The sequence below is a fragment of the Dipodomys merriami genome, unplaced genomic scaffold, assembly GCF_024711535.1.
Source record: "Dipodomys merriami isolate MVZ:Mamm:240054 unplaced genomic scaffold, mDipMer1.0.p SCAF_156, whole genome shotgun sequence".
Classification (NCBI taxonomy): domain Eukaryota; kingdom Metazoa; phylum Chordata; class Mammalia; order Rodentia; family Heteromyidae; genus Dipodomys; species Dipodomys merriami.
Genome location: NW_027202893.1, coordinates 2,313,368 through 2,452,612, shown reverse-complemented (window position 1 = coordinate 2,452,612; position 139,245 = coordinate 2,313,368). Strand labels below are relative to the sequence as shown.

Below are 139,245 nucleotides of genomic sequence, written 5' to 3'. Positions count from 1 at the left end.
TAGGAGTATAGATGTGAGCCACCAGCACCCTGCCATGATTCTCAGTCTTTATCTTGCTTTTGAGATAGGATTTTTGCTGCCTCTAGGTTATTTAGCAGGCTGGGTTTGAACTCATAGTCTTCTTGCCGCTGTTCCCCAAGTAGCTGGATCATAAGCATGCACCAACCATATCCTGCTTACCTTTTCTAACTTGTGACCAACCAACCATTAGCGTAACAAAGTTTTGCTGCCCTGTACCAGTTTATAGCTCCTAATTGTGCATCGGTCCTCCCAATCCTGTGTTCACGGTATCGTGCTATTATATTAGCTGGAAACTAGCCATGGGAGGAGTTATACCATAGAACTTAGCAAATTCTATTAAAATTCACATGTGCACAAACTTAAAACACAGTAAGAAAGAAAATAAGGCAGAAATCACGGTTCCTCTTTTTTCCCAGAAGTGCTAGCCCTTTAAAGCAGGGCGTCACAGCTGCTAAGCTCTACTGCTGACCTAAGACCTAGCCGGTTCCTTTCCTCCTCCTCCTCCTCTTCGTCCTCCTCCTCCTCCTCTTCTTCTTCTTCTTCTTCTCCTTCCTCCTCCTCCGCCTCCTCCTTCTCCTTCTTCCAGTCCTGAGGATAGAACCCAGAGTCTCAGAGTCTCACATATACCAGGCCAGCATTCTACCACTGAACTACATCCCAAGTCCTTTGTTTCTAAATGCTGTGATAATTATAGATTCACAGGCAGTTGTAAGAAATGATACAAGGTAGGCACCAGTGGCTCATGCCTATAATCCTAGTTAGCCAGATGGCTGAGATCTGAGGATCATGATTCAAACCTGGCCTGAAAGCAGGAAAGTCCATGAGACTTTCATCTACAATTAACCATCAAAAAAAAAAAAGGAGGGGGGGGACTGGGAAGGTGGCTCAGTGGTAGAGCACTTGCCTTGCATACATGAGGCCCTGGGTTCGATTCCTCAGCACCACATAAGCAAAAAGAAAAAAGCCGGAAGTGGCGCTGTGGCTCAAGTGGTAGAGCGCTAGCCTTGAGCTGAAGAGCTGAGGGACAGCGCCCAGGCCCCACAACCAGACCCCCTCCCCCAAAAAAAGCCAGAAGTGGAGCTGTGGCTGAAGTGGCACAGGGTTAGCCTTGATCAAAAGAAGCTCAGAACAGTGCCCAGCCCTGAGTTCAAGTCCCAAGACTGGCACAAAATCATGATGATGATGATGATGATGATGATGATGATGATGATGCTATAGGGAGTAGGAATGTGGCCTAGTGGTAGAATGCTTGCCTAGCATGCATGAAGCCCTGGGTTCGATTCCTCAGCACGACATAAACAGAAAAAGCTGGAAATGGCGTTGTGGCTCAAGTGATAGAGTGCTAGCTTTGAGCAAAAGAAGCTCAGGAATAGTGTGCAGGCCCTGAGTTCAAGCCTCAGGACTGAAAAATAAAATAAAATAAAATAAATATTAATATAGAAAGAGCCAACGTACACTTTACAGATTCTTCTAGTGGTAACATCTTGCAGAATTCTGGTACAATGTTACAACTGAGATTTTTGTCATCAATCTAGCCAAGAGACAAACTCTTTCTATTTCTTTCTTTCTTTCTTTCTTTCTTTCTTTCTTTCTTTTCTTTTATCTTTTTTTTTTTTTTTTGGTGGGGCCTGAACTCTGGGCCTGGGCACTGTCTCTCAGCTCTTCAGCTCAAGGCTAGTGCTCTACCACTTGAGCCACAGCACCACTTCCGGTTTTTTCTGTTTATGTGGTACTGAGGAATCGAACCCAGGGCCTCATGCATGCAGGGCAAGCGCTCTACCACTGAGCCACCTTCCCAGGCCTTTTCTTTTTTCTTATATCATTATTTTCTCCCTCCCTTTCTCCTTCTTTTCTTCTTCCCTTGTTTCCTTCCTCCCTCCCTTTTCTCTCCCTCTCTCCCTTCCTTCTTTCCTTCTTCCCTAACTTCCTTCTTTCCTTCCTTCCTTCTTTTTGACTTTAGGTAGTCCAAGCTATCCTCAAACTCTACCCTCCTACATCAGCTGCCCAAGGGCTGGAATTACAAACGCACACACTTAGCACAAGGTAGACATTTTAATCACAAGGATCTCTCATTTTGCCTTTTATGACCAGATTTGCTTCCTTCCCTCCCTTATATCCCCTTGTCAACTTCTAATCTGTTCTTAGTACTGTAATTTGGTCACTTTGAGAATCATACGACACTAGGCTTTCGTCATGCAACATGCCAATCTGGAGACTCATCTGGGTATTTGTCCTTTTCTATAGCCATGTAACAGCCATGTAGATGTATTACAGACAGTTGGTTTCCTCGATGACATGTTGAGAGGAATCGGGGTTGGTTTATGTCCAGTTTTGGCTGTTACAAATAGAACTAGCACAGGCATTTCTGTTCAGGTTTGCGCTCACGGCTCTCATTTTCACAATTGGCCGTGAGGCTGTATACAGTTGGTATTTCCTCTTTTACTTCTGATTTCCATACCTTACTAATAACTTACATTTATATAGTGTTTATTACATGCCAGACCCTGTACAAAGTGCATTAAAAGTACCACTTAATTCTCACAATTACCATTTGAGGTATGAATTATTATTGCCCTCCCCCACTTAATGAATGTGGGAACTAATGAAGAGAGAGGTACACAGCCAGCATTTATTAACCCTTAGGGTTGAGCCCAGGTAATTTGGGCTACCTCTTAAACTATGGGTTACAAGACCAGGACTTCAGGCAGCCAGGGGTCTTTCCTGTGGACTAAGCTAAGCCTTTATTCCTGTAGGAGGCTCTAAACTCTTAGATTTCTTATTTTGGCTACTTTGATCTCCTGTTAGCTTTAACTACTGGACATAGGTAGTGTCCCTGGGGATTGCCCTGGGTTATCCCCATCCAACTCCTGGACCCCGCTGTGTAACAGTGATACCACTTCTTCTAAGTCATGGAGCTGTTAGCTAATATCTCTCCCCCTCCTTTCTACCTGTTCATCCCATGCTTTGACGAGAAAAAACTAGCCAGCTACTTGTCCCTCTAATTCCAGCTCAGTGAAGCAACCTTATCCTCTCTTTGTGGAGACAAGCTACAAAGGTAGGCATTTTCTTTGTTTTTCTTGTGGAGAGGAGGGAGCTGAGGTGCAGAGAGTGGAATCATTTGCCCACATTCATCTAGCTAGTAACTGGTGGAACTGGAACTCAAACAAGAGAAGGCTGGTTAATCATGGTGCAAAGCTAATCACCAGAAAGCCAGAATAGAATGATTTTTTTTTTCCTTCTTGATCTCTTTCATGCATGACCGCTTCTCAATCTCTTTGCAGTAGATGGAGGAAGGAGAGGTTGTTGGTAAACCAAGGCAAAGTGGGGACAAGCCACCTTGCTTATGGGAAGATTGGCAGCTTCCTCCTGCCCTCAGCCTGTTCCCAGGCTCAGTCCAGTTTACCAGAAGATGACCTACTCTCGGACTGGTGCGTCCCTGGGTTTTCCAGGTGGATCAAATTATCCCTGATTTGGGAAAAGGTCTCAGTTTCACTGTCACCTGGTGCCCCATCCCATAGTCCTCTGCTTGGATTCTTTTTTTTTGGGGGGGGGGGTCCGGTTGTGGGGCCTGAACTCTGGGCCTGGGCGCTGTCCCTCAGCCCTTCAGCTCAAGGCTAGCGCTCTACCACTTGAGCCACAGCGCCACTTCTGGCTTTTTTTTTCTTTTTGACTTATGTGGTGCTGCGGAATCGAACCCAGGGCCTCAGGCATGCAAGGCAAGCGCTCTACCACTGAACCACCTTCCCAGCCCTCTGCTTAGATTCTTGTTGGAACCTAGAAGCATTCAAATGGCTAATTTATATTTTTATTTTCTCTGGGCCTTGAACTCTAGGCCTGAGCACTGTTCCTTAGCTTTTTTTTTTTTTAACATGATTTTATTGTTATTTTATAGTGTTGTACAGAAGGGGTCCACCGTTTAGTGATTCAGGTAATATGTGCATTTCTCTTTTGGACAATGTCACTCCTTCTTTTACTTTCCCTTAGCTTTTTTGCTCAAGGCTAAGTACTGTACCACTTGAGCCACAGCTCCACTTCCAGCCTTTTGATGGTTAATTTGAGATGAGTCTCATGAACTTTCCTGCCCCAGCTGGCTTTAAACTGGGATCCTCAAATCTCAGCCTCCTAAGCAGGTTGACATTAGGTATGAGCTACCAGCCTGAAGGCTGGCTACTTTTTTTTTCTTGCTATGTGGGTTAGGCTTTGATCTGCTTCACAATTCCTTGGCCACTCTCTTTCTCTGGGGCTTGCTTGCCATAGTCTCATAGATCACCTCAGTTTGCTAGGCACTATTGGATCTGGCTGAGTCATAAGACCCCAGAGGCAGATGTGGTTGGAATGCAGCTGGAAACAGCCGGAGAGTTTCTCCAGATGCAAGATCTCGCTCAGAGGACACTGTGCCCCTCACAGTCCAAGGGTGCCTCTCCCCTCCTCCAGCCCCAACTGGCAGGCTGGGCTTCTGCAACACTGCCAGGCCCCTGCCACCATCAGCCAAAGCCCGTTCCCCACCTCCCCTCCTTCTCTGGGTCAGAGTCCTCAGGGGACACAGCTGGAGATGTCCAAGGACAGTCACAGCTGGCTGTTTTCTGCAAAGACTCCAGAGAAGGGAAGTGTATTTGGCTTTTTGCCTCCCAGCAAACACTATAAAAACAATAAACAAGAACAATGAGAGAAAGAAAACATCTGGGTCAAGGGCTGTTGTGAAGATAATACAACTTATTGCAGGGGTAATAGACTCACAGTTTAAGACTGATTGCCTGAAAGCCGGGTGGCTCATGCCTGTAATCCTAGCTACTCAGGAAACTGAGATCTGAGGATCACAGTTCAAAGCCAGCCCAGGCAGAAAAGTCTGTGACACTCTTGCCTTGGATTAACCACCAGAAAACTAGATGTGGCACTGTGGTTCAAAATGGTAGAGTGCTAGCCTTGAGTGAAAAAGTTCAGGAATAGCACCTAGGCCCTGAGTTCAAGCCCCACAACTGACAAAAAAACAAAAACAAAACAGCAGCTGGGAATGTGGCTTAGTGGTAAAGTGCTTGATGTGGCTTAGTGGTAAAGTGCTTACCTATCATGCATGAAGCCCTGGTTTCGATTCCTCAGAACCACATAAACAGAAAAGCTGGAAGTAGCACTGTGGTTCAAGTGGTAGAGTGCTAGCCTTGAGCAAAAGAAGCTCAGGGACAGTGCCTAGGCTCTGAGCTCAAGCCCCAGAACTGGCAAAAAACAAAACAAAAAAACACCTGACTGCCTAGATTCAAATCCTGAACTTTGCTGTTTACCAGCTGTGTGATTTTGAGTTACTATGCAGTAACTTCCTTATTTGGAAATTGGACTTAAAGAGAGTGCTTACTTCATAGAATTGTTCAAACTCATAAAGATTAAGAGGGGCAAACATCTCTAAAGAATTTAGAGCTGTTAATACCTAAATACTTAGTACCTGAACACACTAAGTACCTACTCAGCTGTCATGAGACAGGTGTGGTTCATTTCTCTTTTTGTCCCTAAGTGCTTAGAACAGCACTAGGACATAAGCATTTAACAAGTAATAGTTGTTACTATGTTACCTATTTCTTGCCGGCTTGTGTAGGTACTTCTGTAGGATTGTATCCTAGAATTCCTAGCAAAATAGTATTCCTGGTTTAAATTTCCAAGAGAGTATTGGCAAATTGTCCTTATTAGTAGGGCATAAATTGACATCTTATCAGTCCTAAAAGTTTGTCTGTCCTTCATATTCTTACCAACACCAGGATTGTGTGTGTATGTGTGTGTGTGTACACACAGATGCACATGTGCATGTATGCTTAATAGTGGGGCTTGAACTCTGAACTCCATTTTCTTGCTTGGCTTTTTTTGCTCCTGGCTGGAGCTCTACCACTTGAGCCATTCCTCCACTTTGAGTTTTTGCTGGTTGAGATAAGAATCTCAGATTTGTCTGTCCAGGCTGGCTCTGAACTAGGCAATTCTCAGATCTCAGCCTCCTGAGTAGCTAGAATTACAGTCATGAGCCACCAGCACCTGGCCTACCACTAGATCTTAACTATTAAATTTAATAAACAACATTTTTTGTATTATTTTTTGTGTTATTTCACTATTTCAATTCTCAAATTATGCATGCATGTCAAACTTAATATAAAATTTGAGTATATAACTGGTTATGAAAATAAGAGAAATGAAAATTGCTCCTTACAATACAAATCTTCCAAAGTAATGTCTGTTAGTTACATTTGTATAAAGGAATATCTACAAATTCTTTTCCATGAACATATAAATCAATCAATCTATATATCTATATATCTATATCTATATCTATATCTATATATACTTTTGTTGTTGTTGTTGGAGCCTCCTGCTTGCTCAGCTTGGCCACACTGGGGTTCAGGCCCAGTATGTTGCATTTGCTAAGCAAATGCTTTGCCACTGAGCTACATCCTAACCCTCTCACAGACTTTTCTGCCTGGGATGACTTTGAAGCACAATTCTCATATCTCAGCCACCTGAGTAGCTAGGATCACATGTGTGACCTTTTAAACTTTGGTTTTTCACAGTAGGGACAAGAAATCTTGGGCTTCAGGATGGGAATGTGGCTTAGTGGTAGAGAATTTGCCTAGCATGCATGAAGCCCTGGGTTTGATTCCTCAGTACCACATAAACAGAAAAAAAAAAAAAAAAAAAGCTGGAAATGGCATCGTGGCTCAAGTGGTAGTGTGCTAGCCTTGAGCAAAAGAATCTCAGGGACAGTGCCCAGGCCATGAGTACAAGCCTCAGGACTGGCAAAAAAAAAAAAAAAGGAAGAAAGAAATAGAAATCTCAGGGCTCCCATGTCCCACACTATTCACCACACTATTCATTTCCCATGAGCATATTTTTTAAAGTTTTGTGAATTTTGGGGGGGGAGGGGTTGATTGTGGGGCTTGAACCCAGGGCTCTTCAGCTCAAGGAGAGCACTCTACCACTTGAGCCACAGCGCCACCTCCAGTTTTCTGGTGGTTTATTGGAGCTACGAGTCTCACAGACCTTCCTGCCCAAGCTGGCTTTGAACCGGGATCCTCAGATCTCAGCCTCCTGAGTAGCTAGGATTACAGGTGTGAGCCACCGGAGCCTGGCTTTTTTGTGAAAAATTTTTTTAATTTTTTATTGTGAAAATACCATACAGAGGAGTTACAATTACATGGGTAACTTTATTTTTTATGTTTACATGGTGCCAAGGAATCGAACCCAGGTGCATGCTAAGCAAGCACTTTATCACTAAACCACATTCCTTACCCCATTCCATGAGCATTTTTAGTATTTCTGAGTCAACAGCAATCTTGGAGAGATCTTAGTGGAAGCCAGCTACTAAAATGGCATAGTGAATGCTGAACAAATCGAGGTTGGCAATAAGATTCCCAGCAACCTCCTGATTCCATGTAGACTTGAGGACAAGTCCCCAAGGTCTCTAGAGTCCTATGTTTTCAACACACTGGAAGAAGGACCTCTACTTTCTTCACAGGTAGCATCCGGCTGCTGAGATGAGAAAGTGGTGGTCCTGGGATCCCCTTGAGAAGTAGAGGATTCGTTTCTGTCCATACTGAGCCTTCATAAGAGAAACTGTAACTCAGGAAATGACTCCAGGGACCAAAGGCCCATCCCAGCACCAGAGTGAAGAGCTCTTTTTTTTCCCTTTGGATATTTTCAGTTTTGTAACATGTTCAAAATGGAAACTTTATTAGGAGGGTTGATGGTTTAATTTGGGCCATTAACCAAGACTGATGTAATTCTTTCTTGCCAGGGCTCTTCACTGAGAGAGTGCCAGCCAAGTAGGGCTCTGCAAAGGTGCAGACTATTGCATAAAAGCCATTTTATGGCTTTTGTTCCAGTTCTTCTGGAGCCAGGCTTGGCACAGGAGGAAGGCTGGAGGGAGGATGTTGGTAATGGCAAACTTTTTACCTGTGTTTGCCCCTGTAACCAAAGTTACTGGCTACCTGTGCACTCTAACCCACTGCACCTTCTCTGCCCATCCATTGTATGTATAACAAGAGACTGGCCCTTCTTTACACAGAAAAATCAATATTTAGGGAATCCTCCCTTTCCTACCAGTACTCTAAAGATATATACAAGATTTGTCAGAAAAGATAAGAGAAAGTTATAGATCTCTTTACACTGGATTCAAATAAACAACTAAGACAAAATATTATGAGACAACAGGGGAAATTTGACCCTGACTATCTGACTATAGTAAAGACTTATTAATTAGTTTAGGTATAATCACTGTGTTTTAAAAAGAATTATCTTCTGAAGAGATAGGTACAATCGAATACTAAAATATTAACGCAGGGCTGGGAAGGTGGCTCAGTGGTAGAGCGCTTGCCTTGCATGAATGAGGCCCTGGGTTCGATTCCTCAGCACCACGTAAGCAAAAAGAAAAAAAAAAGCCGGAAGTGGCGCTGTGGCTCAAGTGGTAGAGCGCTAGCCTTGAGCTGAAGAGCTGAGGGACAGCGCCCAGGCCCAGAGTTCAGGCCCCATGACCGGACCCAAAATAAATAAATAAATAAATAAATAAATAAATAAATAAATAAAATAAAATATTAATGCAGAAAATAAGTTTTAGGACTTGTTTTGAAAAATTCAGGATGGAGGAAGTCTATGAGATCCAAATGGAACAAGATAGGTGAACTGGTTTTTGTTTTGATATTTTTTTTTTGTTGTTTTGGTGCTGGTCCTGGGGCTTGAACTCAGGGCCTGGGCATTGTCCCTAAGCAACTTTTGCTCAAGGCTAGCCATAGCACCACTTCCAGCCTTTTCTGTTTATGTGGTACTGAGAATCAAACCCAGAGCTTCATGCATGCTAGGCAAGCACTCCACCACTGAGGAATATTGTTTTGTTTTTGTTTTTTTTCTTTTTTGGTGGGGCTTAAACTCTGGACCTGAGCACTGTCCCTCAGCTCCTCAGCGCATGGCTAGCATCCTACCACTTGAGCCACAGTTCCACTTCTGGTTCTCTGGTGGTTTATTAGAGATAAGTGTTTCACAGCTTTTTCTGCCTGAGCTGGCTTTGAACCATGATCCTCAGATCTCAGCCTCCTGAGTAGCTAGGATTACAGGCGTGAACCACCAGTGCCCGGCTTTCTTTTTCCGGTTCTGGGGCTTAAACTCAGGGCCCGGGTGCTGCCCCTGAGCTTCTTTTGCTCGAGTTTAGCACTCTACCACTTGAGTGACGGCTCCACTTCTGGCTTTTTCTGTTTATGTGGAACTGAAGACTCGAACTTGGGGCCTTGTGCATGGTAGGCAAGCACACTATCAATAAGCCACATTCCCAGCCCCATGGTGATTTTTTTTATTGAAGATATGATAATGTGACAGAGAGTTCATTATATCCTTATTTGTGTGTCTGTGTCTGTGTCTGTGTCTGTGTCTGTGTCTTTGTCTGTGTCTGTGTGTGTGCCAGAAGTGGGGCTTGAACTCAGGGCCTGGGCACTGTCCCTTAGCTTTTTCTCTCAAGGCTGGTACTCTACCACTTAAGCCACAGCTCTATTTCCAGCTTTTTGGTGGTTAATTGAAGATAAGAGTCTCATGAACCTTTCTGCTCAAGCTTGCTTAGAACCTCAATCATCAGATCTCAGTCTCCTAAGTAGGTAGGATGACAAGCATAAGCCAGAGGAGGTATCTGGCATATTTATATATATATATATATATATATATATATATATATATATATATTTTTTTTTTTTTTTTTTTATTTTTTTTTACAAAAAGAGAGTTACCTCTCTTTTTCTCTATTATTTTCTTCTCTTTTTAAGAAGTAGAATCCATGAGAGTGTTGCTCAGTAGTAGAATGTGTGCCTAGCATGGGAAAGGCCCTAAGTTTGATCCACAACACTGGGGGAAAATAAAAAGGTAAAGTAGGGCTGAGAAGGTGGCTCAGTGGTTAAAGCGCTTGCTTTGCATGCATGAGGCCCTGGGTTTGATTCCTCAGCACCACATAAGCAAAAAGAAAAAAGCCGGAAGTGGCGCTGTGGCTCAAGTGGTAGAGCGCTAGCCTTGAGCTGAAGAGCTGAGGGACAGTGCCCAGGCCCAGAGTTCAGGTCCCATGACCGGACCCAAAAAAAAAAAAAAAAAAAAAAAAAAAGGTAAAGTAGTCAAGAAGAATGCAGTTGATTTTTCTCTTACTGTGATACAGGTAATTGAGCTCAGGTCTCACGCATGAAGTGCTCTACCACTGAGCTATACCACCACCACCACCACCACCACCACCACCACGTCAGCCAACAGTTAGGTTTTAAAATATCTTCCTTTATCATTAGGCCATTGGCTCATCTCAGTGCTACCCACTGGGAGGTATGCTTCTGATAAAACCAAGCCATGCTCTTAGGAATTGAAAGTCAGACTACCCCAAAGATAGTCCTGCAACCCAGAGATAAGAAGAAGCCACAAAGAAATAAACATAATGAGCCAGGTACCAGTGGTGCATACCTGCAATCCTAGCTACTCAGGAGGCTGAGATCTGAGGATTGTAGCTTGAAAACTCCATGAGACTCTTATCTCCAATAAACTACTCAGAAAAAGCTGGATATGGAGCTATGGCTCAAGTGGTAAAGCACCAGCCTTGAGCAAAAAATGCTTAGGGACAGGCCGGGAGCTGGTGGCTCACGCCTGTAATCCTAGCTACTCAGGAGGCTGAGATCTGAGGATCGCGGTTCAAAGCCAGCCCAGGCAGGAGAGACCGTGAGACTCCTATCTCCAATAAACCACCAGAAAACCGGAAGTGGCGCTGTAGCTCAAGTGGTAGAGCGCTCGCCTTGAGCTGAAGAGCTGAGGGACAGCGCCCAGGCCCAGAGTTCAAGCCCCACGACCGACATTAAAAAAAAAAAAAGCTTAGGGACAGTTCCCAGGCCCTGAGTTCAAGCTTCAGGATACACACACACACACACACACACACACACACACACACACTACATCTATCTATCTATCTATCTATCTATCTATCTATCTATCTACCTACCTACCTACCTAATGGAAAATCATCCCCTTTCTGTTACCCTCTCTTAAGGTGACTAGCACTTGGTGTGTATATCCTTTCAGCCCCTTTTCTTTTTTTTTTTTTTTGTCAGTCGTGGGGCTTGAACTCATCAGCCCCTTTTCTGTAGCCTCGGGTCTCTCCTTCCTCCCTGCCTCCTCCATGAAGATCTCACTGTTGAGTTCAGCCACAACTCCTTCATTTTCTCCCCCTCTCTGTCCTGGGACTTCCCAGAAACAAAATCCATGGCTTTTGTCATTCCTTCCAGTCCTTCCACCTCCTTTCTTTCCTTTCCCCCCAAACCAAACAAATCAAAGCAAAACCCAAAACAGCCTGCATTGCCTGCAAAACAAAACAAAACAAAACAAAACAAAACTCTGAGCTCTAGTGTCGGGGGAGAATCCAGAGCTGAGAATCCAGCTCTGCCATCTGTCAGCAGTTTGGGCCCTTCTCAGACTCAGTTTCCCCAGATTTTGAAACTGAGATTTGAGATTCCAGGCCCAAAGCTCAGGCATTCTAAGTTAGGTCCTGCCACTCATTCCCATAAAGATGCACAGTGGAAAGCAGAGAAAGGAGATTTATTACATAGCAGCAAAGGGTAGACAGCACTATAGTACATCTTCAGCCATCTTCAGGAGTATAGACACTGGCTTCTAGTTAAATAGGGAGAATTGGAGGTGCAGGGTGAGAAGAATATGCGCAGTTAGACCTGGTTGACCATTATCTCCTTGAAGGAGTTCTGGAGTAGTTAGCGTTTTATCACTGCAATGGGAACAGAAGTAAGTTGCCTGGCCTGTGGTCTCCTGACTTTTCGACTGTTTCTTTTAAGATGATAAGAAGGCATTGACAGTTTGAGGGATAAGTCTGATGCCTTTCTCTACCTGTTTCTTATTTTGTTTTTCCTTTTGTGCCATTACTGGGGCTTGAACTCAGAGCTTAGGAGCTGTTCTTTAACTTTTTTTTGCTCAGGACCAGTACTCTACCACTTGAGTCACAGCTCCATTGCCAGCTTTTGGTAGTTAATTGGAGATAAGAGTCTCAAGGTTAGCTAGGTGCCAGTGGCTCATGCCTAGAATCCTAGCTACTCAGGAGGCTAAGATCTGAGGATCGAATTTCAAAGCCAACCTGGGCAGGAAAGTCCCTGTGAGACCCTTACCTCCAATTAACCACCAGAAAACCAAGTGTGGCGCTGTGGCTCAAGTGGTAGAGTGCTTGCCTTGAACTGAAGAGCACAGGAACAGCACAGAGACCCAGAGTTCAAGCTCCAGGAATGACAAAAAAAAAGTCTTGGGGGGGGTGGGGGGGTGGGGGGGGATGGGAAGGGATGGGAAGGTGAAACAAAGGAAGAGGCAACAATGCTTGATAAGAAATGTACTCATTGGGGCTGGGAAGATGGCTCAGTGGTAGAGCGCTTGCCTTGCATGCCTGAGGCCCTGGGTTCAATTCCTCAGCACCACATAAGCAAAAAGAAAAAAGCCAGAGTGGCGCCGTGGCTCAAGTGGTAGAGCGCTAGCCTTGAGCTGAAGAGCTGAGGGACAGCGCCCAGGCCCAGAGTTCAAAAAAAAATTAAAAAAAAAAGAAATGTACTCATTATCTTGCCCATGTAATTGTAACCCCACTGTACGGTATTTTCACAATAATAATTTTTTTTTAAAAGTCTCAAAGTCTTTCCTGCCCAGGCTTGCTTGGAAATATGATCCTCTGATACTCAACCCAACTTAGTACTCAACTCAGTAGTGCTAGCCTCAACTGGTTTTTCCTTCTTTCCTTCCTTCCTTCCTTCCTTCTTTACCTCCTTCCTTCCTTCTTACCTACATTCATTCCTTCTTTCTACCTTCCTTCCTTTCTTCCTTCCTTGCTTCCTTCTTTCCTTCCTTCCTTTTTTTCCTTCTTACCTTCTTTTCTTCCTTCCTTCCTCTCACCCCTCTTCCTATTTTGTGCCAGTACTGGGGCTTCAGCTAAAGGCCTGAGCACTGTCCATTACCTTTTATGCTCAAAGCTGGCTAGGATTACTGATGTGAGCCACAAAGTATCCAGTGGAAAGTAACTTCATCATCTCCTTCCTTTCTCTTCACTGGATTTCATGTTTTTCCTCACTTTTCCACCATCTCTGTTAACAGATTTGAGATCTGTTGAAAGAAGCCCCCAAAATCTGGCTAAGGGTGAGTAAAAAGGAGAGGCACCCCCAGAAGCCTGACTTCCAATGGAGTGTTCCCTCCTCCCACCACACACACACACACACACACACACACACACCATAGTCCACATTCCACTTTCTGTTGAAGGAAAGGACAGGGCCAAAGTTCATGAGCAGCAGTTACACAATCACCAGCCTAATAACCAGCCTCCTCTAATGCTTTCTTGAGACTGAACTACAAAAATGCCCATGAGCCTCACCTAGCCCAGCCTTCTGCACACACTGCTCTGAGGGAAAGGGTGCCAGCCTGGTGGTGGCACACAAAGGTCATGGAATGTTCCCTGGCCACTGCCTCCTATTTGTGAATCCTGAGTCAGTTTGCTCCGCTTCTTCTGCTAGGGAAAGGCAAATCAGATTGGAGAGGAAGTCCTTCAACCCTGCCAAACAAACTCAGGATTTAGCAGCTGCTGCCCAACTCTGTGCGTGTGTGTGTCAGCACTTCAGCTCAAGGCTAGCACTCTAGCACTTGAGCCACACCTCTACTTCCAACTTTTTGGTAGTTAATTAGAGAGAAGAGTTGCATAGATTTTCCTGCCCGAGTTGGCTTTGAACTGTGATCTTCAGATCTCAACCTCTTTTTTTGCGGGGGAGGGGGGTCCAGTCGTGGGGCCTGAACTCTGGGCCTGGGCACTGTCCCTCAGCTCTTCAGCTCAAGGCTAGTGCTCTACCACATGAACCATAGCGCCACTTCCGGCTTTTTTTCTTTTTGCTTATGTAGTGCTGAAGAATCAAACCCAAGGAAGGCCTCATGCATACAAGACAAGCACTCTACCACTGAGCCACCTTCCCAGCCCCTAGATCTCAACCTCTTGAGTAGCTGGGATGACAGGTGTGAGGCACCAGTGCCTTGCTCAAGAACTTGTGTTAATGGGGCTGGGAAGGTGGCTCAGTGGTAGAGCGCTTGCCTTGCATGCGTGAGGCCCTGGGTTCGATTCCTCAGCACCACATAAGCAAAAAGGAAAAAAGCCGGAAGTGGCGCTGTGGCTCAAGTGGTAGAGCGCTAGCCTTGAGCTGAAGAGCTGAGGAAGGGCTGGGAAGGTGGCTCAGTGGTAGAGTGCTTGCCTTGCATGCATGAGGCCCTGGGTTCGATTCCTCAGCACCACATAAGCAAAAAGAAAAAAGCCGGAAGTGGCACTGTGGCTCAAATGGTAGAGCGCTAGCCTTGAGCTGAAGAGCTGAGGGAAAGCGCCCAGGCCCAGAGTTCAGGCCCCACGACCGGACCCCCCAAAAAAAGAACTTGTGTTAAGAGCATGGGAATGGGATTTCTTTCCCTTGCAGATCTTACATGATGAGCTACCTCAAGCCAAAAACAGGAGAGAGAAGGTAGGAGATGAAGACCTTAGGAGAGGAGGAAGGCCAGAGATTCTGGATGAGTGAAAATAGCCAGGAGACCAGAGAGATGGTATATGCGAGGAGTCATCTCCACAAGGCTTCCCCTCTAGGTCAACTGCATGTGAGAAATTGATTTCTTTTCTATTTTTTAGTACTGAAGTTTGAACTCAGAACCTTTAACTTGCTGAACAAGTATTCTACCACTTAAGACACACATCCAGGCCCCCGCTTTTTTTTCCTTTTCTTAGGCCTTTTTATTTTATTTTTCAAATAGCATCTCATATGTGTTTTGTTTTGATTTGTTTTGTTTTTGTCAGTCATGGAGCTTGAACACAGGGCCTGGGCACTGTCCCTGAACTTTTCTGCTCAAGGCTGGTGTTCTACGACTTTCAGCCACAGTGCCACTTCTGGTCTTCTGTCTCACAGACTTCTCTGCCCAGGCTGGCTTTGAACCCCAATTTTCAGATCTTAGCCCCCTGAATAGCTAGGATTATAGGCGTGAGCCACCAGCACCTGGCTCCATCCAATATTTTTAAAAAATTAGCAAATAACTTTAGTTGTATAAGTTATTCCTACTAAGATGTACTTTGGGAGCTAGGAATGTGACTTAGGGGTAGAATGCTTGCTTAGCATGCCTGAAACCCTGGGTTCGATTCCTCAGTACCACATAAACAGAAAAAGTCAGAAGTGGTACTGTGGCTCAAGTGGTAGAGTGCTAGCCTTGAGCTAAAGAAGCTTAGGGACAGTGCCCAGGCCCTGAGTTCAAGCCACAGGACTGGGGGGGGGGGGGAGGGGGGAGATGTACTTTGACTGATGGGCCCTGTGCCCCAGTGTAGCAGGTATCACAGATGTATTACCGCACCCAGCTATAAGACTGACTTTGATGGCATCATTATGACCTTGCATGGTAAAAATGATAGATAAGAAGTTGGCCCTGGTGGATCACACCTATTATTCTAGCTACTCAAGAGCCTCAAATTTAAAAAAAGAAAAAAAAGAACCTCAAATTCGAGGGTGACAGTTCAAAGCCAGCCTAGGCAGACAAATCTGAGACTCCTATCTCCAATTAACCAGAAAAAAAGCTAGAAGTGGAGGTTGGCTAGAAGTGGTAGAGCTCCAGCTGTGAGTAAAAATGCCAATCATGAGCACAAAGTCCTAGTTCAAGCCCCAATATAAGCCCGTGGGCCCCCCCCCACACACACACACACTGATGACAGAGGGCAGAACCAAGAGGAATTGAGGGACATTGGGAATAAGGGAAGCGTTCTGCTCAGGCCACCACAGTCTTCCTTTTTTTTTCCTGGGGCTTGACCTCAGGGCCTGTCCTTAAGCTTCTTTGCTCAAGGCTAGCACTCTACCACTTAAGCCACAGTGCCACTTCTGGCTTTTTCTGTTTATGTGGTACTGAGGAATCACCCAGGGTTTCAGTCATGCTAGGCAAGCACTCTACCACTAAGCCACATTTCCAGCCGCCTTGATGAGTACATGATCATATACTGAGAGGAATCAAGAAGATTGACACCAGGCACCAAGGCCTTGGTTTCTCTGTTTTGTTTTTGTGCCAGTACTAGCACTTGAACTCAGAGTTTGGGCACTATCCCTGAGCTTTTTTGCTCAAGACTAGCACTCTACCACTTAAGCCACAGCTCCACGTCTTCCTTTTTGGTGGTTAGTTGGAAATAAGAATCTCACAGACTTTCCTGCTCTGGCTGACTTCCAACTGCCATCCTCATATCTTAGCCCCTGAGTATGAGCCTCACTATAGTTTGGAAATACTATAACCCATCTTTCTTTCTTTCCTTCTCTTTCTTTCTTCCTTCCTTTTCTTTCTTTCCTTCCTTCTTTATTTTTTTTATGCCGGTCCTGAGGCTTGAACTCAAGGCCTAGATACTCAAGGCTGGTGTTCTACTACTTGAGCCACAGAACCACTTCTGGCCTTTTCTGAATAGTTTATTAGAGGTAAGAGTCTCACAGACTTTCTGCCCCAGCTGGCTTTGAACTGTGATCCTTAAATCTCAGCCTCCTGAGAGAGCTAGGATTATAGGCATGAGCCACCAGCATCTGGCTTTTTCCTTCCTTTTTGGACACAATAAATTTATATTAGTGATCCATACAGTTTGTTTTTGTTTTTGTTTTTGTTTTTTTGGTCGGTCATGGGCCCTGAACTCTGGGCCTGGGCGCTGTCCCTCAGCTCTTCAGCTCAAGGCTAGCACTCTACCACTTGAGCCACAGCGCCACTTCCGTTTTTTGTTTTTTTTTCTGCTTATGTGGTGCTGAGGAATCGAACCCAGGGCCTCATGCATGCAAGGCAAGCACTCTACCACTGGGCCACCTTCCCAGCCCCCATACAGTTTTTAGTTCAAAGAGATTCCTCACTGGGCACTGGTGGTTCATACCTGTAATCCTAGCTAGTCAGAAGGCTGAGATCTGAGTATCAAGGTTTGAAGCCAACTTAGGCAGGAAGTCTGTGAGACTTTGATCTCCAATTAACTACCAAAAATCCAGAAGTGGAGCTGTGACTCAAGTGGTAGAGTGCTAGCCTTAAGCAAAAAAGCTTAAGAACAGTGCCTAGGCCTGAGTTATCTGACAGAGAGAGAAAGAAAGACAGACAGAGACAGACAGAGAAAGGTCTAGGCTTGTTAGTGGAACTCTAACTTCTTGCACCAGAACAACAAGTGGTTCACAAAGCATTCTATAAGCTGCATTTGTCCCCTTGAAGGCCTCTCGCCCTTTCTCCTGGCAATGCTCTCAAGCCCAAACTGTACCCTTTTCCCTATCCAATAAAAGCCTCATATTAGAGCTTTCATCCAAGGAGATGAAAGCAGCTTCTGCAGACACGGCGTCAGCAGATTTCCTCCAGAGTGGGGACAGGGGTTTCCCTGGGCAAGCAGCCAGTGCTGAGGAAAGGGGCCCCTGGGTCTAAGGTGGAAACTAGTTTGGGAGGATTCTCTTGTCCTATCTCTGGTCCAAACCTTCCACCACTGGCTTCTCAGGAAGGGCAGCCTCAGAGGAAGTTAACGGGATCAGGCCTCACACCTGCCTTGTACCCAGCTGTTCTGCAAGCAGTGGTCACGGGCTGTCTCCAGGAGGGTATGCAATCTGGATAGTCACGGACTCTTCGACTCTTTGAGTCTTCTGGCTGAAGTAGCTGAACTTTTCCAAGATAGACAAAGACCCTGAGGGTTTTCTAACTGTCACAGCTTCTGGGCTAGGAACGGTGGCATGTGTTAATCTTTCCTCAGACTCTGCCCTCCAGCCCCTGGGGCCTGTTGAGGCACTGGACTGGGAGATGAGGGGGAGGCACTCCACTTTCACTTCCCGAGCTTTACGAGGGTAATCGAAGATAATAATGGCCACTGCCTCCTTTCTTGTACTTCAAAGCTCAGCTCGGGGCAAACAAACTGAATGGTTCTGGGAAAAGCAGAACCTGAATCCACCCTCAAGCCTGGCTCTGTTGGGACAGCTGGGGCAGGAAGAAAGTTGAGGAAGACAGTCCTGGCTAAGAAAGACTATGTCTTCTGGAGCATCAGTGTCTGAAATAGGACAATAAGGCAGAACAGACCCTGGCTGTGAAAGAGGGACAATTGGGCTCACAGTCCTGAATTCCCCACAGTGCCAAGAGACCCGACCAAATACGTAGATGATCATTTGGAGACACACAAACGTGTGTATATGCTTACACAAGCATTAATACCTGACAAGCATACAGTCACACACAAACAACAAATCCAGACGTAGGTATGTTCACACAGACATACAGTCACTCATAAGCACAAGTTCACATGCAAGCACAGATAGAATTCATGTAGGTATCTACACAAATGCACATGCACAGGAACACATAGGTACCTAGGAGCATGCGTGCGCCTGAGTGCGCATGTGCGCGCACGCACTCACACACACACACACACACACACACACACACACACACACACACACACACAAATGCCAAATGCAATGCCCAGGTACCCACTGAAGGCACAGACCTAGATGCATGTGCCCAGGTTCCCACACATAACGCACAAACACACACCCTTGAACTCAAACACTAGTGGCCAGGCTGCTTGAGCTCACTCTGGCCAGCTGCCCTGGGAAGTTCATCCTGGACTGCAGCCCAGTCCCTCCCCTCGCCTCACCCCACCTCCCTAACTGCTTGTATAAATTCCCTCCCTTTGCCCCTTCCACAACACAGCCCAGCTGTGACACCCGGACAGCTTGCCTCACCTCACCTGGCTTCTGCCCACTCCTGGCAAACTCATCAGGACCAAATTGGATCAGCCAGCAGCAGCATGGGTAAGACTGTGCATTGCCCACCCTGTGCCCGCCCCTAGTTTGAAGGGTCTTCCCTATGGAAATGACCCCAAACCGGGGAGGGAGCAGTTAGAGGAGAAAGAGCTGGACTTATCTTTGTACCACAGACACACACAGGTGCATCTGCATATGTATGCATGCTTACACAAAGCACAACTCATCACTCATCGAACCTAGACAGCTCACACACACCAGCTTAGCCCAAGTTCTGAAGAAGGGCAGAGGGATGGCTGGGAAGGGTGGTCCTGGGCTTCTCCTGCTCATTCAGCAGGAAGAGGGGCTTCCTAGAGCAAATGAGGGGGGGATTCATAGACAGTCCTGGTTTTAGCCTTACGCTGGCTTCTGGCTGGGAGGGTTGTAGGGAATGCCAGCCTTTGGGGTTTGGGTCTCTAGCTGCTTCATACTACCAGTCCCCACTGGGAACAAAGTGAGTCCCCCAACCTCCACCCTCGCTTGCTCCCTGGGGACCTGTTTCTTTATCCCCTTGGAGCTGGCTTTTCTCTGGGCTGGCATAGAAAACCCACTGAGCTTTCCCTGGGTTTATTGTGAAGTCAAAATACGCAAAGACCTTGCTTGAGATGCTGGGGGGGGCAGTTGTAACCCCCAGAAACTGAAGAGATGAAGATACTCCCTGCAATTGAGTAGCCTTAGGGTCTAACCTTAAGGAAGATTGAGAGGGATGAGGGACGGAGCTGCTGGGGAGATGCTGTGAAAAGAGCTTTCATGGCACCTTTACTTTTCTCTCACTCTCGTTATAGTGTTTGTTTATAAATCTCCCTCCTGTTTCCAGCAACTTCTTTCCCCTCCTCCTGGAATTACATGCCAAGCCCTGCTATAGCAACAAGCCTCCCAAATCCCTAATTCTTGGGACTGGTGTATTTGCTTGCTCTCTCCCTCCCTCCTTCCCTCCCTCTCCCCCCCTCTCTCATCCTCCCTCCCTCCTTCCCTCCCTCCCTCCCCGCTGCCCTCCCCCCAGCATGGAATATTGCCTAATACACTCTCCCTCCTCTGGCAACCTACTCATATTTTTACAATCTTTATTTCAGCCACATGAAAAACTTTTGCTTACATTGTAATTCATATTTCTACACATTTCTTTTTTGTATTTTCTTACTTAGAAAAGTGCTGTGATTATGTTTGGTAAAAATCCATCTGGATAAGTTGGTTGGTTATATTATCTTCTCCTTTGGGGAAATGAAAGAAAGTGGAACTGGAAGCCAGGCTTCTGGAATCGGATGCTGTTGCTGCCTCCTGGTCTCCGAAGTTATTTGGCTCTCAGGCACCAGTAAAGGCTCCACTCTGGCTACTCCTGGATTCTCACTTGTGGCCATGAGACCTGGCACGAGCTGGTGCCAAATCCTGTGAACTCCACTCCTGGATTTCTTTTGGCCTGCAGTAAACAGTCTCCCCAGTGTGTCCTTCAGCTCCTCCTCCTGGCAGGTCCTAAACTTCCCAGCTTAGGGTCCTGGCCACTGTCCTTCAGAGGCAACTTTGGTCCAGTGGGTCAACATGACCTTTCTTCCCAGACTCCAGGTTCTGAGTGGGCTGTTCCCCTACAGGTGGAGGGGAGGGGAGAGAAAGTGGACTGAGGACACCTAGCCTTGACCGCCCCCCACCCTGTCCCCCATCAGTTATATAATCCAGGATGTGGTCAGGAGCCTGGCTCAAGACCAGAGAGAGAGAGAGAAGCAGGAAGTATGCCAGGCCCTGCAGTGGAAGTGTATTGGTAGAGGGTGTTGAGCCCAACACCTTCCAACACCCTACCATCCTACTTTCTTTTCTTTCCTTTTTGTCTGTCATGGGGCTTGCACTGGGGGTCTGGCTGCTGTCCCTGAGCTCCCCCCCCCCGCCCCCCTGCTGTTGTGGGGCTTGAACTCAGGTCATGGGTGCTGTCCCTTGAGCCCTTTTACTCAAGCCTAGTGCTCTACCCCTTTGAGCCATACTTCTACTTCAGGTGAAGCTAGGATTACAGATGTGAGCCAGGGGTGCCCTGCCCTGCCCTGCCCTGCCCAAGCTCAACATGCTCCTTTCTCCCTAAATACTGCTCCCTAAGAACAGCTCCAAGCAGGCTGCAGGAGGCTACATACGTGACTACCCCACCTTGTCTAAAGCCTTCTAGAACTCTTTGTGGGTTTTTTGCTTTTTTTTTTTTTTTTTGGTCAGTTGTGGGGCCTGAACTCTGAACTCTGGGCCTGGGCGCTGTCCCTCAGCTCTTCAGCTCAAGGCTAGCACTCTACAACTTGAGCCACAGCACCATTTCCGGTTTTTTCTGCTTATGTGGTGCTGTGGAATCGAACCCAGAGCCCCATGCATGCAAGGCAAGCACTCTACCAATGAGCCACCTTCCCAGCCCTGTTTTGTTTTATGGTGCTAGGGATTAGTCTAGAGTCTTGCATATGGCAGATAAGTGCTCTGTCCCTAAGCTATATCTCTAATCCTTATGTTTTTGAGACTAGGTCTTGCTATGTGGCCCAGGCTAGCCTTGAATTCTCCATCCTCTTGCCTCAGCCTCCCGGGTGCTGGGTTTATTGGAGAGCACTACTACACCTAGTATATCATGTGCTAGTCTCATTATTCTCTTTCCATAGGTGAAGTGGCAATTGAGGCCAGGGATTAGGTAACTTGCCCAAGTTCCTATGGCTAGGCAGTAATAGGCTGTTAGGACATGAGTTGTGGCTGTAACTATAGCACATAATAGTAGGCATAAGCACAGCCCTACTGTGCTTGGCTGGGCTTGCCTCCTAGGCCCTACCAGAGTATTTATCCACCTTCAGGTCTGGACCTTCCAGCTCTTCTGCCACACCCTCACAGGGTAGGGAAGGGCAGGAAGGGGGGCTGGAGTGGGGACCTGGGCAGCATTGGGTCTGCCCAAGCCTGCCAGGTATGTAGGAAAGAGAGCCTTCATCCTCCTGAGCAGGCCCCCTGCCAATATGTCCCATTGTTTCCACAGCTACCAAATGTTCCAAGTGTGGCCCTGGCTACCCCACTCCTCTGGAGGCCATGAAAGGTAACTGCCCAATGTCTGAGCACCACTGACCCTCCACTGACCCCATGGTTGCTACGGTTGGAAAACCTCAGGCCTGGCTTCCCTCCCTTGACCCACACAAGACTGCCATCCTTTCCTATCCTACCATCCCTACTGGCTGCTTTCTACCCCAGGACCCCGTGAGGAGATTATCTACCTACCCTGTATTTACCGAAACACGGGCACCAAGGCTCCGGACTATCTGGCTACAGTGGATGTGGACCCCATGTCTCCCCAGTATAGCCAGGTGAGGCAGGGTGGGGATGTTGGCATCTGTGAGACTCCACCCCTAGGCCTGGTGCCAGCAGACTTCCCTCCCTTAACTAGATCCTTCTTTGTTCTCGGCATTCACTGCACAAGGTTGCCCCCACCCCACCCCACCCCTGCCATGGGACAAGGGGAGTGCTGAAATCCAGCCTGTGGGGGGGGCACCTTTTCCAAAAGAGCACCCCCTCCATGCCCCCTCCATCCTAGGTCATCCACCGGCTCCCCATGCCCCACCTGAACGACGAGCTGCATCACTCAGGATGGAACACCTGCAGCAGCTGCTTCGGGGACAGCACCAAGTCCCGCAACAAACTGGTGCTGCCCTGCCTCATCTCCTCCCGCATCTACGTGGTGGATGTGGGCTCTGAGCCCCGCGCCCCGAAGCTGCACAAGGCATGTCCTCTGCTCTTCCATCTGGGAGACCCTAACCACCCAGGGCGGGAAGTCACCCCTAACCAGGCTGCTGCTCACTCTGGCACAGGGTCTTGCTCAGCAGCAGGGAGGGGGAGGGCAGTCTGGAGAAGAGTTACCTAGGCGCATTGATCTCGCATCACCCAGTTGTTCAGCCAGAATGCCAGAAGGAAGAGGCTTCTTTTACAGAGAAAGAAGAGATCCAGTTTGTCGTCTCTCCCTGGCCCTCACCCCCCACACACCCAATTAAGAGCTCAGAGTTTCCCTGAGCTGGAGCCTTCAGACCTTCCTCTTTTTTTTCTTTTTTCTTTTTGCCCATCCTGGACCTTAAACTCATGGCCTGGGCACTGTCCTTGAGCCTCTCTGTGCTCAAGGCTAGCACTCTACCACTTGAGCCACAGCTCCACTTTCGGCTTTTTCTGTTTATGTGGTACTGAGGAATTGAACCCAGGGCTTCATGCATGCTAGGCAAGCACTCTACCACTGAGCCACATTTCCAGCCCCCAGACCTTCCTCTTAACACAAAGCTAACACTGGCATCTACCCCATTGGGAGGACATCTTTAGCAGTCTGACTTTCCCTTGCTGTTATAGAAGTTACCAGACTGAATCTGTACCATGTACCTGTAGGAACAGAGTTGTTGAAATTTCCTTCAATTTTTTTCCTTTTTGTTGTTGTTGAAATTTCCTTCTATTTGCGTGTGTGTGTGTGTGCGCGCGCGCGTACATGTACCAGTCCCGGGGCTTGAACTCAGGGCCTGGGCACTGAGAATTTTTTTGATTAAGGCTAGAATTCTATCATATGAGCCACAGTTCCACTTCTGACTTTTTGGTGGTTAATTGGAGATAAGAGTCTCACAGACTTTCCAGCCTGGGCTGGCTTTGAACTGGGAAGCTCCATATCTCAGCCTCCTGGGTAGCTAGGATTACAGGTGTGAGCCACTGGCACATGGCTCCTTTGATTTTTTTTTAAAGGAAAAGTGCCAACAAAATAGGGATGTATGGGGATAAAGAATGGGGACTCCAGGCTAGGTAATGTTCTGACCCCATTCTACATCCCTGTCTAGGTTGTCGAGGCCAAGGAGGTACAAGCTAAATGTGACCTGAGCTACCTGCACACCAGCCACTGCCTGGCCAGTGGGGAAGTGATGATCAGCACCTTGGGAGATCCCAACGGCAATGGCAAAGGTATCTGCTGGCACTGTGAGCCTGTGAAAACGTCTGCAGCTATGAAGGTGGGGGGGGGGGTTGTTTGTATGTGGGAAATAGTTCCCAAGGTTGGGGAGCCATGGGATAGAGATTGGAGGAGAGCCAGCTGGCGAGGCCCATCCAATGTTTTATAAGTTGTATCTGTTATTCCTACAAAGATGTACTTTGACTGATGGGTTCAGTTAGAAGTATAGCCAGAATGGGCTGGATGCAGATGGCTTACACCTGCCAGCCTAACTACTCAGGAGGCTGAGATTAGAGGGTCACAGTTCAAGACCACCTTTGGTAGAAAAGTTTGAAAAACACCTTCTCAATCAACAGCTGGGCACAAAGACACATGTCTATTATCCTAAGCTACAAGGAAAGCTAAGATCAGATGGTTATGGGTAGGCCAACCTTGGTAGAAAAGTCTGTGATACTCCATCACAAACACAGCTAGATGTGTTAACACTCACCTGTCATACCCGGGCAGGAAGTAAGACCCTGTCTCAAAAATAACCAGTGTAGCCAGGCGCTGGTAGCTCACACCTGTAATCCTAGCTACGCAGGAGGCTGAGATCTGAGAATCATGGTTCAAAGCCAGCTCAGGCAGGAAAGTCCATGAGACTCTTATCTCCAATTAACCACCAGAAAACCAGAAGTGGCATTGTAGTTCAAGTGGTAGAGTGCTCACCTTGAGTTGAAGAGCTGAGGGACAGTGCTCAGGCCCAGAGTTCAAGCCCTATGACTGACAAAAAAATGAAATAAAATAACTAGTGCAAAAGAGGATGGGAAGAGTAGCTCCAGTGATTCAGAACTGCCTAGCAAGCACAAAGTCCTGAGTTCAAACCCTAGCTAGTACTACCACACACAAAAAAAGTTCTGTTATGAGAAATATACATGGAGACATGGCCCCAGAAAATACAGACACTTAATACCAACCTTTGTGGGTTATAGGCAAGTTTCTCAGTCCTTGAGAATCTTTATCTCATTTATGGTCACGATCAAAACTGACACTTATAAAATGTCTATTGTGTACCAGCTAGAACCTATGAGGTAGGTGCCATTAAAATTCATTTTGCAGGTGAGAAAATGAAGTCATGGGCTGGTTAAGTGACTTACCCAAGGTCACCCAGCCAATAAATTACAGAGCTGGAACTCAAATCCAGCAATTTGGCTCCCGAATCACTCCTTTGTTGGTAGTACTGTGGTTTTCAATACAAGGTTTCCTGGCTCAACAGGAGACCACACCCCCAGCTTTTCCTTTATTCTTTTGTTGAGAGCCATGCTATCCTCAAACTGTAAGATCATCCTGAGTGTCAGAATCACAGGCACGCACCATCACACTTCACTTCTGGCTTCAGAGTCTATGTCCTAATTGCCACTGTGTATTGCCTCTCTCAGATTTCACCAGAGACCTCCATTCCAGCTAATGGCTCTGCACTAGATGTCACCTGACTACCTTGTCCAGATGGAAAAGATACAACCTTAGTAAGCTAGGAGTAACTTAGTAAGCCTACAAATAGACAGCTGGTTGTATTTGCAAAGATGTATCAAGGAACCATAACATACTCAGCAAAGGAGCAACATATTTTTGAGCAACAAAGAAATATTTGCTCTATGGGGGGGGGGCGGGAAATGCAGGGAGCCGAGGGCAGTTTAGACTCTAGGAGAAACTCTGCTGTGGCTGGGGGAAACTGGGCAAGAAAAGCCCTCGACCTTACTGGCCTCCTTCTTCCCTGCACAGGGGGTTTTGTGCTCCTGGACGGGGAGACCTTTGAGGTGAAGGGGACGTGGGAGAGGCCTGGGGGTGCCGCACCCATGGGCTATGACTTCTGGTACCAGCCTCGACACAATGTCATGATCAGCACCGAATGGGCACCTCCTAATGTCTTAAAAGATGGCTTCAATCCAGCTCATGTGGAGGCAGGTGAGAACCACCCCAGGGTCTGGCAGGAGCCTTGGGCCCATGTCCTCTGTTTCTTTTCCCAAATACCCCTCTAGACCTACAGCCTTCTTTCCCCCCTCCTATGGATACAGACTGTTGGAGTAATGGTAGATTTGGTTGTGTCCTCTGAACCCATTTTCCAACCCTCTGCCCTAGTCTTTGCCCTCTGGCCCTGATTCTGAGACTAGTCTTGGGTCTCATCCTCACTCCAGGACTATATGGAAGCAGCATCCACGTGTGGGACTGGCAGCGCCATGAGATCATCCAGACCCTGCCTATGAAGGATGGGCTCATTCCCCTGGAGGTCCGCTTCCTGCACAACCCAGACGCTGCCCAGGGTTTTGTGGGCTGTGCCCTCAGCTCCACCATCCAGCACTTCTACAAGAATGAGGTGACTTATGCCCCTCCCAGCAGGCTCAGCACCTGTGCCCAGGCTTCAGGGCCCATGCTCCCTGGTTCTACCAGCTCAGGCTTCTCCAGGAACAAAAACAAGGCCACATGCCCTTCTCTTGGTGCCAGACTCATCTGAGTCTGTTTTTTGTTGCCACAATGAAATATCACAGACGTGGGAATAAAGAATAGAGGCTCATGAGTCTAGAGGTTGAAAAATCCAAGGTTGAGGAGGGGTATCTGGTAAGAGCTTTCTTACTAGTGGTGATTTGTGTGTGTGTGTGTGTTTATGTGTGTGTATACGTGCACATGCATACATCTGCATGCACATACACACAGGCACATGATCCTGAGGCTTGAACTCAGGGTCTGAACTCCATCCCTGAGCTTTTGTGCTCAAGGACAGTACTCGACCACTTGAGGTACAGCTCCATTTTTGGAAAGAGTCTCATAGACTTTTTTTCCTTGGGCTGGCTTTGAACCGTGATCCTCAGATCTCAGCCTTTTGAGTAGCTAGGATTACAGATGTGAGCCACCAGCACTTGGGCTAGTCCTGAGACAGCATAGAACACCACCTGGTGACAGTGGCATGTATAAAAGAAAAATTAGCCTTTATAACAAACCCATGCAGGAAATAACCCATTAACCATCCCCCAGAGATGGGGGACCATCTCTCTGCCAAAGGCCATTTGGATACTTATAATGATCAATACAGGAAGACAGCCAACAAGCACAGGAGAAACCTTACATGTCTACCTAGTGGACCAAATGCTTTGGAGGGGCTTATATGGCCTTGCAATGAGGATTACATTTCAACATGAGTACACTTGAAGCCAGGTTTGAGCAAAAAAGCCAGGTGATGGCATGAAGCCCTGAGTCTAATACTGTCACACAAGAAAAGCACACTTGAAGCCCAACTGACCATATTATTAGGCTGATTCACAAACAATTTAGTGATCTTGTATGTCAGGTACTTCTGACAAGAAGCGCCAGGCATGTCATGGGGAAGCAGTCACTTTCCTGCCTTAAGGAAGGAGACCCTACTGGCAAGAAGACCCTGCTTCTACAGGCTTCTTCCTAGCTCCTGACTGATGGGTGCTGCTCTCTGCCTCCTAACCCCACCCTCCACTCTCTGCTGTAGGGAGGTACTTGGTCAGTGGAGAAGGTGATTCAGGTGCCGCCCAAGAAAGTGAAGGGCTGGCTGCTGCCAGAAATGCCAGGTGAGTGCTTAGGAGGGGTGGAATCAGAAGCTTGATTCCAGCCTGGGAAGCAAGAGGTCTTTAAGCACCTGAACCCACTTTCCCAGGCTTGATTACCGACATCTTGGTGTCACTGGATGACCGCTTCCTCTACTTCAGCAACTGGCTGCACGGGGATGTGCGGCAGTATGACATCTCCAACCCCCGCCAGCCCCGCCTCGCGGGACAGGTAGGGACTGAGCCAGAAAAGGGGAGGAGGGAGGAGTCTGCGATGGAAAGAGGGCTGTGAAGGAGCTGGAGGAGGATGAGGGAGGAACATGTAAAGCATAACTGTAGGCCAAGGGAAGAACCAGGCTCAGGATGGTGGAAGCCAGGGGGGACAAAGGGATGTGTGTAAGAGTGAAGGGCCCTCCCAGAGGCAAGCTGCTTCCTACCATGTCTGTGCCTCTCATGATGGTCCCCCACTTTGTCCCTTGCAACCCCCCCCACATCCAGATCTTCCTTGGGGGCAGCATTGTTAAGGGAGGCCCTGTGCAAGTGCTAGAGGATCCGGAACTGAAGTGCCAGCCAGAGCCACTGGTGGTCAAGGTGAGGACTGTCCCCTTTGCAGGCCCCCCTTGCCTCCACTGCTCCAGGAGGAAGTAGGGCACCTGGGAGCATGTGTTGGGGATGTGGGTGCTGCTTGCAGTTCCCTCCTCAGATCTGGGTGCTACCTTGTGGTCTAACCCTTGGTTTCGCCCAGGGAAAACGGGTGCCTGGAGGCCCTCAGATGATCCAGCTTAGCCTGGACGGCAAGCGTCTCTACCTCACCACATCCCTGTACAGTGCGTGGGACAAGCAGTTTTACCCCGACCTCATCAGGTGAGAGGTTCACCTCTCCCACCGTCCTTTCCCAGAGGCTTCCTGAAGACTCCTGTCTCCAGGAACCCACCCTGTATAACTCAGCATCCTTTACCCCCTTCCTTTTTCTACCAGGGAAGGCTCTGTGATGCTGCAGATTGATGTAGACACAGTAAATGGAGGCCTGAAGCTGAACCCCAATTTCCTGGTGGACTTTGGGAAGGAGCCCCTGGGCCCAGCCTTAGCCCATGAACTCCGCTACCCAGGTGGTGACTGCACCTCTGACATTTGGATCTGAAGTCTGACCTTGGAGCCTCTTCTTCTACATCCTCAGCCTCCACTGGAGGATGAGCTTGGCTTCACTCTGCTTGCTCTTGAACCTGACCTGGGGCAGTGTGCCCCACCAAAGCCAACAGAGACGTTCCAAACATGTCAAATGCCATCTCCCTTCCTGACCACTGTTGCTCATTGCTCACTGTGCTGTTTTTACACAAGCTCTCAGAAGCACTGGGAAATAAACTACTCTCAGATTGTCTTGTCTCTGGGGACACCTGACTCCTCTTCTGCTCACCCATCCTTTCCTGAATGGAGGGACCTGGAGAGGATTCCAAGGGAGTCAGTGATGATTACTTCACACCAGGGATGCTAATGACACCTCAATTAAGATTGGGGATCATATAGAACTTAATAATTTGAAGTGTGATTGCCACAAGGAGACCTGAGGACAGAGAATGTCAATTAGTATTTCTACCCTATTTTAAAACTCATGCTTATTATTATAAAGGTGATGTACAGAGGTTTTACAATTACATAAATCAGATAGTGAGTACATTTCTTCTTCTTCTTTTTTTTTTTTTTTTTTTTTTTGGTCGGTCGTGGGACTTGAACTCTGGGCCTGGGCACTGTCCCTGAGCTCTTCAGCTCAAGGAGAGCACTCTACCACTTGGAGATAAGAGTCTCATGAACTTTCCTGCCCAGGGTGGCTTTGAACTGCAATCCTCAGATCTCAGCCTCCTGAGTAGCTAGGATTACAGGCGTGAGCCATCAGCACCCAGCTATGACTACATTTTCTTTTTTTTGGGGGGGGGGAGGTCCAGTTGTGGGGTCTGAACGCTGGGCCTGGGTGCTGTCCCTCAGCTCTTCAGCTCAAGGCTAGCGCTCTACCACTTGAGCCACAGCGCCACTTCTGGCTTTTTTCTTTTTGCTTATGTGGTGCTGAGGAATCGAACCCAGGGCCTCATGCATGCAAGGCAAGCACTCTACCACTGAGCCACCTTCCCAGCCCCGACTACACTTCTTTTTGGACAATTGTCACCCCTTCCCTTGCTCTCTCCCTGTTTTTCCCTCCTAGCTCACTCACAAGTTGTATAGCTCATTTTCAACATAGTGTCTAGTGAGCACCACTGCTGCATTTGTTGGCCCTTTGTCCCTCCATTTCTGTGCATGCATTCTTTTAATGGAACTAAAATCTTAACACCTCTAAAGGAATACAATGTGAATCTTCACACACACCCTGGACCTCTCATGTAGGTAGTTTAAATGATTTCTACCATGAGTGAGACTGCTGGGAGAACTTTCTATTGTTTCTATCTCCCACTTGGAATACAGGAACATGACCCTGCAGGAGGTCTGGGAACACCAAGGTAAACAGCCTAACATGGACATGGTAGTTTTGCCTTCACCTGTACAGTGCTTTAGAACCTTGCCTAAATCAGGCATTCAAACTTGACTCTGGGGTATGGAGGTGCGGTTCAGGTGGTAGAGTGCCGGCCAATGAGAGAAATCTCAGAAAAAAACCAAATCCAAAACAAAACAAAAAACCAACTAAACACAACTCTGTTCTCTCTGCTATCCTCTTCTTTCTCTCTATCTCTATCTTTCTTTTTTCTTTCCTTTCTTTCTTTCTCTCTTTCTCTCTCCTCACTTTTTTTCTTTTTAGCAGTACTGGAGTTTGAACTAAAGGCCTTACATCTGTTAGACAGGCACTAGAGTGAACTGCTCCATTTGTACCTTTCTTTATATGTTGGTTATTTTATTGAGATAGAGTCTTCCCTATGCCCCTGGGCATAGAGGAGTGAGTAGGTACCTGCCAGTATTGACATTTGAACTCAGAGCCTTTCTCTCACTTGCCTTTTTCATTCAAGGCTGACACTCTACCACTTGACTCATACCTCCACTTGCAGCCTTGTGCTGTTTATTCTGAAGATAAGAGTCTTATGGACTTTTATGCCCAAGCTGTCTTCAAATTGTGATCCTCAGATCTTAGCCTCCTGAGTATCTAGGATTACAAGAATAAGCTCCAGGGGCTGGGAAGGTGGCTCAGTGGTAGAGTGCTTGCTTTGCATGCATGAGGCCCTGGATTCGATTCCTCAGCACCACATAAGCAAAAAGAAAAAAAGTCAGAAGTGGCGCTGTGGCTCAAGTGGTAGAGTGCTAGCCTTGAGCTGAAGAGTTGAGGGACAGCGCCTAGGCCCAGAGTTCAGGCCCCACGACCGGACCCCCCCCCCCCCAAAAAAAAAAAAGAATGAGCTCCAGCACTCAGCTCAGGGAAACTATTGGAGACAATTGGGTTACAGCTAAAAACACATGATATATCTGACAAAAGATACATATTCTGCTTCCAGAATGCATGGAAAACTCTCAAAACTCAACAGCAGAAAATTAAACACTAGTGGGCTGAAAATGTGGCTTAGTGGTAGAGTGCTTACCCAGCATTCACGAAGCCCTGGGTTCAGTTCCTCAGTACCACATAAACAGAAAATGCTGGAAGTGGCTCTGTGGCTAAAGTGGTAGAGTGCTAGCCTTGAGCAAAAGAAGCTCAAGGACAGTGCCCAGGTCCAAAGTTCAAGTCCCAGGACTGGCCAAAAAACAAAAACAAAACAGAAGGAGGGAGAGCATGTTAGGCAATATTCCATGCTGGGGGGGGGGGGGGGAGGAGGGAGGATTACAGAGAGGGAGGGAGAGAGAGAGAGAGAGAGAGAGAGAGAGAGAGAGAGAGGGGCTGTACTTATATCTCTGGTCCAGCACATGCTTAGCATGTGTACAGCTCTGGGTCCAATCCCCCTAGCATCAAAGAGATGATGATGATGATGATAATGATGATGATGATGATGATGATATGAAATAGCAACAATGTATAGAAATGAGATCATTCATACATTGTTGGTGAAAATGTTAAAAAGAAACAATCACTCTAAAAAGTAGGGATTTTTTTTTTTGCCAGTTCTGGGGCTTGAACTCAGGGCCTGGACACTGTCTCTGAGCTTCTTTTGCTAAAGGCTGGCATCTACCACTTGAGCCACAGTGCCATCTCCAGCTTTTTCTGTTTATGTGGTACTGAAGAATCAAACTCAGGGCTTCATGCATGCTAGGCAAGCACTCTACCACTAAGCCATATTCCCAAACCTAAAAATTGATTTGAACTGAGAGAGAGTGAAAGGGTGACGTTGTCCAAAAAGAAATATACTCATTACCTAACTTATATAACTGTGACCCTCTCTATATCACCTTTATAATAGCAATGAAAGGGCTAGGAATGTGGCTTAGTGGTAAAGTTCATATAAAAACTACCATACTAGGGGCTGGGAAGGTGGCTCAGTGGTAGAGCGCTTGCCTTGCATGCCTGAGGCCCTGGGTTCAATTCCCCAGCACCACATAAGCAAAAAGAAAAAAGCCGGAAGTGGAGCTATGGCTCAAGTGGTAGAGCGCTAGCCTTGAGCTGAAGAGCTGAGGGACAGCGCCCAGGCCCAGAGTTCAAGCCCCACGACCGGACCCAAAAAAAAAAAAAAAAAAAAAAAAAAACTACCATACTAGAGCTGGGAAGGTGGCTCAGTGGTAGAGCGCTTGCCTTGCATGCATGAGGCCCTGGGTTCAATTCCTCAGCACCACATAAACAAAAAAAGAAAAAAGAAAAAAGCTGGAAGTGGCACTGTGGCTCAAGTGGTAGAGCGCTAGCCTTGAGCTGAAGAGCTGAGGGACAGCACCCAGGCCCAGAGTTCAGGCCCCATGACCGGCCCCAAAAAAACCCCAAAACTACCATACCATTTATAAAGCTTTTTTATTTAAGGTACTAGGGTTTAAACTCAGGGCCTTGTACTTGCTACACAAGTGCTCTACCATTGAAGCCATACCCCCAGGCCCATTTTTATAATACCCTTGAAACGAGAGAGTCATAGAATAAGAGAACAAGGGTAGTGGTTGTCAGGAGCTCAGGATGGGAGTGGTGTGGGACGTGAATAAGTCTTTTAAAGGATAGCAGAGGGGAAACTTCTGTGTGATAACTAAAGAGTTGGTTACACAAGTCTACAATAGAATTACACAGGATTAAATACATATACCCACAATGAGAGCTTATAAAAGTGGTAAAATCTAAGTTCAGTAGACTAAATCAACTTCCTGATTGTACTATTATACTAAGGTTACATAATATGTACCACTGGTAGAAACAGGGTAAAAGGCACATGAGATCACTCTGTATAAATTCCTGCAACTGTATATGAGTCTATTATCTCCAAATATAAAGTAACACATATGACAATTAGAAGAAGTATCCATTGGCCAAAAATGGAACAACTAGATATAAAAAAGAGTAATATACAAAGAGATTGCAATACATAAATATGTTAAAATCCTAAACTGTGATAACACTCACACAGAACTCTCATTAATCATCTTTGGAAGATGTTAGGATATCATCTCATTATTCTGAAAAAAATAGAACATAAAGAAAAAAACTCGGGCTGGGAAGGTGGCTCAGTGGTAGAGCGCTTGCCTTGCATGCTCAAGGCCCTGGGTTCGATTCCTCAGTACCACGTAAGCAAAAAGAAAAAGCCGGAAGTGGCGCTGTGGCTCAAGTGGTAGAGTGCTAGCCTTGAGCTGAAGAGCTGAGGGACAGCGCCCAGGCCCAGAGTTCAGGCCCCACGACCAGACCCAAAAAAAAAAAAAAAAAAAAAAGAAAAAAACTCAAGGCCAGGTGCTGGTGGCTCACACCTGTAATCCTAACTACTCAGGAGGCTGAGATCTGAGGATTGCAGTTCAAAGCTAATGCAGGAAACTCTGTGAAACTCTTTTTTTTTTTTGGGTCTGGTCGCCGGCTGAACTCTGGGCCTGGGCACTGTCCCTCAGCTCTTCAGCTCAAGGCTAGCACTCTACCAGTTTTTTTGTTTGTTTGTTTTCTGCTTATGTGGTGCTGAGGAATCGAACCCAGGGCCTCAAGCGTGCAAGGCAAGCGCTCTACCACTGAGCCACCTTCCCAGATCCACTCTGTGAGGCTCTTATCTCCAACTAACCACCAAAAGAAGCCAGCATTGAAGCTGTGGTTCATGTGGTAGAGTGCTCGCCTTGAGCTAAAGAGCTGAGGGACAGCACCCAGTCCCAGAGTTCAAGCCCCATGACCAAAAAAAAAAAAAAAAAAGTTTGCCTTTGGCCAGATGCTGGTAGCTAGGGCCTGTAATCCTCAAGAGACTGAAATCTCAGGATCATGGTTCAAAGCACAGGCAGACAAATCTGAGAGATCCTTATCTCCAATTAACAAGCAAAAAACCAGAAGTGGAGGTTTGGCTCAAGGGACAGAGCACCAGCCCTGAAGGAAAAGGCTAGATGAGAGGGCAGGGCACTGAGTTCAAGCCCTGATATTGGAACAAACAACAAAGAATGCCATAACAACTAAAACCTATAGATTAGCCTGCCTACCTCATGCTCTGGCCCATAGAATTGATTTAGGACTTCCTTTTGTTCTGTAACTACAAAAGTTCAAGCCACCTCTTCTATATTGGAGCCTGTCATTGAAGGTCAATTTAAATCTTTGTTCCCAGGCCAAGATTCCACTGATGAATGACTCAGAATAAACTTCTAATTTTTCCTTAAAAATCCATAAAACAGCCATTATTTTACATTGCCAGATATGATAATAAAAATACAGAATGTAGGAAATTCCATGGAGCAAATCATCTGTTTTCTGAACATATAAATAGAGAAAGTCAGATTACAGATTTGAAAGATTTAAGAAACAGATGAACAAAACCTAAATGCAACATGTAAACTTTGTTGATCCCAATTTCAAATTACTGGAAAAGAAATTCATCTTTCAAGAAAAGCGGGAAAAATTGAACACTGTATGTAGGATGATATTAAGATTTTATTTTTAATATATTTAAGTGTGATAATCACATAGGGTTATATAAAAAGAGAGCTTTTTTTTTTTTTTTTTTTTTTTTGTCGGTCGTGGGGCTTGAACTCCGGGCCTGGGCGCTGTCCTTCAGCTCTTCAGCTCAAGGCGAGCGCTCTACCACTTGAGCTACAGCGCCACTTCCGGTTTTCTGGTGGTTTATTTGAGATAGGAGTCTCACTGTCTCTCCTGCCCGGGCTGGCTTTGAACCGTGATCCTCAGATCTCAGCCTCCTGAGTAGCTAGGATTACAGGCGTGAGCCACCAGCGCCCGGCTAAAAGAGAGCTTTTTTAAACTTTGGCAGTACTGGGATTTTGAACTCAGGCTCTCAAGTTTGCTAGGCAAGCACTGTAACACTTAAGCCACACCTCCAACCCTTTTGTCTTGATTATTTTTCAGATAGAGTCTCATGTTTTAGTCTAGGGCCATACTCCTCGAAAGCTGGGATTTAAACAGAGAGCCAAATGCCTAGATTTTAAACCTTTTTAAAAAATAAAATAAGTAAAAAACTGTCTCTATATATCCCATAGCATGTATATCTTAAATGTATACAATAAAATTTATACTTTTAAAAAAACTCCGTAATGGGGCTGGGAAGGTGGCTCAGTGGTAGAGCGCTTGCCTTGCATGAATGAGGCCCTGGATTCGATTCCTCAGCACCACATAAGCAAAAAGAAAGAAAAAAGAAAAAAGCCAGAAGTGGTATTGTGGCTCAAGTGGTAAAGCGCTAGCCTTGAGCTGAAGAGCTGAAGGACAATGCCCAGGCCCAGAGTTCAGGCCCCACGACTGGACCCAAAAAACAAACAAACAAACAAACAAAAAAACAACTCCGTAATGCCAGGCACTGGTGGCTCATGCCTAAAATCTCAGCTACTCAGGAGTTTAAGATCTGAGGATCATGATTCAAAGCCAGCCCAGACAGGAAAGTCCATGAGACTCTTATCTCCAATAAACAAAACTAAAAAGCCAGAAATAGCACTGTGGCTCAAGTGGTAGAGTGCTAGTCCTGAGCAGGCTCAGGGACAGAGACCAGGCCCTGAGTTCAAGCCTTACAACCAACAACAACAAGAAAAAAATCCAGGGCTGGGAAAGTGGTTCAATGGTAGAGCGCTTGCCTTGCACACATGAGGCCCTGGGTTTGATCCCTCAGCACCACATAAGCAAAAAGAAAAAAGCCAGAAGTGGTGCTGTGTCTCAAGTGGTAGAGGGCTAGCCTTGAGCTGAAGAGCTGAGGAACAGCGCCCAGGCCCAGAATTCAGGCCCCATGACCGGACCCCCCAAAAAAATCCATAATAAAAACTTCAAACAGAAACTCTGTTCACCTTCATGCAGATCCTGGTCTCATCTCTGTCCGGCCTACATCATAAAGACAGACACTCCAAAACCAAGAGATGCTCTCCTCACTGTAGTCATCCACAATCTATGTAAGGTCTGCTTTGCCCACCCCACCATCTCTTTCTGCTGCACCACAAACAACACCCTCAATATACCAGCACCAGGCTAGACAAACAAGAGTAACAGAGCTGATCCTGCTACTAACAAAGACTCTCCTGTTAGCACCATGGCCAGCTCTACAAGTTGGCCTGTGAAGCCATGGGGAAGGTTCTAGAGTGTGCCAAGTTTAGGATCATCCTAAGAACTTGAGAGAGAATTTGGAGAACTGCAGCCCATCCAGCAGTGGTCCTGTAATCATGAATGGCCCTCTTACATGCTGTCATCCAGCTAGTATTGAAAGAAAGAAGGCTTTAGGTAACTGTTCATCCTGGGGATGACGAACTCCTTCCTCCTCTTTGCAAACCTGCCTCCCTTCCTCCCTACTTTGCATCTTCCAAGTATTCGTTTGACCAGCTGCATGCTCTAACTATCCTCTCCTGGCCATCTTTCTGGAATGCTATTAGGAATCTTGACCCTGATCCACTGGTTTTAATGGCTAGCAGTCTCTACTCTGAACACTACCTGACCTTCAGGAACACATACAAATTATCCTGTGTACTGTTAGGTGTAACTATATGTATGATAGAGTAGGATACTGGAGATCAAACCCAGGGCTGCATACATGCTAGGCAAGTGTTCTAGCATTGAGATAATTCCCTATCCCTTGCCCCCACTGGTGTGTAGGTGTGGGTGTGCACATGTGAGTGAGAGTGTGCACAAGTACCGGGGCTTGAACTCGGGATTACATGCTCTCACTAGCCTTTTTTGCTCCAAGTTGTGCTCTGCCACTTGAATCACACCTCCACTTGTGGATTAGAGATGAGTCTTTCAGAATTGTCTCACAGACTGGCTTCAGATCACAATTCTCAGATCTCAAGCTTCCGAGAAGGAAGGATTACAGGCATGTGCCACTGGTGCCCAGCTCCATTTTAGGATTAAACTCAACCACCACGGCAACAAAAATCTTGTGTTTGTAAGAACATGGAAATGAGTATAGGAGGATAATTTCCTAAACATATTATCTCTGAAGGGCTGAGAATGTGGCTTAAGTCCTGGGTTCAATTCCTCAGTACCACAGAAATAGATAAAGCTGGAAGTGGTACTATGGTTCAAGTGGTAGAGTGCTAGCCTTGAATAAAAGAAGCTCAGGGAAGGCTGGGAAGGTGGCTCAGTGGTAGAGTGCTTGCCTTGCATGCATGAGGCCCTGGGTTTGATTCCTCAGCACCACACAAGCAGAAAAAGCCGGAAGTGGAACTGTGGCTCAAGTGGTAGAATACTAGGAACAGTGCCCAGACCCAGAGTTCAGGCTCCACAACCGGCCAAAAAAAAAGAAGAAGAAAAGAAAAAAGAAACAGGGCTGGGAAGATGGCTCAGTGGTAGAGCACTTGCCTTGCATGCATGAGGCCCTGGGTTCGATTCCTCAGCATCACATAAGCAAAAAGATAAAAGCTAGAAGTGGTGCTATGGCTCAAGTGGCAGAGCGCTAGCCTTGAGCTGAAGAGCTGAGGGACAGTGCCCAGGCCTAGAGTTCAAGCCACAGGACTGGCAAAAAACAAAAAACAAAACAAAACAAAATTTTATCTCTGCAGAGTTAGGAGTTTCTGTTGAAACTTTATCAATTGTTCTAAAAGCAATGTGAAAATGTAAATTCATAGAGTTCCAACGATCTAGTGCTGTGTCACAAAGCCACCTCAAAATTGCCTCCCTTAGGCTGGAAATGTGGCTTAGTGGTAGAATGCTTGCCTAGCAGGCATGAAGCCCTGGGTTTCATTCCTCAGAACCACATAAATGGAAAAAGCTGGAAGTGGTACTGTGGCTCAAGTGGTAGAGTGCTAGCCTTAAGCATAGAGAGGCTCAGGGACAGTGCCCAGGCCCTGAGTTCAAGCCCCAGGACTGGCAAAAAAAAAAAAAAAAATTGACTCACTTAAAGCAATGACATTCTTTTTAGCTCATACATCTGTAGGTTGGACAGGGTTCAGTGGGACCAGCTGGCCTTTGTTCAGCTCGCCGTGGGGCAGTGTAAAGGCTAGAGGAGTAACTGTCTGCTGGCTCTCTCGCTCACATGTCTGCCCACCCCTGCTGCCTGTCACGTGCAGCCTCCGCTGGGACTATGGTCAGAACATGGACACATGGCCTTTTCATGTGACAGCTTGGCTCCCTCACACCATCGTGGCCGGGCTCCAAAGGGGCTAGTTTACTCACCCAGAGCAAAGAGGAAGTTTTATTGACATTTTCACCCAGACTTGCAGAATCATTCTCAGACATTCCATTCACAGAGGCATGCAATGTCTTGAATAGGAAATTGCCTCCCATTTGGTTTCCAGCTGGTGGCACTTTGGGGAAGATTCTAGAAACCTTGGGGCCTAGCTTTGGGAGGTAGGTCATTACTCCCTGTTTGGCCCCTTCTTTCTGCTCTCTGTCATGTGTTCCTAATAATATCTCTAAGTTCATCAATATTTTCCTTCATTTTTGTTCAATAACTTGTCAATATAAGAAGGCATTGTACAGTAGTGCCAAGGAAAAAATTCTGAATCTAGATGGCCTAAATTATGATTCCAGCTCCATGGCCTACTCATTGTGTAGCCTTGGGCTAATTATCAACCTCAATGCCTCTATCTCTGCATCTGTAAAATGGGGGTAATCATAGCATGCCTCTGATACAGTTGCCATGAGATAATAGGTAATACCCATGAGCCCTCTGCCCATTCTCAGAACATAGGAAGTGCTACATAAAATATTTGTCATTATTGTGATGATGTATTCATTTATTCTTTTTTTTTTTTTTTTCCTGGCTGGTCCTAGGACTTGAACTCAAAGCTTGTGAGCTGTCCCTGAGCTTCTTTTGCTCTAGGCTAGCACCCTACCACTTGAGCCACAGCGCCACCTCTTGCCTATTCTGAGTAGTTTATTGGAGATAAAAGACACAGGTTTTCTTGCCTGGGCTGGCTCCGAACAATTCTCAAATCTCAGCCTCCAAGTAGCTAGGATTACAGGCATGAGCCACTGGCACCCAGCTTTATTCATTTATTTTTTATTTATTTATGATGGTACTAGAGTTTGAACCCAGAACCTCACGCTTGCTAGACAGGTGCTATACCACTTTAGCCACACAGCCCTTTTTTATGCTAGACAGAGTAGCTTCCTACCCAGGTGCTCACCTGGCAAGATCTACCTATTTCAGTCTTCCTGTCACTGCTGGGATGGCATGGGTGTACCACTGTATCCAGTTCTCTATTGGGAAAGGGGTCTGCTGAATTTTCTTCCAGGCAGGGCTTGAACTACAATTCTCCCAGTCTCAGCCTTCCATGTAGCTCAGATTACAGACACAAGCCAGCCCAGCACTTGGCCATATTTTCTTTTCAATTCTTAGGGTTATGCGCAACTTATTTATTTTTATGTCTCTCAGTTTGTGGTATGATACCTGGCATCAATGATAGCCTTTCCCCATTCAACTTTTACTTCTAGAGTGTTGCCAAAATAATCTGTGATACTCTCTCCTCTTAATAAAACTTTGAATCATTCCCTGTTCCCTAGAAATCTGGTTTTATTATTATTACTATTATTTTTTAGTGGAATTGAACTCAAAGCCTCTCTCATTGAACTAGCACTCTATCACTCGAACTATACCTCCAGTCCCAGCCCTGTGTTTTTGTTGGTTATTTGGAAGATAGAATCCAGTGGGCTTTTCTACCTGGGCTGGCTTTGAACCATGATCCTCCAGATCTCAGCCTCCAGAATTACTAGGATTATAGTGTAAGCCACCAAAGGAGCCATTTGTTCCTTGCAAATCTTTCAGCAGAAAAACTTACCCAAAACTCTATTTGCAAAGTGTTCGATATTCCCATTTACACCAAACATTGGTGTAAATTTTCCATTACTTTCTCCCCATATTTGTACATAAGCCATCCAAATGCATCTACATGCAGTCTAGGACATGTTGGAAAGAACAGTCTCTGGAAACTACCTGTCTTGAATTCCTGACTCTGGCACCTTCTACATAGTCATCTACTACTTATGTCACAGGACACAAGGCCCTTTCTCTCTGAATCTTAGCTTACCTATTTGTACCATGGAGACAGTAATGTTACCTACTTCAGAAAGTTGCTGTGAGCATGACATAGGTGTTCAAAGATAGGAAGCAGCTAACCAGGAGTGATGGTGAGATACAAAGAAAACTTCAACTGGAGGATGGGATCACAAGTCTTCTGAGAGAAAACACTGACCTGTAATTACAACTTGTCAACCCACAGGTGACCTCAGCCCTATAGACTGGACCTAGGGAAAGGCATTCCTCACAGATAATCTCAATAAGTGCTCACAACTGCAAAGGTGAATGCTGATGTTCTCCAGAGACAACTGCTTTCAGTCTATGGAGAATGTATTTATAAGAGGCACTTAAAATGTTTCAGTTGTTAGGAACTAACTAAAAGCAAGAGAAAAGCCTGGCATCTCTGCCTCCATTATTCTAATCTATTCTTTCTATAGTCACTTTGCAATCACCTTTGGGGCTCCAAGAAAGACAGGACTGACCGATAGTAAGGAACGGTAGACCCTTGTAAGACAGATCATCCCAGACTGAATGACAACTATGGAGGGGGAGGAATCATCTTACAGGAATCAGACTACAGCCCTCAAGTGATGACAGCGGTAACAACTTCTATGTAACAACTCCTATGAAACCCTGGAGAACCAGAGCTGAGATAAAGACCAACCAGGACATATTGGTAACTGGGACTTTTTTTTTAAATACCAGTCCTGGGGGTTGAACTTAGGGCCTAGATGCTGTCCCTTAGCTTTTTTGCTCAAGGCTAGCACTCTACCACTTGACACATAGCTCTACTTCTAGCTTTTTGGTGGTTAATTGGAGATGAGTCTTTTGGACTTTCCTGCCAGGGCTCTCTTCAAACCACGATCCTAGATCTTAGCCTCCTCCTGAATAAGTAGGATTATAACACCCACCTGTAACTGGGATTCTTAAACTATGCATACTTTTGTTCCCTTCCCCTAATTCTTCCTGTATCTAAAACTACCACTCATGAAGATAGCTGATGATGAACTGTTGTGTTCTGGTGGCATCATGCCATGTAAAAATCTCCATTCTCTGTCATATTCCTTTCCAAATAAATTTTCCTATCACTTTCATTATATTTTGTGTCTTGCTTGAATTCTGTCACTGGACTCAGGGACTAACTTAGCTTTTTGCAGTTTAATTAGGGATAAAAGTATCACCAACTTCCCTGTCTGGGATGGCTTTGATCCTGGATAGCTAGATCTCAGCCTCTTGAGCAGCTAGGATGACAGGACATAAACCATCAGCACCTGGCTCTGTGAGATTTAACCAGCAACAAGTAGGAAGTAGAGGTGTGGCTCAAATGGTGAGCTGAAGATACCAAGCTAGAATTTGAAGGCCTGAGTTCAAGCCTTAGTATGGGTGCGTGTGCACGTGTGCACATGCGTGCATGCACACACAAACACACACACATACACACACACAGAACCATTCATTTTGTAAGAAAAAGTATTCTTTTCTGTCAAACTAAAGTGAATTTGGTATTGTGACAGATATTTCCTGGAACTATTCCCTTTATTTACTTCAATTGTATCTGTTATCTGTACTGATTGTTACAAGCTGGCCATGTTAGGGAGCTAAATCTTGTGTTGAAAAAGTTAAAATAATACACTATAATTGCTAAGTGGGGGGAAAAAAAGAAGTAAACCTTTGACAGAAATTAAAGAATGGCTCCCTTTCTAACCTTGGTAATCAATTGTACTTAGACTGTGAGCCTAACTTCTTGACAAGGAGGGAGTTTGGATTGGCATAAAAGCCTAGGAAACTGCCCTGCACAGTGTGCCTGCCTAGCTCTAGGTAGAGTAATGGCATTGCACCATTTTGTGCAAAAGGAAATTGCCTACATCTCTTGTGTGCCTCTTCATTTCTGACACTGGAGGGTAGTGCATTTCTAACAGTTTAGTAATCTTGCTCAAGTTATAGACCTTTGATCTTGCTAGTACAAGATCAAACTCCCATATAGTGAGTGTGGTTCATGGTTCAAGAGCCTGTCAACCTGGAGTCCACGACCACTCTGAAATCACACACAAAATGTGCTCTTCTTGTTCAGTTTTCACAGAAGAGATCCATCGTTTTCACCTACTTTATGACCTTTAAAAATAAAAGTCTTAACTAAGAAGGTTAAGAACTCATGGCCTGGCCAGGTGATAGCTGAAGGACCTTCTAGGGGTAGGTGATTTTGCTAAAGCTTCCACCTTGAGATCTTCCTTTTGGTCAGCCTCCCTGAAATTCTTATCATGCCTGCATCTCCATGCAAGCATCTTTTGCTTGGAAACTGAGAAGCTCAGGGAACACCACCCCCATGCCCCATCGCCCCCCCCCCCCCCCGTGACAAGTTCAAGGGCACTTCCAGCACGTGCCCCCCCCTCCATGGGAGACCCCCAAAATTCCAAGATTCAGAAACAAGGCAGAAATGTGGGGTGACAATATGTTAGCAACTCTTTGGGAGGAAATAAAGTACACCCGGAAACCAATTCTGGGGGGGGGGGCACTTTAGCTTAATGCAGTACAACTGCGGAGGTCGGAGGCCTCCCCTCTTGGAGGGCTGGGCCAGTGAAGGCATTTGCAGACCGCGCGTGGAGGGGGCAGAAGGGGGGAGCAGAGGGGGGGCAGAGTGGGGGGACCCGGCATGGTTCACTTGTTTTACCTCCGAAGAGTTTTAGTTCATAATGAACGTCCATCATTCCGGCCCGTGATTGTCTATTGTTTCTTTCAGCAGGTCTGACATCCGAAGGCAAAAACAAAAACAAAAACCGGAAACGACAACAAAAAAGGCGAGAAAGCTCCCCAGGGAAGCCGAGCCCAGCACCCCTGGGCCCTCGTCCTCCCGCGGTCCCTTTAAGAACCTCTCGGGGGACCGTCGTCAGTCCCACACGGACCCCAGCTCTAACCGAAGCCCTAGCCCGACTTCCCCCTCTTGACTCCAAGAAGACCAACTTTGGATTTTCCCTCCCGTGCTGACCAATCAGCTGCTGTTGCCAGGCAGACTTTAGCGGCCGCCCGTGCGAGTCTCCCGCGCCTTCTCATCTCCGGGTGGCTGCAACGACCAATGAGCGAGCAGGCCGGCCGTGTATCCGGGCAGACCCTGGCTCTCACAACCATTCAGAAAAAGGAAAATAAAGCAACGCACGAGCCCGCCGCCGAGCCCGGACGGCAGGGCTGGGCTGGAGTGAAGGTGGCTGCGAGGTAGTTTCTCTTTTTCTCCCTTCTCCTTGATTGTTGCTCTTGTCGGAAGTCGGTTGTCCAGAGGTAGGGGTGGGGGTGGGGGGGCACACAGGAGTTGGGAGGAGAGCAAGAAAATAAATTATTAATAATAATAATAGATTTGGGCTGTATTTTCAACAGCTTCTTCACCCGTGTGCACGTGCCTCCCCCTCCCCATTCCCCTACCGAGATTCCTACACCTCATTCCAGGCGCTCTGCGCTTCCTCCCCCTCCACTTTGCAGCAACGGGGGTGGTGGTGATTGAATGGGGAAGGGGGCCAAGGAGGGAGGTCAGGGCGCACATCAAGATGGGATGTTGGGGTGATGACGTAGGAGCAGTCGCGCAGAACTTGGGCCCAGTTTGGAGGTGGCTCTGTGTGTGTGTGTGTGTGTGTGTGTGTGTGTGTGTGTGTGTGTGTGTGTGTGTGTGTGTGTGTGTGTGTGTGTGGTGGCTGTGTGGAGGTGGCTCTGTGTGGAGGTGGCTCTGTGTGTGTGTGTGTGTGTGTGTGTGTGTGTGTGTGTGTGTACCGAATATGTTCATATCCCTTCTGACCTCCCAGGCCAAAATAAATAAATAATCTACGGTTAAGGAGTATATTAAGAGAATTGGAGAACTTTATTTTGTCTGGTAGAGAAGGACAGGGTCAAGGAAGGGGAAATTTCTTTCTAATGTAGATTCCCCAACCCCCTTATTTCTTCCTTTGGAAGACTACAGAAAGGGGACAGGTAGAAAAGAGAGGGCAGAGATGGCTTTGGGTTTACATGGGCCTGGCAAAGTAGTGGGCTAATTTCTAAGTTTTGGAGAAGGCAAAGAGTAAGTGAGGAGGGAAACCCCACTAGGGAAATCTGGCAGTTTTACTTCTGTTTTTTGCCTTTCTTGGGGTCTTCAGAGGAAGGGACAGCTGATGTGAGTTAAATCTTAATACCCTCTCCCCTCTCAGCTGTAGCTTTCATATAGGAATGGCAGAAGATGAGCCTGATGCTAAGAGCCCTAAGACTGGGGCAAGGCCCCCCCAAGGTGGTACAGATGCTGGGGAACCTACCACACTTCTTCAAAGGCTCCGGGGTACTATTTCGTAAGTATTCATTCCCATCTCCAAATCCTATTCCAGACCCCTCTGGAGACAGATTGCCTCCCATCAGGTAAGTACATTGGGGTACGAGAACACTCTGCTATGCTGGCAATTCTTGAGCTCCTCTAGGCACTTAAGTCCTTTCCCCAAGTTGGGAGGGAAAAAAAAAAAACCAACAAACAGAAAACAGATACAGGGATGGGAAAACCTCATGACCTCTAGCTTTCTCTTCTTCTCTACAGCAAAGCCGTGCAGAACAAAGTAGAGGGAATTCTGGTAAGCACATTGGGATGAGGGCTATCTAGAGAGATCATTGGTGGGATGAGGGCAGTGGGATGGGATGGGTAAATGAAAGGTTCATGTAGGAGAGCCAGTGTAATTGGCTTTGCACATTGCTGCCAGTTTGACAGTGAGCATCTCACATCATCTGTCATCCTTCTCTGACCTCTCATTTAGAAGGCCTGAAGAGAGAAAATCAGAGCTGTTCCCTTTCTTTCCATGATAGTCCATAAGGGTTCCATAAGCCACAGTGAGCACTTTGCCTCAAGTCATTTGAGTTCCCTCTGACATAGTCTGACAACCTATGAATCATCAGGAGGTAGATGATAAGGATCAAGAAAACATGGATTTGGTCTTTCTGCATCTTATTATTTCTCTCCTCTTCCTTCTTACCTCAGCAAGATGTACAGAAATTCTCGGACAATGACAAGCTCTATCTCTACCTTCAGCTACCTTCAGGGCCCAGCACTGGAGACAAAAGGTTGGTTTGGTGGCAGAGTTTTAAAAGTCAGAGGCTCTGATTCTTAGAGACAGTCCCATTGTGAAGGGGCAGGAAGAGTAGGAAAACACATAGCTGCTATCTATGACCAAGAAAAAGGCCCCTAGCTGAGCGCTGGTAGTTCACACCTCTAATCTTAACTACATAGGAGGCTGAGAGCTAAGGATCTCTGTTCAAAGCCAGCCGGGTCAAGAAAAATCTAGAAGATGCTTATCTCTAATTAACCACCAGAAGTGGAGCTGTGGCTTAAGTGGGAGAGTGGCAGCCTTGAGTGAAATAGCTAAAGGACAACACACAGATCCTGAGTTCAAGATCCACTACCCTTGCCCAGCAGGGAAAGATGGATTCCAGGTGGACTAATTTGGTTCAGTATTACTGAAATAGTAGTTGGGGAAGAACCAGGACAACTGTTGGCCTTTTGCTAATGCTTGTCTCTATAACTTCTCTTGCAGCTCAGAGCCAAGTACACTCAGCAATGAAGAGTATATGTATGCCTACAGGTGGATCCGCAACCACCTGGAAGAGCACACGGACACCTGTCTGCCAAAACAGAGCGTTTATGATGCTTATCGGTGGGTGGAGGGGGTGGGCATAGGACTAATCCCACACTCCTGCAAAGCCCCCTACCTTGCTAGAGTCTGACTTCTTGAATGATTCCCCTACACTTGATCTCTAGGGACTCTCATAACCCACCCATAGCCTCCTCCTCTGAGTATCTTGCAATCTGCCCCTCACTCACTCAGGAAGTATTGTGAGAGTCTTGCCTGTTGCCGCCCACTCAGCACAGCCAACTTCGGCAAAATCATCAGAGAGATCTTTCCTGACATCAAGGCCCGAAGACTTGGTGGCCGGGGCCAATCTAAATATCCTTGACTGAAGAGGTTGGGACCTGAAGACCTGGGGAGGAAATCATAGGATGTGGAGGGCCAGGTGAAAATGGCTTAATTTGTCCTTTAAGGGGCCTGGAGTGCCCCAGTGTTAGCTGCTCCTTAACTTGGCATCAGATATTGCTACAGTGGTATACGAAGGAAAACCTTGGTGTCTATGCCACCCTTGCCTGGACTTGACCTAAAGGGTTCAGAAAGTGTAAGTAACAACTCCATTCTTCTTTCTAGGCTTTGTAGAATGCTGGGAATTGAACCCGGGGCCTTGCACATGCTAAGCAAGTACACTCCACTTGGGCTCTCAGCCCTTTTGTTTTTGTCTTTGAGACAAGGTCTTGCTACTTTTGCCTAGGCAGGCTTCAAATTCAAGATCCTCTTGCCTCTGCCTCCTGGGTAACTTGAGATTACAGGTATACACCATGATACCTGGCTTTAGAACATGTATGGAGGGCTGACAAAGTCTAGGTCATTTGTACATTGCTTCTGGGTATCCTTCTGATTCCTCTATAGCTGAAGGAAAGGGAAAAAGAGTTTGTGGATTTCTGGGTTGGGATGGTCTCAGTCTGGTCTCAGCTTTGGTCAGTAGAAGCGTCAGGGGAAGGGTTCTGTCGTTTGTAATGTGATTGGGCATCTTTTGCCACTACAGCCAGAAATGGGCCCAGAAGTAACGCCAGCACCTCCGGATGAGTTGGTAGAGGCCGCCTGCGCCCTGACCTGTGACTGGGCAGAGCGGATCCTGAAACGGTCCTTCAGTTCCATTGTTGAAGTCGCCCGCTACCTGCTCCAGCAGCACCTCATCTCTGCCCGATCTGTACATGCCCATGTGCTTAAGGCCATGGGGCTGACTGGTGAGTGGACCTTCTCATGTATGTGAAATTCTCAACCACTTGCAACTTTTTTTTTTTTTTCTGGTTGTGGGGCTTGAACTCAGGGCCTGAGCGCTTTCCCTGAGCCTCTTTGTACTCAAGGCTAGTGCTCTACCACTTGACCCACAGTGCCACTTCCGGTTTTGGGTGGTTAATTGGAGATTAGAGTCTCACTGGGACTTTTCTGCCCTGGCTGGCTTCAAACTGTGATCCTCAGATCTTGGCCTCGAAGTGGCTAGGATTACAGGCATGAGCCACCAGCATTTGGCACAACTTTTTTTTTTTTTTTTAATGAGTCTTATTATGTTGCCCAGGCTACTCTCCAACTCCTGCACTCAATTGATCCTCCCACCTCAGCCCCCTTAAGAAGCTAGGACTAGCCGGGCGCTGGTGGCTCACGCCTGTAATCCTAGCTACTCAGGAGGCTGAGATCTGAGGATCGCGGTTCAAAGCCAGCCCGGGCAGGAAAGACCGTGAAACTCCTATCTCCAATAAACCACCAGAAAAAAAACCGGAAGTGGCGCTGTAGCTCAAGTGGTAGAGTGCTCGCCTTGAGCTGAAGAGCTGAGGGACAGCGCCCAGGCTCAGAGTTCAAGCCCCACGACCGACCAAAAAAAAAAAGAAGCTAGGACTACAGGCAGGCACCATGACATGCCTGGTTTCACATTCTTGTATACCAGAATGGACACTTCAGCTTTTTTTTTTTGGCGGGGGGGGGAGGGGGCGTCCGGTCATGGGGCCTGAACTCTGGGCCTGGGTGCTGTCCCTCAGCTCTTCAGCTCAAGGCTAGCACTCTTCCACTTGAGCCACAGCGCCACTTCCGGCTTTTTTCTTTTTGCTTATGTGGTGCTGAGGAATTGAACCCAGGGCCTCCCCGACACTTCAGTTTTAAAGTCCATCTTGTATATCAGAATGGACACTTCAGATTGCCTTCTATTCCTAGAGTCCCTTTGTAGACATGCTTTGACCACCTGCTTTGCCCTGTCTCCTCAGGGCAAAGTCTTCTTCTCATTCTTCAGTATTATTCTCACCCTCATTCTATTACCTTTTCTACACCTCTGGCAGAAGAGGATGAACCCGCCCCTAGGGAAAGGTATTCTAAATCCAAGAATGGAGCAGAGAATCTGGAAGGTGGAGTCCATAAGAAACCTGAAAGGCCAGCGCAGGTAAGGAACTTGATGCCTCTAACTTTTTCCCTGGTGAGCCCCCTACTTTTTCTCTTCTGGTGCCTCAAATGCCTACATTTCTTTCCACATTCATTCCTTTTTTTTTTTTTTTTTTTTTTTGCCAGTCCTGGGGCTTGAACTCAGGGCCTGGATGCTGCCCTTGAGCTTCTTTTGCTGTAGGCTAGCACTCTACCACTTGAGCCACACCACCACTTCCAGCTTTTTCTGTTTATGTGGTACTGAGGAATTGAACCCAGGGCTTCATGCATGCTAGGCAAAGCACTCTACCACCAAGCCATGTTCCCAGCCTCCACGTTCATTCTTTGAACCCTACTGTGATCATCTCTTTTGCTTTTTAGCCTCCTAAGGAACTGGAAGCCCGGGCAGGGGCTAGCCCTCCAGTGCGTGGTGATCGGAAGAAGAGTGTAATTGAGAGCTCGGCCTCAGCACCCAGTAACCCACAGGTCAATGCCCTAGTAGCCCGGCTGCCTCTGCTCCTTCCCCGGGCCCCTCGAGCACTGATTCCACCAATTCAAGTCTCTTCACCCATCCTGGCCCCCAAGATTTCTTCAAGCACACTGAAAGTGGCTACATTACCTCTGCCCAGTAGGGCTGGAGGACCCCAAGCAGCGGTACCCATCATTAACATGTTCTTACCAACTGTTCCTGCTTTGCCTGGGCCTGGACCTGGACCTCAGTCTGGGCCAGGCCCAGGGCGAGCCCCAGCTGGGGGACTTACTCAGTCTCAGGGAACAGAGAACAGAGAGGTAGGCATAGGTGGTAACCCACGACCCCATGACAAGGCTGTCAAGAGGACAGCTGAAGTACCAGTAAGTGAGGCCAGTGGGCAGGACCCAGCAGTTAAAGCAGCAAAGCAGGATACAGAGGATACAGTAAGTGATGCCAAAAGAAAACGTGGGCGCCCTCGAAAGAAGTCTGGTGGAAGTGGGGAAAGACATTCCACCCCTGAGAAGTCAGCAGCTGCCATGGACTCTGCCCAGGCCTCAAGGTTATCATGGGAGAAGTGGAGTTCAGGAGGGAAAAGCAACTCAGCTGGAGAGTCAGAGATGCCAGGGCCAGCAGGAGAGGCTGAGCAAGGGGCAGCGCTTGCCCTTGGTCAGGAAGATGTTGCTGGTTCCAAAGGAGGAAGGGCCCCCAGTTTGCAGCAAGCCAAAGAAACAGAAGATAAAATTGCTCTTGTTCCCCCAAAAGTGAGTGTAATCAAGGGCAGCAGAAGCCACAAGGAGGCTCTTCAGTTTGTAAAAGGAGAGGCAGACACTGCAGTGCAGGGAAAAGGCTTCAAGGGGCATGTCCTTCAAAGATCCTTAACCCATGAGCGGAAAGATCCTAAAGCAACACCCCCCTGATAGACCTGTGGGGAAGAGTGGCTAGATCCACATATTAACTACCTGATCGCCTGCTAGAGGCCTTTCTCTGCACTTGCTTCTTACTTGGCTATTTCCCTAAGGGAATCCATTGTCCTCTGCATAGACAGCTGAGTCACCCAGTGTTACATAGAGCCTGGTGGCTGCTTTTAACCTTTCTAGCTCAATACTTTGACTTTCATATAACACAAATCTGTAGTGGCCTTCTGGTCTGGATCCCTTTGCTCTCCTCTGGGAAGGCAAGGGTAAGTATGATGAATGTATAGCTAAGGATCTCCTGATTTTCAACCATAACCTAACTCAGACTCATTTATCGGCTCATGTAACTGAAAGTCTAGAGGTAGTGCTGGCTCTAGGCGAAATTAGACCTGGCAAAATCAGTATGTTTCCTTCCAAAAACCTGATTTTTGGTCTCACTGCTCCACCTAATGTAAACCATCTTAAGCCCTGGTCACCTCATAGCTGCCAGCATGCCTAAGATTACATGTTTGCCCATTTATGACCAATTGGAAAGAGAGGGTATCATTGTGCCAGATATCCTAGCAAAAGACTCACTCTGATTAAGCCAGCCTGGTCACATGTCCACCCCTGACCAATTAGTGTGGCAAGGAGGATGGTAAGCAGCTATGCTTATGCCACACCTTCAGGGGAAAAGGGTAGAATCAGCCTCCTTGAGATCAGATTCCACAGATGAAAACTGGGCCAGGGGTTTCTGGGAGGCAGCTAACAGCCTTCAACAACTACCAGGTGCATGCATTTTAAGCTTGGTAAGTCTAGATCAGCTAGACCTACAGCCCTTTCCCTTCAGTCTTGGCATTTCCCTTAACGCAGCTATAGCTTCTTTCCACTTGATCTGGCCTCAGAAGAGAGAGAAGGAAGTCATTCTCCTTTGGAGACTTTCTTCATCCTCACCTATTAGACACATACTTTTTTTTCCCACCTACATCTCAGAAACAGACCTTTTTTTTCTTCTCTTTTTCTGAACTTACACATTCTTCTCACTCCCTATCCCCCAGTCTGTTGCCCCTTTCACCAAGTAGAGTGAGATTACTTCCTAGTTATTTCATTAAATTCATTCTGTATCCACCAGGTGTCAGTCTCTTGTCATCCATGTGTCAGGCTGAATCTGTGGGGTTTAGGCTGCTTGTACAGAAAGAGGTGGTCCTTCATGTCAGGGAGCTCAGGTGGGAAGGAGATCCAGATCCTCTGGGTATGTCCATGGGAAAAGCAGTAAACCAGCCCTTATTTATTAAGGACCTCCTTTGTCCTCTAAGTAAGAGAGCATCTGTCAGGGAGTTTCGGCTCTTCCCAAGAAATACAGATTTTTCTTTCTTTCAGGGAGATGGCATTCATTTGTGTTTCCACCATAAAATCCCCAGATTTTTAAAAAAATTATAACGTGATATTTGATATCTATAAAGAATATATGTAACATGAATAAATTATGATATGTAACAATAAAATGAGTACCTATGACCCATCACTCATATATATATATTTATATATATAAGCATTAGAAATACTATGTTTATATCCCTGCCCCACCCTAGACCCCCCTTTTAGAGGTAACCACTGTCCTTAATTTATGTTTATAAATCACTTGTTATATGTATTTCAACCATATGTATAATATTTTTTTAAGAATGTATTTAGTTTTTTAGCTTTACAAGTGTTACATTTCATCCTTTGACATTTGCTTTCATGCACTTAACATTGTTTCTAAAATTCATCCCTGTTGCAAAATTGTGATTCATTTTCATCTGTATAATATTCCATTAAGTACATAAAGCACAACTTTACCATACCTGTCAATGGATATTTGAGCTGTTTCTACTTTGTGCTATTATATAATGCTGCTATGAACATTCTTGTACATGTTAGTGCCTTTGTAGCAGAATTTCTAAAGAGTTCTAAGATGGTCCTTTTGGTCTGTAAACCTCTAAGTTGGGGACTGTCAAATTTTGTCTTATTCTCTAGTAAAGTTTACAACAGACTGAAATGAACTATTCTTGAACTTTTGGTAAAACCTTGTAAAGCTATGCGAGTCTTAGGTTTCTTTGTGGGAATAATTGGTACAATTTCTTTAGTAACTAAAGATAGTTTAGACTTGAGTCTAAACTTGAGTCAGTTTAGATAGTGATTTTTCTAATATTCTTGTGCTTTTCATGTCTTTTAAAAAATTTAACAGGAAGTTCTAATATTCTAGTAGTCAGATCCTTTTCATTTCTATTGTTTAACCTGTGCCGCCTTTTCCCCTTAATCAATTTGCTAGAAATTTGTGGGGAGTTTTGTTTGTTGTCAGTTGTAGGGCTTGAACTCTGGGCCTAGGCACTGTCCATCAGCTCTTCAGCTCAAGGTGAGTGGTCTACCACTTGAGTCACAGAGCCACTTCCAGTTTTCTGGTGGTTTATTGGAGATAAGAGTCTCATAGACGTTCCTGAGCCACTGGCACCTGGCCTTGAGCCAGTTTTTGATTGGTTAATTGGAGATAAGAGTCTCAATTGGAGTTTTCTGCCCCGTGGGCTTCAAAGTGTGACCCTCAGATCCCAGCCTCCTGAGTAGCTAGGATAACAGGGGTGAGCCACCAGCACATGGCTTGGAGACTTAGGCTTTTATCTTGTTAAAAATGTTTTGGTGGGGGGCTGGGAAGGTGGCTCAGTGGTAGAGCGCTTTCCTTGCATGCATGAGGCCCTGGGTTCGATTCCTCAGTACCACATAAGCAAAAAGAAAAAAGCTGTTAGTGGCATGTTTTGGCGGGGGGCTGGGAAGGTGGTTCAAGTGGTAAGAGCGCTAGCCTTGAGCTGAAGAGCTGAGGGACAGCACCTAGGCCCAGAGTTCAAGCACCATGACTGACCAAAAAAAATTTTTTTAATTTGTTGGGATTATTTTATATTCTGTAAGTTATTTTGGAAGTCTAAATCTGTTTTAATGCTTTCTGCTGACGTTTGCCTATAGTAACTTGTTTCCTTGTTTGTTGTCTTCTGTGTGTGTGCGTGCGTGCGTGCATGTGTGTGTGTGTGCCACTCCTGGGACTTGAATTTAAGGCCAGGGTGCTGTCCCTGAGTATTTTTGCTCAAAGTTAGCACTCTATCACTTAAGCCACAGCTCCACTTTAGGCTTGTTGGTGGTTAATCAGAGATATGAGTCTCATAGACTTTCCTGTCTGAGCTGGTTTCAAACTGTGATCCTCAGATCACAGCCTCCTGAGTAGCTAGGATGCCAGGAGTGAGCCACCAGTGCCTACCTACATTTTATCTTAGGGTTTTGAACACATACTTTGTTTAATGTTGTGGGAACCCAAGGGCCCAAATTAGGGTGTTTTCCTCTAGAAAGAATTTGTACTTAAGTTTCACCAGGTTGTGCCCCTTACTTGGGATTGTTTCAGCCTCTTCCTAGAGTACAGGGTTAAGCCAGGCACTAGCTCTCCTAGTTATTCAGGAGGCTGAAATCTGGCCAGCTACCCTAGAAGTTTGCTAGACACTATCTCCAAAATAACCAGCAAAAACAGGGCTGGAGGCATAGCTCAAATAGTAGAGTACCATCCTGGAAATCGTAAGGGACTGAGTTCAAACCCCAGTACCACTAAGGAAAAAAAAAATACAGTCCAGGTTTAGAAGGCTGAGGGTATAGCTCACTGGCAGAGTGTTTGTCCAGCATGTCTGTGGCTCTGGGTTGGAGGTGAGGGTGAAAGTCCAGATTTAATTTAGGAGTCCCAAGTTTTTAACCTTTTACTTAGCTGATCCATGGTTTACAGAATTCACAACATTGATTTAGGCATTTGTCCTCAAGGCAAACCTGGTTCTACCACATGTTGCTCATCTTTTGTGAAGGCTTCAGCTTAATGATACATATTTTTTTCTCTGTTAGTATTTTCCCTTTTTTAACTAGCTCAGCAAAGTGGTAACAATTATGCAATTGCTATAATTGACCCAGAAGGTACTTGTATTTTAACGGGAGAGTGCTCCATATTATTCATGCTGCTAGGAATCTATTAACAAAGTTGTAACATTTTCTCCTTTGTTTTTCTAAATGTTTGGCACTTGCTTTACAGCAGCAGCTTCCTGAGATTCTGTCTTCAAACATTCTAGGTGGGAAGGTAGAGAAGTTAATGATGATCACACAGAGTATGAGTTCCATGCACCCAGGGCTGTGTAGGGCAGAGGAATAGCACTCAGGTGAAAAAGGTATCTTGCTGGTAGAGGTAAATAGGAGTTAGAAGGTCAAGTCTAGTTCATAAAGCAAAGGCAAAGATAAGCCCAGTGCTTGTGACTCATGCCTAAACTTACCTACTCAGAGGCTGAGATCTGAGGATTACAGTTCCAAGCCAGCCCAGGTAGGGAAGTTTGTGAGACTCTCATCTCCAATTAATCATCAAAAAGCCAGAAGTGAAGCTGTGGCTCACGTGGTAGAGAGCTAGCCTGGAGCAAAAAGAAGCTCAGAAAGCAGGTGGCTCATGCCTATAATTCTAGCGACTCAGGAGGCTGAAATCTGAGAATCACAGTTCAAAGCCAGCTCAGGCAGAAAAGTCCCTGTGAGAGTCTTATCTCTAATTAGCCACTGGAAAACCAGAACTGGTGCTGTGGTTCAAGTGGTAGAACGCTAGCTTTGAGTTAAAGAGCTCAGGGACAGAGCCCAGGCCCTGAGTTCAAGGCCCACAACTCCCAAAAAAAAAAAAAAAAAAAAAAGGTAAAAAGAAGCTCAGACTGCACTAAAGCCCCGAAAAGCAAAAATAACATAGGCATATGGTGAAAAAAAGTAAGAGCTACTGTTTTGAGACTCTCAGAGAACTGTAAATGCAGGGACATCAATTTGAGCTGAGAAATCTGGGAAGGCTTTGTGGAAAACTTAAGGCTTGGAGGTAAAGTGAAATCTAGTAGAGCTTTTTAGAAAACGGTGGGGATGTGGCATGGTATGGTAACCTAGGAGAGACATGATTAGGAGAGATATATAAGCACAATAGTGAGGGCTAGGAATGTGGTAGAGTGCTTGCCCTAGCATGCATGATGCCCTGGGTTTGATTCCTCACTACCACATACACAGAAAAAGCTGGAAGTGGCGCTGTGGCTCAAGTGGTAGAGTGCTATGCTAGCCTTGAGCAAAGGAAGCTCAAGCAGAGCACTGGTGGCTCACACCTGTAACCCTAAATACTCAGGAGGCTGAGATCTAAGGATGGCTGTTCAAAGCCAGTCTGAGCAGGAAAGCCCAAGAGACTCTTATCTCCAATTAACCATCAGAAAACCGGAAGGGGCGCTGTGGCTCAAGAGGTATAGCTCTAGCCTTGAGCTGAAGAGCATAAGGACAGCATCCATACCAACTTCAATCCCCACGACCGACCAAAAAACCCAAACAGACAATAGTGAGAAACTGGAAGAGCACCTAGCATTATAGTTATTTGTTGTCTGAAAGAAACTGAATTTTTTTTAAAAAGTGAGAAGTTGGTATTAGTGTATGGAGAACTGGAGTCTAGAGCTGTTGACATTATCCATGTAGGAGCAGATGAGGGACTGACCCTGATGCTGACATTAGAAATGATCAGCATAGGGAAAAAGAAATCACTGGTAATAAGATATATAGAAGCTACCTAGGAAATATCCTCACCATGACTGGGGATGGGACATCTCTATTCACTGGAATACCAGACCATTGGATGATTTTGAGATTTGTGTGGAATTTAAAGTAGTCTCATGCACCCTATTGTTAAAATGGAAGACGAAACAGGTTACTTCTGCATAGTTGAAACAACCTTCAGTTTATTAGATGAATAGCTGAATTTAAGATTGTGGAGGAGTACCTACTGCTTCCCCTCCCACATTCCTGACTTTTGCCCCTTCACAATCCCCAGGTCCCTACTGCCTTCCATAGGGTCTTTTTTAATTGAAAGAGTGATGAGCTGGGGGGTTACAGTTACATAGGTAAGGCATTAAGTACGTGTGTGTGTGTGTGTGTGTGTGTGTGTGTGTGTGTGTGTGTGTGTGTGTGTGTGTGTGTGTGTGTGTGTGTGTGTGTGTGTGTGTGTGTGTGTGTGTGTGTGTGTGTGTGTGTGTGTGTGTGTGTGTGTGTGTGTGTGTGTGTGTCTCATAGGGCTTGAACTCTGGGCCTGGTGCTTTCCCTGAGCTCTACAGCTCAAGGCTAGCTTTCTTTTTTTTGTGTGTGTGTGGGGGGGGTCCAGTCATAGGGCCTGAACTCTGGGCCTGGGCGCTGTCCCTCAGCTCTTCAACTCAAGGCTAGCACTCTACCACTTGAGCCACAGCGCCAGTTTCAGCTTTTTTCTTTTTGCTTATGTGGTGCTGAGGAATCGAACCCAGGGCCTCAGGCATGCAAGGCAAGTGCTCTACTACTGAGCCACCTTCCCAGCCCCACTCACAGGATTTTTAAATACATGCTCACAGCAGCTTGTGATATAACAAAGAAAGAAATAGCTGAAGGGAGATTTTCTTACAGTTAAGAGCATGAATTCAAACGTTAGTTTTACCATTACCATATGATTGTGAACATTAGCCAGTTTAGCAAAGTTGCAAAACAGCATTTTTAAAAAGTGAAATAAGAATCTAAAATATCTGGGCTGGGAAGGTGGCTCAGTGGTAGAGCACTTGCCTTGCATGCCTGAGGCCCTGGGTTCGATTCCTCAGCACCACATAAGCAAAAAGAAAAAATGCCGGAAGTGGCGCTGTGGCTCAGGTGGTAGAGCGCTAGCCTTGAGCTGAAGAGCTAAGGGATAGTGCCCAGGCCCAGAGTTCAGGCCCCACGACCGGACCCCAAAAAAAGAATCTAAAATATCAGGCTGGGAAGGTGGCTCAGTGGTAGAGTGCTTGCCTTGAATGCATGAGGCCCTGAGTTTGATTCCTCAGCACCACATAAGCAGAAAATGCCGGAAGTGGTGCTGTAGCTCAAAGTGGTAGAGCGCTAGCCTTGAGCCGAAGAGCTGAGGGACAGTTCCCAGGCCCAGAGTTCAGGCCCCACAACTGACAAAATAAATAAATTAATTAATAATAATCTAAAATATCAAAGTGCATCACACATAGAGTATTTCATAAAATTCATTAAGACATGTTTATGTATCACTTCAGTGGTCATGATATAAAATATATCTCTTACTGTGGGCTGAAGTAAAACAATATGGAAAAGCAATTACTAACCATTCTGAAGCTCACTTTCTATTAAATGGGCTAAAGTTTCTTTCATGGACTTGTAAGGAAAAAACTGCTAACTCTCTTTTCATTTCACTGGGGAAAAAAGCTTGTAATATCTATGGTTAGGGAAGGACTTTATTTATTTATTTATTTTTTGTCGGTGGTGGGGCTTGAACTCTGGGCCTGGGCGCTGTCCCTCAGCTCTTCAGCTCAAGGCGAGCGCTCTACCACTTCAGCTACAGCGCCACTTCCGGTTTTCTGGTGGTTTATTGGAGATAGGAGTCTCACGGTCTCTCCTGCCCGGGCTGGCTTTGAACCGCGATCCTCAGATCTCAGCCTCCTGAGTAGCTAGGATTACAGGCGTGAGCCACCAGCGCCCGGCTAGGACTTTATTTATTTTTTGTTGTTTTGTTTTAGTTTTGTAAATTGAACTCAGGGCCTTGCATAATAGACAAGCACTCTGCCACCGGGCCACCGACACATACCACCAGCCCTTTGTTTTTCATTTTACTCTTATTACAGGGTCCCATTAAGCTGCTCAGGCTGGCCTTAAACATGTAACTCCTGCCTCAGCCTCTTTAGTAGCTGTGATTATAGGTGCAGTATCACAGATGTGTACAACCATGTCTGGCTTTTATTTGGCCACAAAGGTGTTTAACATATAATTGTAGTTATGGCATGATATAAGTCCTATAATTTTATTAGTCTTCCAGTAAGCCAATTTCTTTCCCATATTTAATGAAATTATTTTTTGGGCCAGTCCTGGGGCTTGAACTCAGGGCTTTAGGCACTGTTCCTGAGCTTTTTTTTGCTTATGGCTAGAACTCTACCACTTAAGCCACAGTGCCCACTTCTGGCTTTTTTCTGTTTATGTGGTACTAAGGAATTGAACTCAGGATTTCAGGCATGCTAGGCAAGCACTCTACCACTAGGCCACATTCCTAGCCCTTTGATGAAATTTAAATAAGACAAATGTCATTATCTTATCCTGTTTGTACTTTCCTGCCCTCCTCACAATCAATGTGACACACACATACATACTTTTCCACCAAGACAAGAGGCTTCTTCACAGGCATATATGCTGGGAATATGGCTTAGTAGTAGCCTAGCATGCCTAGCATGCATGAAGCCCTGGGTTTGATTCCTCAGTACCACTTACACAGAAAAAGCCAGAAGTGAGGCTGTGGCTCAAGTGGTAGAGCACTAGCATTGAGCAACAGACAGGCTCAGGGACAGTACCCAGTCCCTGAGTTCAAGCCCCAGGACTGGAAAAAATAAAAAAAAATAAGTTCATGGGTTGAAGACTTTCATATAACACATGTTCTATTTTTATACATAATATGGGAAAAATAATAGTATTCCATTTTAGCCAAACACTTGTGGTTCATGCTGGGGTCCTAGCTATCCAAGAGGCTGAGATCTGAGGACCATGGTTGGAAGCCAGCCTGGGCAGAAAAGTCCATGAGACATCTCCAATTAACCACCAGAAACCAGAAGTGGAGCTGTGGCTCAAAGTGGTAGAGTCCTAGCTGTGAGCAAAAGAGCTCAGGGGTAACACCCAGACCCTGAGTTCAAACCTCATGACCAGGAAAAAAAAAAAAAAAAACAGAGCAAAAAGGGCTCTAGTGAGCTGGGAAGGTGGCTCAGTGGTAGAGTGCTTGCATGCATGAGGCCCTCGGTTCAATTCCTCAGTATCACATAAGCAGAAAAAGCCGGAAGTGGCGCTGTAGCTCAAGTGGTAGAGTGCTAGCCTTGAGCTGAAGAGCTGAGGGACAGCACCCAGGCCCAGAGTTCAGGCCCCACAACTGGCAAAAAAAAAAAAAGGGCTCTAGTGGTAGAGCACCTGCCTAAGTGCAAAGCTCTCAGTTCAAATCAATACCATTTAAAACAAACCCTGAGCACACCTATAATGGGATTATGCTACTTAAGAAGCAAAGGCAATAGGATCAAGAGTTCAAAGCTGGGCTGGGAAGGTGGCTCAGTGGTAGAGCGCTTGCCTTGCATGCCTGAGGCCCTGGTTCAATTCCTCAGCACCACATAAGCAAAAAGAAAAAAGCCGGAAGTGGTGCTGTGGCTCAAGTGGTAGAGCGCTAGCCTTGAGCTAAAGAGCTGAGGGACAGTGCCCAGGCCTAGAGTTCAGGCCCCACAACTGGACCAAAAAAAAAAAAAAGAGTTCAAAGCCAGCCCAGGCAAAGTCAGTAAGACCCTATTTCAAAAACAAAATAAACTGGAAAATAAAATAAAATAAATAAACTGGGCTGGGAATGTGGCTTAGTGATAGAGTGCTTGCCTGGCATGCATGAAGTCCTGGGTTTGATTCCTCAGAAGCAGAAAAAGCCAGAAGTGGCGCTGTGGCTCAAGTGGTAGAGCACTAGCCTTGAGCACAGAGAAGCTCAGGGACAGTGCCCGGGTCCTGAGTTCAAGCCCCAGGACTGCTCCCCACACTCCCCCACCCCCCCAAAAAAAACATAAAATAAACCTAAAAGAAGCTACATGGGAGGCTGAGAACCAAGAGAATCATGGTTTAAGACCAGCAGGGGAAGAAAAGTTCATAAGACCCCTTTCAGTTCATAGCTGGGCACACACACCTGTCACATAAAACTATATGAAAGACTGAAACTTGGCAGGCTGCAGGGCCAGGCAAGCTGGGGCAGAAAAGTAATCAAGACAATGTTTCCACAGAGGAAAGCTGCATGTAGTGGCATAAATCTGTGATCTCAGAGATGATGGGAACTCTAAAGTAAGTGGATTGTGACTCAGGTCTATCCTAATATAATCAATGAAAAATAGAGCTGGAGGCATGATTCAAGTTTAACAAGCACAAAACCTGAGTTTTAAATCCCAATCCCAATGCCATCAAAAAGGGGATTGGGGGTCGGGGTGGGCCCGGGAAGGTGTCTCAGTGGTAGAGTGCTTGTCTTGCATACATGGGGCCCTGGGTTAGATACCTCAGCACCACATAAGCAGAAAAAGCCAGAAGTGGTGCTGTGGCTCAAGTGGTAGAGCACTAGCCTTGAGCTGAAGAGCTGAGGGACAGCGCCCAGGCCCAGAGTTCAGGCCCCATGACCAACAAAAAAATTTAAAAAAATAATAAATGTCTAAAAAAAGGGGATTTGGGGAGTGTAGTTCAAGTGTTAGAGCACTTGCCTGGTATGAATAGACCCTGTGTTCAATGTCCTGTGTTCAATTCCCAGTACTGAAAAAAACAACAATATCTACCTACTATTGAAAGGTGGTCCCATCTCTTTCTACAATGTCTTAAAAGGTTAGTCTTAGCCAGGTACCAGTGGCTCACGCCTGTAATTCTGGCTACTCAGGAGGCTGAGATCTGAGAATCACGGTTCAAAGCCAACCCAGGCAGGAAAGTCTGTGAGACTCTTATCTCCAATAAACCACTAGAAAACCAGAAGTGGAGCTGTGGCTCAAGCAGTACAGCGCTCACCTTGAGCTGAAGAGCACAGGGACAGCGCCCAAGCCCAGAGTTCAAGCCCCATGACTGAGTCCCCCCCCCCAAAAAAAAAGGTTAGTCTTGTGGCCTTTGTGAATTCTACCCCTTAAGGGGATATGAGGCATTTTAGGCTAAAGCAAACATTTTTGCCTTGATACTCATGGAACAACTAGTTGGAAACTGGCCAAGAGCTGCTGATCCTAACAGGTGGACTGGTGATGCCTCACTGCAGATGTGATGACAAACTGAAACTGTCTCTGGCACCTGTTCTCTGCTTGTCTTTCACTACTATACTCCTGCTTCAACCTAGTGTACCTTTTTGCCCTGTACTTATGATTTGTTTTTTTTTTTTTTTTTTTTTTGTCGGTCATGGGGCTTGAACTCTGGGCTTGGGCGCTGTCCCTCAGCTCTTCAGCTCAAGGCGAGCGCTCTACCACTTGAGCTACAGCACCACTTCCAGTTTTGTAGTGGTTTATTGGAGATAGGAGTCTCACGGTCTTTCCTGCCCGGGCTGGCTTTGAACCGAGATTCTCAGATCTCAGCCTCCTGAGTAGCTAGGATTACAGGCGTGAGCCACCGGCGCCCGGCCTGTACTTATGATTTGAATAAACTTCCAGTTCTATTCTTCTACAATCTTTTTGGCCTTCAGAATGTGCTCTCCTCTTTTATTATTCTGCTGTATAATATCCAATATTTTTTTAACTCATCTTTTTTTTTTATTGTAAAGATACTATACAGAGGGTTACAGTTACATGAGTGAGGTAATGAGTACACTTCCTCTTGAACATTGTTAGCCCCTCCATTGTTTTCCCCCTACCATCCCCTCCCTCCCTCCCTTCCCCAAGGTTCTTTTTTTTTTATTGTGTAATATCCAATATTTAATATCTACAATCTAAGTCACGGTAGCCACAGTATTCTTTTTTTTTTTTTTAACCAGTACTGGTTGATCAAGGCTGGTGCTCCATCATTTGACTCATAGATCTACTTCCACATTTTTACTGATTAATTGGCTAGCCAAATCTGGGTTAAACTTGAACTGTGATCTTCAAATCTTAGCCTCCTGAGTAGGTAGGATTACGGGCATGAACCCCCTGGCACCTGGCTTTGATCTGTATTCTCTTGACGCTCACAAAACTTTGTGAGCTGTTAATATTACTGCATCCACTTTGCAAACACAGAAACTGACGTTCAAGCCTGGGGTGGATGATATGTGGTGGTAGCATCAGCTACTAAGTAGGTTAAGGTAAGGGAATCGGTTAAGTCCAGGAGTTCTAGACCAGCCTGGCCTCTAAACGGAAAGGAAAAAAACAACTTGAGTTTAAGAGGTTATATCAGTTATCAGGTTGGCAGTGGCAAAGAAGATGATGGCATCCAAGATCTGGATGCCAAATAACTACCCTCAGTGTAAAATATCATCAGATAAGATTCTGGGGGGGGGGGGGGGAATAGATGTTACTTAAATCCCTTAGCAAAGACACTGGGATAGAGGTTCTGAGGAGGAAGAAGTCTCTCAATTATCAGTGCGAATCAACAAATACGCAAAATCAAAACCAGAAGTTCAGTCTGTCTATTTATTTAGTCTTTTGCCGTGGTGGCTTTCGTTAGAAAGAAGGGATTTCCGTCCTTATCATTTCACTCACCTCTCCCAGCCAGGGAGTGACTTCGGAGGCAGAACCACGGCCGCTGAAATTGTAACATTCCGGAAGCGAGAAGTAACACAATCGTGGCATTGCCCTTAAAGATGAATAAGGAAAGAGCAGTAAGGGTGACGGTCTTCCTCACCCACCCTGGTCTTTCCCGTCTCCTTTTTGGCCCCTCCGGCATGGATCCCAGAGTCCGGTTTACTAAGGAAGTGAAGTAGGATTAGGGAGGAGGGAAAGTCCCCGGTTTCAATTACAGTAGCCTGTAACTGTAGCTGACTCAAAAGCCTCCTTTACACAGTATTTACATGTTTCTGTATTTATAGACCCTCTTTCCTAAGAGGGCGCCCATACCCGGCCACCTAATCCAGTTCCTTTCGCAGAACCACCTTCTCGGCTTCCTTAGTCGAGCAAATCCTCCCCCGCCTCAGGTCCGCCTCTCAAACATTGGCCCCGCCCACTCCCCGTAAGCCCCGCCCTTCCCTCTCCCTCCCGAGATTCCAACTATCCTTTCCCCGCCCCCTTTTCTATTTTTGAACAGGCACATTCTGGGCAGCTCATTTGACTCAGATTACTATAGGATCGGTGGGGGTCCTGAGCGTCGGGGAAGTAAGAAAGCAAATCCCGGGAAGAAAGGCTTGAGTTCCGGAAAACCTTACATCAAGACCTGCTGGAGAAATACTATTGTGATTATTATTATTATCAGTACATATTCTTTTGATCCTGACTGTGGAGCAGGGTTCAACTTCAGGCAGCATCAAGGCCCCTTCAGGCAGCGCCGTGGGCAGCCCCGCAGCCGGGGCCTGGTGCAGCCGCCGCGGCCGCTGTCAGGGAAGCGCAGGCGGCCAATGGAACCCGGGAGCGGCCGCTGCTGCTGAGGCGGCGGTGTCGGCAGCCCGACCCCGACCGCCTGCACCCCCTCCGCAGGGGTCCCCAGGAGGTAAGCGACTCCTGCCCCTTGAGTCACCTTTGCCCCGTGTGGTGGTGGTGGTGGGGCGCTCTCACCCTGTCCCGCAAAGCCTCCCTCCACCTGGGTTCGACCACAAAACTGCCCTGGGGGTGGCAGCTGCACCCTGCCCTCCACCCTTTGCTCTCGGGGCGGGGGTCCTCCTCTGCTTTTTGGATTCCTCGTCTGTTTAGCCCCTCCTTCGGCCCCGAGGATTCCCGTCCACCCCCCCCCCCCGCACCTTCTTACCCTCATTGCCTCCGTCCCTAATTATTTTTCCCGTCGTGAACCCTTCCCACCTTAGATCCCTTCCAGAAGGTCCATCTTTGTTTGTCCTTTTCCGTCATCTGTGCTTCTGCCCCAAACATTTTCCATAGACTCCGCCTTTATCGCTTTTTCTATTTTGCCCCACTCCACCAAAATCTGTGCGCCCTCTGCACGGAGTTCCCGTTTTCTGGAACTAAAAGCTTGTAGCCCCCTTATCCTAGGCTGCTTCTGATGTCATTACCTCACCGTCTCCCACCCACCCAGCTCCTGGCTTCCAAGAATTGCCCATGCCTCTCTCCTTCATTGATCTCAGGCCCTTGTCATCATTTCCAAAGTACCATTTACATTCTACTTTGACCTTAACCCTCACCTTCTGTAGAGGGTTTTATGATCCCTGGAGCCATCTAGCTTCCTTTTCCCCCTTCTCAATCCCAGCCCTCTGAGGGTTCCTTCCCCTAAGAGAAAGATCCGACTTTGGATCCTTCCCATTTCCAACTTTGACACCTCCCCGTAGTTTCAAGGATTTTGCTGATCTTTGTGTCAATTGGTTCTGTTTTTCCTGTGGCTTTTATGTGTTCTTTGTCACACTCTTTATCTCCAAATACCACTTATTTCAGGATCAGCTAAACCTTGAACTAAGAAGAAAATGTGTTGGGAGGAGGGGGAGCCTCAGCTGTCTCAGGCTTTTCTGGACAAAAGGGTGTTTCTGGAGGATGGAGCAAGTTTTGAAGAAGTCCCTATCAGATTACACTTTGTTGACTACTCAGGAGCAGCCACTAGGAGGGATGAACAGGCCTGCATGGAAACTGAATGAGGTTGTGAGAAATTTTGTTTTGGATTATTTCGGGGTTGTGTTAAATAAATCCCAGAATAGAGTGTCTTCCCACCCCCTTTCAAGATGCAAGGGGAATCAGTTTACTGATTGAGGCTTACTAGAATAGTTTTGGTTGATTTCATAAGAGCTCAAGTTTAGGGTGGGGTAGATGGGGGTAAATGGGACCAAAAAAAATCAGACAATGGAAAGAGCTTGTACATTCAGAATCAGAACTCCTGGGTTCAGCATATAACTTCCTCACTTAACTTCTAGAATGGTCTTTTTGTAAAAATGGCCCACTCAATAAGCATCAATGCAGTAATAGGCTAATAGCAGGATGTGGGTTGGGAGAAGAATTCGGCTTGGTTTATTTGTTTATAAAACATTCTGGGTTCTCAGACAAAAGACATTTATTGCTAGTGGTTTTGTCATCCTGAGAATTTTCCTTCATCTCAGTCTTTCCAGTTTATAACCATGAGTGAAAGTTTGAAACACAAGCTCCTGACTTGCTTCTTTCGTCAACCCTGTGCATTAAGCTGCTGACCACCTGTGCCATTCCTCTTGCTCATAAATCCAGATTCTTTGGGGGTAGAAAGTGTTTGTGGAAAAGCTTTTTGAAGAAACTGGCTAGGAAAGAGAACTTGGGATTGGAAACTAGTTGTATTCCATCTCTCTTGGCCTGTGATTGTGAAGAGGACACATGAAGTTCCACTCATCTTCCAATTCTAGTCCCATCTGAAAGTAGTTATGCCACTTCATCTCACTTCTCCTTTTTCTATGCCCTAGTTAGCCAGAGTGCAGTCTGCTCATCATACCCTTTATAGAAGAAGCTTTACTCCTTAGAAGCATCGTAACCAGAAATATTTCCCCTAGTGTCTCTGCTTCCTTCTCAGCTAGGTTCACACCACATGAGAATATGTTCGTTGAACACTATCCAAAGGAACAAACTGAGATTTTCTTTCATTTGGGGAAGAGGTTTGGGAGGATCCTTCAGTAATTAGCATAGGATAAGAGAAGGCCTAGTCTAAGCACATTTGGAACTTGCAAAAGGGAGGAACAGTTCAGAGAAAGGTGAGCATATAGGTTGCTTCCGTTGCCATCTGTCAGTTTCATCAGGGGTTCTAAGAGCTGGCTTGGGCTGTCTGGCTGGAATCTACTTATACAAGCTTCACAGCCCTGCACAGAGTCCTTAACCTGATTCAATATTGACTTTACTACCTTGAGACCACTGCCTCCCTACCTACTGTAGCTTGGGAATGCCCTCTCCCCTAATGCTAGCACTTTTTGGGGCCTTGGGTAAGCCTTTGTCTGCTTCCTGGTGGGGCTTGAGCCTGCTTGACTGCTTAGCTTTGAGTAACTATAAGGAAAATGGAGGATTTTTTTTTCTCCACATTTACCATTGAAGCCAAAAAGGAAAGATGATTGAGACCTCTTTAAAGAAAGTTTTGAAGCAGAGCACTTGTAGCTCATGCTGTAATCTTAACTACTTAAAATGCTGAGGTCCAGAGGATCTCAGATAGAGACCAGCAAAAAGCCAGGGTAGAGTTATGGCTCAAGCAAGCTGAGCAAGCGTGAGACACTTAGTTGAAAATACCATACTGAAGCTAGGTGCTGGTGGCTCATGCCTGAAATCCTAGCTACTCAGGAGGCTGAGATCTGAGGATTGCAGTTCAAAGCCAGCCCAGGCAGAAAAGTCCCTATAAGACTCTTATCTCCAATTAACCACCAGAAAATTGAAAGTGGTGCTGTGGCTCCAAGTGGTAGAACACTCGCCTTGAGCAAAAAAATTCAGGGACAGCACCCAGGCCCTGAGTTCAAGCCCCATGACCAAAAAACAACAACAAACCAATATACTGGCAGAGAGAGCGAGAGAAGGTTTTAATTAGACATTAAAACATTAAGAAATGAGAGGAACTTCTCAATAGCCAAACAAACAGCCTAAGGTGATATGGAATCTCTCTCTCTCTCTCTCTCTCTCTTTCTCTCTCTCCTCTCTTCCCTCTCTCCTCTCACCTCCCTCTCTGCCCCCGGCCTCGCCCCCCCCCCCCCCCCGCCCTCTGTCCTGGGCCTTGAACTCTTAGGCACTGTCCCTGACCTTCTTTTCTTCTTTGCTCAAGGCTAGCACTCTACCACTTGAGCTACAGCACTATTTCTGGCTTTTTCCATTTATGTGCTACTGAGAAATTGAACACAGGGCTTCATGTGTACTAGGCAAGTACTCTACCACTAAGCCCCATTCCCAGCCCAGTGTTTGAGATTTCTTGACTCATTGGTACAAAAGTGGATTTAACTTTAGAGGTTTTATACCTGTTATTTATGCAATCATGTTATTTCTTCTTTTAGACACTTGTGTAAATTTAAATAATATATTTGAACTTTCTTTTCTTTTTTTTTTTTTTTTTCCGGTCATGGGGCCTGAACTCTGGGCCTGGGCGCTGTCCCTCAGCTCTTCAGCTCAAGGCTAGCACTCTACCACTGGAGCCACAGCGCCACTACTGGCTTTTTCTGTTTATGTGGTGCTGAGGAATCGAACCCAGGGCCTCATGCTTGCAAGGCATGCACTCTACTGCTGAGCTACCTTCCCAGCCCCTGAACTTTCTTTTCTATTAACTGTACTGTGTGGTGGTGGGTGGGGAACAACGACTGAGGATTAGAACCCAGAGCCTCATTCATGGTAGGCGATTGCTCTACATTTACCTTCTGTCCCAGTCCTCTTTTTCATTAACTTTATTTTTTGTTTTTGTTCTTTTTGTCGGTTGTGGGGCTTGAACTCTAGGCCTGGGCACTGTCCCTGAACTTCTTCAGATCAAGGATAGCACTCTACCACTTGAGCCACAGCACCACTTCCAGCCTTTTCTGTTTATGTGGTGCTGAGGAATCGAACCCAGGGCCTCATGCATGCGAAGTAAGCACTCTACCACTGAGCCACCTTCCAAGCCCCATCTTTTTCATTAACTTTAAACAGTCTCAAATCCTCTCATGTTCTCTCTCCTCTCTTTCCTCTCTGTCCTCTCTTTCCTCTCTCTCCTTTCTCTCCACCCCTCTCCCCTGGGAAATAGGGTCTTCCTCTATAGCCCAGATTGACCTTGAACTCTACCTTAACTGGGTTTACAGCTATGCATTGCTACACACCTGGCTAACCATCTAGTCAGTACCCACCTAATAGGATAAAGATATTTGTACCTTCCCCCCCCTTTTTTTTTTTCACCTTTCATGATCCATCTCAAAGGACTTTTTAAATAGAAGAGAATTTAACTACATAGCCCAAATTGGCCTTGAACTCACTAGATAGCCTAGGTGAGGCCATATGGCGGTCTGCTATTCTCCCTCAGCCTCCAGAGTGCTTGGATCACAGGAAAATGCCATCATGCCTGGCTCAGGATGATCTCTTAAAGGTCATTCTATGAGCCAGCTGTAGTAGTACACTCTGGAGTCTGAGGCAGGAGACTTAGGAGTTCAAGGCCAGCCTGGGCTACATGGTGAGTTTGAGGTTAGCCTTGATTACATAGTAATGAACAGAGAGGGGGAGAGACCACTGTGTGAAAATATAGGAATGTATAAAAACATTGAGACTGATCTAAAACAATTCATATTTATCAAGTCCATAGAATAAAATTTGAAGAGAAGAATGGTGATTAACTAAGGCAGGGGTTTGATTTGGGACTCTTTGCCATCTTGTCTTGAGAAAGACCAGTTCAGTAAGTTGTTTAGTAGAAGGCAGTAGAAGGTTATTTGCCTAGAGTCTTTTGAGGATGAGGATCAGGAAGTTAGGTTAAGTGGTAGAATTCCCTTTTGCAGACATGTACTTAACTGCTCAGTCCCACAGAATACATATGTTCAGTCTCTAGCTGCTGCTCTCTCTCTGCTCTATAATAATCCCTGGTGCTGAGACTGGATTTCCTACCTTGCCTAGACCTAAGCCACAAGGCATAGTTGTGAACACTCCCTTGTTTCTTTTTTTTTTTGGTCGGTCATGGGGCTTGAACTCTGGGCTTGGGCACTGTCCCTGTTCTCTTCAGCTCAAGGCGAGTGCTCTACTGCTTGAGCCACAGTGCCACTTCCGGTTTTCTAGTGGTTTATTGAAGATAAGAGGCTCATGGACTTTCCTGCCCAGGCTGGCTGCGATCCTCAGATCTCAGCCTCCTGAGTAGCTAGGATTACAGGCGTGAGCCACTGGCGCCCGGCTTCTTATTTTACCCTTCTTAGGAGCCAGCTGTTAGGCTAAGTCAAAGGAGGCTCCCTTCCCCCCACCCCCCACCCCCAGCTCCCCCTCTCATGCCATGTAGAAGGAGAGTTCCCCCAGGCTTCCCAGTTAAGTGTGGAGTTGTTTGGTCCTTGAGGACTATAGAAGTTGCTTCATGCTAATGGTTTGAATTTTCCTTTACTTTGTGTTTGCATGTGTGTGTGTGTGTGTGTGTGTGTGTACACGTGTACACATGTACGAGTACTAGGGCTTAAACTTAAACTCGGTCTGGGCTCTGCTTTTCAGCTTTTCAGCTCAAGGCCAGTGCTCTACCACTTAAGCCACAGCGCTCCACTTCCAGCATTTTAGTGGTTTATTGAGGCTAAAAGTCTCATGGACTTTCCTGCTGGGGCTGGCTTGAAACTGCAATCCTTAGATCCCAGACTTCTGAGTATCTAGAATTACAAACATGATACACTGGTGCCCTTCTCTTATTCTTAACAATAAATGAATTGATGCTGAGGACCATGTCTAAGTTTTTTGGTTTGTTTTTGTGCCAGTACCAGGATTTGAACTCAGGGCCAAGGCACTGTCCCTTAGCTCTTTCGCTCAAGGCTGGCACTCTACCACGTGAGTCACAGCTCCAGTTCTTGCTTTTTGGTGGTTAATTGGAGATAAGAGTCTTATAGACATCCCTGTCTTTGATTTGGATTTGAACTGCAATCCTTAGATCTCAGCCTTCTGAGCAGCTAGAATTAAAGGAGTGAGCCACCACTGGCATATTTGTTGTTTTTCTTTTGTGGTGCTGAGGATCAAATCTAAGGCTAAGCAAACTTTTAAGTTTTGAACAGTGGACATCTTGAAGTTTTTGTTGACCTACCAGTCTCTGAAGTAGAGAAAAAGAGAAGGATGTGCCAAGTATAGAGATACTGAGAAAAAGAGTTGTTTATATAGGATGATTACAGCTAGCATATGAGTTTCTAAGCAGACCTAAAAGGTAAAGGTCCCAGTTGAATTAAAGTGGCCCTCTGAGGAGAGTGCCCTACAAAGAAAGGTGTGGCTGGGAATGATTAAAGCTTCCTTCTTCTTATTCCTGTGCAACACATAGTTGTGAGTAGAGACAGATTCACAGAGGCAGCCATGCTGGTTCTACCGCTCAGAGGACACTACCTAATTTTAGGAGAACATAGTAAAAGAGTTGTTACCTTCTTGCTAATACCAAGCCCAAACTGCATCAGAGAAATTAAATCCAGGAATGAACTTTTTTTTTCCAATTAAAAAAGTTATTATCATGAAGATCATGTGCCAGAGAGGTTACAGTTACAGAAGTCAGATTAAGAGTGCATTTCTTTTTGGACCATGTCACCCCTTCCCTCACTCTTTCCCAGTTTTCCCCTCTAATCCCCACCCACGAGTTGTGTAGTTCATTTTCAACATAGTGTCTAGTGAGTACCACTGCTGCATTTGTTCACCCTTTATTCCTCCATTTCTGTGTCCCCTCCTTTGCCCCCTCAAAGACAAACAAGACAGAAAGAAAACAAAAACAACAACAAAGAACAAACTCCTCTTGTTTTCATTTCCTAAAGTTCATTTTGATAAATATTATTTTATATGATCAGATGCACATAGACATTTCGCCTTTGTGTTCCTCTCCTAAGAGGAAGAGTATCCTCCTTTGGTCTCACTGTGAGTGAGGAATGAACTTCTTGCTAAACATGTAAACTTAAAAAAGAATTGATTGGTGGTAGTTGGGTTTGAACTGAAAGTAGTATCATGCTTACTGAGCATATACTCTACTACTTAAGCCACACCCCATCCCAGCCCCAAACTTTTTTTTTTTTTTTTTTTTTTGTGGGTCTTGAGGATTGAACTCTGTCCCTGAGCTCTTCAGCTCAAGGCTAACTCTCTACCACTTGAGCCATAGTGCCACTTCCAATTTTCTTGTGGTTAATTGGAGATGAGTCTCACAGACTTTTCTGCCTGGGTTTGCTTTGAACTGCGATCCTCAGATCTCAGCTTCCTGAGTAGCTTGGATTACAGGTGTGAGCTACCAGTGCCCAGCTTGTTGTTTTGTTTTGTTTTTTTTTTTTTGGATCCGGTCGTGGAGCTTGAACTCTGGGCCTGGGCGCTGTCCCTCAGCTCTTCAGCTCAAGGCTAGTGCTCTACCACTTGAGCCACAGTGCTACTTCTGGCTTTTTTTTTCTTTTTGCTTATGTGGTGCTGAGGAATCGAACCCAGGGCCTCATGCATGCAAGGCAAGCGTTCTACCACTGAGCCATCTTCTCAGCCCCTTGTTTTGTTTTTTAATAGACTGTTTTGTTCATCTCTGAGGAACATAAGAGTTTTCCATCTTTTTTTTCTATGAAGTAATCATCTTGATACCTAACATTTCCATTTTTTGAGAAAGAGACACTAGAAGGGTAGTGGTAGAAAATAGGGGTTTCCAGAGTAACGCAAAGAATCTATGTGCCTACTCAAAGTATAGGCATCCTGAGTCACCAGCACCAAAAGTGGTGTCACTGATCTTGGAAATCACCTACATTCCAGCTTTATCTTGCTTATCTCCCCTTGGTCACGTTCTGAAGTGAATCTTATTTTTATTTTATTTTTTATTTCAGCTTCTTGAGTAGTGATTACAGTTATGATTCACCCGTGTATCTTTTTTTTTTTTGGGGGGGGGTCTGGTTGTGAGTCCCTCTAGAGAGTTCTGAGTAATGATTTTTTGTGCCTCCTTGTCTTTAAAAATTCTAGGACTAGGGGCTGGGAAAGTGGCTCAGTGGTAGAGCGCTTGCCTTGCATGCCTGAGGCCCTGGGTGCGATTCCTTAGCACCACATAAGCAAAAAGAAAAAAGCCAGAAGTGGCGCTGTGGCTCAAGTGGTAGAATCCTATCCTTGAGCAAAAGAAGCTCTGGGACAGTGCCTGGGCCCTGAGTTCAAGCCCCAGGTCCATCCTACACACAAAAACAAACAGAACTTCTAGATTTACAAGTCTTAACCTGATTTCTTTTTGCCTCTAGTACGTGGAGTATGTGATGACATTGGGTCAGGAGAAAGCTATCATCATAAATGTTTTAAAAGAGTTGGCTGGGTGTCAGTGACTCACACCTGTAATCCTAGCTACTCTGGAGGCAGAGATCTGAGAATTGCTGTTCAAAGCCAACCCGGGCAGGAAAGTCCAGGCAGGAAAGTCCATGAGACTCTTTTATCTCTTAATAAACCACCAGAAAACCAAAACTGGTGCTGTGGCTCAAGTGGTAGAGTACTAGCCTTGAGCTAAGAGCTGAGGGACAGCACCCAGGCCCAGAGTTCAAGCCCCATGACCAAAATCAAAACAAAAAAAAAAACTAAAAGAGTTATAAGTGGTGCCAGGCTCTGGTAGCTGATGCCTGTAGTCCTGCCTACTCAGGAGGCTGAGATATGAGGATTATGATTCAAAGCCAGCCTGGGCAGGAAAGTCTGTGAGGCTCTTATCTCCAACAAACCACTAGAAAACTGGAAATGGAGCTGTAGTTCAAATTAGTAGAGCTCTAGCTTTGAGCAGAAAAGCTCAGGGACAGCACCCAGGCCCTGAGTTCAAGTCCCATGACTGACCAAAAAAAAGGTACAAGTGGGAGAGAGTGAGGGAAGGGGCGACATTGTCCAAAAATCAATACACTTTTGCCAGGGACTGGTAGCTTACACCTATTGTCCTAGCTCCTCAGGGGTCTGAGATCTGAGTATTACAGTTCAAAGCCAGCCTGGCCAGGAAAGTACTGAGACTCTTATCTGCAATTAACCACCAGAAAATTGGAAGTGGCGCAGTGACTCAAAATAATACAGTGCTAGCCTTGAGCACAAAGAGGCTCAGGAATAGTGCCCAGACCCTGAGTTCAAGCCCAATGACTGACCAAAAAAAAAAAAAAAGGAAATACTCTTTACCTGACTTTTTTTTTTTTTTTTTGGTCGGCTGTGGGGCTCGAACTCTGGGCCTGGGCACTGTCCCTCAGCTCTTCAGCTCAAGGCAAGCGCTCTACCACTTGAGCTACAGCGCCACTTCCGGTTTTCTGTGGTTTATTGGAGATAGGAGTCTCACGGTCTCTCCTGCCCGGGTTGGCTTTGAACCGCGATCCTCAGATCTCAGCCTCCTGAGTAGCTAGGATTACAGGCGTGAGCCACCAGCGCCTGGCTTCTTTACCTGACTTAAGTAACTATAACCTCTCTGTACATTACCTTTATGGTACATTTTTTATTTATTTATTTTTTGTTGGTCTTGGGCCTTGAATTCAGGGCCTAGGCGCTGTCCCTAAGTACTTTTGTTCAAGGCTACTGCTATATCACTTTGAGCCACAGCACCCACTTCTGGTTTTTGAGTGGTTAATTGGAGATAAGAGTTTCCTGGAGGGCTGGGAAGGTGGCTCAGTGGTAGAGCACTTGCCTTGTATGCCTGAGGCTCTGGGTTGGATTCCTCAGCACCACATAAGCAAAAAGAAAAAAAAAAAACATAAGTGGTGCTGTGGCTCAAGTGGTAGAGCGCTAGCCTTGAGCTGAAGAGCTGAGGGACAGTGCCCAGGCCCAGAGTTCAGGCCCCACAACCAGACCCCCCCCCAAAAAAAAAAAAAAAAAAAAGAGTCTCCTGGAGGCCTGGCGCCACTAGACTCCTTAGACTCTTATCTCCAGTTAATCACCAGAAAACCGAAGTGGTGCTGTGGCTTATTGTGGTAGAGCACTTGCTTTGATGTGAAGAGCTAAGGGACAGCACCCAGACCCAGAGTTCAAGCCCCATGACAAAAAAAAAAAAAAAAAGCAGGACGCTGGTGTCTCAAGCCTGTAATCCTAGCTGCTCAGGAGGATAAGATCTGAGGATCACAGTTCAAAGCCAACTTAAGCAGGAAAGTCTGTGAGACTCATCTCTACTCAGAAAACTGGAAGTGGCTCTGTGGCTCAAGTGGTAGAGCACTAGCCTTGAGCTGAAGAGCTGAAGGACAGTGTCCAGGCCCAGAATTCAAGCCCCACGACCAACAACAACAACAACGAAAAAAGAATCTCAGGGACTTTCCTGCCCAGGCTGGCTTTGAACCACAATTCTCAGATCTCAGCCTCCTGAGTAGCTAGGATTATAGATGTGAGGCACCAGCGCCCAGCTAAAAAATTATTTTAAAAGAGTTATAAGTAACTAGCTTCTCTTTTCTTTCTTTTTTTTTTTTTTTAATTTTTTTGGGGGGGGTCCGGTCTGGGTCTGGGCGCTGTCCCTTAGCTCTTCAGCTCAAGGCTAGCGCTCTACCACTTGAGCCACAGCACCACTTCCGGCTTTTTTCTTTTTGCTTATGTGGTGCTGTGGAATCAAACCCAGGGCCTCAGGCATGCAAGGCAAGCACTCTACCACTGAGCCACCTTCCCAGCCCCTCTTTTCTTTCTTGCTTGCTAGCTTATTCCCCCTAAATCTGATACTAAGTTTTGAACTCAGGGCCTTGCTCCCACTTGGCTTTTTTTTTTTTTTTTTGTCAGTCCTGGGGCTTGAACTCTGGGCCTGGGCGCTGTCCCTCAGCTCTTCAGCTCAAGGCTAGTGCTCTACCACTTGAGCCACAGCGCCACTTCTGGTGTTCTGGTGGTTTATTGGAGACAAGAGTGCCATGGCCTTCCTTCCCAGACTGGCTTTGAACCTCAATCCTCAGATCTCTGCCTCCTGAGTAGCTAGGATTACAGGTGTGAGCCACCAGGGTCCAGCCCACTTGGCTTTTTGACTCACAAAAATTTGAGCCACTCCACCACTTGAGCCATGCCGCCACTTCCACTCTTTTTTTTTTTTTTTTCGGTCGTGGGGCTTGAACTCTGGGCCTGGGCGCTGTCCCTCAGCTCTTCAGCTCAAAGCGAGCGCTCTACCACTTGAGCTACAGCGCCACTTCCGGTTTTCTGGTGGTTTATTGGAGATAAGAGTCTCACGGTCTCTCCTGCCCGGGCTGGCTTTGAACCGCGATCCTCAGATCTCAGCCTCCTGAGTAGCTAGGATTACAGGCATGAGCCACCAGCGCCCAGCTCACTTCCACTCTTTTTGAGGGTTATTGGAGATAAGAGTATTGCAGATTTGTCTGCCCGGGCTGGTTCTGAACTGCAATTTTCAGAATTTAGGCTTCTAAATAGATAGGATTATGTGCATGAGTTACTGGCACCTGGAATAATTCACTTCTCTTATAAAATAATATAAGCATGTGCACACACACATTTACTGTTGACTGACCTTGTGGGTAGTTAGGATTCAACTAGCAGTGTGTGTGTGTGTGTGTGTGTGTGTGTGTGTGTGTGTGTGTGTGTGTGTGTGTGTGTGTGTGTGTGTGTGTGTGTGTGTGTGTGTGTGTGTGTGTGTGTGTGTGTGTGTGTGTGTGTGTGTTATTGGGATTGAAACTCAGGTCTACATGCCTGCTAGACAAGTACTGTACCACATGAGCTATACTACTAGCCCTTTTTTGCTTTAGCTATTTTGGGGTAGCATTGGCTGCATCTTTGCCTGAAGCCAGCCTGGGACCATAGTCCTCCTACCTTTGCCTCCTATACCTGGGATCACAGTTTTGAATGACCATGTCTGGCCTATTTATTGAGATGAGGGTCTCACCAACTTTGTTGTTTTTTTCTGGCTTCAAATTGTTTTTCTCCTAATCACTGCCTCTTGAACATCTGGTACAGGTATATGCCAGGCTTCAACTAGCATTTGCGTTCCACTGTGTGCCAGGGACTGTGCTAAATCCTTGCAGTGACATGAACTTATTGCTTTTACACAGTAACAGTGAGAAGTAGTTTATTTTCCCTGTTGGCAGTTGAGCAAATGGAAACTCAGAAGACACATGGCTTGCATAACTTTACATATTATAGAAAGGATTTTGAACCCTAGCATAGTTGTTACCAAGTCCAGGGTTCTTTGCACCATCCTTCAGTTGTCACCACACTGAAGAAGAGCTATGAAGCCAGACAGAATTTGTACAGCTTTTTCCCCCCTCCTGGGGCTTACACTCTGGGCCTGGGCACTGTCCCTGAGCTCTTTTTGCTCAAGGCTAACACTCTACCACTCTAGCCACGGCGCTACTTTCAGCTTTTTCTGTGATTAATTAGAAATAAGAGTCTTACAGACTTTCCTTCCCAGCTGTCTTTGAACCTTGATCCTCAGATCTCAGCTTCCTGAGTAGCTAGGATTACAGGCGTGAGCCACACACGCCTGGCTTATACAGCTTTTGAAGGATTGGGGATGGTGGCTTTAGAGCTGTTTTCTTTTCCTTTTTCTTTTCTTTTTTTTTTTGGGGGGGGGGGGGTCCGGTTGTGGGGCCTGAACTCTGGCCTGGGCGCTGTCCCTCAGCTCTTCAGCTCAAGGCTAGCTTTCTACCACTTGAGCCACAGTGCCACTTTCGGCTTTTTTCTTATGTGGTGCTGAAGAATCAAACCCAGGGCCTCAGGCATGCAAGGCAAGCGCTCTACCACTGAGCCACCTTCCCAGCCCTTCCTTTTTCTTTCTTTCTTTTTTTTTTTTTTGTCAGTCATGGGAATTGAACTCTAGGCCTGAGCGCTGTCCCTGTGCTCTTCAGCTCAAAGCAAGTTCTCTACCGCTTGAGCCACAGCTCCACTTTCAGTTTTTTGTGGTTTTTATTGAAGATAGGAGGGGGGTGGGAAGGTGGCTCAGTGGTAGAACTCTTGCCTTGCATGCCTGAGGCCCTGGGTTCGATTCCTCAGCACCACATAAGCAAAAAAAGGGAAAAAGCCGGAAGTGGCACAAGTGGTAGAAAGCTAGCCTTGAGCTGAAGAGCTGAGGGACAGCGCCCAGGCCAAGAGTTCAGGCCCCACAACCGGACCCCCCCACAAAAAAAAAAAAAAGAGTCTCATGGACTTTCCTGCCCAGGATGGCTTTGAACTGTGATCCTCAGATCTCAGCCTCCTGATAGCTAAGATTACAGCTATAAGCCACCAGCGCCCAGCAGAGCTGTTTTCTTATAAGCAAAGTCTAGTATAGTATTTGTTGGCCCTTATTTACTGGGAACTTTGAGTTTAAAGACAAAAGGTAAGAGTATCTAACTAGAAAAATATATCAAGACTTTAATTCTAAGTAAAGATGAGATGCCTAGGACCTGAGTGTGGAATGTATATGAATAGGAAATTAAATTTGAATAAAAAATGAAAAGGGTTAATGCAAACATTTGAAGGGAGATACATGATGAGGAAGAGGTATAAAGAAATTTACAGAGGGGTTGGAAAGGTGGCTCAGTGGTAGAGTGCTTGCCTTGCGTGCAGCACTGAGGCCCTGGGTTCGATTCCTCAGCACCACATAAGCAGAAAAAGCCGGAAGTGGCGCTGTGCCTCAAGTGGTAGAGCGCTAGCCTTGAGCTGAAGAGCTGAGGGACAGCGCCCAGACCCAGAGTTCAGGCCCTACAACCTACCAAAAAAAAAAAAAAAAGAAATAAAAAGAAAAAAAGAATTTACAGAGTTAAAGACAGGGAATAAGAGAAGAATTGCTTCCCAGTATACCTGTGATATTTATGTTTGTAAAAACCTAACATAACATTTTGCAAGTACAAGCTGAGAAGTGGGGCCAAGGTGAGTAATTAATGCAGAGAGAAAAAAATAATAGGGTGATTGGAAGTGGATATAGTGATACAAGCTCCTGGGAGGAGATGACTTTTCCTATGATTTTGAAGGAGTCCAGGAAGACAGAAAGAGGAGATGCTGGGTAAGGTTTCATGACAAAGGGAAGACCTGTGGATGACACCATTAACCAGTATGTGTATGTTTCCCTTTCTGTTCCTTTCTCCCTCCATCCTGCTATAGCTTGGAAGCTCGAAGTCTGGCTGTAGCCATGGGAGACATGGTAGTGGAGCCTGCCCCCCTGAAGCCAACTTCTGAGCCTACTTCTAGCCCACCAGGGAATAATGGGGGCTCCTTGCTAAGCGTCATCACGGAGGGGGTCGGGGAACTATCAGTGATTGACCCTGAGGTGGCCCAGAAGGCCTGCCAAGAGGTGCTGGAAAAAGTCAAGCTTTTGCACGGAGGTGTGGCCATCTCCAGCAGAGGCACCCCACTGGAGTTGGTCAATGGAGATGGTGTGGACAGTGAGATCCGTTGCCTGGATGATCCACCTGCCCAGATCAGGGAAGAGGAAGATGAGATGGAAGCTGCTGTGGCCTCGGGAACAGCCAAAGGAGCAAGAAGGCGTCGGCAGAACAACTCAGCCAAACAGTCTTGGCTGCTGAGGCTGTTTGAGTCAAAACTGTTTGACATCTCTATGGCCATTTCATACTTGTATAACTCCAAGGAGCCTGGAGTGCAAGCCTACATTGGCAACCGGCTTTTTTGCTTTCGCAATGAAGATGTGGACTTCTATCTGCCCCAGCTGCTTAACATGTACATCCACATGGATGAGGATGTGGGTGATGCCATTAAGCCCTACATTGTCCACCGTTGTCGCCAGAGCATTAACTTTTCCCTCCAGTGTGCCCTATTGCTTGGGGCCTACTCTTCAGACATGCACATTTCCACTCAACGACACTCCCGTGGGACCAAGTTACGGAAGCTGATCCTCTCAGATGAGCTGAAGCCAGCTCACCGAAAGAGGGAGCTGCCCTCCTTGAGCCCAGCTCCTGATACAGGGCTGTCTCCCTCCAAAAGGACTCACCAGCGGTCTAAGTCAGATGCCACTGCCAGCATAAGTCTCAGCAGCAACCTGAAACGAACAGCCAGCAACCCTAAGGTGGAAAATGAGGATGAGGTAAAATTCGGGGATGGGACGGAGAGGCAGCGTGAGAGGACTGCATGAAGACAGGATGTCTTATGTAGGGTTATTCTGTCCTTTCTGTCCTTTCCTCTGTTTCATTTCACTGATGAACGCATGGAATGATAGAATGGAAAAAGACCTTAGAATTCATGTATTCCAACTGCCTCATTTTACAGAGGCAGAATCAAGACCTGCAGGGATAAAGTGACTTGCCTCAGGTCATATAGCTAATGGAAGGTTGATCCTTCTGATTCTGTCCAGAGTTGTTTTCACTAAACTTCACTGTCATTCCATTAACTACTTGCTGAGAATGGTAGGAGAGGGTTTCCACCATGGCTTAAGACTCAGGATAGCTATTAGGGCAGCCATCAGCGGGAGGGGAAAGGGGCTGTGGTGTTTGTGTGTACTGCAGGAGGGGAGATGTTAAATAGAATGTCAGCATCATTTTCCTGGTCACTCCTCATAATCCTTTTCCTTTTCCCTGAATACTTCTTGTTAACATAGAGTAAGGTTCATACCTTGTCACCGAAGCATCTGCAGAATATTCTACCTGCCTGCCTTCATTTGGGAGAAGCACAAAGGGAAGGAACAAGCAGTCTTAGCAGAGTAAAGCTAGTGCCTGGTGAAGGATCTAAGGCTGAGGAACAGGACACTGCAGCAGCAGTTAGGGAAATAAGCACATCTATAGGTTATAGCCACCTTCCTCCATATCTAGACAGCAGGGAAAATGGCCCAATGGACAGGCAAGTTTGGTAACCTGGTATCCCAGCCAGACAGTGGTGCTGTTTCTCTTCTCTTGATTCTCCATTGACCAGGCTTATCAGCCCAACTTAGAAAAGAAGGGAGAAAAAAAACGAGAAACTTGCACTGTTCGAAAATGTGTATGGCCATGGTCCTGGCCTCAGCCTCTGGGACACAACCCATCCACATTTTTGATATAATGGGATTTCTTTCAAGTAGAGGGAAGTCAGAGTGAAACTCAGGGCCTCATGCTTGCTGAGCAAGGGCTATACCCCTTGAGCCAAGCCACCAGCCCCCTTTTACATTGGTTACTTTCCAGATAGTAACTTCTTATGCCTAGGCCCAAATTCAGGCTTCTTATCTGGGCTCTCCTAAGTTAATGGGGATGACAGGTACACACCATTGTGTGTCCACATGAAGTCTCAATAACTTTTCTTTTTGTCCAGACTAGTCCATGATGCCTTGATCTCCACCTCTCAAGTGGCTAAGATTACAGGCTTGAGCTACCTTGCCTGGCCTAGAAATGTGTTTTAGTATTGTAATTGAATAATGGTAAAGTGTTCATTTTTATTGAGCACTTACTAGGTGTCAGGCATTATGTCAAGTGCCTTACATTTAATCCTTATAACCTTAATATATATTTTACCAGTGAAGAAACTAAGACACATTGAGGTTAATTTCCCCAATGTGTCTCAACTGGTAAATATCAGACCAGGACCCAAACCCACATCTTGTCTTCATAATCATTCAACTGAGCTGCCTTCATTATTTCTCACCATCTACTTGCTTAGATCCCAGCTGTCAGAGGCCATTGGGGAAGAAAGACCCGGCTATAGCTATCTACCCTTTCATATCCATGCACAGACAAAGCCCAAGCTGTTTCAGGAACCACAATGGGTGGCTCTTTTTCATTTCTGTTTGAGATTAGCAGCTGAATCCAGGATCCATGAAGGAAGAATGTTGCAGAGCAAGAAAAATCTAGATTCTGGTGGATCTAATAGCACATAGTGTTTGATAACTGTCTCATCCAAGATTTTAAGCCTGTGGCAGAATGAATGTGAGCAACTAGAAGTGAGTTCCTTGGTGCCTCTTGTCAGGTGTGACTTTTTGCTATATCCATTTTTTAGTCCTCATTTTAGGACCAGAAATCTTAAGAAACCTTTAGGCCATAGGCTTTCTCTTGCCCTCTGCTGGGCTGGGGTTCCTCTTCTTTACCTCTAACGTCTGCTCCAGGATTATGGATGACAGGCAGGTATTCTCTGAGTATTTAAAGCTCTGGGGCCAGCCAGGTGCTAGTGGCTCACATCTGTAATCCTAGCTACTCAGGAGGTGGAGATCTGAGGATCACGGTTCAAAGTCTGCCTGGCAGAAAAGTCCATGAGACTCTGATCTCCAAGAAACTACTCAGAAAAAGCCAGAAGTGGCACTGTGGCTCAAATGGTAAAGCATTAGCCTTGAGCACAAAGAGGCTCTGGGACAGCACCCAGGCCCTGGGTTCAAGCCCCAGGACCAGCAAAAAAAAAAAAAGCTCTAGGGGAGGGTTCTGCAACTGGCTGCCACTCTTCCCCAACCCAGCTCCTTGTCCAGGAAAAGATGAAGATTACAAGTCTCTAGGCCCTCCTGGATTGTCTGATATTGGCAGAATGAGACACCTGAATCCACTATGGCTCTTCAGGAAATAGGAGAGTATAAGAGAGACAGAAATGTGAATATCACCAGGCTTGTAAGCACTGGAGTCTTCCTTTGGGGTCTCTCCCAAACCCTTTTTCCATTTTGAGGATATCTATACCAAGACCTTTGTCCTCTAGATACCAAAGAACTGGTTTTCCTTCTTTTACTTTTCTCCCCTGTCATGCAACATTCATTCACCAACAACTGACCTTGTACAGTGTACAAAAACAAACCCTGTTGAAAAGACAGCAGAAAATAGAGGACAAAATACTGTTCCTCCCTGTAGTAACTGATAAGGTGATATGAAAACCATGGATATAGGGAGGTTAGTTTGTGACTCTTGAAAAGTTTTCTGCTCATAGCCATTACAAACACAAAGCATAGAATTTCCTTTTTTTGTTGGTTTTCTTTTTTTTTTTTGGTCCTGTCATGGGGCCTGAACTCTGGGCATGGGCGCTGTCCCTTAGCTCTTCAGCTCAAGGCTAGCACTCTACTACTTGAGCCACAGCGCCACTTCCGGCTTTTGTTTTTTTCTGCTTATGTGGTGCTGAGGAATCGAACCCAGAGCTTCATGCATGCAAGGCAAATGCTCTACCACTGAGCCACCTTCCCAGCCCACAAAGCATAGAATTTTCTGAAGCCTGAGTAGACTTTCAGGAAAGTAGAGTCTCTCTGTGAGCCCTGGTGCCATGCTCTCCATGTCTGCTCTCCTTTTGGGTCCTGAGTTTCATCCTGTGCTTCTACCACAGTAGGTTGCTCCTGCGACTCGGGTGGCAGCACAGTGAAGAGGGAAGAGCTGCTCTACTTTTCTTCTAGGCTGGAGTCTCCCTGCTCAGCTCTTTTCTGCCTAGATCTCACAGAGGGTTCCATTTTCTTTCCTTCCTGAGGAATCTTTGATTACACTCTTCCCACACACGATGAGACGTCTCTAGTACTGAGCTCTCCCATTTCCCACTATTCTCCTTCAAACTTGCCTCTTTAAAGCAGTTTTTTTAATCAGCCACTTCGGGGCTCTCTGTTCAGGCAGCCTTCCTTTCCATTTGTAGCCAAATGACAAATATTTTGGCATAAAGTGGGGATGCAGGGAGTGGTTTAGGCACCACCTCCGCCCTTTCCCGCATAAGGACACCAGATCAATTTTGTCTTTTCAGGAGTGCAACCTTTGTACAGAGAAATCTGCTGCATGTCACACTAGAGGCCCAGTGGGCCTTCCAGCCTGATATGGTGTGATGTCAGCTTCTTGGCCTCAGCTTTATTCCCTGCAGCTGACTCAGTATGAGTGACTCAAGCCTAGGGAGTAGGAGGAGAGGGCCAGCTCATACTATACCTCCTTCCCCGTAAGGCTATTAATGAGTCCACTGAGACCTTTCTGTGAGAGAATCGGCCAGAGCATTGCTCATAGAGCCAATGTCCTGCCTGCTGTTCCTTCTCTAGACAGATCAAGTGTAGAAATTGAACTACTATGTTGTCATCAATTCTGGTACCTTCACTGCCTGCATGCTCTCTCACACTTCTACTGAAGTAGAAGAGTTGTTGCCTTAGGAGAGTGTTTCCAGGTGTGGCTTTTCCCTACAAACGCTCTTCAACCCAAATTTTCCAAGTCAAATCCCAACTATAGGACCTCCAGTTAGAATAGAATTTAAAACATGAACCTGAATTAAGCTGATACTTGAGATGCTGGTTGTAGACTAAATCTCAGTGTCCATGGGTTTCTTGCCCTGGGAGCTTTCAGGACTTTGCCTTTTCTGTCCAGGCCCCCCTCCTCCTGCCGTTTGTGTGCATGTACTACCCCTGCACCCTTCCCTGGTAGACCTTGTTGGACAGAACCCAAGATGGCCCTGCACTTTGAGTGCTACTGCAGAACTACTGAATGAGAGTTCACGTACCATCCCTGTCCTCAGTTTTGTTCACTGATACCAGCTAAGAAACAGGAATGGGGTGATGCTTAGATTGTACCCCTGGGCTAGGACTAGGACAGCTACTGCCCAGCTAATAATCAGCTTTCTCCAGTGAATTTAGGTAAAAGTGTCCAATTTAAGTAAGAAAAACTTGTAATATGCCCAATGTCAAGTGAAATAGCCTGTCAGGAAGCTTTAGAAGGTTTGATGGATGTAAAATTGAGCTAGTCTTACTTCCTCTAGCATCCAACCCAGAGCCTCTATGTTCATGGGTCTTGTATGCCCTTGGCACATAGGCTCAAGTTGGGATTAGGCTTCCCAGGGTGATCCAGAAGCTGATTGGAGAAGAGGTAAATGTACTTGGCAAAGAAAGTTTAGCTCTTCCTGAGATTTCAAAAGAATTCTAGTATGGGGTCATGCTGCTTATGGAGTCCAGTCTCCTCTCAGTGATCTTCATGAAGAAGGGGTTGGCTGAGAGCACGTGAGTAACTATAGAGGAAGAACAGGGAAGCTTAGCAGTATAGTTACTGCCAAAAGGGCCTGACTTTAGGGTTTAGTCCCCAAAATAAGACTCATTTAGGCAAGAATAGATAAGAATAAAGTAAAAAGGAGAGGCTGCCTTGTCTCTTCGGCCTTTTTGACTGGAGTTCTGAACTGTCCTTTCAACATCCCACAAATGTCTGGAATTGGGCAAGTGGGATTTCTGGGTTTATGTGTCTTTCACTAAATTAGAACAGCACAAGAGAAGTAGTTATGGTCCAAGTTGGAGCTAAATTCTTTGCCTTTGTCTCTTTCCCTTCCCTCCCTGCCCCCTCTTCCTCCCTTTGCCCTCTGGCCCTTTCCCAGGAGCTCTCCTCCAGCACCGAGAGTATTGATAATTCATTCAGTTCCGTAAGTGGGGCCAGACTGGGACTGGGGTGGCAGGCTCCCCCCATGGCCGCATTTCCTCTCCGTCCCAGGTCTTCTGAGCCTCCAGGCAGAGGCTAGAGTTCAAAGACCCCTTTAATTCCTGGGAGATAGGCTTCTCCCTTTCAGCCCTCCCAGACCTGTAGGCATCTACAGGAGCCCAGGCAGACAGGCTGGGTTGATCCTTCTCTCAGAGACAGCTGGGCTGGATGCTGTGCTGTTCCATGCCAGCTCCTGGGTCTCGGGAACAAACAGCTGGGAAAGAGGTAGAAATCACTCCTGGATTAGAGCCAAAGACTGCTTGGCAGAACCCCCTGGGTCTTATTGCTCCCACCCAGAACTCTTCCCCATGGCTTCCGTCATTGGACCACAGAGTATTCAGCCAGTCTTCTAAATGGTAGACCCTGTGCTGCTTGGGAGCAACTCCAAAAGCAAACAGGACCTGACCGGAAGAAGGTTTTGTTTTTGTTTTTTGTTTTTTTTACTTCCCCACAACTGGTGTTCCTTTTTAACTTTCACCACATTTCTTCCAGGTCTGAATTCTTCCCTTTTCCCAGTTTACTGCCCAGGGTATTCTTTAATCCCCATTCTCCTTTCTTATTCCCTCTGGACTAACTCCTGACCCTCTAGACCCACAGTGTCTTGGACCTTATTGCTGGATAAAGACGTGAGAGGAAATGCTGGACCCTCTGGGAGTTTAAATGATTTTTTTCTATTTAAAAAAATTTTTTTTTCTATTTTATTTTTCTATTTTTTTTTCTATTTTATTTGTCTACCCAATCAGTTTTCAATGTTCTGTGCTGCTCCCCTTTCAGTCATGATTGTTATCTCCTCCCATGTGGCAGAGCCTCTCTCTAGAGGCCTGGGGTCACATTTCCAACGTTGTCCTGTAACTTAGGGGTCACATTTCCAAACATGTTGCTGTAACTTAGGGGTCACATTTCTGACATACTCATGTAACATAGAGGCCCCCATCTCAAATGCTGATTTGAGAATGGAAAGGAATTCTGCCCTTTATAATATGAGATGGCTATGAATTAGTTGGGCTGGAAGGTCCTTGGGATGGTGACTGGTTGCCACCTGAATGGATGGATGAAGGCTCAGATATTTCAGATAGTTCTCTCTCTTTCTCCTTCCCTCTCTTGCTCTCTGTCTCTTTCTGTCTTTGTGTGAGGCTTGAACCCAAGGCTTCAGTCTTTTCTACTAAGCCCCCAGGATATTTCCAGGGTTCAAAGAAGTCCACTACTATTATCTTTCTTTATCTCTCTTCTCCCTATCCCCTAAATTTCTAATTCTGACACTCTTTCATTGCTTACTGCCAGCCCCTCTTTTCCTGTCATGAGAGGCTGACAGAGTTGCTGTTTCTTTCCACTACCCTGGCTCTGTCCTATATACACAAGTGGACATGGTATACTGCTCAGTTTTCAAAAGAAGTCCCTTACCCGCCCCGCAGTTAAGGTAGAAAATCTCTATCAGAAAAGTAAGCAAGGCACATCCAGAAAGAGAAAGAAAAGTCTGGTGAGTACAATGCTATTCCTGTAAAAGGAGGAGATATTTTGCTTATGTAGCTGAGGGGAGATAGGTTGGGAAGTTGAGTGGCTATCTTGATAAAATGCCCCTTGGAATAGAAGAACTTGGACTACAGAGCCCTTCTTCATGTCTAGCTAAGTCCAACTTTTTCCCCATCCTGTCTTCTCAGACTGACTTTGCCCTTTCGGGGGATGACTGAAGTGCTTAGCATAAGCAGCCTCACAATAGGGAGCTAAAATGGGAGCCTAGTTGCTGAGAGGTAGGGGAGGAGGACCCAAGGAGGAATTACTAGAGACAGTCTTCAGGGCCATCAAGACTAAAAATAGGCCACTGTTTTCTCCATTCATTTATCCATTCCTCCCTCCCTCTGCTTTTTCTTTTCTCCTTCACCATTCCCTCATTAATGTAGTTTTCTCATCCTGTGCATGTGCATTGATCTCGTGTTAAGAGAATGTGGGATGGTTGTGGAGTACCATGGAAGGCACCTAAAGTCACCTTCCTTCTTTGGAAGGAGAATATAGATGTGGAGCTTTCTTTCCTAATTTGTGGGCCCTGACAAAGCCCTTCAACAGGGATCCAGACCAAGGACTCAGATGAGGAGACAATCCTATCCTGAGACGAGTGAAGGCGTACTTCTCTCTGAGGACCTGTTGTCCCCTTGCCTGTCTTAAAGCCTTAGGACAGTCCTTGAGGACCTCAAGTTTAACAGACAAGGAGTGTATATCCCTTGGATTTTCCAAGGAGTAAAACTGCAAAGAAGGAATGCTCTACTTGTTCTCAATTCAAGCCGAGAGGGTTGGGTTAGCTCCTTCCCCAGAATTCTCTAGATACTAGAGGCCCTGGTCTACTTGGCCAGGAGTCATTGAAGAGGGTGGGCTACTTTTTTCAATATCTGTTGGGTTTGTTGTTGTTGTTGTTGTTTTAACCCATCTTTTTTTTTTTTTTTTTGTCTTAATCTTCTCAATAGCCTGTCCGACTGGCTCCTGAGCGAGAATTCATCAAGTCCCTAATGGCAATTGGCAAACGGCTGGCCACTCTCCCCACCAAAGAGCAGAAAACCCAGCGGCTGATCTCAGAGCTCTCCCTGCTCAACCATAAGCTCCCTGCCCGAGTCTGGCTACCCACCGCTGGCTTTGACCACCACGTGGTCCGCGTGCCCCACACACAGGCTGTTGTCCTCAATTCCAAGGACAAGGTAGGTAGATTCTGACTCAGACCTTATCACTGATTTCACTGTTCACCCATGATTGCTAAAGTTTATGTATATGCCCCAAGAATGGCCTACCAACATCTTAGATGCCCTTCATAGTTCATGGTACATGTGTCAACCATGACTGTATTCCGTCACTGTTGTGATGCTGAGAGCCCTCCTTCCTTATTTCTTAGACTTTGCTTTTCTGAGCCATCAAGCCTAATCTTTCAGCTTCCCTCTTAACTATATCTTAGAAGAAGCACTCTCCACCCTTTCCTTACCTTCATTTTGATAGTTCTTCCTCAGTTCTTCTGAAGCTCTCAGGCTATCTAGATACAGCTACTATGAAGGTAGAGAAATGTTTTGTTTCTAAGACGTTTTCTGAACAGTGTAGGCAGAGAGGAAAAAAGGATGCCCATCACTGGAGAAAAGTAACTGAATGTGCTGATTAGAATGACTACATCATTCCAATTCTTCTTTCATAGGTAGTATTAAAGATTAGAGTCCTTCTTGGGACTGTGCCAAGTTTTGTCCCATCTTTACGTCCCCAGCAGCTTCTAGGGCCCTGTCTTTAGGACAGGCCCACAGTTGTAATTTCTAGTTGGAATAGTTTGGTCCAATTGCAAAATCAGGTCATTTGAAGCCCAGCTGGAAAGCTTGTTTTTTTTTTTTTCCTCTCACCCAAATACTTTATTTCTTTTTGCTTATGTGGTGCTGAGGAATCGAACCCAGGGCCTCAGGCATGCAAGGCAAGCGCTCTACCACTGAGCCACCTTCCCAGCATCACCCAAATACTTTATATAGGTGATCATATATGACAAGTTCCTGCCTTACTATGGTGTTCATGTATGAAGGTAGATGAGGCTTAGAGTTAGGAAGGGGCAATGGGAAGAACTGTGTTAACAGAATTGAGATTTAGGACGTGGTGATAGAAGCCAGGCATTAATGGTGCTGGTAGCTCACACCTGTAATCCAAGCAACTCTGGGGGCTGAGATCTGAGGACACGGGTTCGAAGCCAGCCCAGGCAGGAAAGTGTGTGAGAGTCTTATCTCCAGTTAACCACTAAATAACCACTAAATAAGCTGTGGCTTAAAGTGATAGAGCACTAGCCTTGAGCAAAAGAGCTCAGCGACAGCACCCAGGCCCCATGACCAACAAAAAAAGAAAGAGGGCTGGGAAGGTGGCTCAGTGGTAGTGTTTGCCTTGCATGCATGAGGCCCTGGGTTCAATTCCTCAGCACCACATAAGAAAAAAAGCTGGAAGTGGCACTGTGGCTCAAGTGGTAGAGTGCTAGCCTTGAGCTGAAGAGCTGAGGGACCGTGCCCAGACCCAGAGTTCAGGCTCCACAACTGACAAAAAAAAAAAAAAGAAAAGTGGTGGTAGAGGTAAGTTGCAAATACTGTTCTTACCTCCTCCACTAGGCTCCCTACCTGATCTATGTGGAAGTCCTTGAATGTGAAAACTTCGACACTACCAGTGTCCCTGCCCGGATCCCCGAGAACAGAATTCGGAGCACACGATCTGTAGAGAATCTGCCTGAATGTGGTATCACCCATGAGCAGCGGGCTGGCAGCTTCAGCACCGTGCCCAACTATGACAATGACGACGAAGCCTGGTCAGTGGATGACATAGGCGAGCTACAAGTCGAGGTGAGGGAGCTCCACGGTGGTGATACCAGGGCACATCCCCTGTTCTTCAGGAGCTTTCAAGACATTGGAGATCAGACAGTCTCCTCCCTGGTGGGGGAGCCAAGAGCCCAAATGAGTGGTATAGATGTGAGAGGGACAATCTCTGAGCAGCTGATCTGGGTTAGATTCATGTGGAGCTTGTTCTCCTGAAGAAAGAATTCAAGTTAAAGATAAGGAAGAACTTGTAGACTCAGGAGAGTGAGAAATTTCATGAACTTATTTATTGAACACTTGCTAAATAAAGCTGTTTTAAGCTAGCAAATACTGGCAAGCCATGCTTTCTTTCACAAAGTATTTTTTATATTGGACATGGTGGCACATGCCTGTAATCCCAGCATGCAGAAAGCTGAGGCAGGAAGATCATGAATTTAAGGCCAGTTTGGGCTTCATAGCAAGACCACTTTGTCTCAAAAAAAAAAAAAATACTGAAGGAATTTCTGTGTGCCACACCTGAGTGCTATGTGCCAGTGAATAAGACTTGGCCTCTGCTAAGTAAGTTGGTGGCTCACGCCTGTAATGCTAGCTACTCAGGAGGCTGAGATCTGAGGATTGCAGTTTGAAGCCAGCCTGGGCAGTAATATCCGTAAGACTCTTACCTCCAGTAAACTACTTAGAAAAAGCTGGAAGTGGTGCTATGGCTCAAGTGGCAGAGCTCTAGCCTTGAGCACAAAGAAGCTCAGGGACAGCACCCAGGCCCAGAATTAAACCTCAGGACTGGCAAAAAAAAAAAAAAGACTTGGTCTCTACCTTCAAGAAGTTTATGACCTAGTAGGAGAGAGAACAAGACAGTGCAGAAGATGGGACATTACAGGACCATCCAAGGGTGAAGATAGTCCTTTATTTGGAGTCAAAAGATTTCCTAGAAGACTTAGCGCTAGTGGCTCATACCTGTATTCCTAGCCACTCAGGAGGCTGAGATCTGAGGATCATAGTTGAAAGATAGCCTGGGCAGGAAAGTCCATGAGACTCTTATCTCCAGTTAACTAACCAGAAAACTAGAACTGGTACTGTGGCTCAAGTGGTAGAACGCTAGCTTTTAGCAAAAGAGCTCAAGGACAGTGCAGAGGCCCTGAGTTCAAGCCCCATGACCACCACCAGCAACAACAAAAAAAATTAGCTAGAGGAAGTGATCTCTTGGTGATGCATGAAGCATGGTAGGAATTAGCTGGACAAAGCTTTGGGGCATGGGGCTGGGAAGGTGGCTCAGTGGTAGAGTGCTCGCCTTGTATGCATGAGACCCTGGGTTCAATTCCTCAGCACACATAAGCAGAAAACGCGGGAAGTGGTGCTGTGGCTCAAGTGGTAGAGAGTTCAGGCCCCACTACAGACAAAAAAAAAGCTTTGGGACAAAGGACCTGTATACAAAGACTGGAAGATAAGACAGTACCTGGCCCCTGATAAGAACTGAAAGAAGCCGGGCGCTGGTGGCTCATACCTGTAATCCTAGCTACTCAGGAGGCTGAGATCTGAGGATCGCGGTTCAAAGCCAGCCCGGGCAGGAGAGACCGTGAGACTCCTATCTCTAATAAACCACCAGAAAACCGGAAGTGGCGCTGTAGCTCAAGTGGTAGAGCGCTCGCCTTGAACTGAAGAGCCGAGGGACAGTGCCCAGGCCCAGAGTTCGAGCCCCACGGCCGACCAAAAAAAAAAAAACTGAAAGAAAATTTGCATGCTGTGGGAGTGAGGTGAGAATCCCTGAGTAAGGAGGCTGGAGAGGTTGCTGTGAATCATGGTGTAGGAAGGTTGCCATGAGTCATGGTATAGGGAGGATCTTGTTAGCTGTGGAAACTTAAATTTTATTCTGGATTATAGGGAACCAGAGCAGGATTTTATACAGGGCCTTAGCTGGTTGCCAGTGGCTCTAATCCTTGCTACTCCAGAAGCTGAGATCTGCAGATCATGCTTGGAAGCCATCCTGGGCAGGAAAATCCATGAAAAGCTTATCTCCAATTAACCAGCAAAAAGCCAGAAGTGCAACTGTGGCTTAAGTGGTAGAGCACCAGCCTTGAGCAAAAAAGTTCAGGGACAGTGCCCAGGCCCTGAATTCAGACCTTAGGACCAGTGCACATACATACACACACGAATCTCTAAATCTCTGTGTTTGAGTTTTCAATTCAGGTAGAGAAATTAGACATAGATATTTAAGAAGAAAAATTACAGAAGATATATGTATAAGGTGGTGTACATTAGGTAACAGTGGAGTAAAGAGAGAAGTGAGGGGATAAGATCGGTTTAGATTGAACTGCTCAGAGAAACCTAGTCTAGAAGAATTCTAAACCACAGGGAAGAATGAACCCTTAACCTTGAGGGCCTCTCACTCAAGATGAGGCTGAGAATTCAGGTTATGATCTTTGGCAGTGGTTTGCAAACTTTAGTATGTTGGGAGTCTCTGGAGAACTTTTGAAAAATTCAGACTTCCAATTTTCATTCTCAGTCATGCTAATTCAGATGGATGGCAGGACCTAGAATTATGCATTCCAGCAAGCTGCTCTGTCAGTTCTGAGACAGGTAGTTCACACTTTGAGAAACACTGCTGTGGGGTCCATGAGCATGCCCAGGCAGCTCAAGCTGCAAGTGGTTAGAATGGCACGGAACCATGGGAGGCTTACTCAACAGTCTGGAAGGGAGGGGTGAACATGCCGTGGTGATGGCAGGCAGAGTGACAGAGCTCTATGCTTAGTACCTCTGACCAGCACTCCCCTGCTCTCCCCAGCTCCCTGAAGTGCACACCAACAGCTGTGACAACATCTCCCAGTTCTCCGTGGACAGCATCACCAGCCAGGAGAGCAAGGAACCTGTGTTCATTGCAGCAGGGGATATCCGGTATGGCCAGATCACATCGCGCCTCCTTTTTTATCCCTTCCTAAGCCACCGCTTCGTCCCCTTCCTCTCTTGTCTTTCAGCCTGTCTTTCTCTTTTCTCTACTTTGTCCTTGTCCTGAGGCCACCTGACTTAGGGCAGCGAAGACATTACTGAAGAAGGCTGAGACAGTACTGAAACAGCTACAGGAAGAAATGAAATGTTAAGAGGGACTCTAAAGGGCGGGAATAGCCAAGAAAGGAATTCAAGCAGTGTTTCTCAAAGTGGGAGTCTGGCACAGTGATAGACTGCTTGTCTAACATGTGCAAGGCCCCAGGTTTGTCTTTAACACCACCACCAAAAGTAAATGAAGCCAACAACACACAAAAAAAGTGAGGTCCCAAAGTGGGACCTCAGAATCAGGTGGGAGGGAGGAGATTCTGGAGTCACATCCATTCTAAATCAATATTTGGGTAGGGGAATAGAGAGGACCAGATACCCCAAATTTTTATTTTATTTCCAGTAACTGTGTTTCAACTCAGGGTCTCTGGTCAAGTAGAGATGGAATCTCACAGATTTTTCTGCCTTGGCTAGTTTCAAATCATGATCCTCCAGGTCTCAGCCTCCTGAATAGCTAAGATTACCAGCATGAGCCACTAGTGCCCAAGTTAGCAAAATGGTGCTGCAGATTAAGCTTTTCCTTCCATGCATCTCTCTCTCTCTCAGCATAGGTTTCTATCTATGTGCTTAGAGTCCAGGACTAGTGCAGAGAATGCCAGCGTAGACAGGGCCTGAAGCTCTGGGGTAACTTCTCTAAACAAATGTGTTTTCTTCCTACTAGACGGCGCCTTTCAGAACAGCTAGCTCATACCCCCACAGCCTTCAAACGAGACCCAGAAGACCCTTCTGCCGTTGCCCTCAAAGAGCCTTGGCAGGAAAAAGTACGGTGAGTGGGAGTAAGGAGTGGTCTCTCTACTCTCAGAATTCCTAAGCGGTTTCAGGAACCTATCAGCCTCCAAAAGGTCCATCAGACTTCCAGGCAGCCTGAGTCCTCACTCTATCCAGTGATACTTTCTTTCTTCTTTCTTCACAGGCGGATCAGAGAAGGCTCCCCCTATGGCCATCTCCCCAATTGGCGGCTCCTGTCAGTCATTGTCAAGTGTGGGGATGACCTTCGGCAGGAACTGCTGGCCTTCCAGGTGTTGAAGCAACTGCAGGTAAGGAAAAGAAGGGCCTCAGCCCAACTCGAGCCCACCTGAATGACCACATAGATCCTCTTTCCCCCCACCCCCTCCTCCTCTTCTTCTTCTTGTCAGTCATGGGGCTTGAACTCTAGGCTTGAACACTGTCCTTCAACTCTTCAGCTCAAGGCTAGTGCTCTGCCACTTTAGCTACTGCGCCACTTCTGGTTTTCTGAGTGGTTTATTGGAGATAAGAGTCTCAGGGACTTTCCTGCATGGCTGATTTTGAACCACGATTCTCAGATCTCAGCCTCCTGAGTAGCTAGGATTACAGGTGTGAGCCACCAGCGCCCAATTCTTTTTTTTTTTTTTTTTGGTCAGTCGTGGGGGTTGAACTCTGGGCCTGGGCACTGTCCCTGCGCTCTTCAGCTCAAGGCAAGCGCTCTACTGCTTAAGCCACAGTGCCACTTCCGGTTTTCTAGAGGCTTATTGGAGATAAGAGTCTCATGGAGTTTCCTGCCCGGGCTGGCTTTGAACTGTGATCCTCAGATCTCAGCCTCCTGAGTAGCTAGGCGTGAGCCACCGGTGCCCAGCTCGCCCAACTCTTTTTTTCTTCTTATACTGAGGATTAAACTCAAAGCCTTGGCACTTGACAAACTTCTAGTCCCCACATTTACTGGGGACCAGCTTCTGCCCAGGTCTCAACTAGAAACAGACTAAAAAGCAAATTGTCTTTCTCCTAGGTCAGTTTCCTGAGAAACCATAATAGTTCTATGGCGGCCTCTCCTGGTGCTTTTGTAAATTGCACTACCCTTTTCTGACCACTGAAGACAGGGGCTTTGCCCTTAAAATCAGAACTTCTGAAATGGGTGGTGGGTTCCAGTGTGGAGAAATTGATTTCCTGATTCCCATGAATCACTTGGTCACTTACAAGCAGATTCACCTGTTTAATATAGTTCTTTAAATTATTATCTTTTTTTCTTCTTTTTCTGTTGAGAAAGACTCTTGCTATATAACCCAGGCCGGCCTAAAACTTGAGATTCTCCTGCCTCAGCCTACTTAGGGCTGGGCTCTTAGGCATGTGTTATTATGCCAAGCTTAAACATGTTCATTTTCTAACCCTAAATCCTTTTCTGTCTTTTATGATCCTGTAGTTTTGATCTCAGAACATCATACTTCTTTTTTTTAAGGGGGGGGGTTACAGTCTTGGGGCCTGAACTCTGGGCCTGGGCGCTGTCCCTCAGCTCTTCAGCTCAAGGCTAGAGCTCTACCACTTGAGCCACAGCACCACTTCTGGCTTTTTTCTTTTTGCTTATGTGGTGCTGAGGATGCATGAGGGCCTCATGCATGCAAGGCAAGCACTCTACCACTGATCCACCTTCCCAGCCCGAGAACATCATACTTCTTAAGTGGTTGCTCTGCCACTCCTTCATCCCTTTTTGCTTTAGTAAGTTTTTAGACAGGGTCTCAAGAGGTTTTGAAACCAAGTGTTTTGAACTCCATGCCTAGAGTCACGGAGTCCCACATTAAGTCCAGCCACTTACCCTCATACACCAAATAAAGAGACATATACCAAACATGAGATAGAGAGCTATTATAAAGAGATAGAGAGCAGAGATGTATTACATGAGAGACAGAGGAAGACAGCACTTAGTATATCTTCATCTGTCTTGGTGTGTGTGTGTGTGTGCGCGTGTGTACACATGCACACATGCAGAGATTGTTATCTCATGTTAAATAGGAAGAATTGGAGCAGGGAGTAAAAAGGTCAGCATAGTTAAAGCAGAACCAAGTCACAGGTATTTGATTAACCATTAGTTTAGTATTTTTCTCTAAAGTCTAGTAGTCTGTCTTCTCTCTTCAAGATGATTAGAAGAGGGCTGGGAAGGTGGCTCAGTGGTAGAGTGCTTGCCTTGCATACATGAGGCCCTGGGTTCGATTTCTCAGCACCACATAAGCAAAAAGAAAAAAGCTGGAAGTGGCACTGTGGCTCATGTGGCAGAGTGCTAGCCTTGAGCTGAAGAGCTGAGGGACAGCGCCCAGGCCCAGAGTTCAGGCCCCAAGACCGGACCCCCCAAAAAAAAAAAAAAAAAAAAAAAGATGATTAGAAGCCGGCATTGCCTGCTTGAGAGGCACTTTGCTTTTTATCACAAGATGCTTATTGTTCTTCCTGGAGCCCAGGGTAAATATATAGCTCAGGAGGCTGAGATCTGAAGATGACAGTTCAAAGCCAGCCAGGTCAGAAAAGTAATTGAGACTCTTATCTCCAATTAACCAGCACAAAGCCACAAGTGGAGGTATGGTTCAAGTGGTAGAACACCAGCCTTAAGTGAAAAAAGCAAAGCAAGAGTTTGAGACCTGAGTTGCCTTCCTCCCCCCCCAACCCCCCCAAGTACCTTTTAGGTTTCACCCAAAGCTGGCCTTTAACCTTAATCCTCATACCAATAGCTTCCTTTATAGCTGGGATGACATCCACATTCCACCATGTCCAACTTTTTTTTTTTTTAATTTTATTTTATTTGTGAACATACTGTACAGAGGGGTTACAATTACATGGGCAGGATAATGTGTACATTTCTTACCAAGCATTGCAGCCTCCTCCTTTTGTTTACCCTTCACGTCCCTTCCCTTCACGTCCCTTCAACTTTTTTGTTGAAATGGGGTCTCACTAACATTTTGCCTGGGCTGGTTTTAGTCTACCATCCTCCTGATCTCTACCTCCCAAGAAGCTGGGAGGCACCATACCTGGATTTTTTTTTTTTTTCTTTTTGGAAGTCATGGGGCTTGAACTCTGGGCTTGGGCGCTGTCCCTCAGCTCTTCAGCTCAAGGCTAGTGCTCTACCGCATGAGCCACATCATCACTTCCGGTTTTCTAGTGGTTATTGGAGATAAGAGTCTCACAGACTTTCCTGCCTGGGCTGGCTTTGAACCGCGATCCTCAGATCTCAGCCTCCTGAGTAGCTAGGATTACAGGCATGAGCCACTGACGACTGGCTGGATTTTTATTTTGTTTATTTATTCAAGCTCTAATCATTTGGTCTAGATTGACCTCAAACTGAGTATTTTCCTGCCTCTTCCTCCCAAATGCTGGATTACAGGCATGTCCTACCATATCTGGTTCCTGTTTTGTTTAATGATAGTACCAACCTCCCTGTGTATAAGATGATAGGTATTTTCTGGACTTTCTATCTATATGAAAGCTTTTCTTGCATTTCTCTACATGTAGTTTCCTGCCTTTGAGAAGCCCTTGTCTTTCTTTCGAAGCTTCCGGCCCTCAGTAGACCACTCACTTGATGGCCTAGAATCCAAAGTGACAAAGGAAAGAAAGTTAGGAAAGAGGGGAGGGAGATACAGCTTGCTTTTCTGGCTTAGAGAGAGCTGAGAGTCTCGGTACTTTTGTGTCTCCTCACAGTCCATTTGGGAACAGGAGCGAGTGCCCCTTTGGATCAAGCCATACAAGATTCTTGTGATTTCGGCCGACAGTGGCATGATTGAACCAGTGGTCAATGCTGTTTCCATCCACCAAGTGAAAAAACAGTCCCAGCTTTCCTTGCTTGATTACTTCCTACAAGAGCATGGCAGTTACACCACTGAGGCGTTCCTCAGTGCCCAGCGCAATTTTGTGCAAAGTTGTGCTGGCTACTGCTTGGTCTGCTACCTGCTGCAAGTCAAAGACAGGTGAGTGGCTTCTCCCTTCATCTTAATCTTTCCTGGGACCCCTCTGTCCCTTCAATTGCAGTCAACAATTGATGAACAAACTTTTTTTTGTTTTTGTCGGTCGTGGGGCTTAAACTTGGCTTGGACACTGTTCCTGCACTCTTCAGCTCAAGGCGAGCGCTCTACCGCTTGAGCCACAGCGCCACTTCTGGTTTTCTAGTGGTTTATTGGAGATAAAAAGTCTCACAGACTTTTCTGCCCTGGCTGGCTTTGAATCATGATCCTCAGATCTCAGCCTCCTGATTAGTTAGAATTACAGGCGTGAGCCACCAAGTGCCCGGCTACTGGCTGAAAAAAAATTTTTTTTTTTTTTTTTAGAGAGACAAATGTATTTTCTTTCTTTTTTTTTCAAGAAATTGTACAAAGGAGTTTAATTTCAACAAGTCAGATTATGAATATAGTGCATCTTGGTCAATGTCCCCATTCCATTGTTCTCCCCCCCCCTTCCAATCCCACCTATACCTTAAATTATGTAATTCCATTTTACATGTGTATATTGAATATAATGACCATCTGCCCACCTTTCCTTTCTCTATTTATCTGTCCTACTTCCCAACAAAACATGTTTAAGGTTCCTGGTATTCATTTGTTAAACCATTTGTTAATTGTTCAGAAGAGTCATACCATTAGAATCTTCCTGAGTATAACCTTTTGTGTGTGTGTGTGTGTGTGTGTGTGTGTGTGTGTGTGTGTGTGTGTGTGTGTGTGTGTGTGTGTGTGTGTGTGTGTGTGTGTGTGTGTGTGTGTGTGTGTGTGTGTGTGTGTGTGTGTAACTAGCATAAGTTTTCATTTGTTTATAATTTAGATCTCACCTCCTCAAGTGAAAGAAAACATGTACCATTTGTACCATTTATCTCTCGGAGCCTAACTTATTTCACTTTACATATTTTTTTTTTTGAGGGCTATCCATTTCCCTGTGAATGACGCAGTATTATCTTTTCTTTTAAAATAAATTATCATCTTTAAAAGTAGTTGTACAAAGGAGTTGCCATTTAACAAAGCATTTTATAAATCAATTTCATTCCTAATAGATGTTATAAATTTTACTGTATGGGGCTGGGAAGGTGGCTCAGTGGTAGAGTGCTTGCCTTGCATGCATGAGGCCCTGGGCTCAATTCCTCAGCACCATATAAGCAGAAAAAGCTGGAAGTCGCGCTGCAGCTCAAGCAGTAGAGCACTAGCCTTGAGCTGAAGAGCTGAGAGACAGCGCCCAGACCCAGAGTTCAAGGCCCATGACTGCCAAAAAGGAAAAAGAAAAATTCTGCTGTGTATATATACCACATTTTCTTAATCCTCTCATCCATTGTCAGACATCAGGGTTGTCTCCATAATTTGGCTATAGTATAGCAATAAACACGAATATGCAAGTGTCTTTATGAAACCTTGACTTCTAATACTGAGTAGATACCCTAGAGTGGTATTGCTGGATCATAGAATAGTTCTATATTTAGTTATTTATTTATTTTTGAGGACCCTCCAAATCGCTGTAAAGTAGTTGCAGTAGTTTATATTCCCAACAGGATATTAGGGTTTCTTTTTCTTTTTGGTCAGTCGTGGGGCCTGAACTCTGGGCCTGGGTACTGCCCCCTTCAGCTCTTCAGCTCAAGGCTAGTACCCTTCCACTTGAGCCACAGTGCCACTTCCCGCTTTTTCTGCTTATGTGGTACTGAGGAATTGAACCAAGGCCTTCATGTATGTAAGGCAAGCACTCTACCAGTGAGCCACCTTCCCAGCCCAGGATATTAGGGTTTCGTTTCCCTTTTCCCCCATATCCCACTAGTATTTGTTGCTATTCACATATTCTGTTTTTGTCACTTGTGGGGCTTGAACTCAGGGCCTGGGCATTGTCCCTGATCTCTTTCAGTCAAGGCCAGTGCTCCGCCACTTTGAGCTACAGTGCCACTTCCCATTTTCTGGTGGTTAATTAGAGAAGAGTCTCACAGACTTTCCTCCCCAGGCTGGTTTTTTTTTTTTGTTTTTTTTTTTTTTGTCTTTTCTTTTTTTGGTACTGGGGATCGAACCCAGGACGTTGCACTTGCTAGGCAAGCGCTTTGCCACTGAGCTACATCCCAGCCCCCCCAGGCTGGTTTTGAACCGCGATCTCAGCGTCCTGTAGCTGGGATTACAAGTGTAAGCCACTGACGCCTGTCTTCATTTCCTTTATGGCCAGACATTATAAACATTTCCTCCTGTGTATTGACCATTCTTACTTCTGACAGTGTGTATTTAGCACCTTGCCCATTAGTTGGAGTTTTGATTTTGAGGGAATTTAGTTCCTGGAGCTCTTTGTATATTCTGGATATCAGGCCCTTGTCAGATGTATAGCCCATTGTGTAGTTTGTCTTTTTAGCTTAGTTACTATGTCCTTTGCTGTACAGAAACTTTAGCCTAATGCAATGTCAATTCTCTCCAATTTTCTGAGTCCCTGGAATTCTACTAAAGAAGTTCCTATCTATGCCAGTAAATTCTAATGTTTCTCCTGCTCCTTCCTATACTAGTTTCAAGGTTTCAGGTCTTACATTGAGGTCTTTGATCCATTTTGAGTTGTTATTAGTCTAAGATGACAGGGATCCAGATCCAATTTCAGTTTTAGACTGACCCTGAAATGTCAGGATTTTGAACCCAGTGCCTAGAGAGCCTAGGACTTAGCACCAGGGTTGAGTAAATGGAGTCAAAGAAACTGGCATTAGTCAGGCCTCAAGGGATTTTCTTAAGTGTTTGGAAGGTGAAAGTCTATCCTTTGGGGAAGAAGAGCCAGGCAACTGAGTAAACTCAATAACTTTTTTTTATTTAGCAGATTCCCAATCTTGAACTTAGTACTTTATGCTCTTGTTCGGCTCATTTGCTCACAATTGGTATTCTACCACTTAAGCCATGACTCTAACTCTGGCTTTTTTTGCTGGTTAAGTGGAGATGGAATCGCATACGTTTTTCCATGCATGTTGGCTTTGAACAACAGTCCTTAGGTCTCAGCCTCCTGGGTAGCTAGGGTTATGTCCTGAGCCACCAACTCAATAATAGGACTATGTCCTTTTTTTATTTTTTTCTTTTTCTGAGCCTGGGGCTTGAACTCAGGGCCTGGGTGCTGTTGCTTTTGTTCAAGGCATGTACTCTACCACTGGAACCACAGTGCCATTTCTAGCTTTTTTGAGTTTACTGGAGATAAGAGTTTCACAGACTTTCTTGCCTAGGCTGACTTCACGGCAGCTTAGTGTTATGTCTTGAGCCCCTAGCTCAATAAGCAAGCTGAGGAGCCGGGCGCTGGTGGCTCACACCTGTAATCCTAGCTACTCAGGAGCCTACGAGCTGAGGATCGCAGTTCAAAGACTGCCTGGGCAGGAAAGTCCATGAGACTCTTTTATCTCCAATTAACCACCAGAAAACCAGAAATGGCCCTGTGGCTCAAATGGTAGAGTACTTGCTTTGAGCTGAAGAGCTCAGGCATAGTACCCAAGCCCTGAGTTCAAGCCCCAGGACTAGCAAAAAAAAAAAAAAAGCAAGCTGGGTGCTAGTGGCTCATAACTATAATTAACCCTAGCAACTTAGGAGGCTGAGATCTGAGGATCACAGTTTGAAGTAAGCCTGCGCAGACAAACCCAAGAGACTTATCTCCAATTAAATACCAAAAAGGAAGGAGTGGAGCGATGGCTCAAGTAGTAGAGCGCTAGCCTTGAGCACAAAAGTTCAAGGGCAGCTCCCAGGCCATGAGTTCATGCCCCAGAACCAACACACACACATACACACACGCGTAGGACTATTCTTGGTTAGGCACCACAAAGCTGAGGAAAAAAATTATTGGAGTTGATCAACTCTAGGCTTCAATTTGTGAAAAATACATGCTGAGAGACCAGCCAGGTATGGTGGTACAAACCTATAATCCTAGCTATTTGAAATAGAGGTGGGAGGGTCATGGTTTGAGGCTAACCTGAGCATAAAAGTTCGCAAGACTCATCTAAACCAATGGATGTGAAGGCACAAGTAGGAGGATCACAACCTAGGCGACTAAGTCCAAGCTCAAAGTAAGACCCATCTCAAAAATAACCTATGCAAGTGCTGAGAGTGTGACTTAGTGGTAGAGTGCTTGTCTAGCATGCATGAAGCCCTGGGTTCAAGTCCTCAGTATTCACCTAAATAGAAAGGGCTGGAAGTGGCACTGTGGCTCAAGTGGTAGAGTCCCAGCCTTGAGCATAGAGACACTCGGAGACAGAGCCAAGGCCCTAAGTTGAAGCCCCAGGACTGGCCAAAAAAACAAAAAAGCTGGATGCACAGCTCAAGAGGTAGAGCATCTGCCTAGCAAGCATATACCACTGAATCACACCTGTAATCCTAGCATCTGAGGAGGCTGAGATCTGAGGATCATGGTTTGAAGCCAGCCTGGGCAGGAAAGTCTGTGAGACTTATCTCCAATTAGCTATACACACCACACACACACACACACACACACACACACACACACACACACACACACACACACACACACACACACACACACACACACACACACACACACACACACACACACACACACACACACACACACACACACACACGTGGTAGAGTGTCAATCTTCTGTCTCTCCTTAGTCTTGGAACACACACACACACACACACAGATAGATAAGTGGTAGAGTGTCAATCTTCTGTCTCTCCTTAGTCTTGGAACCTTGGACAAAAAAATTAACTTGCGGGGGGAAGGACTCAGGTAGGCCTTGTTCTCCTTCTACCACCCCCCTCCTCTTTTGGCAGATCAACTCCAGAAGGTAGCCTTCTGACACAGCTCTCAGACTAACAAAGCCTCTATTGACAGTGAGGAGATTGGTTATACTGAATAGGCCAGGCCTTACATGCTTAGCATGTTAATTGTTCTTTCCACTGGCCGTTCATGTGGGAATCACAAAGACCTGGGATTTATCTCCCTTTAACTCTTCTTTCCCTACAGATGGCCTGTAAGGCTTGGCTCCTGAGTTTTTAACCTAAGTGATTTAGAGCTTACTGCTTGAAATGCCTATACTGTTTTACATTTAAACACACTGAGCCTCCTTGCCTCTAATTATTGGTCCCTTTTGATGGAGCTTCTTCTGCAGTAGGCTGATAGGGATTACAAACAAAACATAGGTAAATCTGTCCTGTGTGGAGGCCACACACTTAGCAAAGTAATGTCTGTGATAGCTGGCTGGAACTCAGAGGCCTTTGCTTCAGGACTTGCTACTAGATCTGGTTCAGTCAGGGTGCTAGATATATGATTTCTGGGAAACTGGGATAATCTTAAACTATTTTTTATTAATCCCAATTTCAGATCCCACCGCCTTTAGTGGTTCTTTTTACACTTCCTTTCTTTCCACCACTAACTTTGGAGCCAGTTACAGGCAGGAAGGTAACATGGATGAGTACTCCCCTGCCTGTTAGCCCATGGCCAGTGTATTGCATCTTAAAGTCCCAGCCTTAGGTTTACTGTGTCTCCTCTCCTTCCTCAGGCACAATGGGAACATCCTTCTTGATGCAGAAGGCCACATCATCCACATCGACTTTGGCTTCATCCTGTCCAGCTCACCCCGAAACCTGGGCTTTGAAACATCAGCCTTTAAGCTGACCACAGAGTTTGTGGATGTGAGTCAGAAAGGAGGCTGTGCCTCCAGGATCACTGTCTTTCTCTCTCATGGGAAGAGAACTGGTGGATCTCCCTGAGATTTGGGAGGAACAGAACAGAAATGACAGTAAGTCAGGATGAGGCAAGATTTCCTGGGAGCTTCCTGCCCTTGTAGGGGAATGAGGAAATAAGAGTTGGCATGGTTGCTCCGAGAACTAGTTCTATATTTTTTGGTCCATCATGAGGCTTGAACTCAGGGCTTGGGCTCTCTCCCTGAGCTTTTCTGCTCAAGGCTAGCACTCTACCACTTTGAACCACAGTTCCACTTCTGGTTTTCTGGTGGTGAATTACAAATAAGAGTCTCATGGACTCTCCTGCCTGGACTGGCTTTGCAATTCTCAGATCTCAGCCTCCTGGGTAGCTAGGATTACAGGCGTGAGCCGCCAGCACCTAGCTGAGGAAGTAGTGCTGAAGGCCCTTGGGACAAGGTCCATACCTACCAGAAGCATGTTTGTTCACACGACTTTCCCTTCCCAGGTAATGGGTGGCCCGAATGGTGACATGTTCAACTACTACAAGATGCTGATGCTGCAAGGGCTGATCGCCGCTCGCAAACACATGGATAAGGTGGTGCAGATCGTGGAGATCATGCAACAAGGTGCGGCTAGGGAGGGCTCAGGTCCCAGGGCGCCTCAGGATTCCACTCAGGTTGGGGCCCTTGAAGTTTAGGACTTCCAGAAAGTTGATTCCACTGTAAAATTCAAGGTTAACCGGAGGATTTCTGGCTCTGATCCAGTGCTCTGTTTTTCCTTTAGAACCTTGGCAGAGCTGGGTCTCGGGTGGGAGGAAGGAGACAGCAGAAAGGACTTCTTAGGCACCCTCAGGGAGAGCAGTCCGAGTTTCTGGTCCTTCTGACCACCCTGTCTAGCACTGGACATTTGGCTCCCGCTCCTGCATCATTTTGCCAATTCAGATTCCTCCCATTCTACTTTGACCTCTCATTGCCCTAGCCCAGCCACCCTGGTATGCAACCTGCCTTTTCATACTACTCACCTGTCCTGCCCCGAGTTTCTCCTTTTCATCTTTATGATTCAACTTCCTGGTTGCCTTCACACCTGTAGTTGTTTGATCAGGATGCCCTCTTCTACCCGCTTCTCTAGGCCCTCCTCCTCTTCCTCCCAAGGCTTCAGATGTACACCAGATCTGAACTGCCAGTCTCCTCCCCTCCACACCCCTACCCCACAGGTTGTCGCCGTTGCTCAGGAGCATCCCCGTCTGGCCCCGTGATGACGGTGGCCCAGGTCATCTGTGAGTGTCAGACGTAGCGTAGACAGAGTCCTGCAACCAGATAAGTGTGCAGGGCCCATTTCCAGAGCCTCTTCCCAGCCTTCCTTCCCCATGGGCCCTAAGCCTCTGCTCCCTCAACTCTCCTTACTGGGGGAGAGATGGTGTGGGCTCCCATCCCTCCTCTGCCCATATGCCCTCACATGCAGAGGGGCTAAGGAGTATGGGGTGAGGATGGGCTCCAGACAAGGGCGCCCACCAACTGCTGCTCTCTGCACCAGTGCAGTAGCACCCACACCGCGGACCTTTGGGAAAGGGAGGGCAGAGGTACTTCAAGATACCCCTGACTGCATTCCTGGTGGTGGCCGCTCTTGACTTTCCCTCTATCCATCTGTGATCCCTGTCCCCCGACCCCCAGGCTCTCAGCTGCCTTGCTTCCACGGCTCCAGCACCATTCGCAACCTTAAAGAGAGATTCCACATGAGCATGACTGAGGAGCAGCTCCAGCTGTTGGTAGAGCAGATGGTGGATGGCAGTATGCGGTCTATCACCACCAAACTCTATGATGGCTTCCAGTACCTCACCAACGGCATCATGTGACACTCTCCTTCTCAGGCCCAGCAGTAGTGGGGGGCATCTATGGCGCCCTCCCCGGGAGGGCCCTTGTCGAAGAAACCCCAAACCATGAAATCCCACCTACCCAACCATCCACCCAAGGGAAATAGAAGGCAAGAAATACAAAGGATCATGTGGTAACCGTGAGAGCTTGCCAAGGGGTGGGAGAGCCAGCCAAGGGGTCCAGACCTGCCGGGGTTCCTATGCGCCCTGCGGTGTCAGTATTACCACCTGACAAGACTCCAGGATCACTGCCCTCCAGAGAACAGAGGACGAATGAGGGGCGCCAGGGCCTTTCTTCTCACCAGGATAGGATCTGAGGCTCTTTTCCACAGGCCATCTTTAATCTTTTCTGGGCCCCAGCAAAGGGAGAAGAGTGGGTTCTTGGTACTTAGGATTTGATCCTATAGTTGGCCTTTGGCCATGCTGCTGCCCAACTCTCCTCTTCAGGGACTTGACCCCCAGCCAGAGTTCCCCTTGGTAGGTGGGCTCTGACATAGGTTCCTGAAGTTGCTGAGCTTCCCTGTCATGGCGGCGAGGAAGGGAATTACCACAATCCCTCCAGCATATTGAGGGGATTGGCCTAGCCATGAGGAATTCCTTCCCCTCATACCTTCCTTACACCAGGGAAATGGCTCTCGATTTTTTATTTTTAATTTTTGTCTGAAATAAAGTCCTTAGTTAGCCACCTGTGTCCTATCTGAGTTGTTCTCTTCTTGGGGGGGTGGGGACTACATCCAAGATACAAAAGGCGGCACACAGCACAGCGCAGGTGGAACGCTTGCTCTTCCCTGCGGAGGAGGGAGGAGGGAGGAGGGACTGCCCCGCTCCGCCTCTCTCACCCCCTCCCGGTCAAGTCCATTGTCCAAGTCATATACAAAGAGCAACCTGAGTGGGGATTAAACCACGAGCAGTTTTAATGGTCTGGTTTTCTCCCTCCTGTTTTCTCCCACTGTTAGTATTATTACAAGAATAAAGGATTCCTGAGAGCCTGTCTCCTCCTCTCCCTGGGCCCCCTTTGACAGGACTCATCCCCACCAACCTCCCCGCTGAACTTCTGGGGGAAAAAAGAAGTAAAAGGCACTGCAGGGTGGGGGCGTGAGTGCCAGGGTGCTGGGGCAGGACCTGGCCAGGAGAGCAAGATCCTAGTCTGCCCTGAAGGAATGGTGGAAGGCTGTGGCCAGCCCCCACCCCGCCCCCAGCCCCCCGCATCAGTCCTTCCTGTGCCTGATCGCAGACTTTACCAAGGTCCCATCCCCCATCCTCAGCCACACACTGAGGGTCTGCAGCAGGAACATAATTAGTGTTGAGTTCAGAAAGGAGGAATGGAAGGCTCATTTGACTAGGACCCCAGGGCCAAACCCGAGGGAGGGGAGGTTATAAATCACTATAATCCTCAAAAGCTTTTTTCCTTCAGGATTTGGAGAAACTGAACAAAATGTGAATGTTAAACAAATTCCCCAGCCCAGGGACTGGGTGGCAGCAGCAGTGAAACCCAGGCTCCTTGCCTGGGGGAGGGGGGGGGGAGGAGAGGGAAGGGCTGGTCAGTCCCAGCCTGGGGCCTAGTTCTCCCCACTGCCCCCCTGCCGAGCCCTGATGAACGCCATGCCATGCGTGCGGAAATGGGTCTTGAGGTTGAGCGGACTATCACAGCTCTTGCCACAGACCTTACAGGTGAGTGGGCCTCCAGGAGCAGGCAGGAGTGAGTCTCCACTCTCTAGGTCAGACCTTGTTGGGGGAGCAGCCTCTTCCTCCCCATCCTCCAGCCCCAGGGCACTGGCTCTACCCACACCCCGTTTCTTCTTGTGGCTGATGAATCGATGCCGGCTCAGGGAGCCTGGGGAGGCAAAGCACAAGCCACAGTCCAGGCACTGCTGGGCTCCACCATCCACCCTCAATCCCACCACGACGCTTTGCTCCACTGAGCCGCTGCTCCTATAGCGGAGTGGGCCGTGGCCACCTGACGCGGGGCCACCCCTGGGGGACTTGGCTGGCGGTGTTGTGCTGTCAGGCTCCTCACTGCAGGAGTCAGAAGACTGGCGGCGCTTCCTTCCTGGTCCCTGGAGAAGAATGGGAGACACTGGGCGTTACCACCAACCTCACTCTCTCTGGTCCCCTCACCCTGGCTTGCAGAGACCAGGGTCTGCACCTGCCAGTCTCCCACTCCGTGGTCTCAATATATACGGGGCCTCTGCCTACCTGGGCTCTGGCACCAGAACCTCGAGCCATGGTACTCCCTGACTGGACCCCAAGGGGCAGGCCGTGCCGGACCTGGACGTGTTTCTCCAGGATCAGGCGACTGCTGAAGGTGCGCTTTCCCTCTGTGCAATACCTAGAACGAGGGGAGAGGACAGGATAGCACCACACGTACAGCTCGAAGGCCAAGGCCCAGCACCTGAGGGGGGCCTCCTCAAGGAAGAGGCAGGCAGGAAGGTACTCTGGGTTCTTGGGCTGGAAAAGGAGTGGGAAGCAAAGGTTACCTGCATGGGTAAACTCGCTTGATTCCCTCGTGATTGACCCTGACATGGCGCCTCAGGCTGGGGGCAGAGCAGAAGGAGCGCTCACACAGGCGACAGGGGAACTTTTTCACTGACTAGGAGAGCGGAGGGTGAGAGATTTCAGAGCCAGGCTTCAGGAGCCAACCACGGGCTGCCTGGCCCAGCCCAGCCCAGCCGGGGTCCACTCACCTTGCCATGCTCCTTCTTCATGTGAGCCACGTACTCGTCACGCTCAGGGAACCAGGAGTGACAAAGGCCACAGGTCCAGCCTCCAGGTCCCCCACCCCCACCTTTGACACCTTTGCTTCCCAGTTCCCGCCTGGGCCGTTTGGTGGGGCGAGGGGGCGAGGGGGAGCTGGGCGGCTCTTCTTCGGAAGATGAAGATTCCTCAGTAGCAGGGGCTGCCCCTTCCCCAGTCACAGCCAGCTCCTCGGGCTCAGTCTTGGGAATGAGAAGGGTACCTCCACCCCCTTTCCCAGCGGTATCCTCCCCACCCCGTCCAGACGGATGGGTGTTCTGTGAAAGACACAAAGCAAGCGGCTGTTATGGGAAAGGAGGGACTGGCTTTGCCAGCTGGAAGGCTGTGCAGACATGGCAGACATGGCCTATGTCAACCAACCCGGCCAAGCATCCATTATCCCCTGGCTCTTGGAGCCTATACCTTGAGATGGTCCAGCATGGTCCGTTTTTGGGCAAAGAGCAGTGGACAAGATGGGCATTTAAAAACACTGACGCGCTGGGGCATCAGGTGCTGGTCGAAGTGGGCAGAAAGGAGGGGTTTGTGAGTAAAGACTGTGTCACACATGGCGCACTTGTAGATCAGCCTGTGGGGCAGAAGGGACAGTGCAGACATCAGGATGGGAGCTCTGCTCCCGTCCCGCCCTCCCACCCACCCCTCTTCCCTAGGCTTTCTCCCCAGGTCTCACTTGGCTTGCTGCATGAGGAAGCTGGGATGCTGGGAGTAAAGGTGGGCATGGGCGCTGGGTCCAGACTTGAAGGCCATGGGGCAGATGGGGCACTTGTGGAAAACTTCGCAGTGCGATGCCTGGACATGAGACTTGATGGAGTTCACACCTCCAAACACCACTGCACAGCTAGGGCACCTGGTGGAGGAAGCGGAAGGCGCCGTGATGAGGCAGGGCCACTCCGAAGCCCGTACCCCCACCCCATACTTAATCGCCTAGGCCGGGGTGGACTCCAAGAAAGGGTTCGACTCAGCAGTGGAGCATGAACAAAGTAGAAAGGGAAGAGCTAGAGACCCAGTCCCCTGCTCTCCCCTGGGGATCCCCAAGGGGAATGCCTGAAGGCAGGCGATGATGTCACAGGGCTGAGTCTGACAGCTAGCAGAGCTGGAGGGATAGAGAGGTGGACTTTGCTTGAGGTCATCTAAAAGGCTGCTGCTGAGACAAGAGGCCCTGAAGCTGTACAGGGGGGCGAGGGGCACAAGGTACCTGTATCCGACACGGCGAGAAAAGTGCAGACAGGCCTCCTGCAGGTGGGTTTGAAAATTGGCTTGCAGGAAGTTGCCTCCACACTCGGGACAGACGTGGGGGGGCCGGTTCTTATGCGTGCGTTGATGGGCACTGAAGCTGCAGCGGTTGGGGAGCATCATGGGGCAGGAGGGGCACACCTGTGGAGGGGATTAAGCAAGGTTAAATTGGTAAGGGTGCCCTAATCTCCGTCACGTCTCCCGACCAAGCCCCCAATGCCTTCCTAGAGCCTATCTTCGGTGTATGGCTGTCCCCTACCCCAGAGGAGGGCTGGGAAAGGCAACTCACGTTGCTGGTGGCCCCGGGGGCGGGGGGCCCCAGCTGCTGGAAATGGGCTGCCATGCCAGCCTTGTCCCGGCACTGCTCCTTGCACTCCAGACAGCGAAAGCATGTGTAAGTGGAGGTGGCAGGGACAACAGGCGGCTCTGTGGAGAGTGGCAGCACAGGGGCTTCAGTGGCAATGGCAGCAATGGCAGCGGCGGTGATGGCCCCCTCACCCTTGCCGAAGATGGGCAGGGCCAGAGGTCCAGGGACAGACGGCACAGCCACAGGCAGCAGGGGTGTGATATCCGGCTGCCCCACCATCTGATCGAGGGCTACAGGCCTCATGACTAAATGCGAGCACTGCATGACAAGCCCCTTGTCCTTGTGCTCGCGTGCGTGTAAGAGTAAGCTGCATTTGTTGAAGAAGACCAGACGGCGGGCACAGTGGTTGCAGGTGACCTCAATGCGCATGCTCCGGCGGTCATAGTGCCGTGCCAGGCTCTTCTCCAATGAGAAGGCATCCCCACACTCGAGGCAGCGGTAGCCTGTCGGCGGCAAGGCCAGTCCAGCCTCGGCTGGTGGACTCAGGTTTGGTCGGTAGGCCGGCAGCAGGTTCTTGCTGTTGAGGATTTTGTTGAAGGCTTCCACTAGGCTGGACTGAGTCCGTGAGATCACCGTGCCACTTGCCGGGCCTGGAGCAGGAACAGGCTTTGAAGGCTGCACCATCATCACAGAGGCACCATTTAACTTCTGTCCCCCTGTTCCCAGCCCTGCCCGCAAATCAACCTTGGGCAGAGCTTGGGGCACCAGGCCTAGCACATTCTTAATCATCTTAGGGCTGGTGGCAGTCCCCCCAGGCAAAACCACAGCTTTTCGAGCCACGCTAGCTGCCATGAGCATGGCAGTGCTGGCGTTCTGGATGGTGGCCACGGGCAACACAGTGCCTTTTAGCCTAGTGCCATCACCCAACTGTACACTCACCACCTTTGGACCCTCAGCGTTTGGGGCTACAGGGGACAACTTCAGTAGGCTAGCTTCAGCCAGGAAGGCCCCTTCAGCCAAGGGGACAGGAGGATCAGGGTCTGAGGGGATCCTGGTTACGGTTCTTGTGATATTGCCACAGGATGTTTTAATGGTCTTGATCCGCACTTTAAGGGGCCTAGAAGAGTTGGAGGAGGCAGGGGAGTCATTGCTGTCCTCGTCTGCAGCATCAGCGCCGCTGGAGGGGCTCTGCGGACTTCTTGGGGGTGATTTTTCCACTGGCTCCTCATCTTCTTCCTTCAAGAGCTTACAGCTGGGAACTTTAGGGGAAGCAGGTGGGCTCTGATGCCCTGGAGACTGCTTAAAGAAGGACACCCCAGCAACCTGAGGAGGTGAGGTGCTGGAAGGGACATCTGTGTCCTTGGCGCTATAGCCCCTCTGGGCTAGGCCCTGGGAATGACTAGGGCTGCAGCTTTCCTGTTTCAAGGTCCCTAGTGGTGGTGGGGAAGAATTAAGGGGCACCAGGACTGGGCTATTCTCTGGGGCTAGCTCAAAGGAAGAGGGGAACGGAGGTGGGCTCATGGCCCCAGCCTGAGAGGGTGAAGGTGCAGGAGGCAGGGGATCCGGGTGCTCGCCTGGTTCCGGTCCAAAATGAGCAAAGAGATCCAAGGGAGCTTTGCCTTCCAAAGTTTTTTCTTTCCAGCTATCCCCAGTGGGAGGAGCTGGAGAGTTGGGGGTTTCTGGGAGGGATGGCTCAGGCCCACCAAATCCATTTTGCATTAGACAAGGCCCCACAGTCCCTTCCTTAGTGGCCTCCCCAGGTGGGATCTCTTCCTCTCCTGAACCCCCAGCCAGAGTCTCAGGCTGCTCAGGACACACTGTGTTCTTGACAATGACGCTGACGGTAGAAGTGTCCTGTGGTGGCAGGCCGTGGTCAGAGGCTGGAACTTCAGAGTTATCTTCAAGAGCTGCTGCTGGTGCACCTTCAGCTTCACTTCCTACATTGGGTCCTGGCTTCCCTGAGCCCCCCGGCCCCTCATTTTCTTCAGATCCAGAATGGATGGCTTCATTCGCATCAATATCAGGGATATCAAAGGCAGCAAGAAGGTCATCAAAATCAGGGGTCTTCATGTCCCCCATATCGTCAGGCCCCAGACCTGATGAAAACAAGAGGAGAAAGGAGAAACTGAGATGCCTAGAATAGAGACCTTACACCTCTGCCTTCAGGATCTCCAAACTTAGCCCCTCCCTCTTGATACACCTTCACCATACCATAGGATCCTAGAGGGCTTTGGGTGCCAAACCCTAAATCAAGTGAGTGGGTGGGCACATAGGACCAACAGAGAAAACAGAGGAAGAGTCTCAGAAATACATAGAAGATGCCAGGCACAAGTGGCTCACACCTGTAATCCTAACTACGCAGGAGGCTGAGACCTGAGAATAGAGGTTCAAAGCCAGCGTGGGCAGGAAAGTCCATGAGACTCTTAGCTCCAATAAACCACCAGAACACTGGAAGTGAAGTTGTGGCTCAATGTAATAGAGTGCTCACTTTTGAGCAAAATAGCTCAGGGATAGTGCCCAGGCCCTGAGTTTAAGCTCTACAACTGGCAAAAGAAAAGAAAAGAAAAGAAAGAAAGAAAGATACAGGGGTGGAGGGAGATCAGTGAGCAACTTGGTTGAACTAGCTCATCCCTCCTGTGCTCAGCACAGAAAACCATTAGTCACCGGTATTATTAAGGAGAAAGATGGAAACGATGCTCGATGTCTAAGGATTTATTTGTATCAGCAAGGGATAAATGCACTCTCTTCATGGATTTGGTGTTCACAGAGATTTGAAAAGACATCTATACAAAATGCAGTGACTAAAGCCAAGACCTGGGATATTTTTCCACTTTAGTTTTCTCACAAGGCCACTCCATAAGCAAGCTATTTCCCTGTCTGACTTGTACTGTCTGAAAGAGGGGACAAATGATATATCACAAGGTTATTCTAAGCACATGAACTTGTGAATATGAAAATCAGGATACAATCTATTATTACAGCTGAGCCAAACAAGTACATGTGAGGCCAAAGAGGAGCTGGAAAGGAACACCCATTGGACACACTAGGGCTGGGGTCAGAGACAAGAGTCAAGGGTCATGTAAGGTCAAGGGTGGACACATGTGGCCACCAGAGCCATGCCAAGATTTATCTTAGTAGGGAGAAAAAGACCCAGGAAGATGAAGATAGAAAGAATGCTATACAGGAACAAAAAGAAACAAAGAGAAGAAAGACAGAGAGGGGGAAATGGTGACAGCAGCCTGGTCACAAAGGGCCCCGGCTCCTCTCCTGTCACAAACACCTGCTGCTTGCTCACCTACCTTCCCCAGAGTGCCTCCTCTCTCCTCCCCAGCTTGCTCTCTCAGGGCTAAAACTCCAGGGTATAAGAATATCCAGCACAACTGCCATGATGGGGAAAGCTAGTTCCCTTCCCCTGTCATTTCTGCTCTGAACTACTTACCCCAAGTCTATCCTCCTAAATCAAACTCTTATCTTCCACTGGCAACAAGAGTCTAAGAAGTCTAACTCAACTCCCTACCTGGCCCAGTGTAAACACACACACACACACACACACACACACACACGAACTTATGGGGCACTTAATCAACAAGGAGGCCAGCTCAGAGTACCTCCTCCCATAAGAGTTTCTGTATCTAGAAAGAAGTAACTGAACAAGTCCATCCTTACACAGTCCTTGTCCAGGGTGTGAGCCATTTCCCAGGGCCAATTTTCTCACCTCTTTCCAGCCTTCAGACTGTAACTGGAGATAGTCCCAGCAGGTGGCAACTGGCATTGCTCAAACCAAGGAGGGGGTTGGGGAGATGGGTACCAACTACAGGAAGAAAGGGGAGTGTGCCTTGCACCCTGCCCCCCTGCTCTCCCCCCCCCCAAACACACACACTTAATTCTGCAGACTCTGGGTTTAAACAAAGAGCTTGCTTTTGCCTTGATCAATGGCTAGGGCCCTCCTTTGCTTGGGTCCCTCCCCCCAGGGAGAGTCCTGAGCTATCTTCCACTCTGGCCCCCAGCAAAGGGGGTTGGTGGAGCACAGGCCAGTGGTCACTATGAGAAAACACCTGCGAACTTGCCTTTACTAACCATCTGCCTCTCTAGCGTGCAAGTGACTTAGAGGTCATCCCGTCGCCACCTGGAGCAAACAGCCGTCCAACCAGCGGAGGCTCCCCAACTCCACAGCGCAGGCCTTTCTGCGGCTGCTGTGGCTGGTCTCCAGGGCTCCCGCCTCGCCCGCCCCCTTCTCCCGGTGTTCCTCAAAAGCCAACGGAGAAGGGGCTTAAAGAGTTAGGGGTGAACAGACGGGGGGTTGGGTTGGGTGGGGGCTCCGATGCCCTTTGCCCGGGGCCAAGGCCTGCTGCGCAAAGGGCAAGGGGCCGGGCGGGCGCCTGGCCGGGGGCGATTACTGCGGCCAAGCTGGGCAGCGGGCGGAATTAAGTCTCTGCCATCTGCCGAGGGCTGGCGCGAAGAGCAAGTCTGGGGGTGTGAGGAGGGGACGCGATGCACCGGAGGGGGGGAGGGAATAAAAGCGAACGGGGAAACTGAGGCGTGCGGCATTTCTTTTTCCACTGGCCGCAAAGTGAAAGCCGGGCCTCGGCCAGGCCAGGCCCTGCGGGAGCTGCGGCGCAGCACCTCGGGCTCTCAACTACCCGGGAGTTGAGAGTTGGGGGGGTGGGGGAGAGAGTCGGGGGGAGGGACACCCGGGAAAGTGGGAAAGGGGGAGGGGGCCGTCCCTGCGTGACTCTCAGCTCTCCGGACGGGGGTCTGTCCCAACTCAGACCGCGTCCCCTCCCCTCCGAGCGCGGACACCCGGGGGTTCTAGAAACTGCGGAGTGATGCCGGCGCGCGGCGGGCCCCCCTCCCCGCGGCGCGAGCCCGAGAGCGGCCGGGCCCGGCGCTCCCCCGCGCCCAGTTGGGATGCAGGCTCGGCGCGAGCCCGGCGCGGCTCCCCCGCCCCCATCCCCGGGCACGGACACCATTTTAGGTCGCGACATCCCGCAGCCCGCAGTCCCCGGACTGCACTTCATTGCCTCTACGACTGTGGGGCGCCGGGACTTGGGGGTCCCTGGCCCTCCTTCCACATTTACCTGGCTAGGGACTGCTTGCAGCAAGCTGAGAGTTTGGACCATCCGCCCCAGGTGCTGAAGGCGGTGTCGGGGCCTTCCTAGAAGACGCCCCAGGGGGGCAGCGCGGAGGGGGGGGGTGTAGTTGGGCCAAGTGGGGGAGGGGCGGGGGCATTTACCCGCCCCCCCCAGGGGGCGGAGCCAAGGGCGGGTATTTACCCCAGGCACGCTTACTTGCTCCGTTCCCAGTGCAGGCTGAGACCCGACGGTTTCTACCTTGCTGCAGCCGCCACCACTGCCGTCGCCGCCGCCCTCCCCGCGGCCACCGCTACTTCCTGCTTCTCTCCGGTTCGGCCTCCTCTCTCCCTCGGCTCCCTCCGCGCTCCTGGACAGTGCTGCCCGCTTTCATACTCGCCATTGGCTAGTATCTCCGTCACTCATTCCTACGCCCTTCCCATCTCCGCGCTGGGTTGGTCTTAAGTACTGCCGTTCGGAACTAGCCCTGCACAGTCCTCCTATTCTCATTGGGCCAGAGGCCTAGGCCTTCTGAAGAACCCTCTTCCCATTGGCTGCTCCAGAATCCACCTGCCCTCTCTGAGCATCTCAAAAGCGATTGGGCGCCAGATCTGTCGCTCAAGAAGAAGCCAGCCAGATTCTCGGCTTTCCGACGGGAGGGGTGACTAGCCAGGTGCGTGTCCTCCTGAGCCTGACTCCTATTGGCCGCTCGAAGCTGGAAGCAGTGGTTCACTTATGCAAATTTAAGGAACTCTTCGCTTCTGGGTGGTGAGCTCTGAGAACCTCAGCGACTCCAGGTGGAACCTAGATGCTTGGGCCTGTGTATGCCTTTTTCCTCAAGCTAAGCCTCCATGTCCGCGAAGCTGTGCAGTAGTCCCTAAGTGAGACGCCACCCCAAGTATTACGTCATCCGGCTGACCAACGCCTCGCGTCCTTCCCTCTGAATCGTTTTAAAATCTGGGAAGGTTAGCTCCTCCGGCAGGGCAGCTCCTTGCCTTTGCCTTAGACCTTGGACCGGGCTTGGGGTGGAGTGTGGAAAGAACCGGGATCTGGAGCGAGGACCAGCTTTGCGGACCGGAAGTTGGGGAGGTGACGTGGCCTGGACCATTTCCAAAGGGATCTAGAGAACGCTTACCGATGCGCCTCCTAAGCCCGGGAAGGCTGGGACCCCACATGCACTTCCATTTATGAGCTCTCTTACCCCCCTCCTCCAGCACGAATGAGAGGCTGCGATCCGCGTTGAGCTTTCCCGCGCTGCGTGGCCCCGCCCCCTGGGGCGGGGCGGGGGCGGGGCTACCGTAAGATGACGCGCCGGCCAGCGCCGCCCCCTAGCCCGCACGCATTCGCAGGTCCGTCTGCGGTTCCAGCGTGCCGCCTGGCGCTCGCCGTGGACTCACCCGCTCCTCCGCAGCCCGCCGCCCCTGCCGCGGCTCGCCAGGCTGAGTGAGGGTTTACGTTTGTACTTTTTCTTTCGCCTTTTACAGGGATAAGGTTGGAATCCGCCGCCCAGAGCCCGCAAGAGCAGGCGCTCCACCACTGAACGGTGTCGTCTAAGGAGATCTGTCACGTGCCCTGGGTCCATGGACGCTTGACCGAATTCTCAGGGGCATACGGAGTTTACATGGCTGCACGGAGGGCCTAGCGGTAGAGTGCTTGCCTAGTATGCTTGAGTCCTGGGTTCGATTCCTCAGTGCCACATAAGCACAAAAAAGCCAGAATGGTGCTGTGGCTCAAGTGGTGGAGTGCTAGCCTTGAACAAAAGAAGCTCAGGGTCAGTGCCCAGGCCCAGGGTCAAAGCCCCAGGACTGGGGGGAAAAAAAGTGCATGGAATTGTGTAACAGGGCTGCTAGATGGGGACATCATTTACCATATGACCATTTTGGGCAAGTTACTCGACTTCCCGGAGCCTATATTCTCATGGATAAAATGGGGATTATAATATCCACCTGGTGAGATTTTTTTTTTTTTTTTTTTTGTCGTGGGGCTTGAACTCTGGGCCTGGGCACTGTCCCTCAGCTCTTCAGCTCAAGGCTAGCACTCTACTATATGCACTCTACTATATAGCACTGTACTATATGCAAGGATCTATGATTAGAACATTGTATATATTAACTCATTTAATTCTTACCACAACCCCTACAGAGGCATTGTTAGCATATCCATCTTACTGAGAAGGAGACAGGCACAGGCAGGCAAGGTTAGACCTAGTTAAAGGCAGTAAAGTAAGGTAAACAGGAATTTTTTTTTTCCAGTCCTGGGACTTGAATTCAGGGCCTGGACACTGTCCCTGAGCTTTTGCTCAAGGCTAGCACTCTACGACTTGAGCTACAGCACCACTTCTAGCCTTTTCCATTTATGTGGTACTGAGGAATTGAACCCAGGGTTTCATGCATGCTAGGCAAACACTCTACCACTAAGCTACGTTCCCAGCCCCAAACACTAAATTTTTTAAGGGTCCCTTGCTAAGAGGGTTTTAGACAGAAGTTTGATCTTTAATTAAATGCATTATTCATTCATTTAATAAATATTTTAAGCTGGGCACTGGTGGTTCATGCCTGTAATCCTAGCTACTCAGGAAGCTGAGATCTGAGGTTTGGGATTCAAACCAGCCCAGGTAGGAAAGTCCATGAGATTCTTATCTCCAATTAACCACCATAAAACTGAAAATGGCTCAAATGGCCATGGCTCCAAGTGGTAGAGTGCTAGCCTTAAGCAAAAGAGTTTAGGGACTGGGGCTGAGAATGTGGCTTAGTGGTAGAATTCTTGCCTAGCATGCATAAAGTCCTGGGTTCAATTACTCAGTACCACATATACCACATACACAGAAAAAGCCAGAACTAGCACTGTGGCTCAAGAGGTAGAGTGCTAGCTTTGAGCAAAAAAAAGCTCAGGGACAGTGCCCAGGCCCTGAGTATAAGCTACAGGACTGGCAAAAATAAATAAGTAAATTAATAAAAAGCTCAGGGACAGCACCCAAGCCCTGAATTCAAGTCCCACGGCCGACAAAAAGAAAGAGAAAAGAAAGAGGGGGCTGGGAAGGTAGCTCAGTGGTAGAGCGCTTGCCTTGCATGCATGAGGCCCTGGGTTCGATTCCTCAGCACCACATAAGCAAAAAGAAAAAAGCCGGAAGTGGCGCTGTGGCTCAAGTGGTAGAGCGCTAGCCTTGAGCTGAAGAGCTGAGGGACAGTACCCAGGCCCAGAGTTCAGGCCCCATGACCGGACCCAAAAAAAAAGAAAGAAAGAAAGGGAGCCAGGCCCTGGTGGCTCACGCCTGTAATCCTAGCTACTCAGGAGGCAGAGATCTGAGCATCAAGGTTCAAAGGCAGCCGGGAGAAGAAAGTCTGTGAAACTCTTATCTCCAATAAACCACCAGAAAACCAGAAGTGGCGCTATAGCCCAAGTGGTAGAGCGCTAGCCTTGAGCTGAAGAGCTGAGGGACAGCGCCCAAGCCCAGAGTTCAAGCCCCATGACCAACAAAAAAAAAAAAAGAAAAGAAAAGAAGAAAAGAAAAGAAAGAAAGGGGTTGGGAAGGTGGCGCAGTGGTAGAGTCCTTGAGTCCTTGTCTTGCATGCATGAAGCCCTAGGTTTGATTCCTCAGAACCACATAAGCAGAAAAAGCTGGAAGTGGCACTGTGGCTCAAGTGGTAGAATGCTAGCCTTGAGCTGAAGAGCTGAGGGACAGCGCCCAGGCTCAGAGTTCAGGCCCCACGACTGGCCAAAAAAAAAAAAAAAAGAACGAAAGAAAAAAGAAAAAATACTTCAATGCTACCAATATTTAGCAATAGTTAAGCACTATTTCAGACATTGGAGTGAACAAAGCAGACAAGAATTTTTCTATAAACTTAAATGGTTCCAACAAGCAAAGTATATTATTTTAACAGCAGGATTTCAAAGCAGGAAGAAGACAGGAACTTTGGGAGGGTTGTAATGTTAGCTAGGGTGGATGAATGAAGGCCTTTCTGATATGATAGTGATAAATAGACCCAAAGGAGGTGAGGGAGTGAGCCATGCTCACTGGGTCACAAACATTATAGAAAGGAAGGAGAGTTACAAAGGTTCCCAGCTGCCAGTATGATCTAGAGAAATCAGCAGGTAGGACGGCAAAGTCAGGTCACGGGGTGATCGGGGGCTATTGGAAGGTATTTGGCATTTTCTCAGAGTGGGATAGGAAGCCATCAAAAAGACAGATGAACTCAGTACTCAGGAAGAATGTGGTTCAATGACAGCACTTGCTCAGCACATGCTGCATCCACAGCACTTGAGAAACGAAGAGCTTGCCATTAAAAAAGACTACAGGGGGGCTGGGAAGTTGGCTCAGGGGTAGAGTGCTTGCCTAGCATGCATGAAGCCCTGGGTTCGATTACCTCAGTACCACATACACAGAAAAAGCCAGAAGTAGCTGGGCGCCGGTGGCTCATGCCTGTAATCCTAGCTACTCAGGAGGCTGAGATCTGAGGATCGCGGTTCAAAGCCAGCCCAGGCAGGAAAGTCTGTGAAACTCTTATCTCCAATAAACCACCAGAAAACCGGAAGTGGCCCTGTGGCTCAAGTGGCAGAGTGCTCGCCTTGAGCTGAAGATCTGAGGGACAGCGCCCAGGCCCTGAGTTCAAGCCCCAGAATTGGTGAAAGAAAAAAAAAAAAAAAAAACCTGGAAAACAGAAATCACAATATCAGAAGCTTCTGGAACACCTTCCAGAAGACAGGGTACAAATATGTATAAGGAGAGTTATAAGCCAGATGCTTCACTCAGGCAACGTTTGTTGTCTTGGTTGTTGTTGTTGTTTGGGGTTTTGAGGCAATCTCACTTGGTAGTCTAGAAAGGCCTCTCAAACTCATGACCCTCCCGCCTCTCTCACGAGATTTCTGGAGACATATCTCAAGTGTTAGAGTGCAGGATTTTAACACACACACACACACAGCCATTTTTAGAAAGAGTATTAGGATGAAGCCAGACCTTGGTAGTACACACGTGTAATCCTAGTCCCTCAGGAAGCTGAGACCTGGAGGATTGATGTTTAAGGCCAAACAAGACAGAAAAGTCCACAAAACTTCCATCTCGAAAATAACCAGCAAAGCTGGTGGCTCATGCCTATAATCCTAGCTACTCAGGAGGCTGAGATCTGAGGATCACCTTTCAAAGCTAGCCTGGGCAGGAAAGTCCATGAAACTCATCTCCAATTAACCACCAGAAAACCAGAAGTCCTGCTGTGGTTCAAGTGCTAGAGTGCTTGCCTTGAGCTGAAGAGCTCAGGGACAGTGCCCAGGCTCAGAGGTCAAGCCCCATGACTGACCAAAAAAAAACAAACAACAAAGAAAATAACCATCAAAAAGCTAGGCTGGAGGTGTGGCTCAAGGGTAGAACATCAGTCTAGCAAGCAAACCAAATGAAGTGTGAGGCCCTTGGTTCAAACCCCAGTATCACCCCCCGCTCCCACCAAAAAAAAAGTGCTGGGATGACAAGTATGTCAAACCTGTCCTCATATAGTTTTTTTATCCTTCATGATGGCAGGAAAAGTAGAAGTTAAAACCTGGCACCAGTGGCTCACACCTGTAATGCTGGCTACTCATGAGGCTGAGATCTGAGCATCTGCCATCCTGGGCAGGACAGTCTGTGAGACTTTTTTTTTTTGTCAGTCATGGGGCTTTACCTTTGGGCCTGGGCACTGTCCCTGAGCTCTCTTTTTTGCTCAAGGCTAGTGCTCTACCACTTTGAGCCACAGCACCCATTTCTGGTTTTTGAGTGGCTAATTGGAGATAAGAGTCTTATGGACTTTCCTGTCCAGCCCTGTATTTGAACTGCAGTCCTCAGAATCTCAGCCTCCTGAGTAGCTAAGATTTCAGGCAGGAGCCACCAGTGCCCAACCTGTAACTCTTATTTCCAATTAACCATCAAAAAGCTGGAAGTGGAGCTGTGGCTTATGTAGTAGAGTACTAGCCTTGAGAGGAAAAAAAAATTCTCAGGGACAACAACTTGACCCAATTTCCAGGACACACACCAACAAAAAAAAGTGCTGGGTGCAAGTAGCTCATGCCTGTGATTCCAGCTACTCAGGAGACAGATCTGAGGATCAAGGTTCAAAGCCAGCCTAAGAAGGAAAGTCCATGAAACTATTATTTCCAATCAACTACCAGAAAACTAGAAATGGTGCTATGGCTCAAAGTGCTAGAGCACTAGTCTTTCTTTCTTTTTTTTTTTTTTTTGTCATTTGTGGGGCCTGAACTCAGGGCTTAGGCGCTGTCCCTCAGCTTTACAGCTCAAGGCTAGTGCTCTACCAATTGAGCGACAGCACCACTTCCAGCTTTTTCTGCTTTTGTGGTGCTAAGGAATCAAATCCAGGGCCTCATGCATGCAAGGCAAGCACTCTACCACTGAGCCACCTTCCCAGCCCCTAGAGCACTAATCTTGTGCAAAAAAGCTCAGGGATAGCACCCAGGCCCTGAGTTCAAGCCCCACAACTGACACCGCCCCCCCAAAAAAGGTGAAAATTAATATTCTAGAGAAAGCAAGAAAATCATTCTAAAAACAAAAGGAGTATATTTACATCCTAAATTCTGAACCCCTCACCCCTGTTCACTAACTGAACACTCAGAACACAACAATCAGATTTATACTCATGTAGATTACTGGTGGAGAACTTTCAGAGCATTTGGGAGGTCCAGCTTCCATCCCCAGGAATATGAAGGGGAAAAAGAATTATACTGTCCAGGTAGGAGATACAGTAAGTGTTTGGAGAATTTGATCTCTGGACACTGACGGGTGCTGGGAGTGGAGGTTCCCCCCTGGTCTGATCATCCTAGAGTCTTCCACTTTATGGCTCCCACCAAGATTCAGAAACATTGTGTCCTGAGAAAATAAATATAGCTTTGACTGAGAAAGAAAAATTCTACTCTGCCATTTATCAAGTTGAGATTAAAAAAAAAATACAGATAAAGCCAGATGCAAAATTAACAAGAAGCAAGCTGTTTAAATGAGCACCTGGCTCATTCAGTCACTCTTACTGTTGCCCTGTTTCTATCAGTGAGTCCAGAGATAACCAAATTGTCTGCTTATTACATTTGAATTATGACAGCATAGATATTGGAACATACAATTTACTCCCCTTTAAAACAGGTGTCCATCTTGAGGTAAACATTTTCATCTGCCTGCAAGCCCTTTTATGATCAAAGGAATTATTTTTTACCAAGTGTTCCCTTCCCCCTAATACCCAGAATAAGTGTCTTCTCTAAGATCTTCTTGTTCCCTTCCCAAAGTGTGGTACTTATTCCCACAAGGTCAAAGAGCTGCTTTATTTCCTTTTTTCTTCCTCTTCTTTGTTCTACATTTTATTTGTGTCAATTAGTTATACAAGAGGATTTCATTGTGACATGTGCATATATATGTGTGTACATTCTTTTTCTTTTTTTTGTTGGTCGTGGGGCTTGAACTCTGGGCCTGGGCTCTGTCCCTCAGCTCTTCAGCTCAAGGATAGCGCTCTACCACTTGAGCCACAGTGCCACTTCTGGTTTTCTGGTGGTTTATTGGAGATATGAGTCTCACGGCCTTTCCTGCCTAGGCTGGCTTTGAACTGTGATACTTAGATCTCAGCCTCTTGAATAGCTAGGATTATACAGGCGTGAGCCACGGGTGCCCAGTTTTTTGTTTTTGTTCTGTTCTGTTTTGTTTTTTAACATTTTAGCTTAGTAAGGGAGGAGTTTAAAGCAAGGAAATATTGCCTATAAGCTTTTATGCAAAACTAATCCAATGTGTATTTCTGAATTCCTGGCTGCTGTTTCTCATGGCTCACCTTCCCTGATCTGTCCTCAGCTCCAGGAAAGGTATCTTTGAGAAGGTGAGATTGACCATGTTTTCGGAGGAGACAGGCATGGTGGTGCACATCTATAATCCCAGCTGCTTAAGAGGGAGAGGGATAGAGCCAGAGGTGTGGCTGAGGTGGTACTGAAAAAACAAAACTAAACTAAACCCTAAGTCCTAAGAGTCAGAGGCAGGAGGACTGAAAGTTCCAGGCCAACCCTGACAAAATTAGCAAGACTCCATCTCAACCACAACTTTCAAGTTGGAGCTGGGTGTCCATGGCTCACACCTGTAATCCTAGCTACTCGGAAGCCAGCCCAGGCAGGGAAGTCCCTAAGACTCCTTATCTGCAGTTAACCAGCAGAAAGCTAGAAGTAGAGATGTGGCTCTAATAGTAGAGGGCCAGCCAGCCTTGAGCAAAAGAAGTCAATAAAAGTGCAAGGCCCTGAGAACAAGCCTCAATACCTGTGGCACAAGAAAGAAGAAGAAAAAAGAATGGATATGAATGTGGAGTTTTAGGTAAAAATCCTACCAGGCAATTAAAGAGACAAGCACTGGGAATGGTAGAGAAAGATTTAATTGAACGTGGCTGGATTAGGAAGACAAGGAGGCCCAGTGGCACCTCAGAAGGCAGCTGCCTTCAAGGGATTGGCATAGACTTTAGGTTTAAGTAAGAGAAGAGTTGGGCCAGGGGTCAGAGTTTTGTCATGTCTAGATGTGCTCCAGTTGAGGCTGATGGTTATCCCAGGGTGGTGTGTGATGTCCAGTCACCATAAGAAGCCATGGCTTGGGGCTAGGAAGGTGGCTCAGTGGTAGAGCGCTTGCCTTGCATGCCTGAGGCTCTGGGTTCGATTCCTCAGCTCCACATAAACAAAAAGAAAAAAGCCGGAAGTAGTGCTGTGGCTCAAGTGGTAGAGTGCTAGCCTTGAGCTGCAGAGCTGAGGGACAGCGCCCAAGCCCAGAGTTCAGGCCCCATGACTGGACCCCCCCCCCAAAAAAAAAAAAAAAAAAGCATGGCTTATCTGAGGAGCTGTTCCAGCTGCTAGCAGCAGATGTTTAATCTTTTTTTTTTTTTTTTTTTTTTTTTGCCAGTCCTGGGGCTTGAACTCAGGGCCTGGGCTCTGTCCCTGAGCCTCTCTGTACCCAGGGCTAGCACTCTATCACTGGAGCCACAGCACCACTTTCGGCTTTTTCTGTGTATGCGGTACTAAGGAATCAAACCCCAGGGTTTCATGCATGCTAGGCAAGCACTCTACCACTAAGCTTTATTTCCAAGCCCCAGGTGTTCATTATTTGATCTTTATTCTTCCTGAAGTTCCACAGTGACTGAGAGACTCAGAGGGGGGAAAATGGCAGAGGACAAGACAGGGCTTGTTAGGCCAGTGTCCAGGCCTTCTTTCAGATATGTACCCTTTGAGCAAGGATATTTTGAGAAAGATAAACAAGAAACTGAATAAGCTCTAGGGAGGGCAACAGTGCAGTACCTAAACAGGAGGGAAGGGACACACATTTCCTTATCTATCTGCTTTCTGCCTTTTTGCTATATCTATTTTTCTAAAATACATTTTTTTGTTGTTGTTGGTCATAGGGCTTGAACTCCAGGCCTGGGCGCTGTCCCTCAGCTCTTCAGCTCAAGGTGAATACTCTACCACTTGAGCCATAGCACCACTTCTGCTTTTCTGGTGGTTTATTGGAGATAAAGAGTCACACAGACTTTCCTGCCCAGGCTGGCTTTGAACAATGATCCTCAGATCTCAGCCTCTTGAGTAGCTAGGATTACAGGCATGAGCCACTGGCACCCGGCGAAAATAAACTCTTTCTAAGTACGTTTGTTTAAATAAAAGAAAATGATTTGCTGAGGGCTTCCCAGTAGCTAAGCCAAACTTGCACTCTAGGTGGGGCTGACCCCCTTGTGGCCAAGTGGAGGAGGTGTGTGAGAGCAAGGAACATGCCGAGCATAAGCTACAGGACGCTAGGGCATGTGCCAGCATGCCACCTCTTCCACCTTTCAGCTGAGGTTCAGGCTAAGCGTTGGCTCCAGAAAGTCTTCATGAACCACACTCACAGGGTCATTGTTTCCTCCTTTATGCTTGGAGCCTCTTCTGTACCAGGGCCCTGAATCCCAGGCCACATATGGCACTTAGCTTTTCCTGTGTTTGCTTGAGTACACTGTAAACCTTGCCAGGCCTGGCTCCTCCTTGGGTGAGCGGACATGGCTTGGAATTCCAGGTTTGTCATGTGAGGAGGAAATGGGACAGTGCCCATGTACCCAGCGCATAGTGGGTACTGGTGGGGCATATCCTTCTCTCTTGGATAATGGCTGGCTAGATCATCCGCACCAGTTAAATTAGGCAGCATTGCCTCAGCTAGACAGCCCCTCACCACAATTATGCCTTGCCTGATGAGCTGCATCCAGTGACTGTTAAAGACCTACCATGCTTGTCTGTAATCCTACTCAGGAGGCTGGGAACTCAGGATCATCATTCAAAGCCACTGGGGGGGGAGGGGCTGGGAAGGTGGCTCAGTGGTAGAGCACTTGCCTTGCATGCATGAGGCCCTGGGTTCGATTCCTCAGCACCACATAGGCAGAAAAAGCCAGAAGTGGTGCTGTGGCTCAAGTGGTAGAGCACTAGCCTTGAGCTGAGCTGAGGGACAGCACCCAAGCCCAGAGTTAAGGCCTCATGACTGGCAAAAAAAAAGCCACTCAGGGAAGGTCTGAGATACTTATCTCCAACTGATCACAGATAAAGCTGGAAGTGGAGCTGTGGCTCAAGTAGTAGAACCTTAGCCTTGAGCAAAAAGAGCTCAGGGACAGTGCCCAGGCCCTGAGTTCAAGCCCCATGACTTGACAAATAAAATAACCAACACAAAGCTGGGCTGGAAGCCAGGCACTGGTGGCTCACATCTGTTATCCTAGTTAGCAAGCAGAGATCCAAGGATCAAGGTGCAAAGCCAGCTCAGCCAGAAAAGTCCATGACTTTTAGCTCCAATAAATGACCCAAAAAAGCCAGAAATGGAGCTGTGGTTCAAGTGGTAGAGTGCTAGCCTTGAGCAAAAGCAGCTCAGGGACTGCCCAGGTCCTGAGTACAAGCCCCAGTACCAAAAAAAAAAAAAAAAAAAAAAGTTGGGCTGGCTGAAGTAGTAGAACAGCATAGAAAGCAAGCCAAATATGCAGATTATGAACCAGAAAAGCAGGGTAGTGGGGGGGAGGGGTGACGGGAGGAGAAGGGGAAGCAGATTCTGGGCTGGGGGGTCCAGCACTGAGAAGCAGGAGACACATTTGACTGAATGCCCTGACTTTCAGGTATACAAATGAAATTAGTACTAGTAAAAATACTCCTGGAGGCTGGGAATGTGGATCAGTGGTAGAGTGCTTGCCTAGCATGCATGCAGCCCTGGATTCGATTCCTTAGTACCACAAAAACAGAAATGGTCAGAAGTGGCACTGTGGCTCATGTGGTAGTGCTGGCTTTGAGCAAAAGAAGCTCAGAGACAGTACCCAGGCCCTGAGTTCAAGCCCCAGAACTGGCAAAAAAAATAAAAATAATGGGGCTGGGAAGGTGGCTCAGTGGTAGAGCGCTTGCCTTGCATGCATGAGGCCCTGGGTTCGATTCCTCAGCACCACATAAGCAAAAAGAAAAAAGCCGGAAGTGGTGCTGTGGCTCAAGTGGTAGAGCGCTAGCCTTGAGCTGAAGAGCTGAGGGACAGCGCCCAGGCCCAGAGTTCAGGCCCACGACCGGACCCAAAATAAATAAATAAATAAATAAAAAATAAAAAAAAATAAAAAAAAATTAAAAATAATAAAAATCCTGAATTACTCTTCAGGTATTTTGAATTATAATCACTGATTATCACATTAAATCTGTTCGCTGAGAACAGATTTTGTTGTTGTTGTTCGTGTGGCTTGAACTCAGCTCTTCAGCTCAAGGCTAGCACTCCACCACTTGAGCTACAGCGCCACTCCCAGCTTTTTCTGTTTATGTGGTGCTGAGGAATAGAACCCAGGGCTTTATGCATGCTAGGCAAGCACTCTACCACTAATCCACATTCCCAGCCCTGCTCTGATTTCTTTATCCTTACTTATCATACACTGGCCTTGTGTTGTCTGCATTAACTGAGTTCCATTCTCAGGAATATTAGTAAAAGAAATATTAGTTACAAATATGACATCCTACTATAAAGCAACATCTGTCTAGTGCTGATAGCTCAAGAGTCCATGAGACTCTTATCTCCAGTTAACCAGCAAGAGAGAAGTAAAGCTGTGACTCCAGTAGTAGACTGCCAGTCTTGAGGGGAAAAAGCTAAGACAGTGCCCAGGCCCTTAGTTCAAGCCCTAATACTGGTACAAAAAAAAAAAAGTAAAACTTGAGAGAAAATATTAAGATGGACACTGGTGGCCCATACCTATAATCTTAGCTACTCAGTAGACTAATAGCTGAGAACTGAGGTTTGGAGAAGCCTGGGCAGACAAATCTGACATTGTCTCCAATCAATAAGCAAAAAATATGGAAATAGAGGTGTGCAAAGTTGTACGGTGCTAGTCATGAGTGAGTGAGCAAAAAAGCCAAGTGAACATGAGGCCAAGTTTAAGCCCCAGTTAATTTACACTGGGAGGCCAACACAGAGAGATTACTAGTTCAAGGCCAGCCTGGACTACACAGTGAGACCATGTGTTAAAAATAAAAACCTGCCAGCGCTGGTGGCTCATGCCATCTCTTGGTGGCTACTCCAGAGGCTGAGGTCTGAGGATCATGGTTCAAAGCCAGCTCCAGCCCAGGCAGGAAAGTCCATGAGACTTATCTCCAATAAACCACCAGGAAGCCAAAGTGGCACTGTGGCTCAAGTGGTAAAGCATTAGCCTTGAGCTGAAGAGCTGAGGGACAGTGGTGTCCAGGCCCAGAGTTCAGGCTCCATGACCGACAAAAAAAAGAAAAAAAACACCTTGCCTGGCACCCTTGGCTCACACCTGTGATCCTAGCTTTTCAGGAGGCTGAGATCTGAGGATCATGGTTCAAAGCCAGTCCGGGCAAGAAAGGCCATAGACTTTTAACTCCAATTAACTACCCGAAAACTGGAAGTGGTGCTGTGGCTCAAGTAGTAAAGTGCTCACCTTGAGCTGAAGAGCTCAGGGATAGTGCCCAAGCCCAGAGTTCAAGCCCATGACCAACACACACACAAAATAAGCAAAGGGAGGGCGATTTAGCATTCCAGACCAAATCCTAAAGGACCCCCCTTCCCCCTGCCCACCCCCCCCGACCTAAACTTGGTGCTCCATGAAGGGACAGCACATTTTATCCTGTGGATATTTAAAGCCACCTGTGAAAATCAGGCCTCAACGGGTACCTGGGCCTTAGTGACCTGAACCATTCATCCAACTGGTCTCTGAGCCCCCAGATTCCTCCAACATGTCTCCACTGCTCCTGGCGACTAGAAACATCCCACCTTCTTTATTGACTGAACTTGGGCTCAAATGTACATCCAGGAGCCTACCTAGAGGCTACCAGCAGTTGGCTTTCTCCTCACAGTTCCACAGCGCTGAGTTCATTCTCCTTTGAACTATCAGATATATGGAGTCACTCCATTACATGCTGGCTCTTCCAGGGGCCGCTGCTGTTTCTACTCACCTCTTCGGCCATGGCCCTAACACACAGAGGGTGCTCAGCAACACGTCCCAATGACAAAAACAGAAGCCAAGGAAAGAAGGGAAGGGACTTCTTCCGGCCTTGTGCTCCTTCTTTGCAAGCAAAGCCATCACAACTTGAAGCAAAAAGGAAAAAACAAACTTGCCAAGCTTTATTTAGGTTGGAAAGGTTGCAGATAGCATATCTAACTCTATAATCCACCCATACTACGCAGTCCCCTGGCAGTCTCGGCTGCCCATTCTCCTCCAGTCTCATTTCTTCTCTTCCTCCTTCTTGTCCTTCTTGCCATCCTTGGTGGCCTGGGAGGCCAGGGAGCCCATGGCATTTCGGATGGCCTCATTGTTGGGATCCACACCTGGCAGGTTTTCTAGGACGCTCTGAAGGAACTCGGGGTCCTGCATCACATCATAATCATCCTCCTCCTGAAAAGAGGCAGCATTAGCTTGGAGGCTGCCAGGGGCTGGCTGAGAGCACACTGCCACCTGAGCCCAGCTCTGCTGACGCATGAGAACGGGGCTAACTGAACTCAGAGGAGCTTTCCTGCTACCAGACCCCGCATTCCGTGTGTTCTCTTTCCCAGACTCTCTTCACCATTCTGGGAAAGAAGGTATCCTAGACTGCTCCCACAGCAAGAAAGAGACATTTCAGAATGTGGGCCATTTCTCCAACTGACCACTAACATTCTGTTCCTTTAGCAGCTCTGTACTTCCTCCTGCTCCTCAAGACTCATCTGTGACACCTGGAGAAAGGGATGGATGGTCTAGTCCCCGGACTAGAGGCTTGCAAACCTGACAGGGGCAGGAGGTCATCGCTGGCCCTCACCTTGGCTGGCTCTGATGTGTCCATGGCCGAGTTGGCATCAATGTCAGCTGATTCTGCCTGACCAAACTCTGGGGAAAGGAGGGCAGTCACTTAGTTCAAGCTCCTCATTATAACTCTGACCACGCACTACCACTCCAGCTCAGGCCCACCTGCTCCCTGTAGGGACATCTGCATGGCATAGGCGATCTGCTCCTCCTCAGTCATGCTGCTTAGGTCAGGAAGCCCTGGACGTCCAAACTCCTGCTGGTTGATGGTCATCTTCAGCAGCGCATCATCTGAGTCTGGAAAAGCAAAACGGGCAGGATAGAATGGGGGCCACATTCCACACAGCCCTAGCCCCAAGCCATTCCCTTAGGCTAGCCTCCCGAAGGCCTGCCAGGCCACCCCGATGGTTAGCACCCTGCATCCTGGGACTTCAGATTCCACCTCTTTCACCTTCAGCCCCAGTAGCAGCAATTCCAGCTTCGGCTGCAGAGGCCGCAGCAGCCCGCCGCGCCTCCTCCTCCTGCCGCTGCCGCTGCTCCTCCATAGAAACACGAAGGGCCTGGCAAGGGGAAGAGCAAGGTCAGATTTCCCCAGCTGCAATCCCACTCGGGGCTGGTGAAGGCCAGGAGTGTGGGGAAGGAGCATGAGGACAACTTCTGTGTATCACATGGGGAAGAAGCTAGAAGGGTTAAGGGAAGGTATGGGAAAGCAGAAGGACGACACAGCTAGAGCCTGGGGTTTAGTCAGAAGTCAACAAGCTAGTCTGACACTGGTCAGACAGACCTAGATATAAGCCCGGGACTGAGGAAATGAATGAGGGTTGTGGGAGTGTTTAATATTCTCTGCTGTCACCTGGCGCATCAGCACAGGAGAGTATTTGCTCACCAGGGCCAGCTCAGGGTCAGCACTGGGATCCACTCCAAATTCAAAGTCACTGGCACCAAGACCCAGCATGGCACCACCTTCGCCAGCCAGAATCGGAGAACTGATGAGGGCATCGGCCAAGCTAGGCCCCGGAGGCACGGTGACGAGATGAGAGCCGGTCCCATCTTTGCCATTCAATGTGTTCACAAAGGCCGTCAGCTTCTCCGTGTTCACCTCCTGGGAAGGGAGGCCACAGGTATGTTCCTTCACACCTCCCGCCTCCTGCTCGAGCCGCAGCCCTGCCTGCAGCTTCGCTCCCAGGGGGGACCCTGCTCTGCAAAGGGCTGTCCCATCAGAACTAGCCAAATCAAACCAGCGCCCCAATGGCCCACCTCACCTCTTCCCCAAAATTGATGATGTCAACATTCACTTTCTCTTTCTTGAGGCGTTTGGCTAGTTTCACCAGCTAGGAAGAGGAGAAAAAGCAAGCAATCTACTCCATGCCATAAGGAAAAAGGACTCACCTCACAAAAGCATACAGAAAATCATTTCTCTCCCAGACACCCTGAAATCTGCCCCTCCATTCTCCCCCCACAAAAGGAGCCTGGTGCCCTGTAAGGTTCTTAGTGCTGCAAAACCTCACTCCCTAACGTGGGCTGCGTCACGCATGCTGTCCGGTGAACTCACATCCTTCTCGTTGTCCTCCACGGGGCTTCCCACAAAGGCAATGATGCGCATCTTGTGATTCTTGCCCTGCCGGTGCTTCAGAGCCAGCTTGGAAAGAACAGGAAATTACATCAACATAGAACACCTAGCTCTTTCCTTTGGTTCTGTTTTTTTTTTTTTTTTTTTTTTTTTGTTGGTCGTGGGGCTTGAACTCTGGGCCTGGGCGCTGTCCCTCAGCTCTTCAGCTCAAGGCGAGCGCTCTACCACTTGAGCTACAGCGCCACTTCCGGTTTTCTGGTGGTTTATTGGAGATAGGAGTCTCACGGTTTCTCCTGCCCGGGCTGGCTTTGAACCGCGATCCTCAGATCTCAGCCTCCTGAGTAGCTAGGATTACAGGCGTGAGCCACCAGCGCCCGGCTAAGAACTTCACTGCTTTTTTTTTTTTTTTTTTTCCTTATGTGGTGCTGGGGAATCGAACCCAGGGCCTCATGCATACAAGGCAAGCGCTCTACCACTGAGCCACCTTCCCAGCCCCCTTTGGTTCTGTTTTATCTTTACAGATTCTATGCATCTCAGGTCTAACCATTCTGCTCATACAGGATATAAACCCCTTGAGTCTTGCTGTGCCCTTCAGTGGATTCACAAAGGGATCCTGGGATTCATCCCACCATATTCTTTCCCCCCAGTTAGCTTCCTCTAGGCCCTCTCTCTCCCCCTGCTCTGGTTCTAACCCAGGGGAGGCAAGCTTCACAGGCAGGAGGGACAACTGAGGGGACCTAAGAGGACTCACGTGGGCCACGCGGATGCCAGTACAGAAGGTGATCTTGCCCTTAGGCTGGACTGTGTGGAGCTTGGAGAGGATTCGCCCAGTGTCAGGGGTGAGCGTGGTCAGCACTTCACAGTCACTGGGATGGGGCAAAGCATTTCAGTGAGTGTGCATGAGCATGGGCACCCCCAACCATGCCTGTCTTCTTTTTAGAGACCTTTTAAACTCTCATGTTTAGTATATACCATGCACCATAGGAAAGCTGTCCTCCACTTCCCAATGTTTCCTCCTAACATTCATCCTGTCCTGCTCTAGGGCATGAGATTCCACAGTAACTGAACCCTACTTTATAGCAGCCCACTTTCTCCATTTGGAGACCTATTTTTCAGCTAAAAGTATCTATAGCAAAAGAAAACAGCCCTAAACAAGTGACTTTTTTCTTTTTTTGGTTGTGGGGCCTGAACTCTGGGGCCTGGGCGCTGTTCCTCAGCTCTTCAGCTCAAGGCTAGCGCTCTACTACTTGAGCCACAGCACCACTTCCAACTTTTTCTGCTTATGTGGTGCTGAGGAATCGAACCCAGGGCCTCATGGATGCAAGGCAAGCACTCTACCACTGAGCCACCTTCCTAGCCCCAAATGACTTTTGGGGTACCAGAATATTTGATACATGCCAAGGGGCTCTGGCTGAAAATCACCTTTCATCAACTTTAAAATACATTATAAAATTTCACCCCAAGACATTTATCTTCATAACTATATTAAATGGAATCAGCATTAAACACAGGAGCTGGGGGTATAGCTCTGTAGCACAGCATGCATACATGTACGACACCCTAAGATTTTTCTCATGGGGAAGGAGTGCTACTACGTACACTGGAACTGAAAAGAAGGAAGTAGAGTTATAGAAAGGTGATGGGCAAAAGAGGCCTCAGGGACCCTACAGAATAGCCTACAGGTGTCATGGTGACATATGGGAAAGGCCACACCCATTTCCATGCCCTCCACCTCCTCAGCCCCACCTACTTGGCCAGTGTGATGAGGCCCACGTTGTTTTCGGGGTTGCTGCGGGTCTTTGAGTGACATACTATGTTGACAGCATCCTGCTGGGCCTGCAGGCGGGTTGGCAAGAAGTCCCCGTTCCGCATATACTCACTGTTGTCCACACTGACAGAGGGAGTAAAGGGGAGAGGGAAAACATTGTCCCTTAGCCTTTTTTTTTTTTTTTTGGTCCAGTCGTGGGACCTGAACTCTGGGCCTGGGCGCTGTCCCTCAGCTCTTCAGCTCAAGGCTAGCGCTCTACCACTTGAGCCACAGTGCCACTTCCAGCTTTTTTCTTTTTGTTTATGTGGTGCTGAGGAATCGAACCCAGGGCCTCAGGCATACAAGGCAAGCGCTCTACCACTGAGCCACCTTCCCAGCCCTCCCTTAGCCTTTTTGCACAGGCTAGTGCCACACCTCTACTTTCAGCTTTTTGCTGGTTAAGTGTAACTAAGAGCCTCACAGACTTATCTGCCCCACCTGGCTTCAAACACTGATCATAGATCTTAGCCTAGATCCTAGATCTCAGTGACTCCAATTATAGGGATAAGGCAATGAGTAGCTAGGATTACAGGCATGAGCCTCAGCGCCCAGCTTTCTAAGCTTTTCTTACAATCAATCCAGACCAGCTTCTGTTGTTTGCTTGGTTTTGAGACAGGGTCTATGTATCTCAAGTTGGCCCCAAACTCACAAATCCGCTGCCACCATGCCTAGTAAAATCAATACTTATTTTTTTTTTTTTGTCGGTTGTGGAGCCTCAACTCTGGGCTCGGGCGCTGTCCCTCAGCTCTTCAGCTCAAGGCTAGAGCTCTACGACTTGAGCCACTGTGCCACTTCCGGCTAAATCAATATTCTTAAATGAATGACAATTTTTATACAGCTCTGTATCTGCCATGCTCAGAACCTTCTCAATGATGGAGTGTACGAAATTCAATTCACTCTCCTTAGCTTTCACACACACACATACACACACACACACACACACACACACACACACACACACACACACACACACACACACACACACACACACACACACACACACACACACACACACACACCCCACATGTATATACTTCTTTAATTTTTGTTTGCCAGTCCAGGGGCTTGGGCACTGGGCACTGTCCCTGAGCTTCTTTTGCTCAAGGCTAGCACTCTACCACTTCGGCAACAATGCCACTTTTGGCTTTTTCTGTTTATGTGGTTCTGAGGAATTGAACCCAGGACTTCATGCATGCTAGCTAGGCAAGCACTCTACCACTAAGCCACAATCCCAGCCCTGACGTTCATAATATTCTACCTGACCCCATCTACTACATTAAAAAACAAAACAAAACTGAAGAACAGTGCCCAGGCCCAGAGTTTAAGCGCCACAACCGACAAAAATAAAAGCACTGGGGGAGTGGCTCATGTGGCAGATCACTAGTCTACCATGAAGCCCTGAATTCAATTCCCAGTACTACTCACAAATAAAAAAACTTTTACCTGTGTGACTTAACACAGCCACGACTCATTGGTAAAATGGGGAACTTTGAGGAATCGAATCCAGGGCTTCATGCATGCTAGGCAAGCTCATCGCCACTGAGCCACATTCCCAGCCGGAGAACTACTTTAAATAGTATGGTAAGAAGATCTAAGTGAGATAAAGTAATGAAAATCCCAACACAGAGAAAACAATCTCTAAGTGCTGACTGTGAAGATGATACAGGGAAAGACGCTGGCAATTAGAAAAGAGGCATGGGGTGGGGGTGTAAAATCGCTCTTCCTAGTACCCATTATTTTGGGGAGAGGAGAGAAAGGCAAAGTCCGAACAGCAGAGTAAAGGAAGTCAGGGATCGGGGGTCGGTGGCTGCCCCGGCTAGGGGCTGCGGGAGTGGCCAGGCCTGTCGTCTCCCGGGCCTTGGGATGACTCAGGGAGTCGTCCGGCTCCTTGCCTCCGGCACCCAAGAACACAGCTCGCTCGCCGGTCCCCCACCTATATCCCATGCCCCGCGGGCCCCCAGGCTGCGCGCGCCCCTGGACCCACGCCCGCCCCCACAGACCCGGAGGGAGCTCCTCACCAAACCATAGTGCTCTCCAACACCATCTTGCCACTTCGCTCCCTTTCCGACCGGCTCTCGGGAACTGCTGAACAACAGCTTCTTCAATTGGCCGGAGAACGTCACCAATCACAGACCTCGGTGGTGTACTCTGGGCCCGCCTCCCTCCCCGCGTGGCATTCTGGGAGTTGTAGGCGCGGCGCACTAACAGGGCTGTCAAGCTAGTGGGAAGGTGGGTGGAGGTTACGTGGTGACACTCGCACAGTAAGAGAACTTTATCTCCACCTTCCCAACCATCCTAGTTCCTAGGCGAGATACCAGAAGTTGTGATTAGGTCAGTTCTAGCATTCCAACAGATACATATTTTTTTTTTTTGTCTTTTCTTTTTTGGTACTGGGGATCGAACCCAGGACGTTGCACTTGCTAGCCAAGCGCTTTGCCACTGAGCTACATCCCAGCCCTCAGATACATATCTTTTAAAAATAGCTAAAATGGACATTTGAAACATTAAGATAGTGGAGGATTTTCAGTTTTATTGTCGTATCATTTTATCTCTTCGTAGTTACAGGATTTTCTTTGGATGATGATGATTATTTGGTCATGGGGCTTGAACTCTGGGCCTGGGCGCTGTCCCTCAGCTCTTCAGCTCAAGGCAAGTGCTCTATCTCGTGAGCCACAGCGCCATTTCCCGTGTTCTGGTGGTTTACTGGAGATGAGAGTCTCAGGGACGTTTCTGCCTAGGCTGGCTTTGAACCGCAATCTTCAGATCTCAGTCTCCTTAGTAGCTAGGATTATCGTGAGCCACCGGCGCAGGGCTAGTTATAGAAGTTTTACACCAAGACCACATTTGTAGGACTGTAGGTTAGTGTACAACTACCAACACTAGCTACTACTCACCACTAGGGGGACCCTCTGACCAGAAGGTGGCCTCCATCCCTGCTCTGCATCTAATAGTGCACTGAACAGGGTGTGTGTGACAAAGGTCAGAGTAGCCCAAAGTCTAGAACACATTCAGATCCGGCTCCTACCAAAGGAGGATTGAACCTGTAGGTTAAACTCAAATAAAAATGTAATTCTGAAATGTTTTTTGTTTTGTCTTTCTATTGTGGTTTAAACACAGGGCCTGGGCACTGTACCTTAGCTTAGGCTGGTGCTCTACTGCTTGTGCCACAGATCCACTTGTTTTTTTTTTTTTTTTTTTTTTTCCCTTTTACTAGTCCTGGGGCTTGAGCTCTGGGTTTGGGCACTATCCCTGAGATTTTTCTCAAGCATAGCACTCTACCTTTTTTTTTTTGGTCTGTCGTGGGGCTTGAACTCTGGCCTTGGGCGGTGCCTGCACTCTTCAGCTCAAGGCGAGCTCTCTACCACTTGAGCCACAATACCACTTCCGGTCTTCTAGTGGTTTATTGGAGGTAAGAGTCTCACAGACTTTCCTTCCCCGGGCTGGCTTTGAACCGTGATCCTCAGATCTCAGCCTCCTGAGTAGCTAGGATTACAGGCGTGAGCCACTGGCACCTGGCAGCACTCAACCATTTTGAGCCACAATACCACTTTCTGTGGTTGATTGGAGATAAGTCTCAGGGACTTTCCTGCCCAGGCTGACTTTGAACTGCAATCCTCAGATTTTAGTCACCTGAGTAGCTAGAATTACAGGTGTTAGCCACTGGTGCCCAGCCACCTGTGGTTTTTTGGTTGTTAAATGGAGATGAGGCTCATAGTTTCTTGCCCAGGCTGGCTTCAAACTTCAGATTTCAACCTCCTGAGCTAGGATTACAATCATGAGCTGCAAGGGCCCAGTTTTGTGTTTTTTTTTTTTTTTGTCCGTCCTTGGGCTTGAACTCTGGGCCTGGGCATGACATGTCCCTCAGCTCTTCAGCTCAAGGCTAGCGCTCTACCACTTGAGCCACAGCACCACTTCCTGTTTTCTGGTGGCTTATTGGGAGATGAGTTTCACGGAGTTTCCTGCCTGAGCTGGCTTTGAACTGTGATCCTCAGATCTCAGCCTCCTGAGTAGTTAGGATTTCAGGTGTGAACTACTGGGGCCTGGCCCAGGTTCTTTTTTGTAGGCTGTGGGGCTTGAACTCGGCCTGGGCTCTGTCCTTGTGCTGCTCTTCAGCTCAAGGCTAGTGCTCTACCACTTGATCCACAGTGCCACTCCCAGTTTTCTGGTGGTTTATTGGAGATGAGTCTCAGCTTTCCTGCCTAGGCTAGTTTTGAACCATGATCCTTAGATCTCAGCCTCCTGAGTAGCTAGTATTACAGGCATGAGCCACCAGCCCCAGGCTAAAATCTTTTTTTTTTTTGGTCAGTCATGGGCCTGAACTCTGGGCCTGGCACTGTCCCTCAGCTCTTTAGCTCAAGGCTAGCGCTCTACTGCTTGAGCCACAGTGCCACTTCCGGCTTTTTTCTTTTTGCTTATGTGGTGCTGAGGAATCAAACCCAGGGCCTCTGGCATGCAAGGCTAGTACTCTACCATTGAGTCACCTTCCCAGCCCCTGCCCAGTTTTTATTCATTGTGTTCCCCTTTCTCTCCAATTGCTGTCCCTACTATCCCAAGACCCTATCACCTCACATTTTATTAATGTAACCAGTCTTGCCTTCTCTACCAGTTTTTTTTAAATTGTGGTCTTAGGATTTGAACTGATAGCTGCTCACTTGCTAGGCACTCTTACCACTTGAATTATACTAACTCACCTTTTTTGTCAGCTTGAACTCTGGGCCTGGGCACTGTCCCTCAGCTCTTCAGCTCAAGGCTAGTGCTCTACCACTTGAGCCACAGCACCACTTCCGGTTTTCTGAGTGGTTTATTGGAGATAAGAGTCTCAAGGAGTTTCCTGCCCAAGCTGGCTTTGAACCACGATCCGCAGATCTCAGCCTCCTAGTAGCTAAGATTACAGGTGTGAGCCACCAACACCAGGCTCTTAGACTTTGCTGCCCGAGCTAGCTTTGAACTGTGATCCGCAGATCTCAGCCTCCTGAGTAGCTAGGATTACAGGCGTGAGCCACCGGCGCCCGGCTCTTACTCTTCTTATAACCATTTGGATAGATGTTTGTTAGTAGATTGGTCTCTGAACTTTTTTCTTTTTGCAGTGTTGGGGATCAAACATGGGGCTTCACACATACTAGGCAAGTGCCCACCACTGAATTATACTCCAGCCCTAAGTTATTTTGGTCATATCTAAAAATATTTCATGATTCCCATTTGTTTACAAGTTAAAGTGAAAATTCCTCACCCCAGCAGCTTCCAATGTTGTATCTATATGTATTTGGCTATTCTCACCATCATCTCAAAAACAAATCTCTCATACCTCTATGTTCCCTGCTGAAGTGAAATTTCCAGCCCACAGTAAGTCTAGTTTCCTTCCACTTGGATGGTTTCTATCACTCAAGAGAACTTAAATCTTTAGTTAACATATCTAAAGTTATTCTTATATATGTTTTACTCAGGCACTATAAACTCTTAAAAGTCCACCCTTTTATTTTTTGGCAGTACTAGGATTTGACCTAGGGCACTTACTATAGGCATTGTAATACTGCTGGCTATATTCTGAAACAGGATCTTGCTTCCTGCCCAAGTGTGCATCTAGCCTATGATCTGCCTATTTTAGGCTTCCTATTGTAGCTACAATGATAGCTGATGTAACCATGTCCAGATGTGGGGTCTGCTCGACTTTTCTCCCAAGTAGCTAATAGGCAAAAGCCACTGGCTCCAAATTAGTGTGCTGGTCGTGGCTTGAATTCAGGGTCTGGGCACTGTCCCTGAGCTTTTTTTGCTCAAGTCTAGTGCTCTACCACTTGAGCCACGGCTTCACTTGCAGTTTTTTTTTGTGATTAATTGGAAATAGAGTCTCATAGACTTTCCTGCTCAGGCTGGCTTCCAACAGTGCTCCTTAGATCTCAGCTTCCTGAACAACTAGGATTACAGGGTGAGCTGCCAGCGCCAGCCCCAGCTACTTCTTTTGACCTCCCAGCTACCCTAGGTATTGCTCACTAGCTGTTATATAAATATTTGTAAGCTGATCCTCAGATAGGGAACAATGCTACAAAAAGAACAATACGAAACAGGCATGGGGACACATGCCAAAAATCCCAGTCCTCAGGAGCCAAGGCCACCTCCTCCTGAGCAAGTTCAGTTCAAGGTTAACAGTGCTACATAGACTTTATTTGGAAAAAAACAAAGAAACCATAACAATGTTTGCTTTTCTCTAAAGCTTTCCCACCTACAAGCTTGTTATATTTATTTATTTTTTGTCAGTGTGGGGCTTGGACTCTAAGCCTGGGAACTGTCCCTCAGGTCTTTGGCTCAATGCAAGCACTCTATCACTTGAGTCACAGCACCACTTCTGGTTTTCTGGTGGTTATTTGGAGATAAAGTCTCACGGACTTCCTGCCCAGGCTGGCTTTGAACTGCGGCCCTCAGATTACAGGCGTGAGCCACCAGCGCCTGGCTTGTTTAGTTTTTGACAAAAGAACCTAAACGCAACCTCATGAAAGAGCTAAAGGGCTGGAACCGGTGATTCACGCCGGTAATTCTAGCTACTCAGGAGACTCAGGTCTGAGGATCACTGTTCAAAGCCAGCCCCAACAGAAAAGGCCGAGACTCTTATCTCCAATAAACCACCAGAAAACCAGAAGTAGTCCTGTGGCTCAAGTGGTAGAATGCTCACCTTGAGCTGAAGAGCTGAGGGACAGTGCCCAGGCCCAGAGTTCAAACCCTACTACCTCCAGCCCTGCTGACTCAAGAGCGAAACACAACAAAGAGAGGAGGCAGTATGGATGATTTTCTGAGTGACACCCTAGGGCCTGCTCAGAAGGCAGGGAATCCTAGGGTCAACTGACATGAGGCTTGCTCTCCTCAATTCCTCTTCTTTCCTATGCACCTGAGTAAGCTGAGCTTCAGATCTCCAGATCCTTCAGTTAAACTGGATTGCAATTTATGCTGTAACAGCTTTTCCTTGTTAGATTTAACTTGTGAGGTGGCTGGAAAACAGGGATGAAGCCATTTCTCTTGGCTGTAGTTAGACTGAAGCTGGAGTGAAAGAACTGGAAAACATGAAGCATTCTGTTTATAGCAACTTGAATAACAGTAAGGTTAGATGGTGGAGAACGCTGGAGCAGACGCAATATGAAAAAGGTCCAAAGAAAACTGGGGGGTATACCTCCACCATAGAGCAGATGTGCTGGATACTGGATTCAATCCCCAACATTAAAAAATAAATTAAAAAAAGGTCTAAATAACAGATCAAAGTGTATACATTAAAACCAGATATTTATATTTATTACTTTTATATTGCATTTGCCATTTCTGAACAATACAAAGTAGAGGCAAATAGTAACACTTCATAAAAATGTCGAGTCCCCATTCCTTTCCCTAAGACTTAGTCCCTCCCACCCCTTACAGAACTCTGTCCTGAATAAAACACATAAATACATCATAAATAGTAAATCATGAAAAAAATAGCAAGAACTGTTTCTTTCCTTCTTGTAAAAAAGAACATGGCAACAAAGACAGGCAGCCAAAAACTGGCTGGGGGTGTCTAATATAGACAGTTACTTGGGTATGGGCTAGCCTACTATCAAGGTAGGGTAGGATGGAGAAGAGATAGTAGTGTGTGACTTCAACAATCTGCCTGAGACACCACGCCCCCTTCTTCCCCTGACAAGAGTGGCGGATCAAACAAGAGATGGACAACCACAACTCTCAGACATGGGGAGGGGAGGGTTTATCAGCCCCGTTTCCAAGTTCCCTGCAACAAGAGGGGCAGCCATTTGACACAGTGATGACCTCACCAAGGCAAAAGTCTGCTGCTCCCCATGAGTTTAAGAGAATATTCTCTATCCTCAGAGATATAGACTGCTTGTTCAACAGACGCACGTGTCTCCCTCCACCTTAGCTCCATGGAGAACGGAACACTGTTGGAAAAAACGGGAAGAACAAAGAAGAAATCTCCTTTGGAGAATAGTCAAAAATTCATTTGCTAGGTCTTCATATTTAGAAAAAGAATCAGAATACATTTCAAACTGCAAAATAGTACTAATCATTATGGCCTGGCAGTGAGGAGGGCTCTTCTTAAGAAGGGCTTTCATCTCCTAGCCCCATGGCTGCCCCACTGTTTTAATACAAAGGGAGAGAAAACTCATGTCTCTTTTGCTCCATTCTTTCGGCCTTAAAAACTCATCAAAAGAGAAGTTACAAGGAGCCGCTGCTGACAGAACAATCACTGCCTTCCATTTCTCTGTAGGAATTCTGCATACCAAGAGGCACCTCTTTTGACACTTCTGGAGTTTTATCTGAAACTGGCTTGAAATTGTGCTGTGTGCTGTTCTTTTCCTTTATTAAGGAAAACTAAAAAAGGTTGGGAGGTGGTTTAAATACCATTAATTCCCCCCAAAAAAATTTACAAAAATTACAGGGGTCTTCCTCTAAGGATCAGAAAGGAAGAGCTAAGGGTGGGAATAATGTGGTGGCCAGTCTGTCCTGAGGAAATTAAGAGTCCAGCTCTTGGTAGAATCAAAGTCCAGCAACCCCACTTCCAACGTGAAAAATGGGGACTTGAAAAAAAAAAATCAATGTGGAAGCCAGGGCTAGCCATCTGAAAATTTGTGTCCCCCAACTCTGGAGCGGGGGAGATGCCGCTGTCCTCAGCTGTCCAAGGCACTACTGCCCACTCAGAGGAAGGGAGGGGGAACGAGACTCTTCTTTTAAAAGGAGATGGAAAGCTCCCTTAGCCTCCAATTTCTACTCCTTTTTTTGATGACCAAGAAAAGAAGAAAATTCAGCATTCCTGGGGCAAGGGCTGACATCTTGGGATCACAGAGACAGTAGAATCTTGTTTTGGGTCTTCCAAGGTTTGCTGCTCACTAAAAAGAGAAAGAGTATAAAGTTAAGTAAGCAGAATATAAAATAAGGAGACAGGAATAGAATTCAAGTTAATTTCAACCTGGCTGCTAAGACACTTTTTGTTTATTTTCGTCTCAGATTCTAAGTACGAAGCACCAAAACACAATTTTTAAAAAGCAAGATTCAAGAGGCACTTAAATGCTCTACTTTCTTGCTCCATCCCACTGGTGATCCATTTTATACCCTTCAAAGAATTCACCTCCCCTAAGTCCCAGACACTTACATGGGTCAACTCTGGCTCTGTAATTTCAAGCTTTTCCAAGGTTGTACTAACAGAAGAAAAGGAGAGAGGAAGAAGATTAGAAGATAACAAGACTCTACTTGAGGTCAAATCTCAGAATGCTTCTTTATATTTTACTTCAGAATTAACTCAAGATTCAGAAAGAAGCAGCTTAGAAGTTACTAGAATCAGAAGCGCATTATTTTGAGTAAGTGGTTTCTTTTCTTTTTTGTCAGTTGTGGGTCTTGAACTCTGGGCCTGGGCGCTATCCCTGAGCTCTTCAGCTCAAGGCTAACATTCTACTACTTGAGTCACAGCACCACTTTTTAAGGCTAGTGTTCTACCACTTTGAGCCAAGTAAGTGTTTTCGTTAGTGCTAGCGCTTTGCTATTCTGTCTTCAATCCCCAGGTGTGGAAAGCAGTTTCGAAAGTGGCTTTGCTTTCAATGATAACAGAAATGTCAATTCTGAAGTTAAGATTACAAAAAGGTTGTAGCTTTCTCTTTGGTCATATGTTCTTTTTGCCTGTTTGCTGAGAGAAGCTACTGCCATGTTGTGAGCTGCCCTCCAGATAGGACACTATGACAAGGAACTGAGAGAGTATCACTGGCCAATAGCAAGCCAGTGAGGAGCGGAGCCCTCAATCCAACAGCCTTCATGGAAATGAATCCTGACAACTTATCATGTAAGTGAGCTTGGAAGCTGATCATCTTCTCCCAAACTTTCCTCTTTCCCTTCTGCTCTCTCCCCCCACTCCCTCCAGTGGGCACAGGGATGGAGCCCAGGGCCACTTGAGTGCCAACCAGGCATCCTGTACCACTTAGTTACACTGAACACCCCAGCCCTAGGCAAATTTCCAAGTGAGACTACTGCCCTGGAAAATTGCTATCTTCTGGAGAGACCCTGAGACAATAACATCTAGTGAAGCCATGTCCTAGACTTTTTTTTTGTCAGTTGTGGGGCTTGAACTCTGGGCTTGGGCACTGTGTCCCTGAGCCACAAGGCCACTTCTGGTTTTCTAGTGGTTTATTGGAGATAAGAGTC

The 139,245-nt window shown here is 47.3% G+C and overlaps 6 protein-coding genes across 18 annotated transcripts in view; 3 read left to right on the top strand and 3 right to left on the bottom strand.

Moving 5' to 3' along the window:
- The first annotated feature begins 18,724 nt into the window (after positions 1 to 18,724).
- On the top strand, positions 18,725 to 28,658 carry LOC138827508 (methanethiol oxidase). The gene is made up of 12 exons (XM_070023092.1): positions 18,725 to 18,833; positions 21,802 to 21,858; positions 22,011 to 22,123; positions 22,351 to 22,536; positions 23,621 to 23,741; positions 25,489 to 25,671; positions 25,902 to 26,080; positions 27,221 to 27,299; positions 27,386 to 27,507; positions 27,774 to 27,866; positions 28,021 to 28,139; positions 28,254 to 28,658. Exons 1-12 carry the CDS (start codon positions 18,830 to 18,832, stop codon positions 28,414 to 28,416), a joined length of 1,419 nt encoding a protein of 472 aa, XP_069879193.1. The 5' UTR covers positions 18,725 to 18,829; the 3' UTR covers positions 28,417 to 28,658.
- A 14,123-nt stretch (positions 28,659 to 42,781) lies between these two features.
- LOC138827507 (DNA-binding protein RFX5-like) lies at positions 42,782 to 51,171 on the top strand. Of its 2 annotated transcripts, XM_070023090.1 has the most exons (11): positions 42,782 to 42,973; positions 43,933 to 44,009; positions 44,104 to 44,134; positions 44,307 to 44,340; positions 44,742 to 44,824; positions 45,295 to 45,414; positions 45,586 to 45,709; positions 45,851 to 45,928; positions 46,373 to 46,574; positions 47,658 to 47,758; positions 48,118 to 51,171. In XM_070023090.1, the coding sequence occupies exons 1-11, from the start codon at positions 42,837 to 42,839 to the stop codon at positions 49,123 to 49,125; spliced, it is 1,995 nt and encodes a 664-aa protein (XP_069879191.1). In that variant the 5' UTR covers positions 42,782 to 42,836; the 3' UTR covers positions 49,126 to 51,171. The 2 variants fall into 2 exon arrangements, with proteins under 2 accessions (XP_069879191.1, XP_069879190.1); XM_070023089.1 differs by lacking the exon at positions 44,104 to 44,134 and having other exon boundaries at positions 42,783 to 42,973; positions 43,933 to 44,067.
- Positions 51,172 to 61,918: 10,747 nt separating this feature from the next.
- On the top strand, positions 61,919 to 102,797 carry LOC138827506 (phosphatidylinositol 4-kinase beta-like). 6 transcript variants are annotated; one of them, XM_070023083.1, is made up of 14 exons: positions 61,936 to 62,301; positions 63,192 to 63,389; positions 76,353 to 77,289; positions 82,452 to 82,496; positions 85,009 to 85,236; positions 86,656 to 86,883; positions 89,636 to 89,745; positions 90,563 to 90,667; positions 90,815 to 90,938; positions 94,315 to 94,580; positions 100,093 to 100,225; positions 100,743 to 100,863; positions 101,451 to 101,513; positions 101,908 to 102,797. In XM_070023083.1, the coding sequence occupies exons 2-14, from the start codon at positions 63,385 to 63,387 to the stop codon at positions 102,087 to 102,089; spliced, it is 2,547 nt and encodes an 848-aa protein (XP_069879184.1). In that variant the 5' UTR covers positions 61,936 to 62,301; positions 63,192 to 63,384; the 3' UTR covers positions 102,090 to 102,797. The 6 variants fall into 6 exon arrangements, with proteins under 6 accessions (XP_069879189.1, XP_069879184.1, XP_069879185.1 ...); XM_070023084.1 differs by lacking the exon at positions 63,192 to 63,389; XM_070023085.1 differs by lacking the exon at positions 82,452 to 82,496 and having other exon boundaries at positions 61,937 to 62,301.
- An 85-nt stretch (positions 102,798 to 102,882) lies between these two features.
- LOC138827505 (zinc finger protein 687-like) lies at positions 102,883 to 111,873 on the bottom strand. Of its 2 annotated transcripts, none has more exons than XM_070023080.1 (9): positions 111,687 to 111,873; positions 106,381 to 108,494; positions 106,054 to 106,232; positions 105,529 to 105,705; positions 105,264 to 105,426; positions 104,792 to 105,118; positions 104,585 to 104,697; positions 104,304 to 104,436; positions 102,883 to 104,164 (listed from the first exon to the last, which is right to left on the bottom strand). In XM_070023080.1, the coding sequence occupies exons 2-9, from the start codon at positions 108,475 to 108,477 to the stop codon at positions 103,667 to 103,669; spliced, it is 3,687 nt and encodes a 1,228-aa protein (XP_069879181.1). In that variant the 5' UTR covers positions 108,478 to 108,494; positions 111,687 to 111,873; the 3' UTR covers positions 102,883 to 103,666. The 2 variants fall into 2 exon arrangements, with proteins under 2 accessions (XP_069879181.1, XP_069879182.1); XM_070023081.1 differs by having other exon boundaries at positions 111,729 to 111,873.
- A 13,157-nt stretch (positions 111,874 to 125,030) lies between these two features.
- On the bottom strand, positions 125,031 to 131,179 carry LOC138827504 (26S proteasome non-ATPase regulatory subunit 4). Of its 2 annotated transcripts, none has more exons than XM_070023078.1 (10): positions 131,103 to 131,179; positions 129,028 to 129,168; positions 128,029 to 128,143; positions 127,260 to 127,346; positions 126,970 to 127,038; positions 126,594 to 126,809; positions 126,150 to 126,267; positions 125,873 to 126,004; positions 125,724 to 125,791; positions 125,031 to 125,323 (listed from the first exon to the last, which is right to left on the bottom strand). In XM_070023078.1, the coding sequence occupies exons 1-10, from the start codon at positions 131,126 to 131,128 to the stop codon at positions 125,153 to 125,155; spliced, it is 1,143 nt and encodes a 380-aa protein (XP_069879179.1). In that variant the 5' UTR covers positions 131,129 to 131,179; the 3' UTR covers positions 125,031 to 125,152. The 2 variants fall into 2 exon arrangements, with proteins under 2 accessions (XP_069879179.1, XP_069879180.1); XM_070023079.1 differs by having other exon boundaries at positions 126,159 to 126,267.
- Positions 131,180 to 136,333: 5,154 nt separating this feature from the next.
- The window catches only part of LOC138827503 (phosphatidylinositol 4-phosphate 5-kinase type-1 alpha), a 52,929-nt gene continuing 50,017 nt past the window's right edge, over positions 136,334 to 139,245 (bottom strand). For all 5 annotated transcript variants that reach the window (XM_070023073.1, XM_070023074.1, XM_070023075.1 and 2 more), the window contains 2 exons: positions 138,206 to 138,251; positions 136,334 to 137,942 (listed from right to left, as the gene is read on the bottom strand). In XM_070023073.1, coding sequence (XP_069879174.1) covers positions 137,940 to 137,942; positions 138,206 to 138,251 — 49 coding nt within the window. In that variant the 3' untranslated portion in view covers positions 136,334 to 137,939. The remainder of the gene's footprint in view (positions 137,943 to 138,205; positions 138,252 to 139,245) is intronic.

Coding starts and splice junctions, on each gene's coding strand:
- LOC138827507 (XM_070023089.1), top strand. CDS start 42,837: ATGAGCGAGCAGGCCGGCCGTGTATCCGGGCAGACCCTGGCTCTCACA. Junction 42,974..43,932: donor GGAGTGAAGGTGGCTGCGAG/GTAGTTTCTCTT, acceptor CTCCCCTCTCAG/CTGTAGCTTTCATATAGGAA. Junction 45,929..46,372: donor ACCTAAAGGGTTCAGAAAGT/GTAAGTAACAAC, acceptor TTGCCACTACAG/CCAGAAATGGGCCCAGAAGT.
- LOC138827508 (XM_070023092.1), top strand. Junction 26,081..27,220: donor AGCACTTCTACAAGAATGAG/GTGACTTATGCC, acceptor TCTCTGCTGTAG/GGAGGTACTTGGTCAGTGGA. Junction 27,508..27,773: donor AGCCCCGCCTCGCGGGACAG/GTAGGGACTGAG, acceptor CCCCACATCCAG/ATCTTCCTTGGGGGCAGCAT.
- LOC138827506 (XM_070023083.1), top strand. Junction 85,237..86,655: donor TCCTCAATTCCAAGGACAAG/GTAGGTAGATTC, acceptor CTCCTCCACTAG/GCTCCCTACCTGATCTATGT. Junction 100,226..100,742: donor TGACCACAGAGTTTGTGGAT/GTGAGTCAGAAA, acceptor TTCCCTTCCCAG/GTAATGGGTGGCCCGAATGG.
- LOC138827505 (XM_070023080.1), bottom strand. CDS start 108,477: ATGGGGGACATGAAGACCCCTGATTTTGATGACCTTCTTGCTGCCTTT. Junction 105,706..106,053: donor TCTCGCCGTGTCGGATACAG/GTACCTTGTGCC, acceptor TTCCTCCACCAG/GTGCCCTAGCTGTGCAGTGG. Junction 105,119..105,263: donor CCATGCTGGACCATCTCAAG/GTATAGGCTCCA, acceptor TGTCTTTCACAG/AACACCCATCCGTCTGGACG.
- LOC138827504 (XM_070023078.1), bottom strand. CDS start 131,128: ATGGTGTTGGAGAGCACTATGGTTTG. Junction 126,268..126,593: donor CTGACCCTGAGCTGGCCCTG/GTGAGCAAATAC, acceptor TCCCCTTGCCAG/GCCCTTCGTGTTTCTATGGA. Junction 125,324..125,723: donor ACACATCAGAGCCAGCCAAG/GTGAGGGCCAGC, acceptor GCCTCTTTTCAG/GAGGAGGATGATTATGATGT.